The sequence below is a fragment of the Lithobates pipiens genome, unplaced genomic scaffold (genome assembly GCF_037356315.1).
Source record: "Lithobates pipiens isolate NorthernLeopardFrog02 unplaced genomic scaffold, aLitPip1_a1.2 Scaffold_13, whole genome shotgun sequence".
In the NCBI taxonomy this organism is placed as follows: domain Eukaryota; kingdom Metazoa; phylum Chordata; class Amphibia; order Anura; family Ranidae; genus Lithobates; species Lithobates pipiens.
The window spans coordinates 407,590,821-407,734,999 of record NW_027507718.1 but is presented as its reverse complement, the minus strand read 5'-3'; the positions used below and the strand labels follow the sequence as shown (position 1 = coordinate 407,734,999).

General features: G+C 43.7%; 1 protein-coding gene across 3 annotated transcripts; it reads right to left on the bottom strand.

Annotated features, from left to right (window-relative positions):
* Nucleotides 1–33,463: 33,463 nt before the first annotated feature.
* Nucleotides 33,464–126,963, bottom strand: CHIC2 (cysteine rich hydrophobic domain 2). 3 transcript variants are annotated; one of them, XM_077477483.1, is made up of 6 exons: nucleotides 126,703–126,963; nucleotides 102,082–102,136; nucleotides 101,843–101,998; nucleotides 82,463–82,519; nucleotides 82,237–82,296; nucleotides 33,464–34,305 (listed from the first exon to the last, which is right to left on the bottom strand). In XM_077477483.1, exons 1-6 carry the CDS (start codon nucleotides 126,822–126,824, stop codon nucleotides 34,279–34,281), a joined length of 477 nt encoding a protein of 158 aa, XP_077333609.1. In that variant the 5' UTR covers nucleotides 126,825–126,963; the 3' UTR covers nucleotides 33,464–34,278. The 3 variants fall into 3 exon arrangements, with proteins under 3 accessions (XP_077333609.1, XP_077333608.1, XP_077333611.1); XM_077477482.1 differs by lacking the exon at nucleotides 33,464–34,305 and adding an exon at nucleotides 79,410–80,875; XM_077477485.1 differs by lacking the exon at nucleotides 33,464–34,305 and adding an exon at nucleotides 81,761–82,148.
* Nucleotides 126,964–144,179: the final 17,216 nt, after the last annotated feature.

Sequence of the window (144,179 nt, the reverse complement as noted above, 5' to 3'; positions counted from 1 at the left end):
CACGCAATCAAGGGCCTCCGATCCGACGGGATCGGTGTGGGGAGCAGATGGCGAGGAGGAGACCTGAGACACGCTGCCATGTAGGGACAGTGAAAGAAAATGGAGTGGCATCACCAATTGTTTTTGGCTTCCTATTATCCAGGAAGAGGGGGAGAGCTTTGTCCAGGAGGGGGGTGATTAGTGGAAGAAAATCCCCCCAATCTTACTGGAGGTCTGAGCTGCTCGCTGGAGGGAAGCCTGCTGTTTCTTCTGCACAGCATAATCTTTGAGGAAGCATGATAAGGTACCTGCTCTATACAGCCCCTAGTGATGACTCTTGGGCATGACAACATTTACTTTTTTTAAAGGAGACATTTCATAGGAAAATGTTAAAAATTCCTTAGAAATCTTGACTTACCTTTCCTGCCGCAGGGTTTTCTGTGGTAAAAAAACAAAAAAGACCCAATCTTCACCCCTCACGGTGGGCTCTGTTACAAAATCTTCAGGAACCAGGGACCCTCAGGAAACCCACACTCCTGGACTTGTAAAGCACCCCACCAGTAAAACTTTATGGCTGAAAACACCAACGTACTGGATGTCCGGGTCTCTAACAAGAGAAGTGTTACAGGCAAAACCATTAAATTTGGCCTAGAAAAGACACTTTGAATGGATCCGGTTGCATAGCTTGCACCAGCAAAGGAATCTTCCAGTGGAACTCAGCACAGCACATCTTTACACTTGACCAACACCTTAGACACTGGCAAAAAAACTGGGGTACTCCCAGTAATGGGAGGGGTTATATAGGGAGTGGACTTCCTGTCTTAGGGTGTGCCAGTGTCCACTAGGGGCTGTATAGAGCAGGTACCTTATAGTCTGGATGCATGGAATCATGGGAAATAAAGTCACAAAGCAGGAAAGCAGGAGGTCATCTGACACAACGGTGAGCATTGCCCGATCCAGTGTTTGGGGAAGTTTGGGGAATTGCTGCAAGAAAAAGATTAGCTGCACAAATCTTGAGTGGGCAAATGTATGTCACTAGGGAAAAATATGGCTAAATAACCTATAAATTGTTAATAGCAACAAGGAGCTACAGAGCATTGGAGCAATGCTTAATACAGTGAAGGTTTATTACTACTTATAGTGCTACACCTACTCCCCATTTTGCATCTCTTCTTTTTCTTTTCTCTGATCAAAGTTCACTCTTTTGATTTAACTTTTTTGGAATAGCTTTTGCCTTGACCGTAAATAGCTGGCATCCAAAAGCACTCACAGATCCCATAAGAAAGAAAAAATACAGACAAACATGGGCAACATAACCAAGGCCTGGTATTTTAAAGGAAACTCACTAAGGAACAGACTTCGGCTATCATTTTTCACTTCTTATTCTAAAATTGCTACACTGACCCAGGAAAAGTATTCATATCAGGTGAGTTTCAACTTATTACTGAATTTCCTGACCTCCATACTTACTCCAGGTCATTTATACTCAAATGCCGTGTACACACGATCGGAATTCTCGTCGGAAGCAGCTCTGATGGTTTTCCCGACGGAATTCCGACAAGCTGTCTTGCCTACACACGGTCACACCAAATTCCGATAGTTTGGAACGCGGTGACATACAACACGTACGTCGGAACTAGAAAAAGGAAGTTCAATAGCCATCAGCCAATAGCTTCTGTCTCGTAGTTGAATCTGAGCATGCGTGATTTTTGGAGTGTCAGAATTGCATACACACGATCAGAATTACTGATAGAAAGTGCTTCCGTCTGGAAAATTGAGAACATGCTATCAATTTTTGGCTGGCGGAAATTCGGACAGCTAAATTCCGATGGAGCATACACACGGTCGCATTTTCCGATGAAAAGCTCTCATCAGTCTTTTTCTGGCCGGAATTCCGATCGTGTGTACGCGGCAAAAGAGTAACTAGCATTTTGAGGAAAAGATCAGAAATCACAACTCCCACATTTTTCTCAGAATGGATTTAATTTTAAATTTTAAAAAAATGAACGGACCAAGCCATGGCCCCAGAGAGTTTAGCATGTGGCCCGGGCACGCCTGGAGGGATGTCATGCAAGCAGAGCAGCAGCAGAGGCTGATACAGACAAGTCCATGTGGCAAGCATAGCAGCCATCGCTACCTACATTGACAAGCCAGGCAAATGCATGTCTGGAGGGATTCTTGGCTGCCATGCTTACAATAGCACCAACAATAGGGAATGCAGGGGCACCAGGTAAATAAATGCTGCATGGCCAGATCTTAGGGAGCCTGGGGTGAGCTTTTAGTTGCACCCCCCTAAAGCCCCCTGCCCACAACCCCCTCTACCTCCCCACACAGCAGTAGACTACATTCACACCGGTGATTAGGGACAGTGCGAATTGTAGTGGCTGTTCCTCCTGTGGCTCTGACTGCCAGCCCCACTATAATGGCTGGTTGTCGATGGCTGCACCTATTTGAAGCTCTCTGCATGGTCAGTGATTACCTGCGGTGATCGCTGCTGGACACACTTTGTCTGGGTCCAGCAGCGATCACCACAGGAAATCACTGGCTGTGCAGAGAACCATAAATAGATGCGGGCGTTGGTGACCTGTCATTATAGTGAATGGGACCAGCAGCTGCACTTAACCCCTGAAAACCGCAGGAGGAGCTGCTTATCAGCTATCCTTATTGTTGTTTATCAAACACAGTGTCAAATATCACACTTGATTTTTTTTTTTAAAGAAGATTTTATTAAAGTTTGTTTCGATACACGTGAAAAATGATAAGTACAAACAGATCTCTTCTGCGTTAAACCAAATATCAAGCATTGTTAATACAGCGAAGCCAAAACTTCAATTAAGGAAATTAAACGTACATATAGACCGCACAAATTCAAATGATTTTATCACAGTTAGCAAAAGCAAGAGTGGATTGTACATATCGGGCCCGATGAAATTAGGTGAGCCGGGGAGTCGAGCTCTAGACCCGGGGCTATCTCCCATAGGAATCGTATACTTCGTGTACATACCATTTTATATATAGAATGCGGATTCAAGGAGTAAATAATCATACCAATTCTCAGATACTAGTCAAAAAACCCTTGAATCTTGTTTCTATTAAGTAAAGGGGAAAGTGTTATCTGTGTCTTATATAGAAATAATAGACTGATGTCGTCCCGTTGGAATGAATTGGGTCTTACGCTGCAAAGAAAATCAGCAAGGGATTTGGGGTCTTACAAAGGAAGATGGCTGGTGAAGAACATGAACGTGCCTAAAGAGGGGATCATCTGTTCAGAAGAGCGGGATCAGAAGGAGGGGAGTGGGGAACATAGGAAAGGGTAGTTAGGGGATGTAAAGAGAGTGGGAGAGAAATAGCATATATAGGAGAAATAAAGGCAAAGTAAGCGGGTTTGCCTCCCGGGATTGCTTCAAGTAGCCAATTGATCCTAAGAGGGGAGTTGTGTTTCTAACTGTTTCAAGGGAAGGTAGAACATCCATTGTGTCTATTGCACTTGCAGTGCTCAAGGACGACTATTCAGGAGAGTAGTGTAGGATGGTGTGGTTTTAAAGTGGATCCAACAGGCCCATTTCGAACTAAATTTTGAAGGAGTATCACGAGCAATGTGGATCAGCTCTTCCATCGTTGCCGAGTGATCAATTCTGCAAAACCATTCTTTGATAGTGGGTACCTGGGTGGATTTCCATTTGGTCGGAATACATTGTTTAGCCGCATTTATCATAAACATTGCTAGTGATTTATGGTAAGTGTTATGAGATCCAGAAGAGATATGCAGTAAACACTGAGCTGGGGAAGGTTCGATGTTGTATGTAGTGACCTGGTTGGTTATGTCGCAAACTTCTGCCCAGAAAGGGACCAACAAGGGGCAGGACCACCAGATATGTAGGAATGTGCCCGTGTCCGAGAGACATCTCCAGCATCTATTTTGTGAATTCGGAAATAATTTGTTTAGTTTCGCTGGTGTATGGTACCACCTGGTTTGGACTTTGTAATTATTCTCTTGGGAATTAACATTTAATGTGCCCTTATGTGTGGTTAAAAAAACGTTCCTCCATTGTTCGTCAGTCAAGGATAGGTCCAAGTCCTCTTCCCAGCGGTTGCAAGCGACGTAATCCCTTGGGCTTAAATGGTCAAAGAGCAGTGCATGCGTAAGGGCTATCAGGTGTCTTTGTGGGGACTGTTGGGAACATAATTTTTCAAAGGGAGTTTGTGTACGGGAACAGTCAAGATTTTTATTCAGTGAGCGGAGGAAATGGGAGATTTGGATATACGGCCATTGGGAATCACACTTGATTTTATCTTGCCCTCTTTTACTTTTATAATAATAAATATTACAAAAAAACAGGATTTTTGTACTCATTGTAAAATCCTTTTCTCTGAAGTTTATTGATGGACACAGCTCCAGTAATCTTGACCGTAGGGTTATTACGCCACCTTCGTGAGAGGACTAGGCAGAACATGTAAAACATGTGAAACACAACAGTACTGTACAGTTAATGAAGTAAAATATCCCTGCGCCAACCAATCAGATACGGGGGGATGGATATTGCTGCATGCTCTGAAAGGGGTATCCAGACCCAAATAAAGAAAATCAACGAATATAGCAGTGCTGCACTATGCAGGGAAATAGGGTGTGGGAGTGGGTAAGGGAGGTATTAGACTATTTGACAAGAGGCAATAGTGCACATAAATGACATAAATAACTGCAATGTTTCATAAAAATAAGAAAAAGGAGATCACAGTCTATCTATGTTGCCCTGGTGGAATGGGCCGTGACAGGAAAGGGGGGCACCTGCCCCTTCAAGCGTAAGCCTGGACCACGATCTGTCTGATCCATCTGGAAATGGTGGATGACGAGACCGCCAGTCCTTTTTTCGGACCAGCTACCGAAACAAACAGAGAATCTGACTTCCGGAAGGGAGCCGTGGCAGACAGATATACCCTTAGGGCCCGGACCACGTCCAGGGAACAGAGGGCCATCTCCTTAGGATGTGTCGGTTTAGGACACAGAGATGGTAACACAATGTCTTCATTGAGGTGAAAAGCCAAAACCACCTTCGGTAGAAAAGAAGGTTGCGGACGCAACACCACCTTATCCTTGTGGATAACTAGATAGGGCGACTTGCAAGACAAGACCGCCAGTTCTGAAACCCTCCTGGCCGATGTAATGGCCACTAGAAAGACCACTTTCTGAGAGAGTGTTAACAAAGGGCTTTCCCTGATGTTCTCAAGCGCCGATAACACCAAGTTCAGATCCCACGGAGGTAAGGGTGGACGCACTAGGGAGACTACATGCCGGACCCCTTGTAAAAAGGTGCTCACTAGAGAGTGAGACGCAAGGGGTCGTTGGAAAAAGACAGCCAAGGCCGATATCTGTCCCTTGATGGTGCTTAAGGCCAGTTTCTGGTCCACTCCTCGCTGTAGGAACAGCAGGATCCTGGAAACGGAATAGGTGTGTGGACGCCACCCCATCTCCTCACACATGGAGATATAAGCCTTCCACGTACAATGGTATATATTCCGCGAAGAAAATTTTCGTGCCCTCAACATAGTGGAAATCACAGAGTCAGACAGACCTCGGTTCCTTAGCACCTGGCTTTCAACAGCCATGCCATTAAAGCCAGCGACGCTAAAGCAGGATGGAGAATCGGACCTTGTGACAGGAGGTCTTCTTGCATCGGTAACCACCAAGGAACGTCTGCCACCAGGCGTACTAGGTCAGCATACCAAGGACACCGAGGCCAATCTGGGGCAATCAGTATCACTGGAATCCCCTCGGCCTTCACTCTGCGGAGAAGACATGGTAACAGTTTTAGTGGAGGAAAAGCGTAAATCAGCCGGTACTGCTCCCATGGAGCCACCAACACGTCTGACGCCTCCACCCAGGGATCTCTTGTCCTGGACATGAACCTTCGCACCTTTTGATTGAGCCAAGAGGCCAGGAGATCCACATCTGGTGTGTCCCACTGCAGGCAAAGAAGCCTGAACCCCTCTTGATGCAGTGACCACTCTCCTGGGTCCAGCATCTGGCGACTTAGTCCGCCTGCCAGTTTTGTACTCTCGGGATGTATATGGCCGACAGGGCCGGTACATGCCACTCTCAGTAAGCCACTCCCAGTACTCCACCCCAGATGGTCAGGCTGGCATCCGTTGTGATCACTGTCCAATGAAGAGGTAGGAACAATTTCCCGGACCGAAGGACCGGAGATCACAGCCACCAGAGAAGAGAGTCCTTGACTAACTGGCTCATCTGAATCTGCCGAGCCAGGGATAACGGAGATTTGTCCCATTTTGTCAATATCTCCTTCTACAAGACTCTGGTGTGAAATTGGGCGTACGGTAGCACCTCAAAGGAGGTCACCATGAGGCCCAGAACTCGCATGCAGAAGCTCAGCGACAACCACCTGCGGTTCATCAACAGCTTCACTGGGGCTCTGAGAGTCTGCAATTTATCTGAAGGGAGAAACACTCTCACTTTCACGGAGTCCAGCAGTAAGCCTAGGTACTCCAGGCATTGAGTCGGCACAAGAACCGACTTTTGAGGTTCAACACCCACCCAAATTCCTGCAGGGTTTGCATGATGATCACCACATCCTCCCTTAATTCTGAGGTGGAAGCTGCTCTCAGAAGGAGATCATCTAGGTAACCCACAATTGCGATCCCACGTTGTTGCAACAATGCCAAAATTGGAGCCAATACCTTGGTAAAGACTTGGGGTGCTGAAGCCAAGCCAAAGGGGAGAGCCACAAACTGATAGTGGTCTTCCCCCACTGCAAATCGCAGAAACCTCTGATGCCTGAGGCATATGGGTATATGCAAGTACGCGTCCCGGATGTCCAAAGACGCCAGGGAGTCCCCCTGATGGAGTGCAGCGACTACAGAGCGAACTGATTCCATTCTGAACCTCTGTACTTTCACAAAGCAATTGAGGGCCTTTAGGTCCAAGATTGGACGTACCCCTTCCTTTTTGGGGACAACAAACAGATTGGAATAGAATTCCTGAAACCTTTCCATTTCTGGAACAGGCACTATCACCCCGTGGCTGAGCAGGTCCCTTACTGCCCCAAACAGGGCCTCCCGGCGAGTCGGGAGTAAGGGTATGCTGGAGGGGAAAAATTTGTTTTGTGGCCAAGAGAGGAACTCTATCTTGTAGCCCGATGAAATCAGTTTGCAGACCCATTGGTCGAACAGCCGAGAGGCCCACCGGGCTGCAAATTCCCGAAGGCAACCCCCCACCCGAGTGACGGGCAGGGGCAAACCTTCATGCGGTAGCACTTTTGCTCTCTGGCTTGCTAGGCTTGCGCGTCCAGGGACGCTTCTGTCACTCAGTAGTCGCCCTGTCGGACTGGGAGTGTTTCGCTGAAGTCCTGGGGGGACGAAAAAGTCTCTTTTGAGCGGAAAATGAGGGCCCTTGCCTGCGGCGTGGCTCCTTATTCTTCCTGGACTGTGGGAGCAAAGTGCTCTTCCCACCTGTGACATTCTTAATAATGTCATCCAGCGAAGCTCAAAAAAAAAAAAAGCCGCTCACCAAGGAAGGGTAAATCCGTCAAGGCTTTTTTAGATGCCTGGTCCGCAGAACTGCATTTCAGTCAAATCAGGCTCCAGAGCACCACTGCTGAAACTGATGCTCTGCAGAACAAGGGAAGCATATTCAGGGCCGCGTCACAGACGTACTTAAGGCCGTGCACTAACTGTTCTGCTAGTTCCACGCAGACAGGAGAGGCCTGCTGCTTTTCCAATTCACGGTGCAATAGTTTTGCCCACTCAGTAAGTGTCTGCGACACCAATGCTGTGGCCAGTACTGGTTGTATTACTGACCCCACTATCGTAAACATGGCCCGGGCCACTGCCTCTGCCTTCCAGTCGGTAGGATCCTTAAATGCAGAAGTCTCTTCTACCGGGATCATGGTAACTTTATTTAACCTGGATACGGGGGGGGGGGGGGGGGGGTCCACGACCGAGGAGCCAACCATTTTTTAAGAAGGCTCTCCTCAAAGGGGTAACATTCTTTTTGGGACCGAAAAAGTCCATTGCGGGCTTCCCCATTCCTTGTATATGAACTTATCAAAATAAGTCAGATACAGTAACACCTTAAGTGTACGGGCTGGCTTACAGGACCCAGCAGAGGATCCTGCTGTATGTATTTTCAGGGTATCACGCACAGCTGTGATAAGTGCTCCAACTAGCGCTGTCCAATCGAGCCTGGTCAGCGTCCTCTGACACATCAGAGCAGGGGCCGCCAGTCACTGTGGGGCCCGAGTTTGAGTCAGAACTCTCCCTGGAGGACAGGGGCCATTTTTAACCACCTTTGCACCCGCACACCTCCTCCACCCTGGTAATGAATGTTTCAAGGACCGCCGACAAAGTGTCCAAAGGCACTGCACTGTTTGCAGATGACCTGGTTGCAATTGCAGGGAGGTCTGGGGAAGAAACACTAGTTTCTGATGCCATGCTGACCCACCCTGTCTGCCACCCTTGGGGACTTAGGAGAAGGTGCTCAATCTCACCCTCCTAGCTGCTGCAGACTAAGGGGCCCCCACCGCAGGACTCACCACCCTTACTGAGCGCTGTGCCGTGCTGTTGCAAGTGCATGTGTCCAGTGTCAGCTCCCAGGTGTCCAGAGCAAAAAACTGTGCTGTTCTGAGGTACAGGAACTTGCGCTGAGGAGAAAAACCCTGCTGAGGCTACAAAAAATGGCCGCCGGGCGCCATGTATAGAGGAAAATCACAGGGAAAATGGCCCCCGAACTTCAAGAAAATGGCAGCTGACCATACTTCTCACAGAGACTCACAGAAAATGGCCGACAAACAACTGTACACAGTGAATGTACACAGATAATGGTGGCAGAGAGCTCTATGGCAGTAGCACATGCAGAGCCCACAGACACCAGCAGAGAGATCACAGACAGCCCAGAGACACAGACAGCCAGCACAGCCCCAAATCAAGGATCAGAGCCCCCCGGGGGACCCCTGGCTCAGGTACACACACCGCTCAACAGCCCAGTCATGCAGCATCCCCCACAGGGGGAGGAAAAGTAGGGACATGGAGAGAAGAAAGGGAGGAGAGGGACCTCCTAATCGACCTCCCAGGGATTGCCCAGCTGCTGAATCCCACAGAGGCAGGAAGAGCTGTACTTCCCATCCGGACAAGCTGGAGACATCCCATCACAGACCCACACCCGAGCAGTACGGGGTGCCTGCGGGCCATGGCACACTGTGACAAAGACATCTGTAGTCCGGTCATATGTGTGCCCCGGAGCATTGCGCTCTCTGGCCACCCCTGGAGCCTGAGGGGCATATCGTGGCAGACCCAGCGCGTAGCTAGGGTCTGCACACACTTTATGGGCAGGCTGGGGAGACTACAAGGATCTATATTATCCAGCCTGTCACCCAGCCAGCTGTTGATAGAAGATCACAGGATCTTAAAATCGCAAAAGGCAAAAAACTGAAAAAATCCCCAGGACCAATGGTCCCGGCAGGGAGCCTAGGTCCTTCACCTTCACTGGGCAGAAGAAAATTGAGCTGCAGGAAGCCGGCTGAGGGATTATTACCAGAGGGACCACCCTCTGGGCAGAACTGTACTGTTCTGTTGTGTTTCACATATTTTACATGTTCTGCCTAGTCCTCTCCTACAGTCAAGATTACTAGAGCTGTGTCTGTCAATGAACGAAAGAGAAATGAAGTATTAATATTACTCAGGTACATTATCTATATCAGTGATCATTAACTTGCGATCTGCCCGACATTTTCTGCTCATCAGCTTATTGTTAGTGTATTTTATGTGTGGCCCAATACAATTACTATTCTTCTAATGTGGCCCAGGAAGGTCAAAAGGTTGGACACCCCTGGCTTAACCCATTAGGGAATTTGGTATCTTGGCGCAGAAATAGACAATTATCTGCATGGTAGCCATACCCTACAACCTTACTTTTGTGGTTATCTCCATCATAATGCTCAGCAAAGCAACTAATGTCAAAAGGACAGGAATCCTTGATCTGGACGATAAGGAACTCCTTGACTTCCAAGCAACGCTGACTGTGTCCTATTTCACAGTACAGCCATAAAAAGTATTTGTGCAAGTTTCTTCATTCTGCGACCAACATTAAAAATCTGTTTTCAGTTAACATATACCATCTGGTCTGCTTTTCCAAGAAAAAAGCAATGATTTTGTATGTATGCTGTATATATTAACTACGTCTGTTTATTTGCTAGAATTTCTATGCTACATATGGTATTGTTTATTTTGAAAAAAAAAGTGCTTTATATGTGGTGTACATTTCAACAAGTGACTCTGAGACTGGCCTCTGGAGCGAGAGACTCGTGTGCTTGTAAAAGGCCCCAGGAGAGATAAGGCTTATAGTTACATGTACAATATAGTTTTTTGCGCGGGAAGGGTGGTTAAAGAGGCTCTGTTTGGAAACAAAGCTAGAATCTCTTACTAGCATAGCACCCCTGGGCAGATGATGCTGTCCCCCTGATCAAGTAACAGGGTTTGGCCCTGATGAATGGCTGAATGGCTGCACAGGTCAAGTATGGGAAAGAGGTCACATGATCCTCTATACCAATGGTCTCTAAACTGCGGCTGGGGGGCAGATGTGGCCCTTTGCTTTCTTTTATCTAGCCATTGGGGCCCTATTTCATCTAATAATATCAACAATGAAGCATAATCCCCCCCCCCCCCCCACACACACACTGAAACCAATGAAGGGGGCACATTTCTTCCCAATGACAGCAACCATGGGGCAACAGTCCTCCCACTGACACCAACAATAGGGCACAATTTCTACCAATGACACCAACAATGCAGCCCAATAACATCAATAATAGGGCACAATTACTCTCACTGAAACAAACTATGGGGCATTATTTTTCCCACTGACATCTACTCCCACTGGGCACAGTCCAGCCCTCCTAAAGACTGAAGGACGTTAAACTGGCCCTTTGTTTAGAAATTTTGAAGACCCCTGCTCTATACCAATGAAGCAGCAGTCAACTGTGGTGAGTTTAAGTGAGTATAAGTGGGTCTGAGGGTGGGCTAGTAAGAGACTTTCAGGGCAAGATGACATCCTCTAAATCATGAATAATAAGTAAGAGAGGGGGTGCTTGATGTCTTGTCTTAAATACATTTTCTGTAATGTGTGTAGTTCTTGTTTGTGCTATGATTACCTTCAGTAAATACTACAGCCTTGAATGTGGATGCACCACCTGCTTCTGAATCTGGGAGTATGAAGTGGAGTATACATTCTTAGTGGTAGATTCCATGTCACATTGGTAAGTAGTCATGGGTTCCATGTGCTTCCAGGGCCATTGGCTTAAAGTCCACTCTTTAAATCATTTTAAAGGACTGGAAGGCTGGTAATTCTTAAATCAGAGAAGACGATGAATTATGGAGCATCTTTCATCTATACATAATACCATCTGGAATGATCAGAGCAATTCTGTATTTCTGATCCCAATGGACTCCAGCTGCTGACCCCTCTTTCAGTAATTGCATATAACAGCTCCTGATACGATTGACAGGAAATAAATATATAACCACTTGAGACTCCAGGTCATTTTTCGGTACAACACTCGAGTCTCTGAGCATTTTTTTCATTCAGTGATGTCTTGGTTGTGAACGTTTTAGGTTTTGTATTCTAACCTAACACATCATATGTTGTTTTTCTAGAGCTTTGATTTGATACATTTGGATGCATATATTTTTATTTACTAGCCTTAAAGCAGAGTTCCATCCAAAAGTGTACTCCTCTCCCCTTCCAGTGCCACATTTGGCACCTTTTGGGGGGGGGGGGGGGGACGACATCTTACCTGTCTTTCACAGGTATGCTTTCCCCACTTCCTGGAGCCTCAGGTATTGACATCATGGCTGGGGCTCCCTCTTCCTCCCCCTATTGCCGGGCCAGTAGGAGAGAGGAGCGGAGCCTCGAGCATGCACAGTAAGGTTCCTGGCGTGAAGCCGAAAGACTACACTGCCGGGTTCCCTTACTCGCAATGGAGGCGGCATGCACCCGACAGCTGATGGAAACATCAGTTGTGGTGCCGACATCGCTGGACTCCAGGACAGGTAAGTACCGATTATTAAAAGTCAGCAGCTACAGTATGTGCAGCTGCTGGCTTTTAATTTTTGCAGTGGTGGGTGGACCTCCGCTTTAAGTTAGGAGGAAATTGTGAAAACTTTGAAAAAATAATATTTTCCTGTAATTTTTCCCAATGCAACTTTTAGGTAACTAGTGCAGACCCAGATTTGTACCCTAAGCTATGACCATCAAAGTTTGTTGCTTAAAAGGATACCATTCTACAATTAACCAGCAATAGATCACTATAGGGGTGATCTGTTGATGAAGAGAGAGAGGCAGGTATGGGCTGCTTCAGCTCCGCTTGAGCCTCCATACTATTAGTAGGTGCTGTGATTTCACAAGTGACATTATTTCAAATACAAACACACTGCAGAAGCAGTGTGTTTACACAGATCTGCTACAATCACTGTGTTGTAAGATCTTTTCAGCTCATGGGCTTAGAGCTTGATGCCAGGCTGTCATTAAAAGCTGGTGTTTCCAGCCCACATGCTGGAAGGAGCTGCTGATTCCTGATTCTGTTTTAAAATGGCAATGGGGTGAATAAGCACTGTCCCTGTGACTTTTTTAAATCTCCCAGTCCTCTCAGGCGTGCCTCCCCTTTCCTCTCCCTACTGTGTGTGACTCACCAGCCCTCTTGGCTGAAACCTGTTGTTCCTCTCCTGAAGACTGGCAGTGCTCTCCCACTGTCCTCTTTTGCTCCTGTACCCCCTGTCCAGGAGTCCTCCATGTGTCATGAGAAGGATCCTGTCCACACCTGATCCCTAGGGCCAAGGTCACCTGCCCCCCCCCCCCCCCCAGACTGGGGAGCTTCTTCAAAGGCCCCAACAGCCTAACACTCCATCTCCAGTTTCCACTCAACTCCCCCCCCCCCAGCTGGGCTGACCCTAGGTATTTAAGGAGGCCTGCCCCCTGCCAATCCACATTGGGATTGGTCAGAGCTCCGTAAAACAACCAAGACAGCACCACCTCCCCTCTTCTCCTTCCCTTCCAGAAAACATTAGCGCATTCTGGAAAGAAGTGGGAGGTCTTGATGATGCTGCTTGTGAGTTGGTGGCTCTGCTCTGAGTCACTCCCAACCTAGATCAAAACACACCCAGGCTTGGCTGCCAGCCAAGCCTGGACAATTATCTACTCTCACAAAAAAAAAACATACATTATCCTTCTAACACACTAGAGGTTGCTACATATACATCTCAGATGTATTTGTTTTTTATGATTATTATATTGCTCTAATAAAGACTGCCTACTAAAATGGATTTAACATTGGTGTTTTACTTGAACAAAATATGGACATTACATTCACTGAAATTAGAAATATTGCAGATGTTAAAAAATATAATATAGAACTATACTGTGTATTTTATGCCTGCAAATTGTTAATTTATAGCATAGAGAACAATGAAAACAAAGCAAAATCCAGGGAGACGTCAATTTACTGGATAGAAATCTTAGTAGAACTTACATCACTGGTTTATGCAGGTGCAGAGATGAGATCAACTTTTGGAAAGTACTTTAAACATGAAGCAGATTAAAGTGGATGTAAACCCGAAAAAAAAAAAAATTTGTCTGGCACAATATAGAGTATGTGATTTCAGATCAGCTGTGCCCAGTCTTGCCACAAAGAGTTAATCCAGCTCTGAGCAATACTCATATATTTTTTCAGTGAAATAAAACGGACAAACTGTGAAATCTTTGTCCGTTCTTCCCCCTTGCTGTGATTGACAGGTGATTTACATATCTTGTGCACTAGCCTAAGTCATGCATTATTTTTTAATTTCCACCCCCACTCCTTTCTTCAGCAGCTCTGCAAGGATTGGCTGTTCCACCCCTCAGCATGATTTGGCATGCTGAAGTCATGTGGGGACTTTTCTGGGTTTTGACTGGATGTTAGTGATCATAGAAGTTCAGTGTAAGCAATACACAGGAGAAAATGCATGTTGATAAGGGGAGTGTAGAGGTGGGCAGGGAGTCTACTGACATCACGACTCCACCCACTGAGCCCTGGAAAACAGACCCACCCACAAACTCTGCAGTTTTTTGGGTCTCATAGCAGACAGAGGGGAGACATTTGACAGATAAGTATAAATGCAGGAGGCATGTATATCCTTCTAGATAACTAATATTGCAGTAGTTTAGAAAGGATGAGAGTAGGTTTACATCCACTTTAAGTATATAGGCCAACGTACATGGAATTAGGGAGAAAATAAAGATACTTTATTTTCCAAAGGTATAGAATACGCAAGCCTAAACCACAATGTTGAACATTTCTAAAGCATTTAGAGAATGGCTAGAAATGTATAGAAACAACAATTGTTTCTGGTGTATCAGCAAGTTGCACAGCCATAGTTGGCAACAGTCAGAGCTTTTAGAACAGTTCTAGGATTTAAACACAGGCTTTTTTTAAACTCTACAGATCACTGAAACCATAAAGGTGTTTTATGGTCTGTGCAATATTGACTAAAGTTAATAGTGTGATGTTGACCCTTAGCCCATCCAAAACTCTCATCTACAGCAGCATTACATTTCAAAGCATGTAGTGGCAATTGCTGAATGGGAGCTGAATTTATTCCGAAATCCCTTGCAGTGCCTGTATTACTGATCAGTAGCCATACAGCTTAGGAGATATTTTGTAAAGCCCAACTCCAGGAGAATGTAACAAAAAACAAAACAAAACTAATACAGGCCATACATGGTCGAATTTCAAAAAATTTTCTTTTCAAAATCAGAAAATTCGTTTTTTTTTGTGATCCGATGATGCCACCATTGATTTTCGAAATTCAGCCAACCAAGCTTTCAATTTCACCTCATGTTGTTACAGAAAATAATTTTCTTGGCCAGGTATCTTCTTTTCTCTCTGTAAATTTTCTTTATCTCCATATATTTTCTTTTCTTATTACATTTCTCGCACGATTCTCCCATCATTGTTTAGAAAATCATTTGTTTTTTAAAAAATTTCCAACATGTCCGATTCCTCAAATTTTATTTCCGCATGAAAATCGGCTGTTGCTGCAGCCCACTAATGGTGCGAAATTCATACGAAAATTCTTAGATACGATTTTCGAAAGAAAATTCTTTCGAAATTCGAACCGTGTATGGCCGGCATTAGACAGAGCTTTCCTTTCATAAAATAGATAAAAAAGAAAAGGGGGCTAAAGGTAGGCAAGTATATGCATCTGTGGAGGTCTGTTAAATTGACCCCAACATGGGCAAAGCACTGATGCACTGTCAGGCTGAGCCATGCTGTCAATCACAATGATGACACTGAACCCATGCATGTGAAGTAATTTTGATGGCAGATGGTTTTGTGGTATCAGTCGTGCATTTCATCCAGCATACATCTGTTCACAGAGAACTCTAGGGCTATGAGTAGCACTGATCTTTTTTAGGTTATATGTTTAGCAATCTGGCTGATGAGGCAGGAGGACTACATCAGCAAGGATGTTGCAGGGCAGTATCTACTTAGGAGCTGAACTTGACCTAAAGCACTGAAATGCACCTTGAAATGTACCTTGTGTTGCCTGTAAGTATTTATCTTCACATCAATTTCAGTGTTCCTGCGGAGCCCCTCGAATCCCAGAACCAGACTCTACATGGGACATTGACCTGTGTCTGATTTGTCAGTTCACCCCCAACATTCAACTATTAAAAGCCACAGCATCTACTTACTACCCACTGATGTTCTGATATTTGACAGTTAAATGACAAGTGGGTGTTTACAGAGAGCATGAATTGCCTGATATGAACGAATTCAGTAGTTAAAGCTGCACTATCAAGGGTAAGGGAAAGACAAAGGAGAAAAGGTATGGATGCCACTGCGACACTAATTTATGTATGTCTAAAGCCCAAACATGGATATCAGAACCATTGTGGTCTCTGGGAGATCCACATTTTCAATAACTCTTCTATATGTGAATACTTTGAAGATATGGCTCTTTCTAAATTTTCTTAATCTGGCCAGTCTACACAATTACAACTGTACAATAGACATGTGCATTCATTATCGTCCAAATGCATTTTCGTCCGAATTTCAGGGATTTTCGCACTTGTTTTAACAAAACGATAGTGAACGCGCAGATTCCGAAATCCGAAAGATCTGAAATTGAAAAATGCTTTGTTTTCATATCCATTATATTTTTGTATTGTTGCGACAAGCCTGGCAAGTCTAGTAATAGCTTAACAAGTCATTTTCAAACTTGCAGCACAACTGCCTGCTATCTGGGCAGGTCAAGCACCTAAGGCCGCATGGAAGCTTCTACAGAGGAGGAGCAGCCGTCCCCTCCCTCTGAGACCCCATTCTCCAGCCAAAGACCCCAAGCACATATGCCCTTGACATATATACAGTCACCCAGCATGCACTTTCCCCTGACAATAGCCTGTGCTACAACTATGCCTGTGCTCTCATTTGTCAGGTTTCCTCTCACTGTCCAATATGCCCTCCTATTGGACCAGCGTGAAACATTCAGACAACATCAACAGCACCTGAACACCACGAGCAGACCCTATCAATGGATCCCTGCTCCCTAGTAGGCAGAGAGCATCTAAATTTACCTGATAGTCTTCCTGGTCAGCAGAAAAACCCAAAAGCTATACTCTCTTCTAGCACCTAGATTTGTGTGAAAAAGTATTTGCCCCATTTCTGATTTTTTTAATTTTTTTTGCATATTTGTCACACTTAAATGACTCAGATCATCAAACAAATTTTATTATTACACAAAACCCGACTAAGTACAAAATGCAGTTTTTAAATGATGGTTTCATTTATTGGCTTTATGTGAAAAAGTAATTGCCCTCTAAACCTAATAACTGGTTGTGCCACCCTTGGTGGCAACAAATGCAATTAAGCATTTGCGATGACTGCTAATGAGTTTTTAACATTGCTGTGGAGCAATTTTGGTCCACTCTTCTTTGCAGAATTGTTTTAATTCAGCCACATTGAGGGTTTTCCAGCATGAACAGCATGTGTAATGTCATGATACAGTGTCTCATTTGGATTTAAGTCCAGGCTTTGACTAGGCCACTCCAAAACATACATTTTGCTTTGTTTTAACCATTTGGAGGTGGACTTGCTGTTGTGTTTCGGCTTATTGTCCTGCTGCACAACCCAAGTGCACTTGAGCTTGAAGTCACAAACTGATGGCTGGACATTCTCCTTTAGGATTTTCTGGTAGAGCTCAGAATTCATGGTTCCATCAATTATGGTAAGTCGACCAGGTCCTGAAGCTGAAAAGCAGCCCCAGACCATCACGCTACCACCACCATGTCTGACTGTTGGTATGATGTTCTTGTTATGAAATGCTGTATTAGTTTTATGCCAGATGTAATGGGACGCACACCTTCCAAAATGTTACATTTTTGTCTCATCAGTCCATAGAATATTTGCCTAAAATCTTGGGGATAAGCAATTTGTGTTTTTTGGTAAATGTGAGATGGGGTTGATTTACTAAAGGCAAATAGAACGGGCACTTTGTAAAGTGCAGTGGCACTCTGCAAGTGCAGTTGTTCCAGAGCTTAGTAAATGAGGTGAGGCTTCACTTTGCAAAGAATACCCAATCACATGCAAGGAAAATTTTAAAAACAGCCTTTTTGCTTGCATATGATTGGATGTTGGAATTCAGCAGAGCTTTTCCTCATTTACTAAGCTCTGGAGCAACTGCTCTCGCAGAGTGCAACTGCACATTGCAAAGTGCACAGTCTATTTTCCTTTAGTAAATCAACCCCTTTGTGTTCTTTTTGGCCAGCAGTGGCTTTGGCCTTGGAACTCTCCCATGGATACCATTTTTGCCCAGTCTCTTTCTTAATGTTGAATCATGAACACTGATCTTACGTGTTCCAAGTGAGGCCTGCAGTTCTATAGATGTTGTTCTGGGTTCTTTTATGATCTCCTGGATGAGTCTTCGTCGTGCTCTTGGAGTAATTTTTGTAGGCTGGCTACTCCTGGGAAGGTTCACCACTGTTCCTAGTTATCTCCATGTGTGGATAATGGCTTTCCTCGTGGTTCACTGGAGTTCCAAAGCCTTAGAAATGGCTTTGAAACCCACCCTAGACTGATACATGTACATTACTTTGTTTCTAATATGTTCTTGATTTTTTTTTAGATTGTGGCACGATGATGTGTGGCTTTTTGTAATCTGTTAGTATGCTTCACTTTGTCAGACAGCTTCTAGTTATGTAATTTCTTGATTCAACAGGTCTGGCGGTAATCAGGCCTCGGTGTGGCAAGTGAAATTTAACTCAACTTTCCAAAAAATTGTGGTTAATCACAGTTCATTCATGATTCAGCATTGGAGGGGGCAATTACTTTTTCAAATAGGGCCAGGCAGGTTTGGACAGCTTTTTTCCCTTAATAAATGAATAAATAATAATAATAATAATTTGAAAACTGCATCTTTAAATTACTATAATACTCGGGTTATCTTTGTGTAATATTAAAATTAGTTTGATGATCTGAATAATTTAAGTGTGAGAAATATTCATACAAATAAAAAATCAGGAAGGGGGCAAATGCTTTTTCACACAACTGTACCTAGTAGGGTTCTACACCCATAATGAGCTGGCTTGGGATATTGATGACTCATACCCACATAAACCCAGGGATCCAATCAAATACATAATCTTACAAGTACCACAATGTATTCACTGTTTTTACCTTAGAAATTCTTTAGACAAGGTCAATGAAACAGAATTTTGGAAGTCTAAAATCACCTTAAAGTATAAAAAAAGATTTCCCCAGACAATGTGTCCTCTATTGGCCCTTGCAAAGCTGAGTGGCCCCCACAGCGTCTGACTGAAACTGCCCTTCTTTCCCCATTCACTGAAACAGGAATGTTCAGCTGAGAATTTTGTGGCCCCACTAGTGGACAGTAAGATCAGGCCTGGATGTCTTACATTACTATAATGTCTAAAGACGTCGTAAAAAAAAAGGCATGGCACAGTAAAATTGGTTCAGCAGCCTGCAAATGAGTTTGATGGTTTTGTTGTGCAATTGTCACAATATTGTTGGCAACAATTCTCAATAGGTCTCTGGTTTGTTTTCATACAGCATAGCTATTAATAAACCCTATACGGCACCAAAGGGCAGTATTACCATTTTTCTCAACTACTAATTGTTGATGGGAAAAAATGTGACTGTTGTCATGCTTTGCTATACTTACAAATAAATCATGTTAATGTAAACCAGCAGCATATGCTGATGCTCGACACATTGGTTACAGCCTGAATGTTTACTCAAATGCTGTGTCCACGGTTGTGGCCAAGAATAATAACATTTATATAACATTCTGCTGAACACTAGTTTTTAAAACAAGCCAGAGAGACATACTTAGTTGTCTAATTTCTAAACAGGAATACACTATTTACAATGTGGATTCTGGGCTTGAGCTGCATAGTTTTGCTCTCAAAGCTTCCCTTGTAATAATATTTAGGAGCCACTATAATGGTAGCTGCCTTTCACAAATAGGCTAGAAGTATATTCCATAGGTAGCTCCATAGCTTTACATAATAAATTACATTAAAATATATATACACATTATATATATATATATATATATTATACACATACACACACACACACACACACACACATATATATATATATATATATATATATATATATATACACATTTAAACCTTAAAGTGACACTGAACTCTGGTTTAAAAAAAAACTATTTGAAGTATGTATCCTTAATTCAAAGTAGCGCATTCTATGAATCTCAACCACCTACAATTCTTCATTTTGACTGTCAGAGTCTATGTCGACTGTTCCCTCAGTAGGAAGGTCAACCTACTGTGGCAATGTTCCAAGCGTGAATCAGCGTTAGGAGATTGCACCTAGGTGAAAACCCAAGTACAGTGGATAGACCAAAGGGAAATGCAATGGATTGGTAATTTTGAGTGCCCAGCACAAAGCACAGGAAGCATTGAAGTGCCAGAAAAATAGAAACACACAAGGACCAGAAAGTCCCCTGGAACGAGGGATGCAATGATAGACTCTTATATCCAGAGGAAGGTGTTGAGAGCTAATGGATCCAGAGTAGGCTGAATGTCCCCTTTTGTGTTGCGAACAGTGAAATTGTTAAAGTGTTGGGGACTTTGAAATTCAAGCTTCTAGCCCCTGACAACCAAATCCTGGAACTAAATATCTGATATGGCCTGAGACCAGGCAGCTGCAAAGCCCAACAGACATCTTCTTTTTTTTTTTATCCAGAAAAAACTTTATTCAGTAGTGCACACATACAGTCCAAATAATCACTTACAGTACAAAATAATGCAGTACAGTGCAAAGTGGTCGAGGACAAAAAGTACATAAGGGCGTTTGAGTCCCCCCCACCCCTCCCATCTACAACCCGATAATGATAGTAATCTTTACATATACCAAGACATTAATCCACAGCCATGCAAATAGAAATATATTTATATTGCAGCGCTTATCGTACCCCTGGTCCGAGCAGTCGGTCCATGACTAAATCATCCGGGGCAAGACCCGGAGTGTCCAGCCACGGCCCCCATAGTTTTTCAAATTTATCAGGGCAACCTCTATGCTGATATACAATTTTTTCCATTCTCAGCGTATTGCCAACAGTGGTGGTCCACTCCCGGACTGATGGAGGTGAGTCAGATTTCCAGTGGAGCATTATCAACTTGCGGGCAGCAAAGAGCGCCCTAGTCAGGGCCTCTCTAGTATGGGATTCCCACTCCAATTCATACAGGAAGTTCAAAATGCAACACCGAGGATCCCAGGGAACTGACACCCGAAACACCATTCTCAGGGTGCCAGTCACCCCTCTCCAATAAACATGGAGTTTGGGACATCGCCACAGCATGTGTATTAAGTCTCCATGATCCCTTTCGCATCTGGTACACACAGGTGTCGGTGTAAGTCCCATAGAGTGTAGCCTGTGGGGAGTATAGTAAATTCTCAGTCTGGTGTACAGTTGTGTAAGTCTGTACGTCACATTCAGCGAGCATACGGCCACCGATTGCAACACTTCCTCCCACTGCTCATCCTCCAGGGGCCCCACATCTAATTCCCATTTCCTTTTAACAGTCAGGGGGTGCTTCGACAAAAATCTGCTTAAAAGTGTAGCATAACTCTGCGAGATAAATCCATGGGAGTTTTCGGCTGATTTAAGCTGGGAAACAAGAGGCAGTCCCTCCAGCTGCCAATCCGAAACCTTTGATTGGGCTAGGAAGGCATGCCTAAGTTGCATATAATAAAAGTACATATGTGTCGGGAGTTGATATCTTGCTCTCAGGGTATCAAAGGGTAATAATTTACCATTGCTGACTATCTGTGTAAGATAAAACACCCCCCTCCTCTGCCACCTCTCCTTGTGCTGTAGCTTTGCTAATTCAGGATACGACTCATTAGCCCATATAGGGCTATATTCACTAATTCCCGTTGCTCCCTGCAAATATTTGGTTTTGTTCCATATTTTCTGTATTAAATTATATGTGGGGAAACTTTTTTGGGGGGGTTTACCAAAGGCCAGGGCTTCAAGGGCGGTCAGAACAGATCTCCCACCCACCGTGTGCAGCATGATGACCTCAGAAGCACTGGGGACTCTGCCATTGGGGTCTCCCTCAGGGACCATGGTGCCTATCAAATGTTGTAGTTGAGAGGCTAAATAGTATAGCCAGGGGTTTGGCAGCGCAAGGCCACCTTCCCCCATTCGGGCATTGGAGATGCTCCAATTTAATCCTAGGGGGTCGGCATTTCCATATTAACTCTCGGAATATTGAGTTTACTATCCTAAAGGTCTTCAATGGGATCACTACTGGAGAGTTGTGCAACATGTATAACAGTTGGGGCATAAGAATCATTTTAGTAAGATTCACCTTGCCTGCAGCCGACATACACAGCATATTCCAAGTTTTAGTCCTTGAGCGGAACCTGGTCAGCAGCGGTGCAATGTTTAACGCGATATAATGCCTGATCCGTGGCGTCACCTTTATCCCCAGATATTTAAACGTGAGGGCGATAGGGATCTCTCCCACCTGCCCCCCCCCCCCCCCTGTTGTAGTTGTGGCTCATCTATTGGCATAAGTGCTGATTTGGACCAATTTATCTTAAGGCCAGAGAACTCCCCGAACCGGGTCACTGTGTCTAACGTGTTGTTCAGAGACTGTGCCATGTCCCCCAGTAAAATCATTGTATCATCTGCATAAAGCATCACCCTTTCCTGTCTATCCCCATAGCAGAAACCCGTGATGCCCCTGTGCTCCCTAATCCTAATGGCCAGTGGTTCTATTGCCAGGGCAAACAGCAGGGGGGGCAATGGGCACCCCTGCCGTGTGCCCCGACCAAGACAAAATGGCAAGGACAGCCCACCGGGCCTCCCTAATGGCCGCACTCGGGTGGTAATAAAGCAGCCGTACCCATGAGATATACCCAACACCAAAGCCAAAATGCCTCAGTATCTCCCAAAGATATGGTCACTCCACACTATCAAATGCTTTCATAGCATCAAGGGACAGGAGAGCTCTCCTGCTCACATTATCAGCCACTAATTGTATATTAAGGAATAATCTCCGGAGATTCACTGCCGTCGATTTATTCGGCATAAAACCTGCCTGGTTTGCATGTATCACCGAAATGATTACTTTGTTTAAACGGAGCGCTAGTACTTTGGCCAATATTTTAATATCAGATTTTAGCAAGGAGATTGGCCTGAAAAAAGGCCGGGTCCACCGGGTCCTTATCAGGTTTCAAAATTAAAACAATATTTGCCTCAGACATAGAGGGGAGCAGAGTCTCCACCTCCTTGGCAGCATTGAACACGTTCAGCAGTTTAGGGAGCAATACCTCCGAAAAGTGCTTGTAGATCTCAATAGGGTTCCCATCCCCCCCGGGGCCTTACAATTGGGGAACCCCACCACTGCAGTCTGTAACTCCTCAAGGGTGAGTGGGGCGTCCAATGTCGCACACTGGGACCCCGTAAGTTGTGGGAATGGTATTTCATCTAAGTAAGCATTCAGCTCCTCAGAACCATACTTTGAGGATGGGCGGTATAAGACCTCATAATAGTCAGCTAGCGTCTGTATCACTCCATCAGGGGAGTGAACCAATTTCCCCTCCTTCGTTCGTATGCTTCCAATAACTGGAGATTTCTGCTCAGAGTTAGCTATCCTGGCCAAGAGACGATTCGTAATCTCCCCCTCCTCAAAAAAAGCTGTCCTCGAAAAAATCTCTTTTTTTCCGCAGAGGAGGCCAACAAGCGGCCATACGCTGATTGCGCCGATTGCCACGCCCCCTTTGCGAACTCTGTTGGGTCCTGAATATATCGTGCCTCCAGGGAATGCACCTGTGCCTCAAGTGCCTCCCTGAGAGACTCCGACCGCCTCTTAACCTTCGTAACCTCCTTACTAAGTAGCTGTCTCAGAAATGTCTTGAACTCTTCCCATTCAGTAAGTACCGATAATGAATCAGGTTGCTGAGTGAAAAACTCTTGGATGCTCCCCTCCATCACCTCGGGTGTTGTAAATAGCTGAAGCCAAAAGGCATTTAATTTCCAGGGCGCCCTAGAAAGTGAGGACGGTTGAGTGACTAGTAAATTGACCACCAAGTACGAGTGGTCCGAAACACATCTAGGTTTATAAGAAACATCTAGGACTGAGGGGAGCATGGTTGAGTTTCCCACCGCCATGTCTATCCTGGACAAAGACCCGTGAGTTTTTGAGAAACAGGAGAATTGTTTACTAAATGGATTACGCTGCCTCCATATGTCTACCCAGCCCACCTCCTGCAACAACCTGGCCAGAGGAGTTAACCTCAGAGGGCTATGTGTCCCTAGAGCCGGATGTTTATCCAAACTCGCATTTAACCAACTGTTTAAGTCCCCCACTATCAGTAACGGGAGGTCCGGACGCTCCCCTAAAAATTCTAGGAGCAGCCGGAGCACCCATGCATCAAAAGGAGGAGGTATATATACACAAGCCAGTACACATTGCAAAAGACCAATACGACAATGTAAAAATACAAATCTCCCTTCTGAATCTATTTTGGAGGCATATTCCTGATAATCCAGGGACCTATGTATTACCACACTCACCCCCCGGGAAAAGGAGGTGTGAGTGGAGTGATACGCCCAGCCAATCCATGGATATTTCAGACAGCCCCTGGTGGCACCGGTAAGGTGTGTCTCCTGTAAACATAAAACAGCAGGGTAAAACTTCTTTAAACAAGTAAATATCATTGTGCGCTTGAGAGGGGAGTTAAGGCCCCTAATATTCCATGAAACTACTGCTGCACCCGCCATCATGGAGGGAGTAGGTAGCCCTCGGGGGTGGGGAAGGTAAGAAGCAGGTAACCTGTCATGTCCTCAGGACTTCCAGTAAGCAAACTAGTAAAGTTATTCGGACTGCATGATGATCCATACTGCATGTTGTAGTAAGGCACAATGGAACTGTCACATTTGGCTTGTAGCTTCCATGACCCCCGAAAATCACCTTCAACGTAATGGCGCCAAATGGTCTGCACAGGTTCAGGTCTCCAGGCCAACTCAGCCAACAGGGCAAAACTGTTCGTTACATTACAGCCTAACTGGCGGCCAACTTTGGGGTCCAGCATTTCCCAAAGAGAAAAAAAAAATTTTGAAAAATACTTCCCCAAAAATAAAAAAATAAAGACAAAGGGGTGTTCGTAGAATTGAAAGTCACAGATAAGTTCCTCATTGCAATAAAATCCCAGCTTTCCCCGGCAGTAGGGAAAAATAAAGAAAAGAAGAAACAGGGGGGGGGGGAACCTTCAAAGATGAGATAGGGCCAACATAATAAGGTAGGTCAAACAAAAGAAAGCTCCCACAAAGTATTGCACAGCATGAGCCGGAGCAGTCTATCAGGCCTTGCCTGTTTTGCGGGTCGCATACTTTCACAGTGATATCAATCTCCAGCAGCATGCACCTTGTGGTGGCAAAGGGCCTGCTCATTATGATCCAGCCAGGCTGCTGCATCTTTAGCTGACTCAAAGAATTGTGCGTGTCCTTCCGCTGTCACTCGTAGCTTGGCTAGGTAAAGCATGGCATATGGCAGTTGTAGAGCTCTCAGGCGTTTCTTCACCTCACCAAACTTTTCTCTGGCCCTCTGAACTTCAGCTGAAAAGTCCGGGTAAAATGAAACCCTGACCCCATTGAATTTGACGTTTTCACGTTCCCTTGCACATCTTGGTATCGCCTCTCTGTCCCTATAGTGTAGCATCTTGGCCAGCATGGACCTGGGGGGGGGGGGCACCCTGTGGGGGAGGTCTGCCCGGCACTCTGTGGGCCCTCTCCACTGTGAAGAACGGGGAAACCGAATCACGGCCGAAGATATCCCCAAGCCAGTTTTCCACGAATAATGTGGGGTCCTTACCCCCTGACTTCTCAGGTAGACCTACAATGCGGACATTGTTTCTGCATAAGCGATTTTCCGTGTCCTCGGCTCTGTTGTATATATCTTGTGCCATGCGGTGCGCTGCCCTGGCCTCACAAGCAAGAGGAGGTAGCTTATCCTCTATATCACTCACTCTACTTTCCACCGCCGTCGCCCTCTCTCTAAGTTTTTGCAAATCTTGTCTGAGAAGTGAGACTTCTTCCCTCAAGCCCCCAAACTGCTCTTTCATATCATTCACTGATGCCGTACATACATGAACAGCCTTCAATATAGCAGCCAGCGTGGGTTGTTCAGGGGGCTCCGCTGTATCGGTTATGAGGGGGGGGGGAGGGCAGAGGAGCTGCATCCTCCAAAGAGTTGCCAGGATTACTGCCGGTATCATGTCCCCATTCTGCCTGCGTAAACAGGTCAATCTCTCCGCCCTGTATCTCCTCCGCTGTATTAATAGCTTCAGGGCCCTGTAGCTTTTGAGCGTAATACAGAATGTCCCGGTACTGCTCCTTACCCTGAGTCTTTGGAGCTCTCTTGCTACCTCCCTCTCTGGATTTGTCTACATGCCGCAGGGTGCGCTGTGTCATGGCCGCCGACGCTGCAGCTCCATCTTGGGAGTCCGGTCCCGCCATCTCCAACGGGCCTCTGCGGGTTTTCCCTCGGGTACAGAGGGCCGGCGGTGAGGTAGTCGGTAGCCAGCTGGGGAGCCGAAGAGAGCAGTATTGTGGCTGCTTGGGAAGGATCGATGAATGGATCAGGCAGGAGCTGTGAGAAGTGCGTCCTCTCACATGCCGGTCTTGGCCACGCCCCCCAACAGACATCTTCTCACTTTGATAAGTGGGGTGTCCCTTCATTGAGAGGAAGTCTTGTTCGTTTGTTTGGAACATTTTGGAGTTCAGGATTTATGGCAGAGTCCCAGGCTTAGCTTAAAGGCCTAGGATTAATTAAAGGAACTTTTCTTAGCCTTTGAAGTAGAGGGGTTTACAGACATATAGACAGAGGATTATCTGTGGCAAAATGGTAGTTTCTTCTAGTGATGTCCTTGATAAAAAATGTACAGGGATTTGCTAAATAAGTGTTCTCCATTGAAGGGTATATGCAATAGGCATTTATATCACTGAAGTTCCTCAGGCCAACATTTAAACCAATGGATTCTTCGCATGTGCACCAACAGATTAATACTGGATCTTAGGCGAATAATATCTGATAACTCACCAACACAGTAGAGAAGGGCCACAGGCACGAGATCTAGTTATTGGTGGACAGAGGGATCAGCAACCTGGTCCAAGATCCTGAAACATGTCCTTGGACCAGACAACTAAAGTCTGGCAGGTGGACATTGCAGCAGTGGTAGGTTGCAGGGCAGGGCCTGCAAGGGAGCCAATGGAAAGAGATTCTAGCCTTTTATTCACAAGATAATTAAAACGGTGATGTTCTTCAGAGACAAAGTCTTGTTAAGACATGAAATGGCTGGATCCAGTACAGGGATGGCACACTTTTTAAGGCACTCCTCCTCAATAATATATTGCCGGGCAAAGCACTTGGGACGAGTGAAGATTTTCCCTGGATTAGGCCAGTCACTATATAAAACAAGCTGCAATAGTGAGCATACAGAAATGATTATATCAGGCCAGGGGCTTTAAAGGAAACCCTGGCTGTTAACCTTGGGTATAGTTGGCACAGGGTGTTCCAGGTCTATGCACATGCGTACTATGGCAATAAGAACCTAAATGGTAACCTCACATTCTAAATTTATGTCAGCAGACTGAAATTTTCATGTACTAATTAAACAAACAAGCATAGGGTACATTCCTCTTCATCCCCAGCTGACTGTGCAGAAGCAACTGCAGCAGCAAGGAAATTGGAGATGGGGGCATGGGTGCATGCTTGGTGTCTGCGTCCTGAGTTTATTAACATGGATCAAATTTTTCTCATAAACTCAGAGAAATTTTTCAGAGGAGTGAGTCACTCCTGAAGAAGTTAATGAAGAGTGTTGCAACTCAGACAGGGAGCAGAGATCCAGGTATCATTGTCTGGTCCTCTTGGAAGTAAATTTTAAATACCCCACATAACTAATAATAAATATAGAAAAGGGGGGGGGTGTGGCTGGAAGAACCTCAATGAATACGGCACCTCATCCCTGTTACTGGATTTATTGTGTAAAGGGGAAGAGAAGGAGGAGGAAAAAACTACAGGGACACTATATATATATATATATATATATATATATATATATATATATATATATATATATACATATATATATATATACATACATATATATATATATATATATATATATATATATACATACATATATATATTAACAATATCATTTTATTTACTTTCCCTGTGTTTTTGCACTGCTATTAAGTGATCGTGTACTTTTATTACATAATAATTTTCTGAGCATGTCTTCTTCAGAGTGCCTGTCACACTCGACGGCCCCTCTTGTCCACACTTTGGGAGTGCACCCGCTGTTGGCCCCTACACTGTGTGCCTGTGTGGGGTTTGGGGGGCCCCCCCAATCGGGCCACTGTCGTTTGCGACGCTGTTTGCTGCATGGACACCCAAGGGCTGTAGCTGTATTATACAGCATCAGCCCATTTCTAACTCTTTGCTGCAACCCAATCCCCTATTATTACACCTACGTGCATGCCCATATCTAACGGCAGTGCTCATGCGCTGATTGACACACTTGCCATGCGCGTAATGGCCGCTGTACTGTGGGGCATGTTTTGGCTCCTTGGCTACTGTCATGTGATGCTGGCATGCTCTGCAGTGTGGGGATTGTGTGCACTCGGCGGTGTGGCTCGTATGCGCATGCGCCTGAGCCTTCTCTTTGTGCGCATGGCTGGGCAACATGTAGTACTTAGATGCTGACACTATGCACTATGGGGATTGTAGACACGCCATCTAAATTGCTTTGGCGCATGCGTAAGAGCATTGAGTGTCCACTCACCGATCAGCTTATTGCTAATCAGGTGTGGGGGGCCTATATATACCTGTCTGTTCACTTAATTTTTTGGTGGACTCTATGGGGCTCGTTTGCAGTTCTAATGTGCTCTTTTTATCCTTTAAAAAGTTACTAAAAATATATATTTTTATTTTTTTTTAGCTGATTGTTAGCTCAATTGTCTCTTCGGTTACGAAAAATTTTACATCAGCCCCTTGACTGGGCAGACATGTTTGGCAGTTTGCTTTCATTGCAAATATAGATGAGATAGTGTGCTGCATTAATGACAGTGCACTGCTGTTTGTGAAGGATCATTAGTATGATTTTTTCTTTTCTTTCTTAGCCTTTTTTGCCAGCGATCTTCTATTCATTTTACATCTGTTTCTCAGTGCCATGCTTCAAAATTGATTTTCATATATAATTGTAAGTAATTGGGGCTATGTTAGCCCTTTCTAATTTTGTGATTTTTTTATCCTAAAAAATATTTAATAATCAACAAACACTATATTTTATTGTTAGGTTTTTATTCGCCCTCTGCAGCAATAGACGTGGTGCCTGGTCAGGTGCGCCTGTTGGTTTTTGGGGGTTTCCTGTACCCCACTCTTGTAGCCTCTGCGATTTGAGGGTATGTGCTGCTGGTGCTTCTTCTGATTTAGTGGCTTCTATGGGGGGGGGGGGGGGTGACCATGCCATGCATTCTGAATTGAGATTATTATGTTTTTGAAGTAAATTGTTGTTATTTATTCTTACTTTGTCCTTTTTTGTTTACTTTAGTACAAGCAGATATCATTCCCCTGAGGAAGCCAATGGTTTGGCGAAACTTGTAGGAGCTGATATCTCAAATCACATGCTAACACAAGATCTATGCCTGTGGGATTCTTTTTGGTTGCTTAATAGCTGAATAACCAATTGCTTAGTACCCATTGTATATATTTTTGTTTATGTCATGTTGTTTGTACTTGCTCAGTGTTTTTGTATTATTGTCATTAAAATAAAATTATATTGTTAAATATTTTTTATACATATATAGTGCCCCTGTAGTTTTTGGCACCGCGATAATCCCTTTCCTCCTCCTTCTCTTTCCCTTTACATAATAATAAATATATTCTGGCAGGGTTCTGAGAAGTGGGTGTTTTACTTTCAATAATGGCCAGGTACAGCTTCTAAGGCTATACAGAGGATCAGCCAATCCATCAAGCTGCAAAATTAGCACAGGCTCTGCAACAACCTGAGAAGCTAGCTAAAAGAAAAAAAAAGAATTTTAACGAAAAGCAGAAAAGGGAAAAATGGATTTGCTTATCTCTGAGGGGAGAAGATATCCATTCTCCTAGGACACTAGCAGAAAACTGGAGCATGATGGAAGTGGGGGGATTACTCTGTCCTTACAGCTTTGTTTGCCAGTGTACAATCTCTTGAATGTAGCAGCATAACCCTATGTACCTGAATTACTCACAATTAAGAAATAAGATTTTTAGTCTATAAGTATACACAGTAAATGATTTTAATACATGTAGGCCTTATTTCATAGATTTTCAAGAATATCTTTCAGAGCCCTGGTTTTCTTTGCAATTTGACTGTCTCCACTTCAACAAACACACAAAAAATTGAGGGAAACAACATATAGTTGGGTATTTTAATAGGTATTTTCAATAGGTAATAGATATTGAATTAGAAAACAAAAAAAAGACCAGCCTGCTTGATTTTTCCTGTATTCATTTACAGAAATTTGATCTAAATGACAGCATAAACTCAGCATAAACTCATCAATTTGAATAGATTTGAAGAAGCCTTTAACTGATCATTACAAAAAACAGGTTAACCCCCCTGGCGGTATTCCCGAGTCTGGCTCAGGGTGGAATTTTTATACCAAAAGCGGTAACCCAGAGCCAGACTCGGGACCGCATCGCTGGATCCAGGAGGATACTTACTTACCTTCTCCCTCAGATCCAGCGATGTCCCCCCACTGTATGAGCGAGCACTGTCTCGCTTGATCTATCACGGAGCTGATCTCCGTTCCCTGCGAGTGTTGCGTTGCACGGGGACGGAGATCGGCACCAAATTCAAAAAGTGAAACACTCACTATACATACAGTATAATGTAATCTTACAGATTACATTGCTGCATGTAATAATTTCACATCCCCTTTGTCCCTAGTGGTCTGCCCAGTGTCCTGCATGCAGTTTTATATAATAAAAACTGTTCTTTATGCCTGGAAACTGGAGATTGTCCATAGCAACCAAAACTGTCCCTTTACATCAAAAATGATTTTAGACCAGCTAGAAAACAGCGATAATAAATTGTAATCACTCGCAGAATTGAGCGATAGCGATTTGTGGGGAGATCCATCATCAAATATTGAAAAGTAATGACAGTGACAATTCTGCAACTGAGCAAATTTCAGTGTTTTTGATTTGATTACATTATTGAATAATTTTTATTATTGTTATATTATTATTTGGTACAATTATTTATAATTATTTATTATATTATAATTTATGATTTCATTTTTCAAACTTTATCATACCCGGGATGTCTGCTAGACTCTGGTTTGGACAGATTTATGTGAGTTATTGCTAAGAATTACAGGACTACAATATAAAACGCCAAATTTTCATGCAAAATAATTGTACCGCTTTTAGCACCTAAAATCCGAAATAATCGTACCGCCAGGGAGGTTAATATATGTGTGTCTAGCATTAGTGAAAAGGTATATGAATGAGGTCTACAACACTGAAACCATATTATTCACAAGGCAACTCAGGCAGAATCTTAGGGCCCAGTGGATGTCCAGAGGCCCTAGCTGCAACCTTCATCCTCCTACAGTAAACCAGGGTATAGCACTATTAGGCAAATCTGCACACGTGTCTATAACTTTCCAAGGCAGAGATGCATTTTTAGGGATTTGGTGTCTGATGAGGTGTGCCCTTTATGTACATACAATACAAAAGGGATGGATTATCTGTTCTTACTACAGTCCTCATCTGTGTTAATCAAAGGAATAAAGGCCGAAGTTGCTACTTTGCCTAGGGCCTCATTATGTCTTAATCCATCTCTGTTCAGTATTGGTCCTGATTTACTAAAAGAAAATGCACCAGAGCATGAAGAAAACAATATGAAGATTATTTTCACGCTTGTGTTGCATCCTTACAAGAACATTAAAATCATCACACTCCCTGTAAAAGATCAGGTATTGATTTAGGGATCATATGTATTTAACCACTTTCAGACCGGACCAATTTGCTGGTCAAAGACCAGACCACTTTTTGCGATTCGGCACTGTGTCGCTTTAACTGACAATTGCGCGGTCGTGCGACGTGGCTCCCAAACAAAATTGGCATCCTTTTTTTCCCACAAATAGAGCTTTCTTTTGGTGGTATTTGATCACCCCTGCGGTTTTTATTTTTTGCGCTATAAACAAAAATAGAGCAACAATTTTGAAAAAAACGCATTATTTTTTAATTTTTGTTATAATAAATATCCCCCAAAATATATAAAAAAAAAAAATTTCCCTCAGTTTAGGCCGATACGTATTCTTCTACATATTTTTGGTAAACAAAAATCGCAATAAGCGATTATTGATTGGTTTGCGCAAAAGTTATAGCGTTTACAAAATAGGGATAGTTTTATAGCATTTTTATTAATAATTTTTTATTATTTTTTTTTTACTAGTAATGGCGGCGATCAGCGATTTTTATTGTGACTGCGACATTGTGGGGGACCCATCGGACATTTTTGACACATTTTTGGGACCATTGTCATTTATACAGTAATCACTGCTATATAAATGCAGTGATTCCTGTGTAAATGACACTGGCAGTGAAGGGGTTAACCAGTGGGTGGCAGTGTAGGGGTTAAGTGTTCCTAGGGGTGTGTTACTAACTGTGGGGGGGTTGGGCTTTCATTTAGTGAACACTGATCTCTGCTCCAATCACATAGAGCAGAGATCAGCGTCACTAGTTGCTAGGCAGAATGGAGAAATGCTGTTTACTCGGCATTTCCTCCATTCGGCCGCTCCGTGAGACGATCGCGGGGATGCCCGCGGCGATCGAGTCCGCGGGTCCCGCGACCGGACTCACGGGGGTCCCGACCAGCACGGGAGCGCGCCGGCGGCGGCGCGCTCCCGATGGCAGGGCGGCATTGAATATTGGACGTACCTGTACGCCAATATGCCTGCCCGTGCCATTCTGTCGACGTACATCGTCGTGCGCTGGTCGGGAAGTGGTTAAGGAGTGACCTGAATTATCACATTTATTTCTGAATTGATGAGGTAGGACACCTGTCTGTCAGTAGAAACTTTCCTTGTTTAATTTTGCAAGACAAATAATCTATTGCAAACATTGGCAATCCATAAAAAAACAGGGGTCATCAAAAACGACTTGAAATTTCAAAAACGAATCATTGTCTCTCTCTGACACATTCTAACATGAGCAAACCTTCTCTGTCTAATTGAAATTCTTTACAGTCAAAAAAAGTATTAAAAAAAAGAAATTCTACACAGTCCTGTCTGAACAGGCAGGCAGAAAGGGGGGGATGAGACAATCTCTGACTAATCAGTAAGTTTAGTGTTATTTTGAGCTTGAGCTATTGATCTCTGTAACATTATTAGCATAGAAGCTCAGCCTGGAAAATATTTTATTACAAGCCAAAATTCCCAACTACTGGCTGAGATTTGTAAATATTAAATATTCATATATTTACCTAACTAAAATATGAAAAAAAATCCTGAATAGGTAAAAGAAGTGAAATTATCAGAAAATGTATCCGGAACTATACTCACCTTGGCTCCAGCGACGTGGCATCCTGGAGTTCCCCGTTGGCTGCTGACATCTTCTAGCAGTCAACTCCTGGGGATTGAACACCGGACAATTTTATTGGCTGGGCCAATATGATGTTACTCTTACGCATGCATGGGAGTGCAGTCAGATTCGGCATTACTGAATTGCTATAGTGAGCTGTATGTGCATACAGGGGATGTCTCTTATGCATTAAAAATCCTACCTGTTCCCCCCTTAGAAATAGATGGAGATTTCAGTCCAATATAATAGTTTAATTATAGTTCCATAGAAAACAAGCCAGGATAACAAAATAAAGAAATCCAATCGTGTGACGAAGCAACTATATTTTTTGCTGGACTTGGTTGGATGTTTGAAGCACACAAAGATGCACATTTTCAAACTAAGTATAAACATGCAGTAAAAACACATTATTTACCGTGATTTAAACCTCTGTTCAGTGTGTTGTCATTCATTTTAAAAAGTATCCCAATGCTTCTTTACCATGGTGGCCAACACAGCCACACTGCAGTGCACCTGGCATGTGTTGGGGTGTGCTGTCTTTAAAATAGGTCTGGTCCATTTTAGTGCATTGAGGTGCATTGCCAGTTCTTTAAAAAAGAGGCTGCCTTAATACAGTGTGCATTAACATATATACATTAATACAACACAAGCTGAATGAGCCCTAAGTGGCGATGTTTGGAACTAGACAAGGTATATGTATTACTTTCAATCCCCAGGATTATGGTCAATCAATCCTCTGACACTGATGCCATTACATGAATCTTTAACTTACCAGATACTTCACATTCCTTACTACAGTTTGACATGTTGTAAAAAAATATATAAACTTTTGGTAAGCTGTACAACAAAACCGATATTTTAGAACTCACAGGATAATGGACCGAAGAGGTGGAGGAGTTGTTAGGGCAGTTTTGGGCTGCATGTGGTGGGTGGTCTGTACTCAGGGGGGCGCCCTCTTGCTACTCATAGTTCCTTGCTGCAGATGGGGGAGGAGGCTAGAGGTCTGTACTAGCCCAGTCTTCATTACTCACTTGAGTGCCCTTCTTTAGTTCTCTTTCAACTGTCCACTTAATATCGGCTTCATTACACCAATGCTCCATTTGTAATGTAAATGCCCAAACTCAGGGAAGTTTTTCTTTTGGCCTTGTCTGCGGAAGAATACAGAGAGGTATTCAAAACCTATTAACACAAATCAATGGCACCAATAAAAGCAAAATCTCCTTAGTAACATAATCTTGATTGCAAAGGAAGAACTGAGAGCATTTAGGAGAACAGTAGCCAGCATTGCACAAGCATTTGCCTGGAAGAATTTAACACAATACTAAGAGGAGATATTTGAAAGGGAAGAAAAAAGTAAAACGAACACACAATGAACAGTTACTTTTCTTCTACAAAAGTGAACAATTGCCTACACGAAATCTCTCGTGTGCTTCTTTGCAAAGAACTGTGATACAATGTAGCTTGGCAAAGTGAAATGACAAAGCTGCCTACACATTATCCTGCATTGTACAGTACCTTATTAAAGGACCAAGAAGCACAAGAGAAACAACTACACTACTCAATTAGTGCTACCTTTAGGAAAAGCAGATTTAAACTACGGTAATAATTAGTAGGGAAAATAACTACTAACAATCAATATGCTTAAATGATGCAGCTCAGGGCTGAAGAGAGCTTTTGTTTTCAATCTCTCTTTATTATTTTTAAAACACTTATACAAATACACACATATATATATATATATATATATATATATATATATATATATATATATAAAATCTTTGATCATATTATAAAATTGGATATCATTCTATATATACGGCTGGGAGTACCTGTATCCCATAATACTTTCTACTTTCCAATTCTATTTCTAAAATTCTTACATCATTTACATTTAATTAATGTCATTCCTACATCTACTCTCCACTAATTCCTAGAGATTTAACCACTTAAGCCCCGGATCATTTTGCTGGCTTAAGACCAGAGCACTTTTTGAGATTAGGCACTGTGTCGCTTTAACTGACAATTGTGCGGTCGTGCAACGTGGCTGCCAAACAAAATTGATGTCCCTTTTTTCCCACAAATAGAGCTTTCTTTTGGTGGTATTTGATCACCTCTGCGTTTTTTATTTTTTGCGCTATAAACAAAAAAAGAGCAACAATTTTGAAAAAACGCATTATTTTTTACTTTTTGCTATAATAAATATCCCCAAAAAATATATTTAAAAAAATTTTTTTTCCTCAGTTTAGGCCGATAAGTATTTTTCTACATATTTTTGGTAAAAAAATCACAATAAGCGATTATTGATTGGTTAGCGCAAAAGTTATAGCGTTAACAAAATAGGGGATAGTTTTATGGCATTTTTATTAATATTTTTTTTTTCACTAGTAATGGGGGCGATCAGCGATTTTTATTGTGACTGCGACATTCTGGCAGACACATCGGACATTTTTGACACCATTGTCATTTATACAGCAATCAGTGCTATACAAATGCACTGATTCCTGTGTAAATAACACTGGCAGTGAAGGGGTTAACCAGGAGGTGGCAGTGTAGGGGTTAAGTGTATCCTAGGGCCGTGTTTATAACTGTGGGGGGCATGGCTGTGATTTACAGAACACTCATCTCTGCTCAAATCACAGGGAGCAGAGATCAGTGTGACTTGTTGCTAGGCAGAACGAGAAGATGCTGTTTACATATCGGCATCTCCCCGTTCTCCTTCCCCATGAGACAATCGCAGGTATCCCCGCGGCGATCGAGTCCACAGGACCAGCAGTCGGACTCACGGGGGTGGTGACCAGGATGCGCGCGCGCCGCTGGCGGCATGCACGTGATGGCATGGGGGCAATTTTAATTGGACGTACCTGTACGCCAATTTGCCTGCCCATGCCATTCTTCCAACGTACATCGTCGTGCGCCAGTCGGGAAGTGGTTAAACCAACACTACCATGAAAAAAAAAGGTGGGGGGGGGATATGGTCCCATTTATAGATATTGTATAATAGTTTAAAAAGAAAAAACTGCGCTATCCAAAAATGAATAAGCTGCGGCTCAATATGTTATACAACACCTGCACAAATAAATATCAAAAGAAGCTGCGCTAGAACATGACAGCACTAACTAATTCAATATAGTGAAAAGTAAGTATAAAATCACCGTAATAATATTGAAAATTAATATTACGTGCAAATTATTCAAAAAGTGCTCGGAAAATATAAAGTGCAAAAAGTGACATAAAGTGTTGCAAAATGATCAAAATACTAAAGTGCGAAAATTGAAAACAAGTAAATGAATAAATATAAACAGTTACAAAATTAATTATATATATAAATCAAATTCATATATTAATAGCACATAAAGAACTAATATATAAGTGCAATAAACGTGACCATGTATCACTATCACATAAATATTAATCAAATTCAATCCCCTGTGTAACAGTCCTCAAATGTGTATTAAATTTAAACACCAACGTGCCAATCAAACTTCCACCAAAGGATGTCTGTGAGCCACCTCCACCATGAATAAACAAACTGCCACTTACCAGAACTTAATGGTCCCTTATTACAGGGGACCACACAACGTGTTATTTGTAACACAGCCAATGGTAAGGATATGAATACAGAAGAACTCTTAAAGTTGGTTCAAACTATCTGCCACAAGGTGCCGTACTTGCGTTCCAATGGTATATCAAAACTCCCACGTATTAATCCACAATGAATAAAATATGCGGCCCAAAATGAAAAATAGACTCACATGGCTGTCAGAAACCATGAAACAGACTGAGACAGAAGTACAATCAAATCACACTTATTTATTAATAAAAATAAAAGGTAAATAGAAAAAAGCGTAGTCAAGCATAGCCAGTAGCCAGATCGGGTAGTCAGCCAGTCCAAAGTTCATTAACCAAATCGGATTATCAGCCAGGCTAGAAGTCAGGGATCCAAGGAGAGCAACCACAAGCAGGATAAGAAGCCAGGAGGGATGTCAGCAAGCCAGTCTTTGAAACAAACAGCAGGAGATGGTTCCTTGTGATGTGACCAGCGCGAAGGCAAAGGAAAAAGTGAGCTGGAAGGCTTTAAATAGGCAGGTCAGGCGAACATCATCGGGAACAGCTGGTAACTGTGGAAAAAGAAGAGAACTGGCAATTAGCCGACAGCTGAGCGGCCAGCCCAGAGAAGGAAGGGCTAAGCCAGCCCTGACAGTACCCCCCCCCCCCCCCATCAATGGCCCCTCTCCCTCGGAGGGCCACCGGGCTTGAGGGGAAACCGTATATACAAAGATAACAGCCACACCTCGGTCTGAGTCCCGGGCCACAGACATCTAAGGAGCCAATTTAACTCAGGGAAAAGTCAACTCTCCATAATATGAATATGTGAAAGAAGCAGATAGGCAGCTAATATCCATATGCATATACCGCATATATAACAATAAGGGTGAAACATCCTCAAACATATACGGTAATGGTACTGGGATGCCAATAAACATCACAAGTTGCCATTAGAATATTTTATAAAATAGTTTAATTTTAAAATAGATAAAAATAAATAGAATTAGAAATGAAAAAATCTGTTAAATGGCATGATGCATCATAGTGCACCTGAATATACCATAAGCATGTTAAGTTATTATTTATCATTAATTCGCTATCTATACAGTTAGATGAAAAAATTATAATTATACATTATATATTATCCAATAACCACAAAAATTTCAAATCCAATAAAAGATAAAATCTAAAAATTTAATTTGAATTCTCAATATTAAATTAATACTAATCATGGGGTAACACATATTACCAAAAAAAAACACATGCCACCCAGGACTCAGATCCAGTTTACAAGAATCATATAATATGCAATTTCTGCAGTTCTGATTCTCTTCAAGAGTTATCAATGAAAGCGTTCACATCCACTTCTATATTTAATCCATATGGAGTGTAAGATTTAACCCTATGCACCCAAGACATTTCTAGTTTGGAAATACTCCTTACCAGACTACTGCCCCTCCAATGGGGCCTAAATTTATCGATACCTAAAAAGATGGCACCAGCGGGGTCCCTGTGGGCTGTAAAATAATGTTTTGAAACTGAGTGTTTGGTAAACCCTCTGTGTATATTATTGATATGCTCATTGAGGCAAACCTGGAGTGGGCACTTAGTCCGGCCAACATACTGTAGGCCGCAAGGACATTGGAGCATATATACTACCCCTGTGCAGGAGCACGTGATAAAAGGTTCCATAGAAAAACTCTGTGATGTGCACGTGGACATAAAGGAATGAGTCCTTCTTGTGCTACAACCATTGAGAGCACAAATTTGGCATCTCCTACACTGATAATATCCAGTGAGCTCAGAGACAAGGTTGGATACCACTGCAGAGGGATTAAGAACGTTTGGGGCCAGCTCATCTTTTAGGGGCCGTGCACCCCTAAAAACCACTTGGGGCTTCTCTGGTAAAATGGATTTTAGAACCCTGTCGATCTTCAAAATATGCCAATGTTTATTAATTATATGTTTCACCTTAGAATGTTGGTACGAAAAACCTGTGATAAAGGGGTTACGAATGGTCTCCCGTCTTTGATCATTGGGTTTTTCTTTCAGTAGGACATCTCTATCTACTTTTTTGACGAAATCCAGAGTACCATCTAAAAACTCTTGAGAGTATCCCTTATCTAAGAAGGAACGTATCTTGATCCATACAATTACGTTTCAACCTCAGGTATTGACTCTTGGACACGGATCGTAACCAAGAGGCGTGGTGACATTAGGGATAAACACATTTCGATCTGTAGGTTTAAAGTATGTGGAGGTGACAAAACTATCTCCACAAATAGAAATGGTAAGATCTAAAAAATGTATTGACTCCGAGCTTACTTCATAGTCTCAATGTATACCCCTATCATTTATGTTGAGGGAATGCATAAAGTCCTTCAGATCCTCCTCGTCTCCATCCCATAGGAGGAGGATGTCGTCTATGTATCGAAACCCACATGATAACCTCTGGTCTGGGTCAGGCATAGACGACATCCTCCTCCCATTTGGCCATAAAGAGGTTTGCCAAGCTGGGGGCATACTTAGCCCCCATAGCAACTCCTCTATCCTGCCGATAAAATTGGCCATTAAACCAGAAAAAATTATGAGTGGCTGCATATTCCAGCAATTCCATAATGAACTGTATCTGAATCTGGGGTAAATTAGTAGCCTTGTTAAGATAAAATGATACTGCATCTAAACCCAATTGATGAGGGATTATGGTATAAAGGGAAGTAACGTCGACCGACACCAACCGCATCCCTGACCTAGGGTTGAGGTTGGAAAGAAGACTAATAACGTGTCGGGTATCTTTTACATATGAGGGCATATCCCGCACTAGTGGCTGTAAAAAGAAAGTCTATATACTTGCCCACCCAGGAGGTGATAAAGTCAATCCCTCTCACTATGGGATGTCCTGGGGGGGGCAAGTAGGACTTTTATGTACTTTAGGCAAGTAGTAGATAATTGGAACTCTAGGTGCTCTTGGAATCAGAAAGAAACTTTCTTTTTTATTGAGAATACATAATTCAACACCTCTACTGACTAGTTGTTCTAAATGCCTGTGTACCTAATGGTAGGATTAGATGGTAAAGGGGTATAGGTGGCCTCATCGCTCAATATATGGTAAATCTCACACATATAGTCATCTTTGTTCAAGATGACTATGCCACCTCCCTTATCTGCAGGACATATAACCAAGTTGTTATTGGCACAGAGGGTATTAATCCCTAAATCTATTTCTTTCCTGTTTCTTACAGATTTGATTTGCATCTCATCTAGGTCTTTCAAGGTTAAATCCCTGAAGACCTTAAGTGTGGGTGGTAAATGTCCCGGGGGGGTTAAACAGAGAGGAATTTGCCAGACCAGAATATATAAAAGTTTGAGCACCTGTCCTGGGGGGGGGGGGGGGGGGGTATATGGATTTGAAGCAATATACCTCTGTACATTTCATTTACGAACATATTACGAAGATATTAGGCTTGTGCAATTTGTTTCGTAACAAATCGAAATTCGGCCTAATTTTGCATCTTTTGGACATTCGGATGCATCTGAATGTCCGAATAAACAAATAACGAATAACAACGAATACGAGAGAGATGAAACAAAAGGTCAGCTCAAAGTAAATCTTATAGTCCAATCAACTAATTTATTTTGTGCTGGAGGATGGATTACTGGCAAAGTGCATTCCTGAGAACTGAGTTACAAGGGTGTTGTATTGTATTTGAGCCGAGGAGAATAGACGTTGTCACTGTGTATGTTAAAAGAATCAATAAACAAACGACTTTCCAAACTACGAATCATTATCATGAATGAATATACATACATAAATAGCGAATTTCAACGAATACGAACAAATGAATTCGACACTCTAGGAATAATAACGAATTATCCGAAAACGTATTAACGCAACATAACGAATATAACAGAACGAAATGATGTATTTTACGAATGACAACGAACCAAAACTAAACGAAATTTTCCATTGTGCACAAGTCTAATGGATATCCATGTATGTTTGAAATTTACTGATATCTCTGGGGGAGTGAACTTTAAGCCTTTATCAAGGACTTTCAGTCCTGGACCTGTGAGGGTATGGAAACTTAAATTAAATATACCAGTGCCTGCTATGTTCTTGGTCTTTTTGGACTGAGCATACCTCCCCCCTTGAGTTCCTCTCTTAATTCTACAACTCTTTCTGTTGCTTGATTTGGCCTGGGAAAACCCCAATTTTGCTGTCCTTGTATGTGACTGTCCTCACGATAGTTACCATGGTTAAAACCATAGTAACCCCCAGGGGTCCAGACACTATTTCCACTAATCGAAGTAGATTGTTGGGGTTCTTCATTAAAAAGCCCCAAATTCCTCAAAGGGGCAAAGCTATTCTGGATGTGAACATTATAATCATAATCATCATAGTGTACAACTGAATGGTCACCATATAAATTGGGATGCCCTAATGCAGGATCATACGGATGAGTCTGTACAAGATTGTCAGACTGACCATAAGAGTTTGAGCCATAGGGATATGAGCTCCGACCCAGATAAGGAAAAGAACCCCGAGCATGCCCACGCCCTCAGACATGGGGGGTCCCTGGTTAAATTGTTGTTGGTTTCCTTCATGTTGGCGAAATGGGGGAGGGCCCCATTGGTAGCTGTACGCCAGATCCCGGAAGCCACGGGCTGTGTAGTGAGGCCGGCCGGCTCGCATGTTTTATGCTGGATACATTTGTCTTCTATGTAAGTGCGCATTTTTAAACTAGAGAATTCAAGTTTAAAAGGTTTTATGCCATGTGAGTCTATTTTTCATTTTGGGAACTTGGCCGCATATCTTATTCACTGTGGCTTAATACGTGGGAGTTTTGATATATCATTGGAACGCAAGTATGGCCCCTTGTGGCGGATAGTTTGAACCAACTTTAAGAGTTCTTCTGTGTTCATATCCTTACCCTCGGCTGTGGTTACAAACAACATGTTGTGTGGTCCCCTGTAATAAGGGACCATTAAATTCCGGTAAGCAGCAGTTTATTAGTGGTGGAGGTGGCTCACAGACATCCTTTGGTGGAAGTTTGATCGGCACGATCGTGTTTAAATTTAATACACATTTGAGGACTGTTACACAGGGGATTGAATTTGATTATTTATGTGATAGTGATACATGGCCACATTTATTGCACTTATATATTAGTTCTTTATGTGATATTAATATATGAATTTGATTTATATACATAATTAATTTTGTAACTGTTTATATTTATTCATTTACTTGTTTTCAGTTTTCGCACTTTAGTATTTTGATCATTTTGCAGGACTTTATGTCACTTTTTGCATAATTTTCAAGTAATATGAATTTTCAATACTATTATGGTAATTTTCGCAATATATTGAATTGGTTAGTGCTGTCATGTTCTAGCACAGCTCCTTTTGATATTTATTTGTATAATAGTTGAGGAGGCCCGAAATTCTTCCCATTGTTGCCATGCTTTTTGATTTAAATTATTTAGACTCTCCTTGAAGTTAGTCAGTCATTCTCCAAGGATTGCATTTCTTTCATCTCGCAGACCCATTCTATTATTGTGGGGCTTTTTGCTTTTCTTCAGTTTCGGGCTATTACTGTTCTAGCGCAGGCTTTCTCAACCTTTTAACCCTAGAGGAACCCCAAAAATTATTTTCAAGTCTCGAGGAACCCTTACTAAAACCAATTCATCATGGGTCAATAGAACAATGCCCCTTATACTGGTGGTATAAAATGTTGATCGAGATGCCAACATTATTGATCGAAACGCCACCGTTAAAGACAACTAAAAATATATTTTGTGTCATGCTGCTGGCTTTGCTAAGTGATGCTGAACCTTGAACCTTGTACGCACCATCAAAAAGGTGGTTCATCAGCCACAGCTCAAGGAACCCCTAGCAACCTCTGGAGGAACCCCAGGGTTCCACGGAACACTGGTTGAGAATGTCTGTTCTAGCGGCTGTTAATATATGGCGAAGGACATCCGCCCCAATAGCTTTCATTGATCCAGGAATAATAGATAGTATTGAAATACTAATACTTAGTTGTATCCCAGTTCCCGATACCAACTGGTATATATTAAATATCTTAAATCAGAAATTTCTCCCCATTGGACACCTGTACCTGATATGTATCATTGTACCTTTTTCCTTAAGACATCTCCAACATTTTTCAGAAATATCTCCATTTATTTTATATAAATCGACAGGGCTCCAATACCATCTCATCATAATTTTATATTTTCTTTCCTGATGCTTGGTCGCTAAAGATAATTTGTGTATTAACTAAAATGCCTTCCTCTGCTCTGGTAATGAAATTGGCCTCTCTATTTCGGTTTCCCACATTCTCATATATGTTATTTCCTCCAAAGACCCAGGAGGAAATAGAAGCTTATATACGATTGACAGATTAAGAATCGTTTATTGTTCTTTTATTAAGATTTGCTCAAAATTAGTTCATGGTCTATCAATCAGGGAGAGTTGTAAACTTGATCCAATATTTGTATGTAATTGCCAATATTGCATCCATTTTTGTCCGTGTTCATGTCCTAATTCAGCTAATCAAGGAAGCTTACCATCCACTAAGGTCTGTACTATCCTTGTGTACTCTTCTCTGACCTATTCCATTTAATAAAATGTGTAGCCTCTAATGCTGGGGAGAATACGGATTAAAAAATAATTTCCTTTTCAGCACTGTGTCCCATATCTTTAATGTTGATGTCACAAAAAGTGTTAGTTCTTTTTTCCCTGGTCAAAACTGGGGTTAAATCCATGGGAGTGACTTAAGTTGCAGATAAATAATAGCTTCTTCTAAGGTTACCCATTGTTTATATATTTGTGAAACCAATCTATAATCTTAATTATAGATGCTGCACGCAAGTATATTATAAAGTCTGGAAGGGCAAAACCTCAATTCTCTTTTGTTCTAATTAGGATTTCTCTTTTCATTTGTGATGGTTTTTGAGCCCAAATTAAACTTTCTATGGCTTAGCGTAGTTGGGCTATTAAGTTAATTGAAGGAACCATAGGTATTGCCTGAAATACATATAGTAATTTTGGTATTATATGCATTTTCACTACATTAATTCTCCCCATCCATGAATAAACCATTGTATCATATCTTTGGAGTGATTTTATAACGTTTTGGATTAGTTTAACTCCTGTAGTTTAGCCATATTTCTTGGGATATAGATCCCTAGATATTTAATTGCTATTTCTTGCCATTTAAAGGAGTTCCTGAACTTCATTTGATAATGATATATTTAACATCTCTGACTTATCATAGTTAACTTTAAAATTGCGTACTTCTCCAAACCTTTTAAATTTTTGTATGAGATTACGTAGTGTCGTTATTGGATTGGTGACATATATTAATAAATCGTCCGCATATACTGACATTTTATATTATTTTCCTTTAACTTTAATACCTTGAATATCACTATTATTGTGTATAGCTTTAGTAAGGTATTCCATTACTATCACATATAACAAGGGGGACAGGGGACAACTTTGTCGGGTACCATTTGATATTTGTACGTATTTCAAAAGTATACCATTCGTGTGTATTTTCGCTCTGGGATTGGAATATAAAGCCATGATCCTATGTAGAGGTCCAACCTTGAGCTGATTCAGGGCTTCTCCCAGGGAATACCAGTCCACCTTATCAAATATAAAAACAGAGAACAAGCAGCGCCAACCTGAGTGTAGTAGTTTAAAACATGCTTTTAATTATAGTATAAAATGCACTCACTCTGTGTAAGGTGTAAGCAGGCATATCATAAAAGAAATCCAAATGGACAGCGGGGCTTCACAGAAGATGATCCTCTCTGGCTGTATGCTCTTGTCTGACGATGCCGGTGGCTTTCAGTGTCACAGATCAGAGTAGGCAGGGCACAGCGAGAATCGCCAGTCCGCAGAGTCCTGGGTCACAATCGGATGATGCTAATGTCACGATCGGATGATGCTAATGGCCTGCTGTCACGATCGGATAATGCTAATGGCGTGCACGCGTTCGGAACATGCGTGTTCCTTCATCAGGCATTACTCTGGTCTGTGACACTGGAAGCCACCGGCGTCGCCAGACAAGAGCATACAGCATGAGAGGATCATCTTCTGTGAAGCCCCGCTGTCCACCCTGCTGTCCATTTGGATTTCTTTTATGATATGCCTGCTTACATCTTACACAGAGTGAGTGCGTTTTATACTATAATTAAAAGCATGTTTTAAACGACTACACTCAGGTTGGCGCTGCTTGTTTTCTGTTTTTATATTTCTCCTAAAGGTGTTTCTACCCTTCAGTGTGCTGCCTCCTGTCCGTGTCAGTTACATCTCCCTGCGGTCATTCACCCAGGTTACAGACTTTATTCTTCCCAATATTTGAACTTACATCAGGAATCAGTCTTTTTTTGATTAACCTTCCATTGACTTTCATATTATTGTTTTATTTGTGCCCTACTCCCGGACAATTTTTAACCCCTTCCACCCTTATCCCACATACAATACAATACAGCCTTGCTTATGTTTGCTATCTCTAGCGCAGCAAAAAAACTTTTTTACTGTCCACCCTATCAAATGCCTTCTCAGCATCAACCGATAAAAGGCATGATGGAATAGCATTCCTCTGGGCATATTCCATTAATGTACACTTTTTATTGTGTTGTCCCTTGCCTCCCAGCCCACAAAAAAGCCCACCTGATCTAGAATAATATGCGTGGGTAAAATGAATGTCAGCCTTTTCGCAATAATTTTAGTATACACACGCAGATCTATATTTTTAAGGGAAATTGGTCGGTAGTTACCGCATATCGTATGATCCTTATCAAGTTTAGGGATAAGTACAACGTGTGCTTCCATACGCTGTAAAGTAAAGGATTGAGAGGCAGATATAGAATTATACGTTCTACTAAGAATAGGAGTATCTCCTGAAATAGCTTATAAAATTGGAGTATATCCACCGGGGCTGAGACTTTTGCCCAGGACAAACGCAGATATAGCTTGTTTTATTTCTACTATTGAACAATCTTTTTCCAATTCTTCTGGTATTTCCTTAGCTCTGAAGACAGCATTTGGAGCTAATGGGCACCTGATAAATATGGTGCTTTATGAGTCAATTTAGTGTTAGGGGATAGGTAAGATTAGGGTACATGATTTATGTTTAAGGGGTTAAGTGATGTTATGTTACATTTTGGGATTCAGCTTTATTTTCCAAGGTTATTTTTCAAGGTTGGGTAATATTTAAAGCAGCCAGCCAACACATTTTTTTTAAGTTTTGAGTATGGTAACAAAAGGACCCCTATGAGATTATTACTACTATCCAGGGCTCCACTATAAATGTTTTCCCCCACTTATTATCATGGCCACCAAAAGTCGCCATAGTTTAACCAGGTAGGAATTGAAGGAAAGCTAGCAGGCAGCACAGTGGTACAGTGGTTAGCACTTCTGCCTGGCAGCACTAGGTTCATCAGTTTAATTCCACAGCACAACCTGCCTGAAGTTTGCATGTTTTTCCAGTGCCTGTGTGAGTTTCCTCCCACACTCCAAAGACATGCTGGTAGGTTAATTGGCTCCTGTTTAAATTGGCCCTTGTATGTGCATGTATGAATGTGAGTTAGGGACCTTAGATTGTAAGCTCTTTAAAGGGCTGGGACTGATGTGAATGTGAAATCTATATGTAAATCACTGCATAAATTGTTGGTGCTATATAAGTACCTGTAATAAGTAAATAAAATTAGCAACAGGGCACAGACAGCATCATATGGTACAGTAGGGAAAGATTAGAACTTCTGTCAACTAAAAAATATATATTGTTATTTTTTCATTTTGCAGTGTGAAATTTACCCTAATTTCCTGTCCAATGAAACCATTGTCACCTGGACAGTATATAAGGGGAGTTTCATTTAGCACTAAAAACCCAAAAGGGGTTCCAATCCTTTCTTTACCACTTCCAGTCCAGGCCAATTCTGGCCTCCCCAACAGAAACCTAACATTTTTTTTAACTATAAAACTACTTAGATCCCCCAAACATTATATATATATATATATATATATATATATATATATATATATATATATATATATATATATTTTTTATATTATTTATTTAGTTATTTATTTTTTAAGCAGAAGATTAGAAGAAAATGGTAGGTGTTGCCACAAGCACAATTTTTTTGGTAGAAATATACATTTAATTTATTTTTAATGCACAAAAACATCATATAATACCAAATTATTTGGTGAAATATAAAAGGTTATGTTACGCTGAGTACATAGATACCAAACACGTCATGCTTTAAAACTGCACCCGCCGGTGCCAAATTACAGTATCTAAAAATCTCCATAGACAATGCTTTAAAAGCCTTACAGGTTACAAGTTTTTTTTTCCAATATGTTTTTATTCAAAAGTTTGTCGGGATACAAATAGAATATCATTGCATAAAGATCTTTAAACTCTTAAGAGGTTATCAAATATTTAATCCATATGTCTTTCACGTAAAAATTATAACATTAATTATGGTTAAGTAAGGCTACCGCCCACTCGAACTTGAGCGGAGTACTTATAACTTCTTGGTAATGTTGGATCAAGTTGTACCACCTTTAGTATATCTCCAGATCAGAGTCCTTGACACCAAAGGAGGTTAGGTATTTAGAGTTAGTTAACATTGCTCCTCCATCGGAGTCGAGAAGAAAGATGCTCCAGGACTCTCCATTTGTATCCATAAACTGAATCATTAAACATAAAAAGAGAAATAAGTAGAAGAAGAGAAGTAAATTAGAGTAAAATTAATTAAAATAAAATAAGGAAGAGGAGGGTTAGGATGGGAAGGGGAGGAAAAGGAAAAAAGTAAAGGCCAGGAATCCAAAGTAGGAGTAATTTCCTTCGGCCTGGGCCCCCAACCGTCTAGTTCTAGAAACTATGGGGCCTGGATGTACTTAATTCAGGGGGCCCACACCCTGTCAAATCTGGCCTGTCTGTCTTTAACCACTACAATACAGGGCACTTTCGCCCCCTTCCTCCCCAGCCCAATTTTCAGCTTTCATCGCTCTCGCACTTTCAATGACAATTGCACGGTCATGCTACACTGTACCCAAATGAAATTTTTATCATTTTGTTCGCACAAATAGAGCTTTATTTTGGTGGTATTTATTCACGACTCTGTTTTTAATTTTTTGCGATATAAGCGCAAAAAAAGCGGAAATTTGGGAAAAAAAACTATATTTTCTTTTTTCTATTTTAAAAGAAATCCAATAAAATCTAATTTTGTCATAAATTTAAGCCACAATGTATTCTGCTACATGTTTTTGGTAAAAAAAATTCCCTTAAGTGTATAATAATTGGTTTGTGTGATCACGGATATATGTACGCAAATGATCATGTACATATGTGTGCAGATAATCATTGGAACATGTGATTTTAGTGGGACATATGTGGGGGACATGTGTTTTTATTATTTGGTGGTGACATGTGTATTGTGGTGACATGTGTGTTTACACTGTAGGTTTATACTAGACTAGTGATCAGTGAGTAAAAAGCTGTAAAAACAGCTCATACTCACTGATCACCAGCGGCTGCAGCTATCTGCTCACACGGAAGTCGTCGCTGAGGAGAGGAGAGCCGATTGCCTAGAAACCGGCTGTTTGTTTACATCAAATGACGGCCGTGATTGGACGCGGCCGTCATGTGATCAGGAGGGCCAATCACAGAGCCCTCCTGCCGATCCGAGATGCGCCGTGTCTGGGTGATACAAACGCATCGGGATCGCACCGCTGCGCGGGCACGCGCGCGCAATCCTCCTCCTTCTGAAGGACATTCCTGAACGTCCAGTCAGAAGGAGGCGGCTCTCACTCGGCCGTATATGTGCATTGACCGGGTGCGAAGTGGTTAAGGATGCTGGTTAATTTTTCATTGACCATGATCCAAGAAATTGTATTCTTTACCAGTGCAAGACTGAGTACTGGAGTTTTCCATGCTCCTGCTATTGTAATTTTAGCTGCTGAAAAAATAAAGAAGATGAGAGTTTGTAGATGTCTAGGGGTCTCGTCCATCAGGTCCGCAAAAAACGCGGTTTTAGGATTTTTAGGTAGGTTTTGTCCTGTTACTGAACAGACCAGGGTAAATATTCTGATGCAGAAGCGCTGTACCTTGGGACAGGACCACCAGACATGTAATATAGCCCGCATCCTCTGAAGCAAAGGGGTGAAGTGCCAGGGTACATTTTTGTCAGCCTTGCCGGAACAAGGTACCACCTGAACAGCATCTTGTAATTTCCCTCCACTAGGGAAGTATTGAGTATTCCCTTGTGCACCATTGTCGACCATTGCCCCCAAACCTCTTCCTCCATAGTCTCACCTAGTTCTGATTCTCATGCTGTTTGGTATGATTGATTATTGAAGAGGGCATAGAGCTCAGAGATCCCTCCCCGTGACTCAGGTCTGCATAAACATTTATTTTCAAAGAAAGTTCTAGTGGTTATGTCTATCAGATCGGTAGCTAGGGATTTTATGAAGTGCGTAATTTGATTTAGACGGAAATATTCCATCTGGGACATCTGTAAAGTCTCCCGGAAGTAGGCCTGTTGTCTGATCCCTTTGTGATCTATAAAGTGTGCTATCCTGTAAAGGCCTTTGTTAACCCACCACATAAACTGTTGGAGATTTTGTCCCTGAGGAAAGTGTGGGTTATTGAGTATAGGGGCCACATGGGAGTGAGGAGATCTCAACGGGTACACTTTTAACACCGTGTCCCACAGACGCAAAGGAGTGGGATAAAGAAGGGCACAAAATGGCCCAACGTTCTCTTGTCGGAAGCCACATCAGGAGGTCTACTGGTAGTGAGGGACTGGCCTGCGCTTCCAACCGTACCCAGTCAGGTAAAAATGTAGGTCTACAGTTCCACCGTCTCAATGTAGGGAAGAGGAAGGGCCAGGAAACAGAGTCAAAGGCCTTGTGAAGGTCCAATGACAGAAGCATTCCCGCCTAGCACCCACCCCATCCCAATTAGAACATAAGATAGAGATCAGGTCAATGGCCCGTCGGCTCTGGTCAGCAGCTTGCCGACCTGTAACAAATCCCACATGAATATATTGCACCTAGATTGTATTAAATCAGTTTGCATACGTTTTTGTGAGTAACTTCAGGTCACTATTGATCAGTGATATCGGGCAATAGTTTGCCACATTACTATGGTCCTTATCTGGCTTAGGCATCAGACTTATGTGGGCTCTATTACAGTCTGTGTTGAGTGATACCCCATTGCGAAGGGCAGTAAAGAATTTTAGTAGATGGGTTGCCAACACTGGGGCAAACTTCTTCTAAGAGGCTGAGAAGCCATCTGGCCTCAGAGCCCTGGACGCATTAGCCTGTTTTATTGCGGTCAGTATTTCTGCAACCGTAATGTCCCCCTCCAAGATCTCACAATGAGAATCTGAGAAAGATGGGAGGGCCACATCCTTAAAAAAGTCATCCAGGGCTCTGGGAGGGGGGCCTCCCTGTGCAGAGTATAGGGAGGAGTAATAGGAATGGAACAATTCTGTAATGATCTGTGGGTTCTGCATCAAGTTTCCATTGGGCTGTCTAAGTTTTGGGAGAACCATTCGACAGATCCTAGGCATAAGTCTGCGAGCCAGAAAAGTACCAGGTTTATCCTTCAACGAGTAGAAGGAAGGCTCAGTCCACCTAAGGCTTTTTTCTGCTTTAGTTGTCAAACAAAGGTTTAATTACAACCGTGCGGAATCTATTTTGACTCTAAGGTCTAGGTCAGGGCGCTGTTCGTGCTGGGTCAGCAGGTCAGTCAATTTGGGATGTTATTTGTATGAGATAGCCTCTAATCGTGGCCTTGTGGGCAGCCCAATTAATCACAGGGGAAGTATCCTCTGAGTTGTTCAAGAAGAATTATTTCATGAGGTGCTGCTCCACATCAAAACAGACCGAAGGGTTGCTTAGAAGAGAATAATTTAGTCTCCAGGGAGCGGGACCCCTGGTGTCTTGCAGGGAGTCATACGTGGTCCACAGCAAGGAGTGATCTGACAAAGTCTTTCCGATCTTACTGGCCCGAAAAAGAGGTACACTGCTGGGATTTGTGAAAAAGTGGTCTATTCTGGAGTAGGTATTGTGGACATGGGAGAAGAATGTGTAATCTTTCCTGGATGGGTTTAACTTTCTCCAAACGTCTACCAAGTTGTGATAATGTAACATTTTGGCTAATTTAGATCCAACTTTAGGGAAATGTCGCAAAGCCGATGAAGGCCTGGTTTTGTCAAAGATAGTCTAGGGCCACGTTGGAGTCTCCTCCAAAGAGAACAACTCCTCCCAGGTCAGGGGGCACGGCCTGCAGTAATTTACGAAAGATGGGTAGTTGGCCTGTGTTGGGTGCATAGTAAGAAATTAAGGTAACGGGGGAGCCCTCCAGGTGTCCCGTTAATGCTAGTTATCTGCCCTCTGGGTCAATCCTTTGCTTTTCCAGTGAAAAAGAGACCCCCTTAGAAAAACATATTGCCACACCCCGTCTTACCCGGACCATTCCCTAGGTAAAAGTGGGGGTAGTAGTGGTGAAGAAATTTAGGATTGTAATTTGGAGAAAAATGCATTTCCAGAAGGAAAAGCACATCTGTGTGTAGGGATTTGTAGTGTTGAAAGGCCATTCTGCATTTAACTGGGGAATTAAATCCCTGGACATTATGTGTAATCATTTTAAAGGGGAGGCCTGCAGCCTGGTTCACCATGATGCACTCAAGAAGCAATAAACTCACTCATCAATACCCCAGGGGATGGTTGCAGGACCGTCCAACTGGCGAAGTTCACTTAGCGGTCAGGGCCCAGGACCGAGGGACTCTGGAGGAAATGAAGATTTGAGAAAAGAAAGACAAGAAAGTGAGGGAGAGGGAAGGGATAGAATATACAATCTGAACAGGTACTGTCCTACAAAAATGCAAGGAACTATATTAGAACAGGTCGCTTAGATTAATAATAACTGAATTGTAATAACAAGGAAAAAAGGGGTATAGGCGCCTTTTCGTCAATCAGTAGCAGCTCTATGTTAGACCCAGAGCCAGGTTTGATGCCAGTCCCCTCAACAAGAAAGGGGAGCAAAATCAAACAGGGCAGATGACAACTGCCACCGGCCATTAACACACCCTAATATCGTTAGCTTCAAAAACAATACATTTTTAAAAAGGAGCGTAAGTCTCTTTGTGGTTGTACACAAAATGAAAACATAGTATTTGTTTTTGAGAGCGTCCATCTTTCTGAAACATAACAGTAAACTGAGATCAATTGGGGAAATTAGCATCAAAGATAACTTGTAACATCCCGAAAGGGAAGGTCAAGAAGGCGTGTTTTTTGTTACAGAAGGTGAAGTTTAGTCCGAACGAGAAGGCCCAATGGTACTTGATATTGTTAGCAATGAGTGGTTGTAACAGGGGTTTCAGTGCTCTGCGTTTTTGTATGTTAAGAGGTGAGATGCCGGCAAAAATCTGGATAGAGTGATCTCTCACATGTAAGTCTGCAATCTCTCTAGCTCTAGCCATCACTCTTTCCATTACCATGTAGTAGTGAGGTTTTACTATCTCTTGATAGACCATCAGGCCGGGGTGCAGTCAGGGCCCTGTGGGCTCGATCTAGCTCCATTCTGTGGGGATGTATGTCTGGAATAAGGTATGAAATCAGTTCCTTAACTATGGCCTCAGAATCCGTGAAAGTTTCAGGTATCCCGCGGACCCTGAAGTTGTAGCGACGAGAACGGTTCTCCAGGTCGTCAATCTTGTTTAAGGCGTCATCCAGTCTCTCGTGGATATTCTCTATACAGTCAGTATTTTGGTTGGTCCTCGTAATAGTGTCTTCTAGTGTGCTTTCTAGGGTTCCTATGCAGGTTCCCAATTCTTAGAATTCATGTTTTAAGGTCAGAGGTTATGCGTTTACTGGCCTTTTCCAAGCCCTGATCAAGCAGTGCGGAAAATCTGGCTAAAAGTATGGGGTCGACAGAGTATTCAGTGGGTGGTGGAGCAGCCTGCACGTTGGATGTATAAGAAGGGATATTATCTGGGCTCCCCTGGCTGAATAACATGTCCCCCAGAGCCCTGTCCACATCAGATTGTGAGGAGAATATGTCCCTTTCTGGTGACAGTGAAGATGCCTGGGAGGTCACCTTGTTTGTCTCACCTGCTAGGCTGTGTGATGAGGCATCCTCAGGTTGTGTCTGCGGGGGAGGCTGCTGTATGCATATAAGCCGCGCTGCCATCTTGATTTTTCAGGCCCCCTCCGGTCTGTGTCCCAGCGGCAGCTGGGGGGGCTAATCTGGCTTACCTCAAGTCATAAATCGGGTTCCTGGGATTGCAGGTGTCAGAGGGTTGCTGGTTGCAGTGGGTGGGGCTCCTGGGAGCCCAGGCGTGAGATGAGCAGGCCGGTGGAGAGCGTAGCTGAGGCTGCAGGTCAGGCCTTCACTGGTCCACATTCCAACGGCTCCTGCTGGGGCAATTACAGCTCTTCCCGGGCCGTGGATCGGTACTCTGTGGTGGCAGGAGTCAGAGCAGGTTATTTGTAGTGGCGGGCAGGATCGCTATCTGTCCAGGTGTGCAACAAGCAGGCCTGGTGGGGAGCAGCGTCAAGACTTCACACATCCGCCATCTCAGCCTTGCACATGCGCCCTACAGGTGACCAGTTTATAGTTACACAGGAGGTCTGGCACTAAAATAATTTCTCTTGCTCTGACATTTGTGGCAAAACCTCACATTTGTGGTGCTATTGCTGTTTACATATGCATGCGGGGCTGCCGTGCATTTTCATTTGCACATGAACACAGGGGAACGGGGCCACATTAAAAAAATAATATTTTATTATTTAAACATATTTTTAACACCGTACTTTTAATTTTTTTTCTTTTGATCAGCGTTATTGCTATTACAAGGGATGAAGAATATCCCTTGTAATAGCATGCCATGATAGGTCCTTTATATGGAGAGATCTGGCGTCTTATCTCCTCTGGCATCCGATGCCACTGATCAGACACAGATCGTTCTGAACGGCTGCTTCACTGGCTATTTATGGCCAGATAAACAAGGAACTGAAACCAGAAGTGACTAAATCAGGGGTCTCAAACTGGCGGCCCTCCAGCTGTTGTGAAACTACAAGTCCCATCATGCCTCTGCCTGTGGGAGTCATGTTTGTAACTGTCAGCCTTGCAATGCCTCATGGGATTTGTAGTTTTGCAACAGCTGGAGGGCCACCAGTTTGAGACCCCTGGACTAAATCCTCATTGCTTCCGGTTTCTGACATCACACAGTGGGAGGATCATATGTTCCTCTCACTGTGTGCCTAGAGCTTGATGCCGCCAGGTTGCATTCTTACCAGGCTCCCCCTTCCGCCGTCTGTAAAAGTAATCCAGCAGCATGTTAACCGCTAGGATTACTTTTACTTTGTAGAGAATCACCTGAACTAAAGATGATATTTAGATCACTGCTGCAGCGATGGCCGAGTTATCACCATTCCCATCCGAGAAATTGTATAAACGTACATCGGACAGAAAGTGGTTATGCTTAGTGACAGATTATACATTTTTTTAGTTCCTAGTTTTAGGTACCAGTTGAAGGTGACCGTTATATTCCTGGTGTTTTGCTTTAGTTCCTTGATAAAGGTCTGCAGACTGTCTGGGGTACCCTGTCAGACCAACAGCACGTCATCAATATACCTTAGCCATAACAATGTATGGCCAAGGTATAGTTCGGATCAGTACACTACCTCCTCTTGCTACCATCCCAAGTGTAGGCAGGCATAAGCCGGTGCCCACGGGGCGCCCATAGATGTGCCACGTATTTGTAGTTTGTGCCTACAAATTGAAAAAAATGTTAGATAGGGCAAACTGGAGTAGCTCAAGTAGGAACTCATTTTGTGCCCCATCATAAGGTAATTCTGATCAAGGAAAAGTGCTTTAGCGGCCAAGCCCTGTGAGTGGGGCATTGATGTATACAGGGATTCAACAATGCTGGCCAGGATGGCGTCAGGTGGTATGGATAGATTATCAATGTGCATTAGAACATGTCTGGTGTCTTGTACATATGAAGGTAGTTTAGTTCCCATTTCTTTTAATAACACGTATAGGAATTTTAACATTTTTCAAATGGTCCTTTAATGGTGGAAATTATCGGTCTTCCTGGTGGGCCCTGCAGTGACTTGTAAATCTTCGGGATAATGTAGATGGTTGGTATGTTGTACTCACTCACTGTGAGGTGTTCACACTCTTTTAGATAGTAAGTTTACCTCCAGAACCAGGCTCAACATATAGTTGAATTCTTGTACGAGGTTGAGGAATGGATTATGGTCCAATTTTTTGTATGTAGATTTATCATTAAGTTGTCTTTTGATTTTACTTTCATACTTTGTTTCCGAGAGGAGTACAACATTTCCACCTTTGTCACTTTTCTTGATGATGACTTTCGATGCTTCTTTTAGTTCCCGAAGTGCCTGTCTTTCATCTCTGTCCAGGTTATCATTGGCTATACTTGTCCAGTCTAGATGGAATAGGTCATTTTGCACAAGGTCCAGGAAGACCTTCAACCATTTATCTTTCTTAAAGGGAGTAATTTTTGTTTTCATTTCAATCTGTATTTAAGCATTTCTCCTCCATGGTTCATTGGGGGGAGACAGAGGTGGATCGTCCAGGATTATAGGATATTATAGGATTATATCTTTATAGACCTCAAAATTATTCATTGAGTTAGTTGGAGAGAATGATAAGCCCCTTTTTCGGAAGCTTAATAGGTCTTTCCTGAAGGTCAAAGTCCGAGAGGTTGATAATTGTGTTGTACTTTTACACAGTACAGTGTATATATAGACTAAAGGGTTAAGAAAGGACTTTCAACCCTAACACTATGGTAAAACAATGAACTTCAATAGCACCTTGAGGTGGGTAGGGGGTCTGAGCATTGATTGAACAGTGGGACACTGCACTAATATTTACTCCTTCGGAAAGTAGCAGCAGTATTACCTTTGTACACTATCTTCCTGAGAGTAGATTGGTGAAGGCCTAGGTCTTATTACTATTACAACTTATAAGAAGAATGGGCAAAATATTAGCAAATCATTTATACAGAAATTTGATAAATCCTAAGGTTTAACAAAAAATGTATGAATACATCTGTATTAATTACTGACATATGTACATAAAACTGAGCAAGGATTATAGGGTGCTGGCTTTTAAGAAGTAATGTTGAAGGTTAGTTTAGGTGTTCAAGTAGGAGAAATGTTGAAGGGAACCTGTCATGATAGATGTGTGGAGGCTGCCATACCTGGCAGCATATAAAACTGCTAGTTGACAGCTATTAAACTGACCCTCGTGCTTCAATAGCTTTTGATGAGGAACAATATTGCAGATAAAAATGTATAGCTTGTGAAGCTGACAAATACCAAGATAAACCACCAGACTGCCGAAAATGGTGGTGGAACCTCAGTAACATAACATTTTATAATGCAAAAGACGTTTCTCAACTTCTCTGACAGAAGCCTCAGACTGAGTAAGTAATATATGGGATTAAACATATATCTTTCATAAGACACTTTTCATAAACCTACTAGATTATAAGACTAAAGCTGGCCATACACGGAACAAATTGGGGCAGGTTCCTGATGAACCAGCCAAAAGTTGTGTCAAGGATTGCCTTGTTGGCACCCTCCTGTCTGACATACTTGAAAATGGAAACCAAATGAGCCAGATGGAACGTTGTCGGCTGAACAGGGGCTACATCCAATCAGAAACAGCTTCTGTATTGGTATTCTGCAGGTGCCAGCTGTCAGAATACAAAAGGCAGCAGTAAGAAATCAGAAGATTTTTCTCATTTATCATAGAGGGCTGAATATTCTGTAGATGTATTGGTTACATATTTCAATGTTGTCTATTAGCATCTAAAATGATTTCTATAAATGATCTTGTCAGTGATACTGTATATCTAATAGTGTGTAGTGGATGAACTAAGCAATCTCTAAATGTTCGAATACAAACCAACATACCAGGAATTTTTCTTGCCTTTCTTGGTTTTATCATGTCTCCTACGCATAAAAGTATGGCATAATGAGGTTTATACTGTAGTATAAGGATAGTTACATAGAAACATACATAGTTTATGTATAGAAAGTAATCAGCCGGGTTTACTAGGGTGAAATGAGTTCTATGGTATTTTAGGTATGAAAACCTGCAAAATCAACAGTGTATCAAATACTTGTGCTCTCCACTGTACATTGCATGTGACTTTTGTCCTAAATAATCATTATTTTCAGCTCTCATTGGCTGAAGTTGCTGAAAAACAGGGCCTCAAATCTTAGTGCCTATGGGACTTTTTGGAGGCAATTCAACACACAAAATTATGTATAATTAAAAAAGTCTAAGCGGAGTTCCAGACTTTTTATGTTTATTAAAAGTCAGCAGCTACAAAAAGTATAGTTGCTGATTTTTAATAAACAGACACTTACCTGTTCCATGGTCCAGCGATACGGCCGAACGGAGCACCGCTCCTCTCTGCCGGCACCTCCATTGCCAGTCTGGGCACCCGGCCGTGACAGCTTTCGGCTTCACGGCCGGGCACACACGGTGCATGTGCGAGTCGTTCTGCACTCCTGGAGTGGACAGGTGACCTCCTGGGACCTGTCACATGTCCCAGGAGATCGCCTAGAGGGAGGGTCCGCCTAAAGCAAAAGGAGGAGTCGCTTTGGCAGTGCCCGGGGCGGAAGGAGGGAGTAGAAGTCCCCCTCCTAACGAAGCCCCCACTCCCCTCCCAAAATAATGACATGCCAAATGTGGCATGTAAGGGGGTGAGGAGTGCTTTAAGCGGAAGTTCCATTTTTGGGTGGAACTCTGCTGTAACACATGCAATATTAGATTTAAATATCATAGAGTGAAGGCTTAATAGGAAGTCAATCAGCGAATGATTAGCAAGAAGATGTTGGAAAGAACAGACAATGCAGACACCTAACCCTTGATGGTGCCAAAGGCCCAGATGTTGTTCTACCCTAAACTGGAGAAAGTAAAGAACATGGCTCACTGAAAAAATGCACATACGGAAACCCCCCTCCTTCCTTCTCTAAGACTCACATCAGTAAAAATCAGTCTTTCATGTTCACTGAGAAAACCTTATGGGAAGTCGAATTATGAACATGGGAAGACTACTAAATCTGCAAAGTCCTATTCCAGAAACTGGGTTTCAACAGCCAAGCAATTAAAGCCACAGAATGTGACTCAGGGTGGAAGATCAGACCTTGAGATAAAATATTATAGAGGCCACAGATGAATAATCATGTGCCGCATTCCGGAAACAAACCTGTTCAGCTTCTTGTTGAACCAAGAGGATTGGAAATTTATGTCCAAAATTCCTCAAAGCAGACATATGTCTTGAAATATCCACACAATGCTGGTTCAAACTATTTACTTCCCTAATGCCGTGTACACACGGTCGGAATTTCGGCCAGCAAAAGACCGATGAGAGCTTTTCGACGGAAAACGCGATCGTGTGTATGCTCCATCGGAATTTTGATGGCCGAATTTACACCGGCAAAAGTCTCTATCGGAAATTCCGATCGTGTGTATGCAATTCCAACATGTAAAAACTCACGCATGCTCAGATTCAACTACGAGACGGAAGCTATTGGCTACTGGCTATTGAACTTCCTTTTTCTAGTGCCGTCATACGTGTTGTACGTCACCGCGTTCTTGACGGTCGGAATTTGTTGTGACCATGCAATACAGCGGGAAAACCATCAGAGCTTTTTCTGACCAAAATTCCAATCGTGTGTATGGGGCATAACAAATGCAGTGGCTATGTGAGGTTTAAAAACTGTAGCATGTGGCTTCTACGTGTCAGAAACCATGAGCCAGACGGAGAGAGAACTACAATTAAATCACACTTGTTTATTAATAAAAAATAAAAAGGTAAATATATTAAGCGTAGTCAAAGCATAGCCAGAGTCCAGTAACCGGATTAAGTAGTCAGCCAATCCAGAGTTCAATAACCAGATTGGGTAATCAGCCAGCCCAGAATTCAGGGATCCAAGTGGAGCAACAGCAAGCAGGGTAAGGAGCTAGAAGGGATGTTAGAAAACCAGTCTTTAAACAGAACTGCAGGAGGTGGTTTCTTGTGATGTGACCAAGGCGAAGGCAGAGATGAAGTGAGCTGGACAGCTTTAAGTAGGCAGGTCAGACGTGTAGGATCAGGAAAAGCTGGGTGACTGTGGAGAGAGATGAGAGCTGGCAATTAGCTGACAGCTGAGCAGCCAGCCCAGAGAAGGAAGGGATAAGCCAGCCCTGACATTACGTCATCCTTTTAATCATCCTACAGCTGCGTTTTCTCTCCGCTTGATTCTCCGGCACTTGCTTTCACTGCCGCCATCCCGGTGAGCCTGCAGATTACCTTCTCCATGTCGCCGACTTTGCAGAAACCAGTTCGGCCATCAGTGGGTTCCTCTCGCTATCTCTACAGCGGCCACCATCTTGGCCACGAGGTTTGCTACCATGGGGGTATCCCCAGGCACAGAGACATCTCAGTCAGCCATGGAGGAAGCTGGGCCATCCACAGTGGATCTCTCAAGTGGAGGATGGGGTTCAGGCAGACTCCAGGGACCTCCATGCATTACAGAGGCAAGTGAAGGCTTTGTATGAGAAAACTGAAGACATAGAGACTTGACTGCACAACAACAATATACAGGTGGTGGGCATTCCTGAGCATGCTGAAGGCTCTAAGCCCCCTGAATTTGCCAAGATGTGTTCTCACTAAATTGCTGGGCCTTTGAGATCTCCCACCCATGTTTGTGGTCGAGCGACCACATTGGGTTCCCCCTACTCCACAGATCCTTGGTGCCCCACCACAGCCTTTTCTTATTACGCTCCTTAAATTCCGAGATAGAGACATGCTTTTGGCGGCTGTGAGGAATTCCCAGGAACTGGTCTATGTGAGAACGCGAAAAAAATGATTTTTAATACAGCTTACCTGTAAAATCCTTTTCTTTGAGTACATCACGGGACACAGAGCATTTATTCATGACTATCTGGGTTATACGCTACCTCTAGGTGATTGGACACTGGCAACCAATAGCAAGAAGGTTCCTCCCATATAACCCCTCCCATACGGGAATTACCTCAGTTTTGCAGCAAGCAATGAAAGTCCCAGAAAAAAGGGGAGGGATCTCTGTGTCCCGTGATGTACTCAAAGAAAAGGATTTTACAGATAAGCTGTATTAAAAATCTGTTTTTCTTTATTATACATCACAGGACACAGAGCATTTATTCACGACTATCTGGGATGTCCTAAAGCAATGCTCCTGAGGGGAGGGAGATACAGCTTATACAAGTCCCAACTGTCCCCTGGTCCTATAAGGCTGCCTGCAACACGCTGTGGCCAAAAACCGTCTCCTCCCGAGACATGACATCCATCTGCTAAAATCTGGTGAATGTGTGAACTGAAGACCAAGCGGCTGCCCTGCAGACCTGAGCCATAGAAACCTGTCGATGCACTGCCCATGAAGCACTAACCCCTCTAGTGGAATGTGCTTTCAGGTCTCTAGGTGGAACCCTGTGCTTCAATTCATACACCTTGATGATAGCCTGGCGAATCCACCTCGAGATAGTTGAACTTGTAGCTGCCTGTCCTTTTTTAGGACCCTCCGGCAGAATAAAGAGAGTCAGTTTTCCTGAAAGGGGATGACACCCACCCTTAAGTAGGCCCTAACAGCCCTCACTACATCAAGCGAATGAAGTAACCTTTCTTCCTTAGACCTGGGATTTGGAAAAAAGGAGGGCAGAATGATGTCCTGATTTAAACGAAAATTGGAAACTACTTTCGGCCAAAACTCCTGACCAGGGCGCAAGACTGCCCTGTCCTGGTGCAGAACCAAGTAAGGCTCTCTGCATGAAAGGGCGGCCAACTTCCGACACTCTTCTGGCCAAAGTTATGGCTACCAAGAAGACTAATTTCCTGGTTAATAGGACTAAAGGAATCTGCTTAATAGGCTCAAAGGGTAGTCTCTGAAGGGCTGATAGTACCAAATTCAAGTCCTAAGGCAATAAGGGTGGCTTAACCGGCGGCCTTAGGCATGCTACTCCCTTAACAAAGGTACGCAACAAAGAATGGGCTGCAATTGGTCTTCGGAAAAAAAACAGATAAGGCCGAAATTTGACCCTTAATCGTGCCTAAGACCAACCTTAAGTGCACTCCAGCCTGAAGAAAAGCAAGGATTTTACCAATTGTATATTTACGAGGGTTCCCTTCGCATCAGGAAATGTATGATTTCCAAACCCTGTAGTAAATGGCCCTAGAGACTGGCTTCCTAGCATTTATCAAAGTGGACAAGGCTGCACCTCTGACCCCGCTGCCTTTTAATACCCTGGCCTCAATAGCCAGGCCATCAAATTCAGCGACCATAAAGCAGGATGGAATATGGGTCCTTGGGACAACAGATCCGGATGGAACGGAAGGAGCAATGGGTCCCCTACTGCCAATTTCACAATTTCCGTATACCAGGACCTCCATGGCCAGGCTGGGGCTACCTGGATCACCGGTCTTAGTTCCTCCTGTATCCTGCATAGCAGATGCGGCAGAATTTGAATTGGAGGAAAGGCGTGCCAAGGAACCACCAATGCGTCCGTCCCGACTGCAAGAGGATCGTTGGTTCTGGACACAAATTTGTCCAGCTTGGCATTGAACCTGGATGCTAGGAGATCCCCACCTGGGGTCCCCCAATGTTGACAAATCTGGAGAAAGACCTTGGGATGAAGGGACCATTTCCCTGGCAACAACTTTTGACGACTTAAATAGTCCGCCTGCCAATTGTCCACCCCCGGTATGAATACTGCCGATAGAAACGGCACATGCCTTTCTGCCCACCTCAATATGTGATCCATCTCTTTCTGAGCCCTTGGGCTCTTGGTGCCCCCCTGGCTGTTGATATAAGCGACCACTGTGGAATTGTCGGTTTGAACTCGGGTCGGAAGACCCTGCAGCCTGGATGTCCAGAAACGCAGAGCTAGCCGGGCTGCCCGAATTTCCAAAAGATTGATGGGCAAGGTCTTTTCTGTCTGAGACCACTCCCCCTGGACTGATGCTTCTTCCAGAACTGCTCCCCAGCCCAGATGACTGGCGCCTGTGATCACCACTTTCCAGGCCACTGGTGGGATTTTCCGACCTATAAATTGCTGGTTTTTGACCACCAAAATAGGCTCCGTAGAGTCTGTGGGTACAGAACCATAGGATGATCCAAAATCTGAGTGGTCTTGTTCCAGGCTCTCAAAATGTTGTTCTGGAACGACTTGGAGTGGAATTGAGCATAAGGGACTGCTTTGAAAGATGACACCATCTTGCCCAGTAACCTCATACAAAGCCGAACAGATGGTTTCTCTTCTTTTTTCACCCTCCGGACGAGCTCCACTATGGAGTTGATCCTTAGGGGGGGTAGAAATACCTTTTCTCGGACGGTGTCCAAGTTTAGACCCAAGAACATCAATACTTGAGTGGGATGAAGGGTTGATTTGTTTATATTCAGAATCCAGCCTAGGTGTTATAAAATCTGAACGGTCCTTAAGATGTTTTGGACCAGGATGGGATGAGATTGATCCTTCAAGAGAAGATCGTCCAGATATCCCACCACAGAAATTCCCTGGGATCTTAGGGCTGCCAGCACAGGAGACAGTATTTTTGTGAAGACCCGAGGGGCCGTGGCTAAACCGAATGGCAATGCCATGAACTGAAAATGGCGCCCTTCTACCGTGAAACGCAGAAACCGTTGATGCGGCATGCAGATAGGCACGTGAAGGTACGCATTCTTGATATCTATGGACGCCAAGTAATCCCCTTTTCTTAGGGATGTTATCACTGAGCAGGTTGATTCCATACGGAAAGTCCGGACACTTAGGAAAAGATTGAGACTTGAGGTCCAAAATGGGCCTTGCCTCCCAATTTGGTTTTGGCACGGTAAAAAAGGTTTGAGTAAAACCCTTTGAACCTTTCCCCATGCGGGACCTCGATGATTACTCCCTGCTTTTGCAGATGCTCTAAGGCTAGGAGCAGCCATTTCCTTTTCTCCGCTTCCGCCGGAAACCCTTGAGTTCAGGAACCGAGTTGGAGGGAACTCCCGAAAATCTATCTTGTAACCTGACGTTATGACGGAAATGACCCACTTGTCCTGAACCAGTTTCTCCCAAGCATCCAAAAACAGCTCAAGTCTTCGCTCCACCCGTAAGAGCGGGGGCGCCCCTTTACAGGGTATACTTGGAATTGGGCTTGCTGACCTTTGAGTCCAGGGTTTTTTCTGACCCTGCGTTTTTTTAAAACCGGACTGCTGAGGCCGTCGATACCGATTGGGAGAAGAACTAGGTCCTGGAGCACGGGGAATCTTAAAGGAGGGTCGCTTATTCTTCCTATTAACAGGGAGCAGGGCACTTTTTCCACCTGAGATCTTTTGGATATACTTACCGAGATCTTCGCCAAACAGGTGTTCACCATGAAAAGGAAAGGCTGCAAGAAGCTTTTTGCATGGTGTTTCAGCTGACCAGTTCTTTAGCCACAGACAGAAGTGCACAGCGAGACATCTGCTGGATCGAGTCTTTTAATGCGTCTACTGCAAAGCACAAGGCTCGATGGAGCTCCCTCTGAGCTCCATAATTCCTCTGTAGTTTCTTCTTGACAAGGAAGGTTCCTGACCAACTTTTTAAAATGATCCTTTAAGGACTGGCAGATGCCAATAGCTGCTACCGCTGGCTGAACCAGCTACTGCAAAGGAGGCCTTCGGCAAGGATTCTAGCTTTTTATCGGCCGGGTCCTTAAATACATGGGCGTTATCCAGCGGGCAGGTTAAATTTTTACTCACTGAGGAAATGGCGGCATCTACCAGAGGTGTACCCCACTTCTTGAATTTCTCCTCCATAAGATAAAAAAGGGGATCCTTTTTGGAGATAAATATATCCTGTCAGGATGATCCCAATCCACGTAGATCACCTGTTGTAATAATGGATGCACAGGAAATGCTTGGGAACCCTGCTGAGGTCGAAGGGAACCCAAAGTAGAACAGGAGGGTCCAGTCTCCTGAACTGGGGGTAATTTAAACCCAGCTCCAAACCATCTCTGTTAGAGATTGGACAATTTTTGGGAATGAGAGGCTGAGAATGGCTCCTCTGAGCTAGACCCCCCGTTGAGCAGTCCACAGCTTCCCCCTCTTCCCGATCCTTTGTGACCAGATCCTCTTCCCACTCTGGCTCACTTGGCCCTGCTTGGTTATTAGAGTCCTGATGCTCAAATGACTCAGGATCAGGCTCTGGAGAGGGAGATCTGTTACGTTTTCTCCCTGCTTGTGCTACTGAGGCAATCATACCTGCTATTTTACCTTCAAGGCCAGCTAAGGCAGACGACAAATCATCTTTAGTAACATAAGCTGAAGCAGGGGCACTAGCAGTGGCCACAATGCCTGAAAAATGCAATGGCTCAGTTAGGCCAGAAGCCGCAGGACCTTCAGGGGAAATTGGGACAATATCCTCAAGAGTTTGGTCTCCTGGTTTTAAAGGAGGTATTCTTAACCCTCTATTGGTCTTGCTCCCTGTTCCTCTTTTCCTGGAAGACATTGCTTACAAGTATGGGAAGACAGTACTCCCTCTGAGCTTCTAACTGTAAAACAGTATACAGCAGCTATTACAGTTTTAAAACAGTCCCCATTAACCTGATGCAACTGTGTCCAAAAACCTGCAGACTCACGTGCCCAACAAGCTCTGTGCCTCCACAGCGCACTCCAGGGGAACTCCAAATTTTAACGTTCTAGATGGCGTCATTCGTCCTGCGTGGTGGGCATGGCACACCGCGCGTACACCGCATGTGTGACCCTCGGCATACACACGCTGCTTCATGGTGCCAAAATACGGCACGTACGCACCTGAAGACTGCCAACCACACGAGGCATAATCACTGTGTCATACCTCAAAGGCGCATGCGTATGTTCGTATGCCAACGGTGTCCTGTCCCAGAAGGCGCATTCGCCAGCGGCGCATCACAATTAAAACACACAGCATGGAGACATTCTGTAACACTTGATAGAGGACACAGTAACAGAGGGGAACACAGCAATCCCAGAGGGAGTACTCACCAGTCCACACTGCAGGACCTGAAATAACAGGCCCAATCTTCCCCCATTACGGCGGGTAGTGCCTCTGTGGACCTTCAAGGACCGGGTCCCCACCCTTGGGCCTGTAAAGCACCCTTTTTGGTTTATCTTGGGCAAACTAATGACCAGAATACCACTAAGGGTCCAGTGTCATATATGACACATTACAAGCAAAACCTCGTTCTTGCATTGAGGCTTGGGCACCATTCCTTTTAGCTTCATGCCATCCGAACGGATCCGATTACAACGTCCTCACTGGGACGTTAATTGAAGAAAATGTAAGAGCTTCAACGTTCGTGACCATCACCTGAAGACACTGGCAAAAAAACTGAGGTAATTCCCGTATGGGAGGGGTTATATGGGAGGAACCTTCTTGCTATTGGTTGCCAGTGTCCAATCACCTAGAGGTAGCGTATAACCCAGATAGTCATGAATAAATGCTCTGTGTCTCGTGATGTATGATAAAGAAATCTCCTTGTTTCCAGACTACTCACCCAAGATGCAACGTCGAAGATCCTTCACTGACATCCGCAAGTGCTTTTGTGATTGTGGATTGAAATATAACCTTCTGTACCCTAGCCGACTATCAGAGGCACTGCCCATTTCTTTCATACACCGGATGCGTTCGAGAGGTGGCTGGAAAATTGGTAGAGTTTATTTTGCCTCGGCAAGGATGCCAGTAAGTGATGGCCGTCACTCTCCATCTGGCTACTCTGCCTTGTTTGTTCTCCTGACAATGATATACCTCTGTTGCCTTCACTTAGATGATATTTTGTCATTTCCCCTACTCTGCAATCAGGCTGTGAGTTTACCTCTTAGTCTGTGCTTCATCCTCCCCATCGCTATCATCTGAACAGGAGTGGATGGCCCTACCTGTTACGCTACTGACTCTTATGTTACTTTATGTACTCCCCATTTTTTCCCCTTCTTTTGGATCACATTTTATTTTTTATGTAGACTGTGTGTGTCTGGGGCATGGTTCCTGTCCTCTGGAGTCCCCCGAAGCAGACTGTTGACTCTTTGTAGTTGGTGCTTGCGCCATAGTTCCAATTTTGGGTCGAGGCCCTGCACAATTCAGTTTTTTTGTGTCTCTGGTGCAAGGGCGGGGTAACTTTTTCTTGTTTTATGGCTATGGTCAGTGTATAGACTCAAGTACGTTTTACTACCCATTTGTTCACGGTCACCCTAATTTTTGTAGTGCTTTGGCCACCTTGGTCCTACGTTATGACTCATGGTCCACTAGAATAGCTCATGGTTGTTTCTTGGGATGTTTGGGGGGTCAACTTTAAATACAATCTGTGACAGAACGTCCCCCACACTCCGCTTGAGTGCTTCCGTCAGTATACCGCTTCCTAAGTCCTGGAACATGAGTCCAATGGGTCTGGCTATAGGAACCCCCAAGAGCTAGACAACACCAGTCTTGGAGTGCATCAGGAATTGCCTTTATTTGAGATCTCACACAAAATATATACAGGGGGATGACTAAAACCTAACCTAATTAGCATGAGCTAATTATCTAATCAACACTGGACTTAATTAGCACAAACAACAAAACAACAATTGGTGAAATACTCTTTAGAATCTGTGTCAAGCCAGACTAGACTCATTTACATTATACAAGACAACAGACAGGTGGATGGAGCTGATGATATTAGTATTTAAGAGTTTGTGTCCCAATAGTGTGATTCAGTATATTGCTAACATGGCATTTACATATCCAGAGTCTGTGTGTCTGGGGGGGGGGGGGGGGGGGCGGGGGACACGGACCTGAATCCAAGTAAAACCACCTCAGGGGTCCCCAGACATACAGCTCACAAAGAACACCATTCCCCCAAATGCCAGGGCCCATAATCACAAGGCAAGAGGCTCGCATTCAGTCCCCTCCAAGAGCCTCGGTCCCGGCTAGGTCTGTCACACAATCGTTCCATAATGTTCCAATATTTTAAATTGCATAACCCTCAAGTTGTCTTACTGCAGAAAATGCACCTAATGGGTCATATAATTCTTGCTTTGAAAAAAACATGTGTTCAAAAGGTGTTCCGTACCACCTATTCCTTTTCCCAATGGAGTTTAAATCCTGATTAACACAGCTGTTCTGTGTGTAGTTGAGAAAGTCATTACAGACCCCCATGGCAAAAATACCATGCATCCAGAAAATATTCACGGCGCTTCACTTTTTCCACATTTTATTATGTTACAACCTTATTCCAAAATGGATTAAATTCATTACTTTCCTCAAAATTCTACAAACAATACCCTATAATGACAACGTGAAAGAAGCTTGTTTGAAATCTTTGCAAATTAAAAAAATAAATAAAAATAAATCACATGTGCTTAAGTATTCACAGCCTTTGCTCAATTTGCTGACCAGAGCACTTTTTGTGATACGTCACTGCATCGCTTTAACTGACAATTTTTGCTGTCGTGCGATGTTGCACCCAAACAGAATTGACGTCCTTTTTTTCCCACAAATAGAGTGGTATTTGATCACCTCTGTGGTTTTTATTTTTTGTGCTATAAACAAAAAAGCAACAATTTTGAAAAAAAAAATATTTTTTACTTTTTTGCTATAATAAATATCGCCAAAAAAAAAAAATTTATATATATATATATATATATATATATATATATATATATATATATATATATATAAAAAAAAAAACAAACATTTTCCTCAGTTTAGGCCGATATGCATTCGACATATTTTTGATAATAAAAAAAATGGAATGAGTGTACATTGATTGATTGATTTGCGCAAAGGTATTGTATTTGCATCTACAAAATAGGGGATAGATATATGGCATTTTATTATTTATTTATTTTTGTTAGCAATGGCGGGATCTGTGATTTTTATCATGACTGCAACATTATGGCAGACACATCGGGCACTTTTGACACTATTTTGGGACCATTGTCATTTATACAGCGATCAGTGCTATAAAAATGCACTGATTACTATATAAATGTCACTGGTAGGGAGAGGGTTAAACACTAGGGGTCGATCAAGTGTGTCCTAGAGAGTGATTCTAACTGTGGGGGGGTTGGGCTACCTAGGACATGACAGCGATCACTGCTCCCGATGACAGGGAGCAGTATATTTCTGTATTGTCACTAGGCAGAATAGGAAGTTTGCCTTGTTTACATAGGCATCTCCCCGTTCTGCTGCTGCGTGACCCAATCGCGGGACACCGCCACACATAGAGTCCACGGGCATGGTCATGGAGCATGCGGTGGACACGCGCCCACAATGCCACTTCTTAAAGGGGATGTACCTGTATGCCCATTTGCGCAGCTATGCCATTGTGCCAACGTATATCGTCCTGCACTAGTCGGCAAGCGGTTAAGGTTAAACCGATTTTCTTCTCATTTTAAATTTGTTGAAGCACCTTTGTCACCAACTACAGCCTTAAGTCTTTTTGAGTATGATGCAACAACCTTGGCACACCTATTTTTGGGCAGTTTCTCACATTCTTCTTTGCAGGACCTCTCAAACTCAATCAGGTTGGATGGGAGTTTCGGTGCACAGCCATTTTCATCTCTCTCTAGAGATGTTCAATTGGAATCAAGTATGGGCTCTGGCTGGGTCACTCAAGGACATTCACAGAGTGGTCCCTTAGCCACTCCTTTGTTATCTTGGCTGTGTGCTTAGGGTCTTTGTCCTGTTGGAAGATGAACCTTTGCCCCAGTATGAGGTCATGAGCACTCTGGAGCAGGTTTTCCTCAAGGATGTCTCTGTCAATCTAAGGAGGATATTCTTAAATATGCAATCCCCAGGTGACAATGTAAGACATAGATCTCTGCTCTCATTGGATGCTATTAAGGCCTTTGATAGCATCGAGTGGATGTATCTGTGGGGACTTCTTCAGTGGTTTGGCTTTGTTGAAACTGGGTTTGCTTACTATACTACCACTCGCAGGCAGCTATTTAGGCATCAGGTAGACTGTCTCATGCTTTTGCTCTGGAAAGGGGCACAAAAAAAGGGTGCTCTTTGTCACCCTTGCTATTTTCCCTGGTCATAGGACCCCTGGCAAAAAAGATCAGAGATAATCTGACCATTAATGGTTTCCGTTATGGTGACAGGCAAGAAAAAGTGATGCTCTACGTAGATGATACTGCTTGAAATTGTGGACGTTTCCCTACAGGAAACTATAACTATGTCCACCATAGCAGACTTTGTAACTACTTGGGGCTCAGGATCAATTGGAAAAAGTCGGCCCTAATGCCCATCGACCCAGAGGGTATCCCACTAGATGACTCACAAGGGTACATACCAATTACCGACTCCTTCAGGTACCTGGGAGTCCAGGTGACACCCTGTATTATTTGGGTTTATGGGAGGCCTAATATTTCCCCATTATTACAAAGATTCCAGAAACGGATTAAAACAAGGAATTCCCTCCACCGGTCAGTAGCTGAAGGGTGAACCCAATAAAGGTGATTCTTATGCCTCAGTTACTATATATCCTTCATAATTCCCCAGTTATGGTTCCCCGTAAATCCTTTAGAATAGTTAACTACTGACGCACATCGTGGCAGGGTCGACCCCTCGTATACCTCTTTTTCCATATAATCAATAGTTTCATGCACCTTCACCCATTCCTAGGGCTATAGGACTTACAAAAGCTATACACAATGTCCCTTAGTACCCACAGAAATATGAGTAGATCCTAAGGGGTGCTTTCTTTTTGTTAAAGGAAAGATCCAGGGCCAGTGTTATACCCTAGCTACTAAATATGCCCCCAATAACCATACCTTTAAATTTCTATCAAAAACTTTGGATATCCTGGGGAAGTTTCGGGAAGGTCTATTGGTTATGGGATGTGATTTTAACATTACCTTCAACCCTAGTCTAGACACTACTTCGGGGAAAACCTTTGTGTCACATAAGGCATTAAGATATGTTAAACAGCGCCTTTGTTCTCTGCATTTCATGGACAGTTGGAGGGTGCTGCATGAGGATTTCAGTTATTACTCCAAAATACAAAATGTATATTCAAGGATCGACAGGTTGTTGATTGATCAATATTATGGGAATTATGTAAATTTATCAACTATTGAGTCAATCACCATGTCAGACCATGCTTCAATAAGTTTAACGATATGTCTGGCATCGATTGGGGGCCTGGAAAGAACACGGCAATTGAATGATTCTATTTTGGATGATAAACAGAATGTGGAATCCTTGTCCCGCACACTAGCACTATACTTTGAGACCAATATATCAGAGAAGGTGTCTGACCAAGTGGTATGGGAACCCCACAAGGCGGTCATCAGTATTGTATCTTCATAAGGGGGAATGAAGATACAATTAACCTGTATCGAGCATGTGTAAGGGAGGGGCCAGGGCTGTACGACAGGCAGTCTATCTGCCTAGGAGCAAACAAACATCATTCCAAAACCAGCTGCTGTAACATTTCATGTCATACAGAGTGGTGCATTAACGCACCTGGTACATGTGAGTACCCCATTGGGGGATTGTTCTTATTTGTTTAATAAAACGTTTAAAGTGATATCACACTATCGAGGCTTTTTATTTCCCATTATTCCTGAGATAATGCGTGGGAAGTCCAGGATCATGTTACCATTATAGAACCCAGGGGTGGTTCACAAGCGCGTATTGACTGAGTGTAATTGCTAAGTCACACGCTCCAAGGTGAGCATTTAATACCTAGGGGGGTCACTGGAATAAGAGCACCAATGCATGATCTGCCACACCTGTCACATGGATTTATAAGCATGTCAGCAGTGCTATTACTGGATACCAGGCATATGACCTTTTCTCAACAGGACTGTCACAGTATTGTTTTATAAAAAGACTTGTTTTTGCACAATAGCACTTTTTTTCTATTTTAAAGTGGGACTAGTGTTGTTTCCCATATACCACCAGACACTTATATCTGTGTTACAAAGAACTTGGATACACATGAGCACGTTATTATTGTTTTAATTAATATATTTATTGTTTTTATTTTGATCATAACACATCTAAGTCACATATGTCACATTAACACTAATGTGTTTGTTTTAATCTTTAGCGCGCATTTATTGTGTGATATTCTAAAGTGCAGCGTAGAATTTACTATTTTTGTCTAAGTGCATGAGCTTATAAGACGTGTGTAATGCTTGCAGGTGGTTAGTGATACTTATTAGGCTTTGGATTGATTGAGGCTCGCAGGAATTTTATCACTTTTCTAAGATGTTATGGAACACCGGCTCGACTGGCTCACATATATCCATTGGCGGATGGTAACTGCTGGAGTGGATATAACCAAAGGGGTCGATTTCTGCATTTATGGTGGCATTGCCCATAGCTTAAAGTTATCTGGGAGGAGATAGCCCCTTGGATTAAGAAAATTACACTTAGACCTATAGAATTCTCTTCATTACATATTCTTTTTAATGGGATGCCATCATCTGCTAGGTTTTATAAGAGAAGCGTTACTTCCCATTTGATAGATGCAGCCAAAATATTGATACCTAGATTTTGGAAACAGTCTGGATGTCCCACTATAATGGATTGGAAAAGGGAGGTAGAAAAAATAATGGAAGCAGAGAGATGGATACATATGGTTAAAGACCAACGGAATAAATGTAAAGATACATGGGCAGGATGGCTGTATTACTCCTCAGAAATAGGGGTGGATTAAACCCTTTTGGGGGTAATGCTGTGTTATGGATAGAATAGTCTGTGGGGTGCATCTGGTGGGGGGAAATTGGGAGGAGGTGGGGTTTTTTTGCAATTCTTTTTTCCCCCTCTGGGAGATGATTGATGTCATTAAAGGATGAGGATAAGTTATAATAGTAAACTAGGCACGGGATGGGCAACATGCAATGGAATCACACAAAGAAGGGTAGATTGAAATGAAAGGTGGAGAGTTATAAAAATGAAAATAGTAGAGTGAGATTATATTGAATTAAAACACCAAACATAATAGGACACGAAAATAGTTATTTGAAATTATACTATATTTTTTTCAATATAGATTTATTTATTAAATGTTTTTAGTATTTTTTTTTATTGTATTGTTGGTTGTTTGACACACATGATAGGGCACTGTAAAGCCCTCTTCTTAATTATACTTTGAATAATGTTTTGCACAAATTGAGTTTTGGTTATAAGTGGGTGGGCTTTTCCCTTTGTTTTTCTCTTTCTTTCTCTCTTTTGAAGAGGACATGATCAAGGACCCGGTGTGTTTTCTCAGGGTGGGGGGTAGTGTGGTGTATGTTAATGAAAAGATTTATATAGATATATCGTGTAATGTGTATTTCTATGTTGTTGATGTTAGAATTTGTCTTAATAATGAAAAAGCGATTAGAAAAAAAAGAATAGTTACGGTAACTACATATTCCGCACTCTAATTTAGAAAATCACTCTTCAAGTAAAAGTTGAACACCTGCAACCCCCTTAAGGATGATGGGGGTCTAGCCTTGCCGTATCACTGGCTATATTACCTAGCCAATCAATTGCAACATTTGATAGACACAAAGCACAAGGGTACAGAACAGGAAGTGGACAATACCAGCTCTTCTGAAGCTGTAATGTTACATACAGTAAAGGGCGAGTCCATTGCAGTGACTTGAGGCTCAAGCCTTTGGTAAACCACGTAATATATATCAGATTTATAATCTTATTCAGAAAATATGGAACAAAACTGAATTTCTTTAGGGAGTGATGAGATGTACAGAATTCAGCCCAATCTGGTCAAATGGAACCTATCTGGAACTTGTCAAGGTGCACGGGGCATTATGGAAGAGGTACGGGGTGCTCTTTATAAGACAAATCTTTCAAAATTATGTTTTGCTGTCATTCGAAGCTTTACAGGAGATTGGCTTACTGCTCTCCATGCGCTTCTATTATCTAAAATTGAGGCATGCCATAACAGCTCATAGTAAATCTTCCGAGTGGTTTCAGTCTCCGGCGCCACTGTTTAAAACTTGGTCAAGGGGGCTACTACTTGCAAGGGGTTTATATCCCAATGCTATTGCAGAATAAAAAAATAAATAAATATATATATATATATATATATATATATATATATATATATATATATCACCCTTTACGAATGCTAGATAAATGGGAGGGGGGGGGGATGTTGGCAAGCCTACTGGGGATCAATGGGAGGAGGCCCTCCAGTCTGTGCCAACCTGCTCCCTGAATGTTTTCCAGAGAATAATACAATTGTATATCCTTTTGAGAGTATACTAAGGATGTCTCTGTACATTGCTACATTCAGCTTTCCCTCGATCCTGACTAGTCTCCCAGTTCCTGACACTAAAAAATATCCCCACAGCATGCTGCTGCTGCCACCACCATGCTTCAATGTAGGGATGGCATTGGCCACGTAACAAGCAGTGCTGGTTTCCTCCAGAGATGGCACTTTCCATTCAGGCCAAAGAGTTCAATCTTTATTTCATCAGACCAGAGGACTTTGTTTCTCATGGTCCGAGAGTCTTTCAGGTGCCTTTTGGCAAACTCCAAGCAGGCTATCATGTCTTTTACTGAAGAGTGGCTTCCGTCTAGCCACTCTACCATACAGGCCTGATTGGTGGAGTGCTGCAGAGATGGGTAGCCTTCTGGAAGGTTCTTCCTCTGTCCACCGAGAAACACCGGAGCTATGTCAGAGTGACCATCGAGTTCTTGGACACTACCCTTCTCCTGCGAATGCTCGGTTTGGCCAGGCGGCTCACTCTAGAAAGAGTCCTGGTGGTTCCAAATGTTTTCCATTTTGGGATGATGGAAGCCACTGTGCTCATTGGGACCTACAAGGATGCAGACATTTTTCTGTACCCTTCCCCAGAGATCCATGCCTTGATACAATCCTGTCTTAGAGGTCTAAAGACAATTCCTTGGACATCATGGCTTGGTTTGTGAACTGACCTGCACTGTTAACTGTAGGACCTTATATAGACAGGTGTGTGCCTTTCCAAATCATGTCCAATCAACTGAATTTAGCACAGGAGGCAGTGTCAGAACTACCAAAGGGCGCAGCAGTCGTACTTGGGACTGGGCCCTGGCGTTTTACCACTGTAGGGGGCCCTAAGACCCCGGCATCTCCCCCTGCACCTCTGGTTGTCAGTTTAGCATGCGGAGGGAAGGGGTAACTGGCAGCTCTATGGTGCCCAGGGATCTCCCTAGTAGTTCTCTTTCCGAATGTATACAGTGGAGAGGCCTCTGACTCAGGCATGTATCCGCTTCACTCTTCAGTGTACAAGTGAGTGGCTCTGCCTGTACACTCTTGCTGATACATGCCCAGGTCAAATGCCCCTCCCTCTCCAGTACATACACTCAGGAAGAAAACTACTAGGCCCAGGGATACCCCGCTGGCACCATAGAGCTGCCGATCGGCCCTCCCACCTCCCCCCAGGTGGGATGTGGGGGGGTACAGAGATGTGCTGGGGGTTGGAGGTGCACAATAGAGACCAGCCAGGTACATAGAGAACCTCAGGAAAGGGCAGCTGTCTGCAGACCCTAATGTAATGGGGGCAGCTGTCTGCGGACCCTGATGTAACAAAGGGGGCTCTCTGGGAACCACAATGTAAGGAGGGAGGCTCTTGGCAGGTGCCGATGTAAGGAAGGGGCACTCTGGGGAGGTTAAAGTAAGAGGCTCTCTGGGGACCTTCACTCAGAGATAGATAGAGACACACACACACACACGTGTATGCCCACCCAGCATATGACTCTTTACTTCACTGCTATGGGCACTGGCCCCAGATCTTTTGTAGACCTAGCAATGCCCTCTGAAGATTCTAGTTACGCCTCTGACCGGTGGGCTCAAATCAAGTTGTGGAAATATCTCAAGGATTATCAGTGGAAACTGGATGCAACTGAGCTCAATTTTGAGTGTCATGGCAAAGGCTGTGAATACGTATGTGCATGGGATTTATTTTTTATTATTAATACATTTACAAAGATGTCAAACAAACTTTTCACTGGTGTCATTATGGGGCATTGTTTGTAGGATTTGTACATCACACTTACCTGTAAAATCCTTTTCTTTGAGTACATCATGGGACACAGAGTCAGGCCAATATTCATTACCTGCTGGGTTATACTTCACCATTAGTGGAATGCACAATGGTAGACCAAAGGTCTTCAGACAGGCAGTGATTCCCCTATATAACCCCTCCCATACAGGAAGCACTTCAGTTTTGTAGCGAGCACAAAAAGAAGGCAAAATAATGTCCTGATTTAAATGAAAGAGCAACACCACTTTTGGCAAAAATGGAACAGGTCGTAACACGACTGTCATGGTGAAGGATCAAGTACAGTTCCCTGCATGAAAAGGCTGCCAACTCGACACCCTTCTAGCTGAGGTGATAGCCATCAGGAAGGCTCGTTTGCGTGACAGCGAGTCTAATGAAATTTCCTTAATAGGTTCAAATGGTTGTTTCTGTAACACAGACCGCACCAAGTTCAAGTCCCAAGGACACATAGGTGACCTAATAGGGGGAAGCAAGCGAGTTGACCCTTGCATAAAGGTACGGAAAACAGTGAATGGGAGGGCTAAAGGCCTTTAGAAGAATACTGATAGAGCTGAAACTTGACCTCTGATTGTACTCAAAGCCAGTTTGATTTCTACAGCTGACTGTAGAAAAGAGAGAAATCTTCCAAGCACATATTTTCAAGGATGTCATTTTCTGGCTTCTCACCAAGCAATACAAGTCTTCCAGACCTTAGTGAGATAACATATCTCTGGAAACCAGGACCTTCTGTGGCAGGCTGATGCCATCAGGATAACTAGAACCCCCTCTCAAAATCCTGCGCAACAAACATGAAAGGAGAGGGATGATACAAACTTGTTATTGAACCTGGATGCCAATAGATCGACCTCTGGCCATCACCCAAATGTGTTGTTGGAAATCTACTAGTGTTGGGGAGCCAGCTGCTCCACTGAACTCCCACCTATGCATTGTTAGTGCTTTTTTTCATTTTGCAGATTTGCACTACAGAACGTGTTCCATAGGAAACCATGTTCAATGGACTGTAGTGCAAATCTGCAAAAAGCAGTAAAACTGCATAGGTGTGAATCCAGCCTGATGGCTCACTCTGCCCGGCCACATCACTCTCAGGGGATGACATTTTCTTGGACATGGATTTAGGTTGTCGTAAAACAATTGATCCTTTAGAACCCTTTGAGGTGCCCCTTCCGCTCATAGCCTGATGCACAAAGTAGAGGTACTACCAGAAGGAACACGTAAACTGTTAGGGATATAGTCCAGCAAAAATTGCTGCTATTGATGCCCAGTCTGAAGCAGTAACAATGTGTCAAAAGGAAAAAATGCCTGTGTCACCAAACCTGAATGCCACCTCTTTGCTCGTGTCCCTCCACAGCCTGCAGCAGCACAGTGTGCTTTTTAAAAGCTTGCCTCCATGCGCACCTGGCATCGGAGTACGTCAACGCCATTAGCCCCCCTGCACTGCCTACAGATCCACCACCTTTCTCCCACCACGAGCAGCAGGCTAGAGGTACTCTCAGACCCAGAGAGCATGGCACAGGGGTTACAAAGCCGCCAAGCTGCCTCTGCGCTTTAAAAAAAATTAAAATAATCCGGACGCCTTTCCCCCCCACGAGAGGGGGGATTCCAACATGGGGGGGCAACGGGCAGGGAGGCAAATCCCCCTTAGGCTTACCAGAGGCTCTGCTGCTCGGCTGGAGGAGGAAGTGTTCGGCTCCTGACACAGCAATGTTTCCAGCATGAGGCAGTGAGTGCTCAATACAGCCCCCAGTGGTGACACATAGGCATGACAACATTTTTAAAGGAGACCTAAGAAAATTCAAAAGATTTTAGAAAAATCCACTTACCTTTCCCACCACAGGGTCTTCTGTGGTAAACAGACCCAATTTTCATCTTCACGGTGGGTTCCATTAAACCTTCCGGAGCAGGGGATCCTTGAGGAAACCCACAATCCTGGACCTGCAACAACACCCTACCAGTAAAAACTTTATGGTCTCGCTACCAAAATATACTGAATCCCAGGGTCCAGCTCTCTAAAAAGAGAAGCATTCACAAGCAAAACCTCATTTCTTTGGATACGAGGCCCGGGTACCATTCAATTTGACCCAAAATAGGACACTCTGAATGGATCCGGTCAGCATGACTAGCCCCAGCAAGGATTGCTCCATTGGAGCTCATCACAGCACATCTTTACTTGTGATAAGCACCTTAGACACTGGTGAAAAAACTGAGGTACTCACAGTAATGGGAGGGGTTATATAGGGAGTGCACTTCTTGTCTTAGGGCGTGCCAGTGTCCATCACCTGAAGGTGGCCTATAACCCAAGTAGTAACTGCTATGGCTCTGTGTCCCTGATGTATGGAAAAAAAAAAAAAAAAAAAAAAGAAGAAGAAGCTTTTAACTAATGACTCCTGTTTGTCAACAGGGTCTTTCAAGCCCTGTGTATTATCCACTGGACAAGTTAAGTTCTTGTTTAAATGAAGAGACTGCCGCATCTCCATTTCTTAAACTTTTCCTCCATGGGATATAAAAAAGGGAAAACCTTAGGATTTTTGTTCCTCCTGTCAGGATGTTCCCAATCAGTATACACCGCCTGTTCTAAAAGCAGGTGCAAGGGAAAAGTCTGTGCAGCCTGAGGAGGCTTTAGGGACCCCAAAATGACAAGAGAGGCTCAGAAACCTCTGCCGTAGGCAACAAAGGCAGAACAAACCATCTCGGTAAGAGTCTGAATCAAAAAGCCTCTGACTGAGAGGTGGATACCAACTAGACATCTTCTAGCCCAGATTCCTCAGAAGCACTCATCTGCCAGACCCTCCACAGAATCTTTGGCATTTAGCTCTTCCCCCATCCTCAACCCATTCCTGCTCCAAATTAGGAGGCTCAGGGAGGAGGGATCTGTCACGCTTCTTGCCACCCTGCGGGATGGAGGCAATCATGCCAGCAATCCTGTGCTCTACCCTGGCTGGCAAGGTTAATCCCTGGTGATGAAGTCTGAAGAAGCAGCGTTTACTGTAGGCACAATACCAGACAGGTGCAGTGGCTCAGATTGCCCAGAAGCCTCTGGTCTCTTTCAACTAGGCTCCTCAGGAGCTATCGACGACCTAGGTCTGCCCTTTCCTGTAGTGTTAGCGACGCTCCTTATTTTTTGAAGACACGGCAACCACAAAAAGGGAGTACCAGAGTTTATCATTTTACCCCGGAAGGGAGACCCTTTAATAGAGCTCACCAAGCCTGTATGCAACAAACCCGCTAAGCTCTATAGCTTGCCAACCAACACCTAGTGACTCTCACAACCCAGGTAAGACGAAACAAACTACTGCCCCCTGGAAGTCCGACAGCTGTCCCCTGGAAGAGCGGCATGCCAGCCACTGTCAGCTTAAATAAGATGGCTGCATGCCGGGTCGCTGTGCACCTGCGTGGTCATGGTCCCGTGTTCGCGCAGGCAACAAATTTTCTTGTGCTAATTTCTGTGTACGGACCATCCACAAAAGACAACCAGACAGCTTACTCTTTACAACAGTCAGCCCAAAACGCCCCCCTGTGGTCACCGCTACACAAGTGTCCAGCCTTAGCTAGATTGATACACATATGGGGCACACCGCAATAAGTAAAGGGGGAATTTTACTTTACCCATGCAAGCGCAGGGAAACCTTAGAAACGAAGAGCCCAATCTTGACCCATCACAGCGGGTTTCTGTCACTTGAGGACCTTCAAGGACTGGGTACCCTTTTCATTTTTTAGGGTCCACTCCCTTGGACCTGTACAGCATTTGTTTGAGTGCTCAAACAAACGTGCCAATCCACCTTGCAGACACTGATAAAAAAACGGAAGTACTTCCTCTATGGAGGGGTTATAATAGGGAATCACTTCCTGTCTAAAGACCTTTGGTCCACCAGTGTCCATTCACCTGTAGAAGTATAACCCAGTAAGTAAGGCTACCGAAATGGAAGGGGGTACCTGTCAACATTAGGTACCCGCTAGCCCTTCCTCCCCAAAAGCTCAGTTTCTCAAAACAGGAGCCAGGTAGCAGGCCTTAAAGCAGAAGTTACACTTTTGGGTGGAAATCCACTAACTTTTGGTAGACCCATAGTAATTGTATGCACCAACTTCAAGGCTTGTAAACGCATACTTCTACAGAAAGCTGCAAGTTATTAACCAACTATTATTTCCACTTACCGTTATAGGATTTCAGGCTATACACTGGATTTTCACTGCTTAAAATGTTAAAAAACATCTGACCAGTAGCATAAAAACGTTACCCCTTGTGCAAAAAAAAAAAAAAAACGCGCCCAAAAAATTATTCTATTTTGTGAACTATACTGGACAGAATATTAATGGGGACTGTAAGCAAATAGATTTAGGTTTACCCACTTCCACAGGTTCTTAAGAGTGTTTTATTTTTTTCTCTTTGCTAGACTCCAGGACAAAATAAACCCTTGAAGTCGGGCCCTCCAGCAACCTTACAGTGTAAGGGCTTAACTAAAATCGCATTCAATTTTTAACGAAGTACACCCTTCACAGTACGTTTGTTGGAAACGTAAACATATGGTAAGGCTTGAAAGGGTGTGTGGTGAATTTTAGGTACACCAGGTGAAAAAAATTAAATATAAAAACACACTAAACAAAAAAGGAAACATTTCACTCGTTCATAATTCTCCCATTTTAATAATGTACAAATAGGATGACAAAACATAACTAGGCCAAGCATCTTACAGAAAAACATATGGACATTTGAGTGTTTATACAACTGATTTTTCTTAAAACTCAGTGCACTCCTTTTGCCAGCATCAGTTATGCACATATTAGAAAGGGGGGGAAAAAAAATGTAACGGAGGAATACCAGATATGTTAAATCATTTTTTTTTTTCTCTACACAATTAAATTATACCCACATTGTGTTAGTACCGGCTATACATCCTTTAATAGTGAAAATAATTTGAATTACTTGAAATTTAAAGACTAAACCAAAAATTGAACTATACATGTAAAAACAGAAGGGGGAAATAAAAGCAAAAATATCACTATAATAGGCAGATGCATGTATATATCTGCAAGGTGAATTAGGAATTGCAACCTATCATACCCTAGGAGCAAAATTAAAGTGATCTTATAGTGGTAACAAACATTTTGTCAGTATAGTTTTAAATAGAGCATCTGTGTTTAAAATGCTACATATAAAATACCACAGTTTAACAACCAGTCTGAGAGTACAGCATACTTAAGATGACACCACAGTAAATTGTGATATTTTATAATTTTAAAAGATTTGATTAGGGATTGTGTATTTGGTTTATTGTGGCACAAGGAACAGTTTGAGGATTCAGCGGGTTCTGGTTCCGCTGTCAAGCAATGTGATCCAAAAATAAATTTAAGTGATGACTTATTCAAAGTCTGTATGCCATGTAAAGAGAGATGCAGCCAACTAGTGGGTGATGGTGAGGACAAGAAAGCAGCTAAAAGATACCAACTTTTCGCAAGTAAACAAATCTGTCGTTTGGAAAGTTACCCAACTCGAAACGAGCACTAATGTTATGGTAGCACAACCATATGGTCCTGAGCTCCAGCAAAATGCAGCACACATTTCACACAGGTATTTTCTATAACCATGAAGAATGTCCACCGGCTCTCCAATGTTTTCAGCACATCCTTTTCAGAACCAGCTGACAGGATGATCTTTCCAGGCAAAGAAAAATTCCTAATGGTGCAGTTATATCTTGGTTCCAAAACAGTGATACATTGGGGATAACAAAAACAGGCAACATAAATATGACAAAGCAAAAGTAAATCATTTCAAGTTACAGACAAAATGTATATTTTGTGAGAATCATTTGAGCGCCTTCCATAAAAAAAGAAAAAAAAAAAAAAAAAAAAAAAAAGAAGAAGAAGAAAAGAAAAAAAAACAAACACACACACACACAAGTCACTGCTATGTCACCAATGGGGGAAGAACCAAGAAAGGCACCATTGGAAATATGGGATTTTCGAGTAAGTCCTTAGATAGAACAAAAAAAACCATAACACTAGGATAAAAGGAAAAAAAAAATAAAAAAAAAAATACTAATCTGGTCGAAAAATTGGTGTCTTTGGTAAAAATTCTATTAAGATGACCTGTGAAAAGAAGACAGATTTCAAAGATCAGCGTTTTGGTTTTCTGCCTATCATATAAGCATTAGAAAAAAAAAAAAAAAAAAAAAAAACAACAGGACATTGTCTACTTAAGAGAAGCAACAGAATACTTAATTATAAAGAAAAAGCTTGAAAAAAGGTCAAATGAAACAAATACAAAGCAAACACTTTTAAACCCGGAGTTCATTAAATGATACTACACAGCAGGTGTTTTAGAGCAATAAAACAACAACACCCATAAAGGTATGAAAAGAGGCATACAAACATATGGTTGAGAGGTCACTAAATCTGTTAAAATAAGCTCCAGCCAATTATTAACTGACAATTTAAGTGATACAGTCCAGGATGTTTGTCTCACAAAACAAAAAAAAGGAGTTCCAACAATACAATAAAAATGATGCCTTACTGCTAATGATTGCCTTTTAGGAACTAATTAATGACTGTGTCAAGGGCCTATTGTATTGCTCCTTAGGAATTATTGACTCTCTTCGGAGGTCAATTATAATGTGATCTGCAGTGTTGGAGTATTGAGAATGTGGCTACAGTTAAATACAGGTTGAGCCCATCCTAATGCAGGTTAAAAAAACAAAACAAACAAAAAAAAAAACCTGTAGCTTTAAACTTGTACACAAACTAAACCTTGAGTATAACTTTCAAATTACATACAAAAACCTGGTACAAAATTCCTCTAAATGTCACCATTCTTTCCACTATTAAGGGGGTATTTAAAACACATTCAGAACCATAAAGCATTCAAATGTACCCCAGAAATTGTAATTTTAATTTAAAAACCACTCAGTAATTTAGTGACAATCCAGAAAAAAAAAAAAAAAAAAAAAAAAAAAAAGTTTATAGGATTTTTAACTCCTAGAATTAATGTTTTAGCTAGATGTAGTGCAACTATACATTTTAATTATTTTAAAATTTCAGATTTTAAAAATTGGTCTGCATGTTCCAGATGAATTAAAGACAGTCAAGTTAAATATGGGCATTTAGAATAATGCTAATCAAGTTTCAGACTAGAGAAGCAGTCAACTATGTGTTAATCTTTCATACAGAATCAAAAATTTCACACCCCATCAATGTACGCCTGGGCTATTTTATTTAAGCAATTTATTATTATTTTTTCCATGGCACAGAGAAGACTTGTCTTCAGTCCTTCATAACTTTATAAATCAGCCCTACCCATGAGCCCATGCATCTGTGAACCGTAGAAAATCCTTCCGCTCGGGTGATTAAGCTCTTGACACCTTTACTGATTAATAATCAGGCAAAGAATAGGATCAGAGGCAAAATAAATGATCATTTAATAGAGAGACTCACAAAACAGCCCTTTAACTTACATATTCCATCATGTTATTGGTTTCACATTTCCTTTTGCTTAGTCTCCAGTGCAAGCACAGCTGGAAAAGAGGGATAGTAAAAGAAGAAAAATGAGCTCCATTTTACTGCGGCGCACACATTAGCTCATTTATCCACCTTTCATATTTTTTGCCTAACAAAAGCATCTGTTTCCATACTGTGCAATTCAAACTTCAACACTGCGAAGTTACTCCCTGCGGTACTCACCTTGTGGTATAACCTATTGTTTTCCCATTCCAATAACTTCTCAATCGATCTTCGTGTCTGTAAGACAAATAGGGCGAGGAATTTTACCCTTCAGTAACTTAAGAGAAAACTCTGCAGCTGTTTTTTTTTTATTTTAGATGAGAAGGTTCAAGCTTCAGGACAGTGACCGAGACTGGGGTGGTCTGCATCATCATCAAAGAGGGCTGCTTGTTAAATAGTAACTGCAATGGATTTACCCACAGGAAAATAGAAGATTCACTTGTATAATAAATGTAACTAAATGGCCCCAAAAATCACCGCTAATTGTGTACAGATTTCCAATGGGAGTTTAGACAACAAAAACATGCACAAAAAAAATAAATAAATAAAAAAAAAAATACTCAACCTAAAAAACTTTTACTCTACTTCTAAAAACACCAGCTCAACAACCTGAATTACCAATACTGTATATTTAACTTTTCTTGAAACAATGTTAATTTGTATTCCCCGTATACATCTCAAAATATAATATCACATAAGCAAGGGGGAAAAAAAACAAACAAAAAAAAACACAACACACACCACATTAGCCAAAAGACCATTATAGCCATTTATTAACAGCAAAAGTCTTACCATAAATTAGAAATTTAGATTTTTGAATTTAAGCACTATATGTAAATAGTTTAGGCTACATGAACACTTGAAATACTTTGACTGCAGGAAACCGTGGCAAAATTACACCAAGGTTCCTCCACATTCAGGAGAGGGGGGGGGGGGGGGGTTGAACCTCCTCAACGATCCAAAAAGCCTGTGTGTACATGGATACATAGGCTTTTATGGCGTTGCGTTTAGGAGCTTTTGCAAAAATAAAACCCGATAGCTCCTACTAGTGTACATACATGCAGCCTAACGTTCCATATTTTGTCAAACGGGAAAAGGATTTATGAATCACTTTTACAAACCACAAAAATAATAGGATACTACAGAGGACACACAGCGCTTCCATCTCAAATAGGATTCTGGAAATGGGCTTTAAAATCCCCCTCTGCCGGAGATGTCAATATGAAGGTGGTTCCAAGTTAGACATTTTTTTTTGGTCCCGTTTGGTTAAGTAGTAGATTTTAGGATCAGGTTAAATATATTTCTACTCCACTCACATTTGTTAGGCTTGAGTGATGATTCAGAGGCCTCCACTTTTGCCACTAAAGTACTACAAGCACTCCCTTTTGAAACATCCGCAAAGACCTATATACTGCTTTAACCACTTAAGCCCCGGACCATCTGCCGAAGACCAGAGCACTTTATGCCATTCGGCACTGCGACGTTTTAACTGAGAATTGCATGGTCGTGCGGCGTGGCTCCAAAACAAAATTGACGTCCTTTTTTTCCACACAAATAGAGCTCTCTTTTGGTGGTATTTGATCACCTCTGCGCTTATTTTTTGCGCTATAAACAAAAAAATAGCGACAATTTTGAAAAAAACATTTTTTACTTTTTGCTATAGTTAATATCCCCCCCCCCCCAAAAAAAAAAAATAGTTTTTTATATATATATATATATAAATAAAACAACAACCCTTTCCTCGGCTTAGTTCAGAATATGATAAGTATTCTTCTACATATTTTTGGTATATATAAAAAAAAAAAAAAATTGCAAATAAGTGTTTGATTGGTTTGCCCAAAAGTTAGAGCGAACAAAATAGGGGATAGTTTTATAGCATTTTTTTATTTTTTAATAATGGCGGAGATCACCGATTTTTATCGTGACTGCGACATTATGGCAGACAGATCGGACACTTGCCGCGACTATGGGACCATTCACATTTATACAATCAGTGCAATTAAAATTGCATTGATTACTGTATAAATGTGGCCGGCAGTGAAGGAGTTGACCACTAGGTGGCGCTGTAGGGGTTGTATCCTAGGGAGTGATTCTAACTGAGGGGGAGGGGCTATGTGTGACACGACACTGATCACCCCTCTTGTTTACAGAGAGCTGTAATCAGTGTCACTAGACAGAACGGGGAAATGCTTGTTTACATCAGCATTTCCCCGCTCTACCTCTCCGTGAGACAATCGGGGGCATCTCCATGTCCGTGGGACCCGTGATCACACTCCCGGAGGTCGCGTGCACCCACAAACCACTTCTTAAAGTGCAACGTAAAGGTACGTTAATTTGCCTGTACGTACCCTTCTGCCGCCGTATATCGGCGTGAGCCAGTGGGCAAGTGGTTAATGGAAGAACTGACCCACCCTCTATTAGTCATTGGTTGAAAAAGGTCAATAAAATTAAATCCATGGAGGAATTTATGGCAACTGAGAACACCAGACAGATATTTTTGTAAAACCTGGTTTTATTGGTGGATTTTACTTTCCCAGCTGAATGTTGCTCTCCCAAACTGGTTGTCTAGAGCTTTCCAATATGGGTAACCTCTCAGGACATGCCCCTGGAGTGATCCACTGCAGCTCAAATGAGAAGAATGTTTTCCCTGACCTGAAGCTTCCACTGGAGAGGGCCACTTTATTTTTCACCCTTCCCTGTTCTTTTTATATCAAGACGGGCTATGGGCTGTCGCTTTGAAATCTAAAAAATAAATAAAAAAAAAGGCAGCTGTCCCTCCCCAATAAGACATTTAAAGCTCACCTCATCAAATACCTGTGCTGCTCATCTAGAGCTGGGATCTCCAAACTATAGCCCTCTAGCTGTTGCGGAACTACATGTACCATGAGGCATTGTAAAGCTGACATACACAGACATGATGGAAATTGTAGCTCCTGAACACTGGAGGGCTATAATTTGGAGACCCCTGATCTAGAGCAAAACGAAATAGCCAGCTGAAGAATCTTCAAAAACAACCTTTGGGAGTGTAATTTCACAATCCCCACACTGTGGTCTGTGGTTCCTCCTGTCAGTATACTACATCATTACAGGAGTGACTTGGGGGTATGCAGATCTAATCACTGAGCACAGTGGATGACCACAGATCATACACTCTGGAAATGTTGGTTAATGAAAGTGCTTCAGCTGGGATTTACTGTTCTTTACAATGACGATCAGTGGCACAGGCAACACATGTACAGACCTTAATGCTAAAGGGGTGTGTTTAGGTTTGTGCACCCACTTCTGCATGTCTGTCAAATTTTGACTCATGGCTGCGTTCCTGCAGCCACTGTCTACATGAAGCTCAGGCAGAAGGCGGCACACAAAGAAAAAAAAAGAAAAAAAAAGAAAAAAAAAAAAAAAACACACGGGTGCCACTGCCCATATGAATGAGCCTTAAACATCTTTTAGTGACAATGTTGCTTGGCATTTTTTGGCAACTCAAACTGTACACCCGAAAATCCTAAATAAGTGCCCACTTAATTTTCAATTACCATATTCAAAATGTAGCAGGGGTTCCATAAAACTGGAAGTTTATTTCAAGGGTTCCGCTGCGTTCAAAAGGTATAGCTTATATAGTTAGAAAATAGGGCTTTTAAGCAAAAAAGACATCTTGCTAACCCCTCAAGGTCAAATTATAGCGTCAAACAGCTATATTGCTTTCACTGACTCTGGCGAACACTTTGAATCATGAGCGCGTGGGACAATTTAACTACCGTATTTAATCGGCATATAACACACACTTGTTTGCCCTTAAAATCAGGGGAAAATCATGGGTGAGTGCTATACACCAATCCCCCATTTCTCGGCCGCACTCAGTCGTTCTCGGCTATTATAGCCGAGAACAGCCGAAAAATAGCCGAAAGCTACTGAGATACACAGGACATCCGCTCTGTATCTTGGCAGCGCCATTTTTAAATGGCAAGCCGGCAAAGACACTGACAAGGCTGCAAAGGTTAAATGGAAGGCTGCAAATGACACGGCTGCATTAATGGGCATTTAAATGTACGTTTTTTTTTTCCCTTAAACATCCCTCCTAAAAGTTTTTTTTCTTTAAAATTCTTTTTTTTTTTTTTTTTTTTTAAATGATCCGATTCCTAGGAATGAAAAGAAAAAAAAAAAAAAAAAAAAAAGTCTCCATGCTGTGTATAGCTTTATTGTATGAAACATACGCTCAAGAAAAAACTAGAAACATCACAGCATGGGTGGAATAGCCAAGAAAATTTTTCAAATACGTGAAGCTTACCAGTACAATTAAGTGTTTTTCATTATATTGGAACCCAGATCAGAATCTGCATGCAGTCCTGATCTTTCAGCATTGCTCTTTACTGACATACAGGACAATTCAAAATATCATTAACCGCTGCGCACCCGCCCTATAGCCGAAAAACTGCTACAGAGTGGACTAACTGCCGGGAGGCCGTCCCTTGACGTCCTCCTGTTTACTTCCCCTCTGCGCGCCGACGTGGGCGCGCATAGGGGAAGTTCTGTGCGGGCCGTGTCCCTCGTACACAGCCAGTCACAGATCGCTGTAAACGGCCAATCACAGCACGATTGGCATGTCCAATGAGAGATGATCTCATATGTAAACATATATGAGATCATCTATCAGCACCGCTCTCCCTCCTCACACAGACAGCGTGTGAGAAGGGCGAGATGAACGGCTGCAGCAGCCGTAAGATAAAAAAAAAAAGAAAAAGTGCCACCCGCCCCTGGTGCCACGCGTCATCGGTGCCACGCGTAAGTGCCACCTGTCATTGTCCTGGTGCTCCAGGGCCTTCAAAAGTGTAATAGTCAACAAGTTAGATGTGTAATTTATGCTCCTAGAACACGTGATGGCGCTCCCTGCATGTTGGGCCTCTATGTGGCCAGGCTGTGAAAAAGTCCCACACATGTGGTATTGTAATACTCAGGAGGAGTAGCAGAATTTTTTGGGGGGTGTCATTTGTGGTATACACATGCCATGTAAGAGAAATAACCTATTACAATGACAATTTTGTGGGGGAAAAAAAAAAATCTTAATTTTGCTAAGAATTGTGGGAAAAAATGACATCAAAAAGCTCACCATGCCTCTTACTAAATACCTTAGAATGTCTACTTTCCAAAAAGGGGTAATTTGGGGGGTATTTGTACTTTCCTGACTTGTTCGGGTCGCAAGTAGTGAGATAGGCCACCAGTACATCAGATGTGATCAATTTTGTATGATTCGCACCACAGCTTGGAGACTAACTTTCACAAAGACCAAATAATATCCACTAATTTGGGTTATTTTTACCAAAGATATGTAGCAGTATAAATTGTGGCCAAAATTTATGAAGAAAATATTAATAATTTGCATACTTTTGTCACAGAAACAAAGAAATACGCGTTTTTTCTTCGAAATTTTCGGTCTATTTCATTTATAGTGCAAAAAATAAGAACCCCAGGAGGTGATCAAATACCACCAAAAGAAAGCTATTTGTGGGGGGGGTGGACAAAAAATTTGTTTGGGTACAGTGTTGCATGACTAATTGTCAAAGTGTGTGAGCACCGAAAGCTAAAAATTGGTCTTAAAGAGGAGCTGCACCTAAAAAAAAATTAAAAGCCAGCAGCTACTAATATTGCAGCTGCTGACTTTTAATAATATCACACTTACCTGTCCCAGGTTCCAGCGATGTCGGCGGCAGATGACGAGCGATCGCTCGTCTCGCTGCAGGCACCGCCGCCATCCTCTGTCAGGGAATCGGGAAGTGAAGCATGAGGGCTTCACTGCCCGTTTCCCTACTGCGCATGCGCGAGTCGCGCTGCGCTGGTTCCCCGCTGTGTCTCTGGGAACTGTGTGCTTCCCAGAACACAACGGGGGGGGGGGGGGCGGAGCCATGCGGCGGTGGGCGGAGCCATGCGGCGGTCTGTCCGGAAGTGGGTGCAGTTACCTGGATTATCCAGGTAACTGCACCCCCCTCCCCCCCGAAAGGTGCCGATTGTGGCACCGGAGGGGGGGAGGGATAATACTAGCGGAACTTCCCCTTTAGGGTGAAGAACCGCTTTAAGTACTACACTTTTAATACTAACATTTTACACCAATGAATGTATCTAAATGCTTTGTTACCAAGGGAAGATCCCCTTTGCTGATAAGTGTTGAAAATCACTCGCTTTATGAAAACATTTTGATGTTAAAGTATATGGCATTACACGGTTATACTCTATTCCATTTGCAGCCAATTGACCTAATGTGACTTGAGCCCATAATAAAATAATTTAGACTGAGTCTTTTAGGAGTGAAACTGCACCTTTTAAGTTAAAAAAAAATAAAAATAAAAAATGTTCAGCTGCAATGCAAGAAAATCAAAGTCTCTGATCTAGCAGATAATTCTGAGACCAGAGCAGATAAATCATGATGCCAGGTGTTAAAAGCGGAAGACTGCAGGTGCAAAGTGGCAGCTCAGTCCCCTGTTCATCAAGCAGCAAAGTGCAGCTGCAGTTAGGGATGAGAAACGACAGTGTAGTGCACCACAGAGGCTCCAACAAACCATTCTTATGTTAAGTCTTACTGCTATCAAAGAGCCAGAAAAGTTTGCAAGATCTCCAAATCAACAAGTTAATTTTTATATTCTACTGGCAGACATAAAAATGCAATTAAGTCCATCAGAAAATTACCACTAGCATGTACTAAAAACATAATCATCTTGATTACCAATTAGTGTTCAACTGAAACGAATAACCAAACAGGACTTATGGGCTCTCGGGACACATTCTGTTTGAGTGGGAACCTAATAGTTTACTTTAGGCGCAAGTGTCACTTTTTAAATTTATTACATTCATTATCTGTGCGTTTCTGCAATGTGAAACAGTGCCCTGAGCTGACAAAGATCAGCGGACCCTGCTTGTTTTTTTGTAAAGATCGCCTTTTTAGAGGCTGCGTTCCTTTTAAATGAAAATGGGGCTGCAGTTATGGTCACACTTTGTGTTAATTTAGTTGCCAGTCAGCTTCAAATCAAAAGAAAATAAGGCTGTGGAGTGTAATTAACATTCAGTTCAGTCGTTTTGTCCCTTGTCTAGCCCCAAGCTTTGTTCAAATTGCCATCTGAATGCTGAAGGCTGTAGGGAAATCGATTTGATTCTAATCGCACCATGAAAAGAACATGATCTAACTGCTTTCAGCCCTCCGTAAATCTGTACTGGGTCTTTAGCACAATGCAACTTCCAATTTAGAAAGCCCCGAATGTCTCGTCAATGACTTTGTGAAGGGAGGAAACAAAAAAAAAAAAAAAAAAAAGGGTGAGAAGAAAAAAAAAAAAACATTTTAAAAAAAGAACAAGGGGCAGACATAAAAATTCCAATAGTTGTTTAAGCATTACAGTTCATTTGCATCACAGCAAACCTGAAAAGGGCTGACCCTTTAAACCGCCTCTCGAGTCTATGAAGTTGTAGCGTTGACAAGCTTATATTGACAGAAGCTCATTGACTCTGAAAGGCTACTCTATCAATGGTGTAAGACAGCAATAGGTTCTGCACTGAACAGGCATCTGCCTGCCCTCCCGCTGCTAAATCAATGGCAAGGGATTAAGATATCTAAATGCTACTTTTTGCTATACCTGCTTACAGCATAAGGATATACCACATTTGCCTCAAAATTTTCTACGGTGTCTATTTTTTTCCATAGAATGTCACGATTTTGAGATGAGCAAATACAATGAAATACCTTGGGAACATTTAAGGCACTCTATTGTAAATACATCAAAATGAAGGAAAAGCTTAGGATATCTAAAAATGTTACCAATACAAATGTCTATAGTCATTGTCAATATTCAGCTTCTGCCTTCATTTCCCAGTGGTTTTAAATGAATCATGCATTCACAAAAACCATGCTAATATAAAACCTTTATAGCCCCAAAATCATTTTTGTGTGTAAGGGGGGGGGGGGGGGGGGGGGAGTAACACTTAATATATACAAACCCGAAAACAAAAATAACAGACATATGCTGATTCAATTGTGTAGAACTATGTCCATTTATTTTCTTTTTACATCATGAATGTATACTTCTATGGTAAGAGCTTGGGATCAAGTGGCATTATTATGCATTTCATTTTTTTCAGCTGTGACAGGTGAAAGTAGAAAGCTCCTGCACGTGCAGCCCAATTAATCAGCGCACTTGACATATTACTGGTTCCCAGCGAAAGGCAGGTGACAGAACACAAAACCAGAATGGGACACTTGATTGGAGAGTAATATTTTTAGCTCACAACAATGGCACATTAACTGTCACAACTACAAAAGTAAAGCTGGGTCCTCTAGCGTAACTGCATGGATCAGTTTTAGAAGACTTAATTTATGCTGCTATAATGTGAAATGAATGATGTCAATATAGACCAGCAACAACATGCTCCAAAACTGAAGGGTGAAAAAAACATGGGAAAAAAATAGTTATACTAAAGAATTTATCAATTAGCCCAAACAATTGAAAAGGGTGAAAAAAAATTAACAGGCTGGGAAAAAAATTTGGTTTACATCCTAAGCTTGAATCAATTTCTATACATTACAGTATTAGGAGTAATGCACATTTATAAAAAAAAAAAAAAAAAAACACCACACTTCTGTGGCTTGTCTGGCAGGCTACACTGACTACTTGGTCCAAAAGATCCAGCATAATTATCACACTGTGGTCATACGGAAATTAACTACACCCTCCACCACTTTTAATACATTTTTAGTTAACATTTTGATTATTTTATACATTTTTAACCACTTACAGAGCACCCGCCATCATACGTCGGCTGCTTGAAGAGGGATATCGTTATGGCAGCAACTAGCTGCCATAACCCCGGTATCCTCTTCTTCGGTGGGTAGTCCGCTTTCAGATAAAAGTGGTCTCTGCGGCGGATTCACCACAAGATCACTTGGCGGCGGGAGAGAGCCCCCACCCCCTCCTGCCGCACTCTGGTGCCCTCTGCCGCTTACCAGAGCCACCGGAGGCAATCGCGTCCCGTCTTCCATTGGGTATGGAGAGGAGCGAGGGGAAGATGGCCCCCCACTCGTCTCCATACCACTGCAGTGCGGAAGAGACGTCAAAACATCACTTCCGCCCATAGCTCTTAAAAGCAACATTTTGTTATTGCATTTTAGTGTAAATATGAGATCTAAAAACATAATCTTCATTACCAATTAGTGTTCAACTGAAATGAATAACCAAACAGGACTTATGGGCTCTCGGGACACATTCTGTTTGAGTGGTAACCTAATAGTTTACTTTAGACGCAAGTGTCACTTTTAAAATGTATTACTACATTCATTATCTGTGCGTTTCTGCAATGTGAAACAGTGCCCTGAGCTGACAAAGATCAGCGGACCCTGCTTGTTTTTTTGTAAAGATCGCCTGTTTTAGAGGCTGCGTTCCTTTTCAATGAAAATGGGGCTGCAGTTATGGTCACACTTTGTTTTAATTTAGTTGCCAGTCAGCTAAATAATGGTTTTCTTGCTAGTACCAGGCCCACCACCAAAATACAATCCACAAATAGGATTTGAAGTTCATTGACGGAGACAGCATCTTCATCTTGACCTTAGGGTTATATCACCATCTTCAGGAGAGGACTAGGCAGAACATGTAAAAAACAGCAAAACTGCACAGTATCGCCCAGGGGGCAGTCCTGCTGGCTATAACCCCCCTTCACACTGCATCCAGCAGCTCAGTTTGTCAAAAAGCAGTACAAAACATAAATAGGAGGGGTGGGTGCTGTGCCAGTCAATGAACTTCAGAGAAAAGGATTTTACTGTGAGTACAAAAATTCTATTTTCTCTTCGGTTCATTGACGGACACAGCACCTTTAATCCTGACCTTAGGGACGTCCCCAAGCAGTGTAAAAAACGAGGGATGGGAACAGAAAGAAAATAAACTCCACCCATAACAAAAAGAACTCCTCAACAGAGGAGTTGCAACCTTAAACAGCCGCCTGCAAAACCTTGCGGCCAAAGCATGCATACAAAAATCATAATTTTCTTTCGTTCATTGACAGACACAGCAGCTTCATTTTGACCTTAGGGATGTCCCCAAGCAGTTTAAAAAAAAATGAGAGGTGGGAACAAGGAAATAACTCCACCGGTAACAACCAGAGCTCCTCAATGGAGGAGATGCAACCTTAAATAGCCGCCTGCAAAACCTCGCAGCCGAAGCAAGCATCCAAAGACAATCCAGAGAGAACGGAGATTTGTCCCATTTAGACAAGATCGCCTTTTGCAGGGCTTGAGTCTGGAATTTAGCTTACGGTACCGCCTCGAAAGTGGCTGCCATGAGACCCAGAACTCGCATGCAAAAAACGCAGCAACAACCACCTGTGGGACACCAACAATTTCACCGCAGCTTGTCCGAAGGGAGGAAGACTCTCGCCTCTGAGGAGTCCAGAAGCAAGCCCATGTACTCCAGGTGTTGAGTCGGCACAAACGCCGACTTCTGGAGGTTCAGTACCCAACCAAACTCCCGAAGAGTTTTCACAGCGATTGCCACATCCTCCCTTAATTCTGAGGCGGAAGCTGCTCTCATAAAGGAGATCGTCCAGGTAACCCACGATTGTGATCCCTCGCTGCCTTAGCAAAGCCAAAATTGGGTCTAGCACCTTGGTGAAGACCCACGGTGCTGACGCCAGGCCAAAAGGGAGCGCTACAAATTGGTAGTGCTCACCCCCAACCGCAAATCGCAGAAACCTCTGATGCTTGATGCATATGGAGACATGCAAGTATGCATTGTTGATGTCAAGGGATGCCAGAAAATCCCCCTCATGGAGTGCAGCGACCACTGAGCGAACAGATTCCATCCTGAACCTTTGTACCTTCACAAAGCTGTTGAGGGCCTTGAGGTCCAGGACCAGACAGATCACTTCCTTCTTTGGGACTACAAACAGATCGGAGTAGAATCACTGAAGCCTTTCTGGTGTCGGTGCAGGTACTATCACCCCACACAGCAGCAGGTCCTGTACTGCCCCGAACAGTGCTTCCCGACAAGCCGGTAGATGAAGGTTGGAGGTCAAAAAAAAAAAAACTGTTTGGCGGACAAGAAACCAACCATCTTGTATCCTGATGAAACCAGTTCGCAGACCCACTGGTCAGAAAGTAGGAAGGACCACCGAGCTGCAAACTCCCGAAGACAACCCCCCCCCCACGAGAGTCTGGCGGGGGCAAACTTTCATACGGCAACATATTTGCTCGCAGGCTTGTGAAACCAGGGACGCTTTTGTCTGTCAGCAGACACCTTGTCGGACTGGGAACGCTTACCTATCAACCCGGGCAGACGAAAAATCCGCTTCAGGAAGCGGAAAAGGAGGGCCCTTGCCTACAGAGTGGCTCCTTACCTTTTCCTGGACTGTGGGAGCAATGCACTCTTACCCCAGTAACATTCTTAATGTCATCCAGCGAGGCTCCAAACAGCCTCTCTCCCTGGAAGGGCAAATCCACTAGTGCTTTCTTAGATGCCTGGTCCGCTGACCAACATTTTAGCCAAATCAGGGGACATAGCACCACAGCTGATACTGAGGCTCTAGAGAGCAAGGGGGCCATATCTAAGGCTGAATCACAGACATAGTTAAGGCCCTGCACCAACTGGTCTGCCAGCTCCAACATAGACCGAGGAAGCTTGTTGCTTCTCCAACTCCTGGCGCAACAATTTAGCCCATTCAGTAAGCGTCTGGGACACCAGGGCCGTGGCTAACACTGGTCACAATGCTGACCCAACGACCGTAAACATGGACTGGGCAACTGCCTCGGCCCTCCTGTCGGCAGGGGTCCTCGAAAGCAGAGGTCCCTTCCACCGAAATCGTGGTTAACTTATTTAACCTGGATACTGGGGGGGTGTCAATAATCGGAGGAGATGTCCATCTCTTTAGGAAACTCTCCTCAAGAGGGGTAACGCCATGCACCTTGGGATTGAAAAGGCCTGCTGCGGGCTTCCCCACTCCTTGTAAATAAACTTATCAAAATAGGTTAGGTAAGGAAACACTTTAGCCATGCGGACCACCTCAGTAGATGCCCCCGCTGTATCCTGCACCACTGCAATAAGTCACTCTCACTGTCCGAATGGTCCTGGTCTGCATCATTCGAAACTTCAGAACAGGGGCCGCCTGCCACAGTGGGACGGAGTCTGAATCAGAGCTTTCCCCAGAAGAAAGTGGGGGGAGGGGGCTTTTTTTTACCCCCTTGTGCCACTTCCACCCTGGCAGCAAAGGCCCCCCAGAGTGTCCATAAGCACCACAGGTGTAGGGGAACCGGTTTCCATAACGGGACGTCTGGGGAAGAAGCGCCAGCTTCTGACGCCATGCTGACCCACACTCACCTGTCACCACTTAGGGACCCAAGGCAAGTCACACAAAATGCCCACCCTCCTAGCTGCCATAGACTGAGGGGCCCCCCACAGGACTCACCACCCTGACCCAGGTACTGCGCTGTGCTGCCGCCGTCCGCTCTCCCCTATCAGCCATGAGGTGTTCTGTGTATAAACTGCACTGTCTTAGAAGGAAACAGTCACCCAGCACTAGAGGCAAAACAAGCCGAGTCTACTAGAAAGTGGTCTTCTCAGCAAAAAACGCCTGAGGGCGCCAGGGAAAGTGGCTGCCAGAGAGAAAATTGTCGCGGTCCGTGTGGTGGCCTCCCCACATGGCGTACATATTAAAACACCCCACCATGGCTCCGAAAACAGGGAAAAAGAAGAGGTGGACCAGCAACACCCAGCGCAGCCCCCTGCCTGGGCTCAGAGCCCCCCCTGGAGGATCCCCAGCCAGGTACGTGCACCACACCCCCATATGCCCAGTCACACAGCAGCCCATAGCATGGGGAGGAGGGAAAAGGACAGGGAGAGAAGAAAGGGAGAGAGACTCCCTAGTCGACCTCCCAGGGAATGCCCAGCTTTTCCATCCTGCCGAGACAGGTGGAACCATACTTAACCCTCCGGCAAGGGCTGCTGGACGCATTCCATGGACAGACCCATCACCCAAGCAGTACGGGGTGGCTGTAGGCCCCGGCACACTGACAGGGACACCAGTTGCCCGGTCATATGGGTGCCCAGAGCATATAGCTGGATCAGACAGGGCATGTCGTGGCTGATTCAGCACGTAGCTAAAGTCAGCTCACGCTAGAGGGCTAGGCTGGGGAGACTAGCAGGATCTATATTATCCAGCCTGTCACCCAGCCCAGCTGTTGATTGTAGATCACAGGCATCAAAAATGCAGAAAAAAAAATAAAAAATTCCCAGGACCAATGATCCCCATTGGAAGCCAGGTCCTTCTACACTAGGCAGAAAAAAAACTGAGCTGCTGGATGCAGTGTGAGGTGTTATAGCCAGTAGGACCACCCCCTTGAATTGCTGTGTCCGTCAATGAATGTAAGAGAAATATATTTTTCTACTCCTGACATGCAATGGGATACCACATGTATGTACATTTGTGGTTTGGACACAGTGGAGCTTGATGCACGTGTTGCTTTTTTAGCCTAAGCACAGGGGTACCAAGAGCTGGCCATACACAAATTTTCCCATCTACTCCCAACAGACACGTCTTTCCAACTGGCTGTGCCAACTAACTTTCTTTTACATAGAATATTTTTTTCCCTTACAAAAGGAGAAAATACAGGCAAGGGTTTTTAACCCTTTCATGACTAAGCCCATTTCTGACATTTGGTGTTTACAAGTTAAAATCTGTATTTTTTGCTAGAAAATTACTTAGAGCCCTAAACATATTTTTTAGCAGAGAATCTAGAGAATAAAATGGCGATTGCTGCAATATATTTTATGTCACACGGTATTTGTGCAGCAATGTTTTAAATGCAACTTTTTTGGGAAAAGGGACACTTTCATGAATTAAAAAATAAATAAAAATAAAAACGCAAGTAAAGTTAGCCCAATTGTTTGTATAATGTGAAAGATGATGTTATGCTGAGTAAATAGATACCAAACATGTCACGCTTTATAAATGCATGTACTTGTGGAATGGCAACAAACTACGGTACCTAAAAATCTCCATAGGCAATGCTTTACATTTTTTTACCGTTACCAGGCTATAGTTAGAGGAGGTCTGGTGCTAGAATTATTGCTCTCGCTCCAACGATTGCGGCGATACCTCACGTGTAATTTGAACACCATTTACATATGCGGGCGTGACTTCTGTATGCATTTTCTTTGCTGCGCAAGCTCGCGGGGACTGGGCGCTTTATAAAAAAACATTTTTATATAATTAAATTGTGTTTAAAACAAAAAACATTTTTGACCTCTTTTATTGCTGTCACAAGGAATGTAAACATCCCTTGTGAGACAGTACCAGGTGGTGACAGGTACTCGGCGATTCTGAATACTGTATATTTTTCTAAAACCGGTGCCATCGGCAGCCAAGTAAACAGGAAGTGACGTTGCTTCCGTGTTTGCAATCAGGAGACTGGATCGAGGCTGGAAACTGCTTCGTTACAGTCTGTCACTAGTTGCCGGATCGTCCGTCGGGTCTCCGGAATAACAGCCGAGCGGCTTTTAGCCACGTTGGTTGTTCTCTGAAAAACGAATTGCCCGCCCTAAACAAAAGTAGTGGGATGATGCCTGCAGCTGCGGGTATCACCCCGGTATAACCCCCGAAAGCTGAGGCTGCACATCTGTGTACGCTTGGTGGGAAGGGGTTAAAGTAGATCTAGAGCCAAATGTGGGTTTGTTTAGAATGGTTAAAGCCTGTTAAGACTTTTTTTTTGCCTTCTTTGCCCTACTTGGCAGCTTTCCTTTATGCTGGGTTCACACTGCTGCATGATGCAGCAGGGGTCCGGTGTGTCCCTGTTCTCCCTTTCAGGGATGAAATCAGGGCCAAATTTTTGCCTGAATTCAGCCCTGAAATGGAGACAAAGATGCACAGGACTCGTGTGCAAGCCACAACGGAGATATCTGAACTGGCTCCATAGAGAGCCGGTCACAATCTCCTGTCATACGGGGGAAACCAGCATCCAATTCGCATCTAGTGTGAACCCATAAATGAACAAAGCATATCCCTCGATGAAGTGTACTTGCCTAAATAAAAAGCACTTAATGCGATTTCTGTCTGCAGTTCCTCTACTATCAGAATGAGCCATTTCTGACAGGCTGACTCCAAGGGACCGAGGGGAGCTCCAGCACACAGCCTGCGATCACCATCCTTAGCTGTGCAGGTTTCCCTATGAGATTACTGTGTAGAGGGGAGTGAGTCCCTTTCCTTCACTCGGATCCAATATTACACTCAGTTATTAGCATGCTCTGTTGCTTGTAGTCTTTACCCAGTTGCAGGAAGAAGTGCGACAATTACTTGTGCACATTTCACAAGTGTTTTTCCAAACGTTTCTCTGCTACAACGCACAAAAAAATCTAGCAGATACAAGGAAGATGCCAACAAGGAAGATGCCAACAGCTGACATCAAAAAGGATTCTAAAAACCTTCACTGGGCAAGAGAAAAAACGCCTGAAGCTTACAAAACACATACACATGAAAGACACTCCAAATGGGTACACACACACACACAAACAAAATTGCACTATTAAAAAAAAACGCTGGCAAATCACATGTAATACACTCTGCTTAGGTGTGAATGCAGCCTAAAGTACAGGCCCCTGTTGTATATTCTAAACAAGTCCCAAATCCAGTTAATGTAACAAGCCTCAAAAGTAAAACAAAAACCTCCTTTGGGAAGGGAAGCAAGTGAGACAAATTAAGGAATATTTACCTCCCCTGAATAGAGCCAGACACTGCAGCTCCCAGTGGGAGGGTTTCAGCAACAGAGGAAGTGCTATCAATTCAGAAAGCAGTGGGCAGAACTAAGTGCGGCTAGGTACTGATTGGCAAGCTACAGGCTCATCAACAGTAACAATACTAATAGCAATGTCTCCTGCAACATCTTCCAATCCCACTGTAGTGCAGACACAGCCTACATGTAAGTGGCAACTCTGCTCTGAATTCAGGAGCAGTTCAGCATCATTTCCACCCCATCACAGGAAGCTGCATGACATGGACTTCAGTGGCAGGATCAACTGGTATTTGTGGGACTTTGCAGGGGCACTTCGAGAAGACTACACTGTACAGATGCACTTAAAATGAAAACCTGCACCATGCACTTCTACTTTAACTTCTAGGAAGTGAAGTGGAATCATCCCAAAGTGGAGGAAATCTTCCCAAAGTGCTGCTCCGTTCCCTTGTTAGGATAACTGCTGTAAAAGCAGCTGGAAATTTGTGTCGGGATAGGTGCATAGAGATAGATTAGCAGAGAGCTGATCTATTCACAGCACAGATCTGAAAGTCTTTTCCTTCCTCTGCCTATGTGGAGGGTGGGTGCCTCTCCAATCAGCTGAGACAGTGTATGCCAAGACTCCACACCCAGTGCTGGAACAGGAAGAGAAAACTAACATCATGTGCACAGACGCTTTCAGTGTGGAAAGCTAAAGACAGCAGATATACAAATAAAACGTACGTAGGGAGATATGATACAGGGATGAAACCTCTGAGGTGCTTCACTTCACGGGTATATTTGAGGGTTTACATCCACTTTAAAGCAAACCTATCTGCCCATTCTAAGCAAAGTACCAAGTTTGCTTTACTGCAGACAATAAGCAGTGAGTGATTACATTATCCTCAGAAATCCTTAAAGTATTAACTTTATGAGGAAATCAAGTTACATATGGCTTTGCAAGCTTTCAACAGTACCCAGGCCTGGTAATTGGCCGTCTAGTCACTGAACATGGAAATGACAGGAGGCAAAAGGGGTGATTTACTAAAACTGGTGCACTCAGTCTGGTGCAGCTCTTCATTGTAGCCAATCAGCGTCTAACCCCAGCTTGTTCAATTAAGCTTTGGCAATAAATCCCAGAAGCCGATTGTTTTCTATGCAGAAGTGAGCCTGATTTCACACACTCCAGCTTTAGTAACTAAATCCCAAAGTGTCATGTGTACCCATAATTTTGGGGTATTTCTCCTGTAGCAGCAGAGCAAGAATCAGGGGAAAGGCAAGTACTGAATGCTTGCAATGCAATTTGTAATATGGTTGGTTTGAAATTGTAAAGAGTTTGTCAGGTAACTAAAAAGCCAAATAAATAATTTACAGTAAAACATGCAATGCAGGTCAGGTAGCATACACATTAAGAAAGAGGATTCTTTTTTGTTTTTTACATGCCATGTGCTGCTGCAAAGGCTAAACAACCAGTGGTGGTGGTAGCAGGCTGGAAAGTCGGACTGCTGATCATACACAATCCAGTGGCCTGGGTCTGAAGAAGTACAATACAATAAGCCCCCTGCAAAGTGATCCAATTAACAATGGCCGAACTTGAACATCCATGAGAAAGATGAAGATTAATGTAGAATTAAAGTATCTAGACAACCTAATGTAGGAACCAGAAAACCCACAACAATGTAGTATTGTGCTTTAAATAAATGCAGACAAAAAAAAAAAAAAGACAAAAAGTTGGAGGGAATGACATAGAAGGGGCTCTGCAATACAAGTTTCAGGTGAACCCCACTGTAGGGATCAATGACCATTAACCAAGAGAAAGGTCACCCTCAGCCTTAGAGACCAAGCTAAATGGCCTAAAGTGTTACCAAACCCACAAAACAGTAAAATCAGGCTCTATATGCAGTAAAGCATGCTTGTTAAACTCACTGTGGAACCTAAGGGGTTAATCCTCTGTGCTTTGTAAAAAGGCAGCTTGGACTTGTATGTAGAGATCCTCCTCTTCCACTGACTCCAGAACATGTTGGAGTCAGGCTGGTGTGTATTTCGAGTTTTCTTTTTGGGAGGGTGCACGTAATCAGCACAGGGCCAATCAGCACTGTCCAGACAGAGGGTCGGGGATCCTGGATACCGATATGACAGCTCAGTGCAGTATGAAAACTCCTACAAGCTTTACCAGGAACTGACAGGAGTCACAAGACTGCTATATACTGCTGATAAAAAAAGTTAGCCATTTAGATTTACTAAAATGATTGCATTTCCATGTTCTGTGTACTGTGGGAGACCAGATATAGTGAATGCAGCAGGGTTCTGGGTTTAGTAACACTTTAAAGTTACAAATTGCCAAGTGCTCATCAGCCATTTTCTGCATCCTGAGTGGATTGATTGAAGTATCCGCTGTTACTAACCCAGCACGTCTACTTTTTTTGCCATATGGTTTTCTGCCTCTGCTTGTGTCCGTGGACCTTTGCTGGACCCATTTACTGGTGTTATCTAACACATTAAGGGCTTGTTCACACTTGCTAAATTATTGATGCTCAAACACTACTAACACTTACAAACGTTATAGGATGGTTGTCAGACAGGCGTCAATGAGTTTTAGAATGGGGCATTTTACAAGCAATAAAACTCACCCTAAACGCCGAAAGCACAGTTTCGTAGCATTTGATGAGCGTTAAAACTGCTCCACAAAGGAAAGTGACAGATTTTAATGCTTTGCAACCACCCCAAAACCGCCTGCAAAGTATTTACGGAGTATTACCATAGACTTGACTGGGAGGCATTGAAAAGCTTCTCTGACGTGACATGAAGCTTTAATTTTGAAGCTAAGAGATTCGAACTCTTCATGTTTTTGTAATGTGAACAGCACAATGTGCGGTCTATTAAATCGCTTGCATAGGCGTTTGAGGGTCGTTTTTAACACCTGCCAAACTCCTCTCAAAAGCCTGTTCTAAAGCCAGTGTGAACTCGTCCTTAAAGAGGGATACGCGGGAAAAAAAAAAAAAAAATTAAAGCCAGGAGCTATAAATACTACAGCTGCTGACTTAATAAATGGACAATCACCAGCGATGTCGGCAGCCAAGGCCGATCGATCGCTCAGCTCTCGGCTGCTGCCACCACAATTCTCGGTGAGGGAACCAGGAAGTGAAGCGTACTACTGAGCATGCGCGAGTCGCGCAGCGCAATCGGAATGGTCTGCGCTGTCTCTGAGATCCGTGTGTGTCCCAGCAGACAGCATGTTGGGGCAGGAAACGGCATAGACTCCCGTGGGAGTCTATGCCCGGAAGTAAGTGCAAAAACCTGTCTTAGGCTGGGTTCACACCGCTGCGGCAGCGAGAACCAGATGCGATTCGCACCGCACTGCAGTGCAAATCACATCCGATCTCTGTGCGATGTGAGTTCAGCCATACAGATAGTATGGCTGAATTTGCATCGCACCCGCAGCAAACTCGCACGGGATCCTTTTTTTGGTCCGCAGCAGAATCGGATCGCATTGGTGTTCACACCATGCGATCCGATTCCTGTCCGAGTTTGCAGATCGCACTGCGATATGCGGACTGATCTGGGGGTGTCATTAACATTTCACTGACACTCCCAGCAGTCCGCATAGGGCAGTGTGAACTGCCGGCGGGAGGCATGTGATACGGGAAAACGCAGCGGATTTGCGGCGTTCCCGCATCGCTCCGGTGTGAACCCGGCCTTAGACACGTATCTGCACCTCCCCCTGAAAAGGTGCCAACTGTGACACCGGAGGGTTCCGATGAGCAGAAGTTCCACTTTAGGGTGGAACTCAGCTTTAAGGGGAGTACTAGGTATGACACACAAAAAGAAAATTGTTAACTTACTCTTTTACTAAGACACACAACTGGCCACATGCTGCATCCTAATGTGCAACAACAACAAAGACATCCACACAGCAGCCAGCGGACATTAATTGGAAGGTTCTTCTTAAGACAACTGTTGACTCTGTTAATGCTGGATTTAAATTCCTCTGGCGCTACCTAGGTGTATAAAACAAAATTGTCATTAGAACATTATACCTGAATTAATCAACATCAAGAAAATGTATTCACTGCATCCATACCTTGCCAGTTAAAGAGGATGGAAACTCTGCTTCAAATTTGTTGCTAAGACCAAATCTATAAGAGAAAATAAGGTAGTGTTATTCATGCTAAAAATCACACAACAAGGCCAGCAAACACTAATTTTCCTCACAACTCCGCTCCAACCCAAACACATTTTCTTTTTAACCTGCTGTCTATAACTCCATTAGAAAGGTGTCCCCTCATCTTTTGTTACTTGTGACAGTAGTACAAGAAAGGTGAAAATAAGTCCAAAGGGAAAAAAAATTTTGGGCTGAATTAGGCTGTAAAGCATAACCTCAAACATTGCTGTCTGTGGAAAATAGTATCCAATTAAACAAGCAATTTCAACTTACACAGGTAAACACAATCTTCCAGACATATACACACACTTTAGTAAAGACAACATATTTAAAACCACTTATTTCCCAAGGTACATACCCGTACATCCTCAGGTTTCAGTGGTTATACCGGGATGATGCCTGCACCTACAGGTAGCATTCCAGTATAATTTCCAGGCAGCGATTCTCTCTCGCAGAAGTGACCTGGGGTGGCTAATTAGTCACTCGATCACTTCTGTGGGTGGCAGAATGCGGTCCCGCGCCCCTCCCCGGCTCACCGATCCCGCCGCGGAGGCCGGGAGCAATGCAGCGATGGCTGCCCTGTACAGAGCGAAAAGGAACAGACGTAGTTCCCCTCTCTGTAACCCTGGAAACCGGGAGTGATGAGTAGTTTGTCACTTCCGGTTCCGCCCCTTTGTTTACCTGGCCACCAGTGACCAGGGAACAAGTCGATCCACCTGACCTCTGTCCAAATCTCTCCATAAAAAGAGGACCTGTCACAGCCCATGCTGTCACAAGGGACGTTATTCATCCCTTGCCATTGCAATAAAGTTAGTACAAGTAAAAACAATTGTGTATAAAATAAAATATTTAAAGCTCCCCCAACCCACCATGCTTACGTGCAAATGCATACGTTACTCCCTACGTACAAAATGCGAACGCATGGCAGCCCTACACATATATGTAAACGTTGAATGTATTGTCGCAAACGTTAGAGAGCAATAATTCTAACACTAGACCCCCTCTTTAACGCTAAACTGGTAACACGTAAAGCATGCAGCATGGAGAATTTTAAGCACCATAGTTTCATTTTACAGGCAGATGCAATTTTAACGCGTGACACGTTAGGTATCTATTTACTTGGTGTAACATCTTGCACATTATACAAAATAATTGTGCTAACTTTTTTTTTGAATTCATGAAAATTTCATTTGCGTGAAATACAGTGAGACAAAAAAAAAAAATTATATATATATCCTCTGCTAAAAAAAAATATTTTCTAGCCAGAAAAAAAAAAAAGGTAGACTTTTACATGTAGGTGCGGAGTGCCAGAAATGGCCTGGGTACAAAGTGGTTAAAGTAGTTGTAAACCTCCGTCATGGAATCTGAACAAAGCACATATCTGTAGTATTTGTCTCTGTCCAAAGCTCTAAGTCTTCACACCTGAGCTTAGCAATTTACTGGTGTTTTTCTGGCTTATTTTTTTTTAAAGCATTTTTGAGATTTTTTACAAGCATTTTAGAGGCGTATTACAGCTTAAGGTGTTTTTGTTTAGCCAATAGAAAGCAGTAGAGAGGGGAAATGATGGGTGGAGAGCTGCTATTTGAGCAGAAAATGCTCAAGCCAGGTGTTTATATTGAAGTCTGTGGGGCCAAAAACTTTTATAATTTGCCAATAAGAACCTCATGTACTTTGAGTGACGGGCATTTGAAGCTCATGTACTTTGAGTGACAGGCATTTTGCTTCAGGTGGTGACAGAACGTTCAGATGTGAACAAGGGCAATTGAAATTAATGGGATTTGGCTTCTTAAGCGTTTTAGAGCTACAAGCAGAAAATCGCTGATGCTTCGTTCCTCTGTTATCAGCAAGAGTCACTTCTGAAAGGTTTTCCCCAACACATCCTTCCTTCAGTCCTGTGCCATGTCTGAAAGGAGGTTTGTGCCTTTCCTCCAATCAGCTCTAACACCCCTTTCACACCAGGGCGTTTTACAGGCGCTATAGCGTTAGAAATAGCGCCTGCAATCCTCCCTAAAGAAGCTGCACTATTGTGTGCAGTGTGAAAGCCCCGAGGGCTTTCACACTGCAACGGTGCGCTGGCAGGACGTCAGAAAAAAAAGTCCTGCCAGCAGCTTCTTTGGAGCGGTGAAGAAGCGGTGTGTTTACCGCTCCTCCACCGCTGCTCCCCATTGAAATCAATGGGGCAGCGCTGTAATGCCGCCGGCAAACGCCGCTATTGCGGCGTATTGCCGGCGTTTTTAACCCTTTCGTGGCCGCTAGCGGCCGAAATGAGCGCAAATCCGGCTGTAAAACGCCGCTAAAAATAGCGGCGTTTTACCGCTGACGCAAAGGGCGGCGTGGTGTGAAAGGGGTCTAAACACACTAACTGCAGCTCCCCACCCCGCCTCTGTGATACTAACAGATCTTCCTGTACTGGAGATAACCATTTAAGGCCCGATTCACACCTATGCATTTTTAGTGCTTTTTTGCAGATTTGCACTACAGAACATGTGCCATAGGAAAACATGTTAAAACGGAAGTAAATCCATTGATTTAATAGTTAAAAAGAACAGTTAAATTCCCGGCATGCCGGGAATGCTAACTGTCACATGGGTTGTGCTTTCAACCAAACTGTCAAACCATCCAACGGCTGGTGTCTTAACTCATCACACTTGCAGTATCATGACCGTTATAGATTAAACAGAGGCAAAGATGGTAGCTTCCTTGGCTGAAAATAGGAGGGTTTACTTCCACTTTAACCACTTGCCGCCAGCCATATAGCAAAATGACGGTGGCAAAGTGGTTTTAATATCCTGACCGGACATGATCAGCATATTAAGCCACTGGGTGCCGCCGGGGGCGTGCATCGCAGCGATCGTTGTTGCGGTGTGTCAGTCTGACAGACTCTTTACCATGTGATCAGCCATGTCCAATCACGGCTGATCACAGTGTAAATAGGAAGGGCCGGTGATCGGCTTTTCCTCACTCGCGTCTGTCAGATGCGAGTAGAGGAGAGCCGATCGGGGGGGGGTCGGGGTCTGTGCTGATCGATTATAAGTGCAGCCCCCCTGAGGATGCCCACACTGGACCACCAGGGACGCCACCAGACCACCAAGGATGCCCAGCACCAGGTATGCCCCTCTAGACCACCAGGGATGCCAGTCAGTGCCCACAATGGATGCCAATCAGTGCACACAATGGGCATCACTGAGTGTCATGCATTGTTTGGCACCAATTGGCATCCATCCCTACAATACTGTATATTACAGCGCCGCCCAGCCGCACCGCCCATACGTGCCACTTATCAAGTGTGTGTCGCATATCAGTGCCCGTCACTGCAGCCCTGTCAGAGCCCATCAGTGAAGGAGAAATTATTTACAAAGCTTTGTAACTAAAACAAAAAACACGTTTTTTCAAAATTTTCAATATTTTTTTATTTAGCAGAAAAATAATCCCAGAGGCGATCAAATACCACCAAAAGAAAGCTCTATTTGTGGGAACAAAATGCAAAAAATTTAGTTTTGGTACAGTGTAGCATGACTGCACAATTGTCATTCAAAGTGCGACAGCTCAAAATTAGACTGGGCAGGAAGGTGTATAAGTGCCTGGTATTGAAGTGGTTAAATGGACTATAATGAAAATCTGCAAAATGCACAAAAAAAAAAAAAAAATGCAGGAGGTGTGAATCAGGTCTTAAGATATGAAGAAATCTCTACAAAGAAGAGACTGACAGGAGGTCTAATTCTTTGGTCTACACAAAACTAGAAAAAAAATAAAAAAAGAGGGGGCCTACGTTGGGTAAAGGAATGCTAGAAGCTCCGTAAGCTTTTTGTTTTCCGTTTCCCTGCTGAAAACTTCCCCTCACTTCCTGTCTAGTAAAATGATGTGCCCAGAAAAAAAGCCAGATGTCTTAAAGAAAAAAGGAACAAATGATACACATACGGCATAAATGCCCAATGGTGAAGGATTTCTGGCTCAAAATAATTGGAATTTATTAGTTGGTATCAGAATCGGAGTTGCAACCAAATAGTGGCAGTGCATTATCTATTATCCCAGGACCCATGAAATTCATTGGGGTAGATATCCTTCACCATATAACAGCTGCTAGGACAATAATAGCCCGAAATTGGCAAAAAGCAAAAGGCCATAACATAGAAGAATGGGCATGCGAGATGAGCGAAATACAATCTATGGAAGGAAGGAATTGGGTTTAAGGAGAGCAAGTAATCAAACTCAAAAAAATATGGCAAGAGTTCCAGACCTCGAAAAGTTAAACTACAATATCTAGAAGGATTACCGTACACCTTTTTTCCCCCCTTATAGTTGAAATGTTTTAGGATTAATGTAGGTTAGAGAGGGTAAATTGATATATGTAAATATTACCAGATAATTGGATTAATCTAAAAATCTGAAAATAGAAAATCCTATGGGATATGATAAACCTGGATTAAAGATATACGACCATACCCGATTTTATAATATAAATATGAAATTGCATAATTGTTATATATATATATATATATATATATATACAGGGTACTTAAATGACACATTTTCACAAGCAGCGACCCTGGGAAATAAAATGGTGGTATTTTTAAGTCACACAATATCAAGTGCAAGGTATTGAGTGCAACATTTTAGTTCCCCTGAAATTTTTTTTTCAAATTAAAAAAATGTAAAGTCAGCAGCTACAAATACTGCAGCTGTTGACTTAATAAATCGGACACTTAACTGTCCCAGGGTCCAGCGATGCAGGGGAACGAAGTCCCACTTGTCCCCCCCCCCCTCCTCTCGGCGGCGCCGGCATTCTAACTGTGGGCACCCGGCTGTAGCTTCACAGTCAGGCACCCACTGTGCATGTAGGAGTGGCGCCCGCACGCCGTGATTGGCCCCACAGTCATCTGGGACCCGTCACATGTCCAAGATGACTGACAGGAGGGAGGGGGAGAGCTGAGCCCTTCCTGTGCCGAGAGGAAGCAACGTCAGGATCCCAGGCACGGAGGGAGGCAGACTACGAGGGACCCCCTAGCAACAGACATTTAGAGGAGAGTTTAAACAAAAAAAAAAATCCCCAAATTTTTTTTTTTTTGGAATTTTCATAATTTATTTTTTGTGGAACACCACTTAAAATTTTATACATGCGACACCTACAGATCATCAGTCTAGACTACCCTATGAATAATGGCCCTAGAATTGCTGCTCTCACTCTAGCATGTGCAGCACAACTGACATTTTTGTACACAGGTGCCCCAATATGTATTTTAACATTTGTGTGTGTGTGTGTGTGGGGGGGGGGGGGGGGGGGAATGCAACATTCTTACTGGGTAGCGGAGATCAGCAAATGGACTTTAACTAACTTCCCTACCCTCTATCCGGCGGTACCCACCATACAAGTTGCTGGTCCGCAGCTCAGGAGACATATTGGGGGGGGGGGGGCAATTAATGTCCTGAGGGTCTGTGGAAGCGATCGGGCAGCTGTTCCTTTTATCTGATGGTCAGCTTGTCAAAGAAAGTTTTAAGAGTAGCCCAACTCATCTTGAAGAACAGGCTGCTGTATCTGCATACGAAAAACTGTGTAATGCCTACATATGATTCTAAGGCTAGCCATAGATAGATTGAAATTTGGCTGCTCAGTAGGAACCATCTGTTTTCAATACATCTATGGGCAGGCTGGCTGTACTGAAGTCGATCAACCCATGGTTGAAGAAAAGGGGAAAAAAAAAAAAAAAAAAAATGTATATATGGCCTAAGCCTCTATTTTTAAAAGAGCTGTGATCCAATTAATGAAATAGGCAGGCCATATATGGTAAGGAAAGGTCTAGGTGATTCTGGAAATCCATCATCCATGGAATACAGTAGGTTCCAACTTGCAGCAGCTTCTAATGCACAAGGTGAGAAACCCACAGTGTTCAGTGAAATCCAAGCAATTGCAGTACGCAAGATGAACCTGCACAATTGTGCGAGGCTGAAGATAAGGCTGGAGTTCAGCTTTAACTTATCTGTGTTTAGAAGCTCCACATCACTCCATAAAAAAGGGAAGGTATTAAAAAAGCAAATATAAGAATATAGAATTCTGTGTGCCACCAATCAGTGCCTAAATTAAAAAGTAAATAACTGAGATGCTGCAAAAAAAAATTAAATGTGTTCCCACATCCAAACAAAATATAGTGTTGCGCTACTCAATACACAAAACAAATAAATACTGCAATTCAAAATAAATACCAAATTTGACCTTTCTGATCCTGAAGAAGCCACATGGGTTAGTGGTGTAACGCTTAGTACGTAGCAAAGTCACTTCTGCTCTGGGGGCCATAAACCCGAAAGTTGTGTTTACTCAATGCTGGTGATGTAGTCTAAAATTCCGTGGAGCCAGTAAGATGGGGAGTTAATTTCTGTGGACATGAAGGGAACCTGTTACTACATAGGAGGATTTAATGGGGACCCTGCAACCATATTTTTGCCTTGAGGGCATGTGATGGATAGGGGAGATATTTAAAGTGGTTGTTAACTTCATATAATCCTCTTAGTTTCCTAATATTTGCTCCCGTCCGTTTTTTTTTTAAATATACAACAGGGAGGGAGAGGGAGAGGGAGAGGGAGAGGGAGAGGGAGAGAGAGAGAGACTGCAGATAGCAGCGGTGGGCGCAGGCACATAAACTAACCAGTGTGTCAGGGCTCAGCAGCCATGATATACTGTGGTCAGTTTACAGAGGGGAGGGTAGAAACTGGCAGGATCATCCAGGTTTTTCTGGTGATACAGAGGGCCAAATGACACAGCACAAGCACTGTGCTGTATAACATGCTTTAAAAAAGCAGCAGGATTTATTTTTATTTTTTTGGGTAACAAACACCAAGACCCCTTTCACACCACACCGCCCTTTGCGTCAGCGGTAAAACGCCGCTATTTTTAGCGGTGTTTTACCGCCGGATTTCGGCCGCTAGCGGGGCGTTTTTACCCCCGCTAGCGGCCGCGAAAGGGTTAAAACCGCCGGCAATACGCCACAAAAGCGGTGTTTTGCGGCCGGCATTACAGTGCTGCCCCATTGATTTCAATGGGGAGCAGCGGTGGAGGAGCGGTAAACACACCGCTCCTTCACCGCTCCAAGGAAGCTGCTGGCAGGACTTTTTTCTGACGTCCTGCCAGCGCACCGCTGTAGTGTGAAAGCCCTCGGGGCTTTCACACTACAAACAATGGTGCAGCTTCTTTAGGGCAGATTGCAGGCGCCATTTCTAACGCTATAGCTCCTGCAAAACACCCTGGTGTGAAAGGGGTGTAAGAGAATGCTGTTGAGGCCCATTTAAGGTGAAGCATGGACTTAAGATGGATGGTCACGTTTGAGCACTGTGGCTGTACAGTAAAACCTTGGATTGCAAGCATAATTTATTCCAGAAACATGGTTGTAATCCAAAGCACTTGTATATCAAACTTCCCCATAAGAAATAATGGAAACGCAGATAATTCATTCCACAACCATTTATTCATAAGTCTTTCAGTTTATAGTCCATATAAAAAGATTATTGCAACGTGACAGGTTGTGTAACCATAAAATGTCCATGCACAAATGGCAGCCTCCGTACAAGGGAACTAGAAGCAAAATCCAGCAGGAGCTACAGAGTATAAAAGAGAGGCGCTTCTAAGTGTAGCAATATGGTTAAATTTAATGAAGGTACGGACCGAGCTCCAAGATGGACGCCTGAGCTAAGAGCTCCGCTCGGCCACCGGAGAGAACTATCCTGTCGCAACACTCCATCGGTGACATACCTGCATAAACCTATCCGAGACATAGCGCAGACACCGCTGCATCCACTAAATATGCCCAAAAATAAGAAGAATCCACAGACACCGCGGAAACTCCAGAACTTCTTCGGAGCGTGCCGGATCACACGAGACTTAGCATCCGGAGAAGGCCTTACAACAGCATCAGCTCCGGGCGGCTTCCCTCAGCGGATCCTCCTCGGGGACTGATAGCCTGACGACAAGAAGCCCAGCCAAGCAAAGGCAGAGGATCTCTTCTCCGGACGCAAACCGAGCGGATCGCGACATGGAGGTAAGCAGATCCGCTCCTATAGGCCATGCTCCACATCCGCCGGCCTCCGACCCGCTTGTGGCCTACCCCACCTCCGATCGACCGGTCTCGGATACGGTCCTCAAGGAGATGTTGCTATCCCTCAAAGCCTCAATACAAGCTGACCTCACTGTGGAAGTCGCTAACTGCCATAGAGAAGTTTTGGCCCTGGGCAACCTAGTGGATCAAGTGGAACGCAGCATGGGGGAATGCACTACCTCTTTCAATGCTCTAGTAGAGGCCCACAAGTCCCATGATGAAGAGATAGCATGGCTAAAAAGGTAGCAGACCTCGAGGACCGCTCTAGGAGGTGCAATATTAAGATCAGAGGTGTCCCTGAAGCTGTACCTCCAAACCAATTGCTGCAGTATGTACACACGCTATTCTCCACCATTATCCCTACATTATCTTCTCAAGAACTGACCATTGATGGGATATATAGGATCCCCAAGCCAGCATTCCTTCCTGAAGGCGCCCCTCGGGATGTTTTGCTCAAAATGCATTACTATCATATCAAGGAACAAATTATGACTGCGTTTCGTACACGAGGCAACAACCTCTCTCAATATGCAGAATTGATCCTCCTCCCTGACCTGTCAAGGCATACCCTTCAATTGCGCCAAAACCTGGCGACCATCACGAAGGCCTTGCGCAATCACAATATACCTCACAAGTGGCGTTACCCAGCAAAGTTGTCCATCTCACACGATGGTACCACGCACACCATTGCCCCTTTAGCTGAAGGTATTGCACTCTTGCGACAATGGGGCATACTCCCACAACAAAGCCCTCTGGAACCACCCGCTACACAACTACGCTCCATTCCAGGTGAGTGGCAAGTAGTTTCACGCAGACGGGACCCCAAAAATGTCACTGATGGAAGTACATTATCATATACCGCTAACCAATCAGTTCTCTCCTTGGACACAAGGTCTCTTCATCTTTCCTTGTTCTTACCCCTGACATTTGTCATTTATGCAGCTTTGTCTGCATCTGGATCGCTTTCATGATTCTATTTTTATTATTCTGTATGTTATTGTTTATTTTTGTAGTTACACCTTATGTTTTAATAGCACCGGACCTACACATTATGGACCATCCCCTACTGCATTTCCAGCTACCATGGCAGTACATCTTATACCGACCTCGTGGAGATCAGTTGACCCTGACAACTCTCAGAGGACACTAAGTACGCTTACAAGCTTTCTCCTACCTGAAAAATTACTATTACATTTGTTTCCATTAATGCCAGAGGCCTCAACCACCCTGTTAAACGCCACTCGCTGTGGACCGAAGCCCAGAAACTAAGGGCGGATATCCTGTGTGTGCAGGAAACCCATTTCCAAAAAGACAACCATCCCAAATGCGCACACAAGAATTACCCACATGTGTTCATAGCACCTACTCTGAATAAAAAAAGCGGAGGTGTTCTCCTTGCCGTCCGTGACACGGTCTCCTTCCACCTCAAGAACGCCATTGCAGCCGACAACGGTCGCAACATCATTGTTCAGGGTGATATCAACTCTAAACCTTACACCATTGTATCCATATATGCCCCTAACACCCGACAGGTCAGATTTTTGAACAGACTACTCCGTAAAGTACACTCTATCCAATACGGTAGTCTCATTATTGGTGGCGATTTCAACCTCATTGTCGATCCACAACTTGACACTTCTAATGTCACCCGTAGTAGCAATACCTACCTTAATAAGATCCTACACTCAGAGAAACTGTACGACACGTGGAGATGTACGCATGGCAACGAGAAAGACTTTACCTTCTCCCATAGACATGGTTCTTACTCAAGGATAGACTTATTTTTAACGGATCAATGGACTCTACAAAATGTATCATCCTCCAAGATTTATGACATTACGTGGTCGGACCACGCTGCCATATCACTTTCTATTCATGAGAAGGGTGTCTCCCCCTCTTCACCCATCTGGCGCTGCAATGTTAGATTGCTACAAGACCCCAGTACTAGGGAACTGATCTCTCAAAACCTACAAACATACTTCCAACAAAATGAACACTCAGTAGAGAGTACTTTTACGCTCTGGAAAGCTCATAAAGCGTTTATCAGAGGCATCCTTATCCAGCTAGGCGCTAGAGCTAAAAAGAAATATACAGCAACCATAGACTCCATAACTTCCGATATCCACAACCTAGAAGCCCTTAATAAGTCATCACCCTCCCACCAGCTGACTACTCAACTAACTTCACTTACAGAAAAATTGAGAGATCACTTGGCCCAAAATTATGATTTTTACCTTCGTCGTTTGCAGCTGCGTACCTACACCAGTGCAAATAGAGCAGGCAAATACCTCGCCAATAGGATCAGAGCAATACGCACCAAAACTAGGATTTCCCATTTGATACACCCTACATCCCATCACAAAATCATTAATCCTCAGGACATCGAGAACCACTTTGCAAAATACTACAGTGAGCTTTATAACCTCAATACCGACCCCCACACTACTCAACCCACTGTTCCTAAGATACAGCATTTCCTCAAAGATTTAGATCTCCCTAGGCTCTCCGAAACACAGCTTGAATTGCTGAATTCACCCTTCACAATTCATGAGATAGCATCAGTTATCACCTCACTTCCTCATGGGAAATCCCCCGGTCCTGATGGACTAAACAATGAGTATTTCAAAACATTCTCCACTATTCTCTCCCCATATCTCCAAAAAATTTTCACACAAGCAGCAGACTCAACGTCCTTTCGTTATGAAATGTTAAAAGCCTGCGTGACCACCATACCCAAACCTGGTAAAGATCCCACTACTCCTAGTAATTTTAGACCTATTTCCCTCCTGAACACGGATATAAAGATTTACGCCAAACTTATCGCCCTTAGACTAGCAAAGTCTATGCCATCCTTAAGAGCGACCAGATGGGCTTCATAAGGGGGAGACAAACTTCTGATGCTACAAGACGTATTGTCAATATTGTTCATTATGCTAGTATATCTAAAACTCCTTCTCTGCTGCTCTCCATAGACGCAGAGAAGGCGTTTGATAGGGTAGAATGGTGTTACATGAAAGAAGTCCTCCAGAGATTTGGCTTCCGCGGTCTTATCTCCAACGCAATGTTAGCTTTGTATTCCAGTCCATCTGCCCAAGTCTTGACAGCTGGTATGCTCTCCACAACCTTGCCTATCTCTAATGGCACCCGTCAGGGGTGTCCGCTATCCCCAACTATTTTTAACCTTACGATTGAACCCCTGGCGAAGGCCATTAGATCCCAGGTCAATGTTGCTGGACACGTGTTGGGATCCCGTAACCATGTTATCAACTTATTCGCAGATGCTAACAAACCCATTCCGGTCTCTCCCCTTAGTTCATGAAACTTTGAAAAACTTTGGTGAGATATCGTACTACAAAGTTAATTTCGCTAAATCCTTGATTTTAGATTTAGGAATTGACAAACGTATCAGACTCCAACTTCAAAATACCCTCCCATATAAATGGAAGGATGATAGCATACCCTACTTAGGTATTAGGATCACCAAATCCACGAAAACCCTGGTCTCTACCAACATTAAACCACTGCTTCTAAAGATTGACGAAACGCTTAAATGCATAGCCAAGACTGAATTGTCCTGGATGGGTAGACTGGCAGCGTGTAAGATGTTGGTTCTCCCTCTCATATTGTATACGTTCAGATCCATACCTTTACCTATCCCGACCCATTTCCTTAAGACCTTGTCTACCACTCTGTGGAAATTCTTGTGGAATGGGAAAAAAGCTTGTTGCTCTCCTAGCAACCTGACCCCGCATAGCCGAGTAGGTGGAGTGGGACTAATTGACGTTTCTGATTACTTATGGGCGTCTAGACTAGACCAACTCCAACACTGGTTCAAGACTGTAGATATACCGCTTTGGGTTGAGTTGGAAAAACATATGGCCCCAATACCAGATCTAGTATCACTACTCGTGAGTGATGTCTGGAAGCCTTGGGCTCTCCACTCCATCGCCCCCACCATCCAAGCCTCCTTACAAGCATGGAGGTTCTTCTTACGTCACGCCCATACATCTCCAAACGCCGTGGACTACAAATTTCCACTTAGCCTACTCGAAACTAGAATTCCTATGCTGTCCCTAAGGCAGTTCCCCAAACATGGTATCCATACCATCCAGGACCTACTGTCTAATGGTAAAGCCCTCACCAGCGCACAGATCATAGCTCAATATGATCTTCCCAACAAATACCAATTCGTGTGCATCCAGGTGGCACACTTTCTAAAACACAACCCTCCCCCCACACTAACATTGCCATCCATTGCATGGAACTTCTTCACTCGCGAGCGCCCCACAAGGAAAAGCATCTTGCTTTTCTACTCCCTCCTATAGGATAAGCAGTCCTTTGTAAAGACAAAATCGATTAATAAATGGGAGGCAGACTTAGGGAAAACATTCACGGATGACCAGTGGACGACTGCATTCCGAGAAATCCAAAAAGCCTCACACTCTTAATCACTGGGCAATGACCATTAGAATTATCAATAGATGGCAATACACACCATGTAGACTGGCAAAATTTTCCCCATCCGCCCCAAGTGCATGTTGGAGAAACTGTGGACAACCAGGACACCTACTGCATATGTTTTGGGAGTGCCCCAATCTGGTTAGCTACTGGAACCAAGTGTTTCAACTAATAACATCACTCACGAGTATCAACACTCATCCCAATCCATCCTGCATATAGGTATTGAAAAATTTCCACATGACATGAGGATTGTTATCTCCAACATTCTTCTTTCTGCTAGATCCCTGATATTACAACACTGGAAAACTGCCATGACGGTAAACATCTGACCTGATCAGAAGAGTAAACCAACACCATACTGTAGAGCGTGCACTAGCCATAAATGCACTGAAGTGCAGACTATTTGATACGCAATGGAAAATCTGGACTACCAAATATAAGAAATCTTTGACTTATATCTTAGTCCTGATAAGAACAGTTCTGTGTAGTAACAAGTACTTGCATTGTTTGTGTAACCACCTATTTTCTTCCTCTTTTTTTTCTTTTTTTTTCTCTCCACTCTTCCCTTTCTGAACTGCATCGACTATTGATTACTTTTGTAAAATCAACATGTCATGTAACACCTACCTTTGTATCACCTTTGCAAAACAATAAAAATCTATTGAAAACATAAAAAAATTTAATGAAGGTACAACATTTAGCAACTTACGTGGTTGGATTATTAAAACAGGCACATCTAAGTATGCAGTTATCCGGGGTAAAGCTGTCCACAGACCGTCCTCCACACTGCCGACTCTCACCGATGTCAGTCTGCAATCGTGACCGGGAAGACTACCCTGCAGTAGAGCGGTCTGAAAGCGAGGCTTGACCGCTCGTGGAGTGCAACGTGGAAGGGATGACGATGGTGGTGCAGAGAACGGTCTGTGGACAGCTTTACCATGGATGTCTGCATACTTAGATGTACTTCTTTTAATCATCAACCTTGCTAGATGTTGTACCTTTATTAAATGTAACCATATTGCTACACTTAGAGGCGTCTCTCTTCTCTTTTATACTCAGTTGTTACATGACTATTTGTATATCAAGACATCGCTTGTATATCAATTCAAAATGGATTTCAAAATATTGCTAGTCTTCCAAAACGCTCTCAAACCAAGGTTCTATTAGTATATTAGTTTATCAGTTGGATTACACATATCATATGGGACTTCTTTATTTCTGATTTGTTTACTTTTGACAAATTTTGTATTTATCCTCACATTTGTTTTGAGTATTTATATTGAGTAGCGCAACAGTATATTTTGTACATAATAAACAAATACACAAAACCACCAACAATTTTCACTCTATATTCTATGCTACATTAGGAAAGACTGAAAGGGAACACTGGTTGAGCATTCTATTGCAAATCTATGCGAAAATTCAGGAACATCCGACGACTTGCTTGTTTTTGTTTTGTTTTTTAAGATGTCTGGCATTAACTATTAGTTTATGTAAAAATATGTAGAAATCATTAGCTTGTATGAAACACTAGGCTTTGTTTTTATTACTCTTTTCCACTTAGAGACGAGAAATATTTTGAGAAAACGGTCTGGCTCTAGCAGTGTGCATGGTGAGAAGCTGTTAATGCACGGACAGCAGCTGAAACATTATCTGGAATGTAGCAAAGGACACTTCCAAATTAGCAGACGGGTCCTTTCAAAACACCTCTCAAAACTAAAGAAACAGGAATGATAAGACAATATAGTCAAAAGTCCTAATGATTTATGTAGTTAGATATGATAAAAAAATAAAAAATAAAAACAATTTCTAACCAAAACGAATTATGACACACAATAATTATGCTAATCATTCTAAGCAAAGTACCAGGCTCATTGGGACAGGAGACAGCATGGGCATGCAGTACTTCCCGGCCACTACTAGAGCCCTCCATGCATTCAGGTACAGGGGAGCACATAAAACTCCTTCCCACATCTCACAATTCATCACTCGGTGCCTAAGAGAGCCAATTAAAGCCTGAGCATTGTCATTAGGGAAGTTAAAGCGGAGCTGCACCCTAAAGTGGAACTTCCGCTCAGTGGATTCCGCCCCTCCCCCTCTGGTGCCACAATTGGCACCTTTCAGGGGGGAGTGAGGTGCAGATACCTGTATAATACAGGTATCTGCACCCACTTCCGGGCATAGCTAGCTGCAGAATAGCCACAGATGCGCCCCTCCCCCTTTAGTTCTGGGAAACAGTTCCCAGAACACAGCAGGGACCAGTGAAGACACGCAGCACGACTCGAGCGTGCGCATTAGGGAACTGGGCAGTGAAGCCGCACCGCTTCACTTCCCGATTCCCTGACAGATGATGGCAGCAGGGGCAGCCCAGAGACGAGTGATTGTTTGTCATATGCTGCCATCATCGCAGGCACCCTGGACAGGTAAGTGTCCATTTATTAAAAAAAGTCAGCTGCTGCAGGTTTTGTAGCTGCTGACAAATATATTTATTTTTTACGGTGGAGCTCCACTTTAAAGAAGATCGCCAGGAAAGAAAAAAAAAGTTAAACCACAAAAGATGATCCTGTGCACATAGCACTTGTCCCCATCTCAATTCGTGCAGAGGTTGCTAAGCTGTGGTATCTGATAGCAAGCACCCCCTCACCTACTGTCTAGCTAGCTGAAAACACTGATCAATAGTAACAGAGTTCTGAATGACAGTTCAGGGAGAGATGTGGCATAACAGGCAGTCCAAAAACCTGCCTCCTCCTAAACCAAGACCGAACATTGTTGTGTTGTGCAGTGCCATCTGCTCATCTTTCTGTTTTAGTTTATACTGCAGCTTGCTATTCAGGGAACAGGGAGAGGGGAAAATGATCATATTGTGAATGATTGCAGCTGTAGAAGAGCACCTTTATTTACAAAAATACAGGCTTACAACAGCACAAGCCAGGTACTACATTAGGCTGTTTTAGACAAGTGTAGTAGCTGGTGTGTGCCGTTGTCAGCTTCTGTTTATGTGAATGAAAGCCCCTTTCTACAGTTGCAATCATTCACAACACACGTTGACGGTTTCTACTCTCTCAGATCTTCTGAATAGATCAGGACTATTTTGGGAGAGTTGCCAAAACTGGGACACTTAGGCCCCTTTCACACTGGGGCAGTTTTCAGGCTCTACATCGCTAAAAATAGCGCCTGAAAAAAATGGCCCATTTCACCGGAGTGGAGCGCTAGCAGGACAGTGAAAAAAGTCCTGCTAGCCACATCTTTGGAGAGGTGAAAGGACCGGTGTATTCACCGCTCCTACCCATTGAAATCAATGGGACAGCGCAGCTATACCACCGGCAAAGCGCAGATGCAGCTAGCGGCCGCAGACCGCCGCTAAAACTACGGTAAAGCGCCGCTAAAAATATCACTGCTTTACCACCGACACCGCTCTCGCCACAGTGTGAAAGGGGCCTTAGAATCTGGTGCAGCTGTGCATAGTAGCCAGTTTCTAACTTCAGCTTGTTGAATTAAGCTTTGAAAGTAAGCCCTGGTTCACACACTGATGCGGGTTAGAAATTGTGCGAGTTCAGCTTTAGTTGTGCGAGTTCAAACAGGCAATGCAGACCGACTTCGGGGGCGATTTGACAGACATCTGTGCGGGTTCATGCACAGATGTCTATTCAAATTGTCCCCAAAGCCACAAAAGGCAATACAGAAACTACTCTTGGGAATCGGTGCGGCACTGTAAAGTTGGCCTGGCACTGATTCAGATGGTGCCACTTCCAGCAATAACCCGATTGGGCATGCCAAATGGCTGAGCCAGAATTTGCACACTTCAGTTTACTACCCAGACCAAGTGGCTTGCTATGGGGGCACTCTGTGGTAGGGCGGAGGTCAGGAGCGCTGAGAGGGTACCCGAGAAGAGGTGGATCAGGGCTGCTCTGTGCAAAAACATTGCACAGAGCAGGCAAGTATGTTTTTTTTTTTAATTTATTTTTTTAATTATTAAAAACATACCATAGCCTTCCAATCGCTTTACCACTTGCCACCCGCCAACAGTCGATTTACTGCTAGAGAGTGGCAGCTGCAGGCTCAGCAACATACTTGCATGTCGCTGAACACATGCGCACTTGTGCGCCGCCTGGATTGATCACTTTTCAAATATAAAAAAAAAAAAAAAAATCATAGTTTGTAAACGAACTTTCACACAAATTAAATTTAAAAACGTCATCTTTTTTCGTTTATCCACATCCCAACACACCCCATAGGAGATTTACTGCAAGAGTGGCCATTCTTCCGCCTAGGAGGCGTGGGTACTTGCTGCTTCTGCTGTGATTAGTCACTGCAGATGCCAGCCAGTGGATGTCCGCCATCACCCACTGATTGGCGAGGAAAGATATAGAACGGAGCTCCGTTTATGCAAAGCAGGGAAAGAAAATCCATCACATCCCTTAGTAAAAACACCACACATAGTACGCAGAAACATTAGTTAGGCACACATTTAACCCTTTGATCGCCCCGTTAAACCTTTTCCAGCCAGTGTAATTAGTACTTGAACACTTATTTAAATCAAGAAAAAAAAAAAAAAAAAATCAGCGCTCACATATATCATACAAAAATTATTGCAAGCTGAACACCTAAAATGGCAATACAAAAAACACCTTAACACAATAATACAAATGGTGCAGCGCAAAATACAAAAGTCCACATATATTGGGCATATATGACAGCAGAAGAGCATGTAGAGAGGAGACACCATGTGGGAAGATAGCTGTTTGCTTGTATGTGACCCTCCTTCCACCAGTAGGAATAAACTCTTACCAACTCTGATGGACCTCTGAAATCTCAGATGGTCAAATGCGCAGGAGGCCTTATTGCTTGATTTCCACGTATGGATGAGGCAATTTTCAAGATCGCTTGATCAGGTGCGGCCAACTCCAAATAAAAGCCCAACAAATTCACTCCAGATATGGATGGGCAGGTGCGTATGAACAGGAAAAATCCAGGAAAGACTCTTTTTAAGCTCGCTAAGAGGTCATGGTGAGAGCATCAGAGTTGGTAAGAGTTTATTCCTACTGGTGGAAAGAGGGTCACATACAAGCAAACAGCTATCTTCCCACATGGTGTCTCCTCTCTACATGCTCTTCTGTTGTCATATGACCAATATATGTAGTACTTGAACACTGATCACTGTATTAGGGTCACTGGTTCCCACACTGTCAGTGTTCAATTTTCTGCCGCTGACCGCAGTTGCCAGAATAAAAAAGTTCCAGTATGTATCCCATAGTTTGTAAAAAGCTTTAACTTTTCCCCAGACCAATCAATATACCACCAAAAGAAAGCCATTTGGGGGGGGAGAACATGTAAAAGTAAATCTTCCAGAGGTCAAGTAGTTAAAAAAAATAAAACTGCCAAGTGGTGACTAAAAAAAAAAAAAAAAAAAAAAAAAAAAAAACACACCACCAAAAGCTCCACTTGTTTGAAAAAAATTATATTAAATTTAAATTTGGGTACAGTGTTGCAGGACCGAGCAAATGGCAGTTAAAGGAGCACAGTGCTAAATAGCAAAAAAATGCCCTGGTCATGAAGGGAATAAAACAAACCCTCGAGGTCAAGTGGTTAATGTAGCCCCCAATTCAGTTCCCCTCTGCAAAAACATCCTGAAGAGAAGGTATAATTACACAGGGTCCTTGAGTGGGGACGCAGTTTCTGTAAAAAGATTTTATTGTAACAAACACCATTTTTTTCTGAAACTTCATCGGGATTGTGTTATATAGGCAGTTCAGATGAAAGTAGTGCTTAGCTGAGTTTTTAATGGCCGTGTCTGAACAACATCAATATTTTAATGCAACATTCCCTCATTAATGACAACTGTAGTAATTACAGTCTATTTGCAGTGACTCACTTCATTTCAGTACTACAGAGATGGCAACTTCCAGTAATGCACATTCCACCTAGGAGCTCCTATCAGCCAGCAAATAATAAAACAAACTCCCGTATGCTTTTGGATGCTCTTGTAATGAATCACAATTTGATGAGCAAGCATTACAGATACTCATCCATTCATTTTCAAATAGTTTTATCAAAGTTTTTTAAAGCGGTGTTCCACCCAAAAGGTGGAACTTCCGCTTTAAGCACTCGCTGCCCCCTTAAATGCAACATTTTTTTTTGGGGGGGGGGCCCCCCCAAGTTGTGCAAGGGACTTCCTGTCCCACTTCCTGCTTCCGATTTCCTAGGTGACTCCTCCTCTTTGTAATCTTCTGCTACATGCCACGCAAACTGTCACAGCTAGGTGCCCACAGTTTCTCTGGTGGTGCAGCGAAGGGGCGAGGCTTTGGGCAGCAGCATTGCTGGAGCGTGGTACAGGTGAGTGTGCGTTTATTAAAAGTTAGCAGCTATACTTTTTGTAGCTGCTGACTTTTAATAAACTGAAAAAAGCCTGGAACTTTGTTTTAAACAAATGACTGTGAGCCAACCTGGGTGGAGGACATCTTCATAACAGGTTGTCATGTGACTGAAGTAAACGTTGGTCTATTTCTCCAAGAGAAAAATCAATAGCAAATAACACATTTTGTGTGTCAAATTATGCAAACTATCAGATCAGAGACATAGCCTATAAATAATGTATCAGAGTCAGGATGAAAACAATCAATATTCCCGCCAAGACTACCACCACCCCTCGCAAATCCTGTGAAACAAACCAATATGATGGACAGCACAGACATGTATGGTGAACCAGAACACATGCAAGGTGGGGGAAGAGGGAATTACACAAGGTTGTGAGCTGAAGCAACCCTGGCACTAGTTCAAGATGTAAAAAGAAAACCGAATACAGAATCTATTTACAAAAACTTACAGAAAAGTGTCTGCAGTGTGCACCTAAGGGCCCTTTTCACACAGGCAGACTGATCAGGAGCGCCTATCAGTTTTGCAGGTGGACCCGATCTCCAGTCTTCTCTATGGAGTGGCGGGTGTCAATAGACGTGTTCGTTGACACTCGCCAACAACCGATCCTGTCCACTAAAAACAAACAGAGGGATGGGGATCCATTCCCCATTACATTGGCAGATCAGATGGCAGTTTACATCTGTCTGTCAATAGAGGACAGTGGACTGCGTCCACGCTGCATAAGCGGACAAGGACCAGCCATCCGCCTGCTCAGTGGTGCAGATTCCCAACTCAGCAGACGAACTCTGTGTGCAAGTGGCTAATAAGTTATTGCTATTTGTCTTTGGCTATAATTATTTTTATAAACCTGTAGAAGTCATCAAGAATGCAAGCTGAGCAACCAGTCCAGACCTCACTTTGCCTGGTCATAGACTTCAGCTATTTCAGCGTCTGGTTCAGCCACCAGCAGGACAAGTGGGCGGGACCCAGCAGCTATCAAACACCAGCCAATGATTGGGCTGCTTAAGAAAAGGGGCGGGGCCACAGACACGTAGCGGCCCGCCAGTGTTTGATAGCTGCTGGATCCCGCCCACCCCAACATCATCCACTCTCAGTTGCTTGTCAGTTTCACACACTCAACAGCTTTGGCAAGCATCAAGCGCCGCTGGGTGTGGAGAGTGTGGAGAAGAGAGAAGGGTGGCGGTCAGTGTTAGTGCACTGCATGTCTGGGGCATCGATAGCGAGCGGGCTGGTGGCAGCCTAGGCGCCAGGGAGCGATGGCGACCTGATGCCTGGGGTTTTGTCAAGCCTTGGTTGAAGAAAGGAACAGCATTATCCGTGCCGTTCCTTCCAAGTCCAGTGCCATAAATGGCGGCTCCTGTGTGCATGCATGGGAGCGAAGTCATTGCAGCTCTGGCCACTCACACAGCCGGTGTCTGCGAACCTGGAAGGTAGGCTGGGTGAAGATGGAAGCACCTTCAGTGGTGACAGCACGCCACTGGAAGGCTTCACGTTCAGGCAAGTCTCACATAATGTGCTAGTATGAGATACATACTAGCACATTAGGACATTACCTTGCAAAAAAAACAAAACAAACACACAGCACTTTACTACGGCTTTAACGCATATCCTAATTCACATAGTTTTTCTAAACCAGAGTATTACCCTGCATTGCAAAATGCTGCACAACTTATACAGAGTGAACGAGTCCTAAATCTATCAACTAGAATGTATCTGATGAAGATCACAGCAGCTTTCATAGAGAACAGTCGAATTTCAAACTAACTTACCTTCCAAGTAACTGTTTTTACATTATAGAAGGAAAATGTAAGTTGGTTCTTCATCGGTTAAACCACCGGCCTGCTTTTACCAATAAGATGGACAACGTACTTCTGATTCTGCACGATATGCCAATAGGGAAGTAACGTTTACACTAACATAAGCTTTTTAAAATGTTTTTTTTCACAAAATTGCATGCAATATATGTTCATTTTAAGCTAGCCATAAACGCCTTGATTTTCTATTGGTTGCCCATCTATACTGAGCAGCATGGTTGGCGGAATCTCCACTGCCAGCTATTGTGGCACCCACAGCTCCAGCCGATATCAACTCTGAGATTTACTAGTTTGTAGATAAGAGGATGCTGCCTGTGCAGCTTGAGAGTTGAGGGTGATAAAAACAAGACTTAACCATGCATTTTACTGTCCCCAATCACAAGTGTAAACAGTGGGATGGACTTCACAGGTTTAGAATCCTGCTACACTGCCTGTCAACATTTATGGTTGACTGAAATACACTGTGGTGGCTGGATGGTTCTGAAATGATACGCAGTAGTACTCGCCTTAGGAGCCCTATGCATTCAGGAACAAAATGCACACCCCCCCCCCCCCCCCCCCCCAAATAAGGGCGATTCAATGGGCCACTTGGCATGTCACAACAGTCATCAGTTCTCTTCTGCTCATGGACCTCTGAGATTTGAGTGATTAGCAGTCTTTGAGCCAGCATGGGACCGATGCTGCATCCACCTAGGCAAGCATGAATTTTGAAAAAAAGAAGAAAGAAAAAAAGAAAAAAACAAACACACTACACATACCTCTCAATATTTTGGAGGTAATAATGACAGGAGTAGTTGATCCAGACAATATCTAGTTGCCTCCTGGGGGGGGAGATCAGGAAAAGTGTATTCCCCCACTGATGCAAACTGTATCATGGTTTATATTCGGGTTTTTTTTTTGCCTTCCTCTGGATCAGTTGTGTGTATAGGTTTGTGTATATGGAGGTTTTCCATTTGCGTTTTTCTATTTTTATTGGTTAAACTAGATGAACTAGTATATTTTTTCATCCCGACTATGCATGTACCATAACTGGAACTCAGGTGCCTGCCTACCACGCTCTCCAACTTACACTCAAGTACCAGCAATGCTCTCTGACAACTTATACTGCAGGTAGAAAGTGCAGAGTCTGCCAGCATCCCATCAGAACTTTTTTTTTTTTTTAACTTAAAGAGGGAGTCCACCTAAAAAAAAAAAAATAAAAAAAAAATAAAAAATATTAAAAGTCAGCAGCTACAAATACTGCAGCTGCTGACTTTTAATAAATGGACACTTACTTGTCCCAGGGTCCAACGATGTCAGCAGCTGACTCAGCTGCTGCCACCATTCTCATTGAGGGAATCAGGAAGTGAAGCGTTGCGTCTTCACTTCCAGTCTCACTAGTGCGCATGCGCGAGTCACGATGCGCATCGTAAGTGGTTCCCGATATCTCCTGGGAAACGCACAGGTCCCAGGAGATAGCAGGGGGGGGGGGGGGGGGGGGGGCTGGGAGGGGGGGGGGGAAGGGGTGTGACCCATTTCCGGAAGTGGGTGCAGATACCGGTATTATACAGGTATCTGCACCCCCTCCCCTCTGAAAGGTGCCAATTGTGGCACTGAAGGGCGGGGGGGGGGGGGGGGGGGGGGGGGGGGATCAAATGAGCAGAAGTTCCACTTTTCGGTGGAACTCAGCTTTAATATCAAAGTTAGATTGGCAGCATCTGACAGACTTTCAATCAGTTGACTTTGCCCTGACTAAGATAAGGTCATTAGTCTGCTGCAGGCAGGAGGTGTTTCCTCAGGGCCTGTTCACACACCATTTTAGGGTATCAAGGATGGAAAAGGACCTGGGAGTCCTAGTAAATGATAGTCTCAGCAGTGGCATGCAATGCCAAGCTGCTGCTAACAAGGTTTAACCTTAAACTGCATAGAGGGTTCTTTACAGTAAGAGTGGCAAGGATGTGGAATTCCCTTCCACAGGTGGTGGTCTCAGCGGGGATCATCAATAGTTTAAAAAAAAAAAAAAAACTATTAGATAAGCACCTGAACGACCACAACATACAGAGAGATATACAATGTAATACCGACATATAATCACACACATAGGTTGCACTTTCGTCTTTTTTCAACCTCATCTACTATGAATGTGGTGCATTTCCTATCCAAATCACATGGGGTTTCCCACACCATTCCTGTGAGAACCCAGTATATAAAGACAAGGAAGTGCCATCTAAGTGCAGCAATGAGCAAACAGTTTATTTTAAAAATGGTTATAAGAACTCACGTTAAAAGTACATATCTTGCATGTCAAATCCAAATCATAGTGCCCCCGTCCCACAGGGCCCACCAAGGATGGAAAACCACAACTGCTTGCAGTGATCACAAGGCTGTAGGAAGTTCCAGGACCCCTGTAAACCAGCTTGCAGCGCACACGTAGGTATGGGGCAGAAGTGACATCAGCTTGGGGGGGGGGACAGCTGCAGTAAGAGGCTTCGCACTTGGAGCTTACAAGCTCCTTCTACAGGTCTATACATCGCCTCCAGCACTGTGAGCATGACAATCGGCTGCGGTTTTCCATCATGGTGGGTCCCGCAGAACGGGGCACTATGACCATGCAGATTTGGATTTGATATGTACTTTTAACATGTTGTTAGAATATTTTTTTAATAAATGGGTTGTCCATTGCTGCTTCCCCGTCTTTCTATACTGCTATATTATAGAGCTGGCTTCTGCCTCTGTGCATAGCGCGCCCCCCCACCCCCCGGGGGCTGAACTTTATGGGCTATTATTAGACTTTTTAGGACTGTTTCAGGGGCTGCTCTCCTTGTGTGATAATAACTCCCATTATCCTGTGTGAACCAGGCTTCTCATAGTGACTGCAGCCTGGGTCCACACTGATGCAGTGCAGGAAAACACATGTGATTTGGACTGGAATCCCACCAGCTACCTGTCCAAATCACATGCGATTCGAGTCCATTCATTTTGTATGGGCACAAATCGCACAGCATCGGTAACTGGTACCAGCGAGTCCTTGAGCACAAGTTTCAGTACTCGCTGTTAAAAAAAAAAAAAAGAAGAGGTATTGGTGAACCCCTAGCGGGAACACTTGTTCCTGGTATGCACAATTGTGAATGGGGCCTAAATGGCATCTTGTGCTGCTCTGCCTCCCCCCAGTATGTTGTAAGGAAAAAAAAAAAAAGACATATGCAGCCCTTCTGCTTTTCTCACCTAGGCCAGACGTTTCTCTCACCCCCTGTATGTGTGAAGATGTACTGCATGGCTCAGGACCTGAGACAGCAGAGAGCCCTGTGGCACATCTATGCATGCGGCGGCTTCCTGGCCCACCTGTGCATGTTTGTTTGAGGTTCCCCCCGCATGTGCAACGACTGGCATCAAAGGAGCCCAAAACCTTCCCTGCCTTAGTGCATGCACACAGACCCCAACTGGGCTCTGCCAGGACGCGAAGGCTGGGCTTAACCCACGGGCACACTCACAAGAACAGTCGCCCAGGGGGGGGCTGAAGTTCCGCTATAATATTTAGAAACGTGCGATGAAAGCTCTTCGATCACAGTGCTGCCAAGAGTCAGTAGGAAGTATCACACAACTCAGAGGGGCAACTTACTCTGAATCTGCTGCATGGCAACCAATCAGATTCTCTCTTTCATTTTCAAAGCTTAGCTGAATAAGCTGAAGGTAAAAGCTGATTGGTTGTCAGGCACAGTTGCCCGTGATAAATAGCACCCCCATCACTTTCTATACAACGTACACACAAACATAGCAAGACTATCCCCCCGCTCCTGTTATCAGACACCCCCTCTTCCCTGCCGCCTTACACTGTGACGTGCCCGCATCCTCGGACCACCACTGGGTCAGGAGAATACTTGAGAAGCTGCTCCTCCAGGGCTCGCTCTTCATCTTCTTCCTCCTCTTCATAAATCTCATCAAAGTCCGCCATTCTCGCTCCTCTCCTCCGCCGGGCGCACACCAGGAAGCGCTGCAGCCACCTTCCCCCCCTCCTCTTCCCGGCTGCTGCAATCACCAGGAAGCTAAGGCCGCCATACCCGGCCGCTGCGCCCTGACGTCACGACGTACCGTACGTCCCAAATCCGGGCGCTACTGGTGCCGCAATAGGCTATTTTTTTGTTTGCTTTCTAAACTTTATTGTTCCACTTACAACCGAACTTGTGTTTCTGTATGATTTCAGGACGTAGGGAATGTCTGAGGACAGAGAGACCATTGTCTTTACCTCAATATATTCTCACCAGTGTGTAGAGAGAAAAAGCAGCATGTTTTTATTTTACAAGCATGTTTCTAGAATGTGGGATAGAGTTGGGGACAGATTCAGTGGGTGAATGGTGCTTAGGGAGGGGAGAGGACTTGTGCTAGTGCAGGTAATACTCTCCCCAGTTTACCTTTTCAACAAAAATATGCGAAACCCAGCACTGCGCACTCATCCTCACAAATCCTCTCCCACCTTCTAACATGGGATCTTCTCCATCCCAAATCCTCTTAGCCCCCTTGCACCACAAATCCCCCCTGTATTCCCCCTCTCAGCAATAATCCTCTGCTCCACATACCCCCTTCCAGCACAAATCCCCCCTCTCAGCACAAACATTCCCCCAATCCCCCCTCCCAGCAAAAATGGCACAAATCACCCCCCCCCCCCGCACAGTTACCCCCCTCTTGGCACAAATCCTCCACCACGCCCTCCCAGTACAGATACCTCTCTCAGCACAAATCATCCCCCACATCCTCCCCCCTCTCAGCACAGATGCCCTCTTTGCACAAATCATCCCCCACACCCCCCCCCCCCCCCCCAGCACAGCTACCTCTCTTGGCACAAATCATCCCCCACATCATCTCCCCCTCCCAGCACAGATACCCCTCTCAGCACAAATCATCATCCTCCCTCCCAGCACAGATACCCCTCTCGGCACGAATCATCCCCCACACCATCCCCCCTCCTAACACAGATACCCCTGGCAACCTTTCTTGAGCCACGTTACAAGGGTAAGGTTGCAGAACTTATCCAGCTTTTGCAGAGGGAGCAGAGGATGAAACATCTTCGGGGGGCCTTGCAGAAAGGTTTGTGCAATGCCTTTCCATATCCTGGGAGGTCATAATTTCCTGGTGTTGGACAACGTGTTGCTGAGGGTTCGTGCAGTCACAGAAAGGGGTGGAGAAGGTGGCCGGCTGACTGATGCCTTCAGACAATTCTTCAGTCCTCAGCACCCAGGTCTGATCGGTTCCAGCAACCATTGCCAGCGTCTGAATTACATGGTGCGGGAATATATAGGGGCAAGATCAGACTTGGAGACCTTTCCAACAGAGCATCCACTGGGTTACTGGGTCTTGAGGATGGACCACTGGCCAGAGCTTGCTCAATATGCAATTGAGCTACTGGCCTGTTCTGCATCCAGCGTTCTTTCTGAATGCACATTCAGTGCTGCTGGAGGCTTTGTAACCGATCACAGAGTGCGCCTGTCCACAGACTCTGTTGATCGGCTCACATTCATAAAAATGAATCAGTCTTGGATCACCAACTACCAATCACCTGATGCTGATGTAACCGATTGATTTTCTATGGATGTGGGATCCCTTGAAGACTGCATATGCTGAGTGACTATTCTGTTCCTCCTCAAGCTTAATAATGATAGCTTCTAGGAATATTTTCAGTTCAGGGCACCACCACCACTGTCTAAGGCCCAATTTTTTTTGCCCCAGTTTAACAGGGGCATGTAATTAAAATTTTTGATCTAATATTTCACAGCAGGGCCTGTTCCTGCACTCAACAAAAGCATCTGTGAGGCTTTACAGTGTTGTGCCACCACTGCCTAAGACCCAATTTTTATGCCCCTGTTTAACAGGGGCACGCAATTACAATTTTTGATCTAATATTTCACAGCAGGATCTGTTCCTGCGCTTAACAAAAGTATCTGTGAGGCTTTACAGTGTTGTGCCACCACCACCACCGCCTAAGGCCCAATTTCTGCTGCCCCTGTTTAACAGGGGTGCGTACTTACAATTCTTGATATAATATTTCACAGCAGGGCCCGTTCCCGCGCCCACCAAGAGTAACTGTGAGAGCTAAGACAGACATCAAAGGATACACTAAAGGTTCCAGTGAATTAAAAGTAAGCCTCTATGTGGACAACGTCCTCCTCTTACTAACAGATCCTCTCATCTCCCTACCAAATCTGACCAAAATACTAGACATTTTTCATGACCTGACTGGCTTGAGTATAAACCTGTCTAAATACTCAGCCCTACCCATCAATATCCCACCAGCCTTAATAACAACAGTCAAAGACAAATTTCCATTCAATTGGTAAATATCCCAAATTTATGGATTTATTATCTGTCAGCCAGATTCACCAAACTAGCACAATGGTACGCTCCAGCCTCCCAAATCCCCTGGCTCCCGTTCGAAAGAACAATCAGTCCTTCCATACCACCTACAAGGACTACTCTGGTCCAAGTCTATCTTACCACAGAAAATTAGACTATTAAACCTAATTGTGACACACTCCCTCCAACTGTGGAACAGACAAGATACCAAATTCAACATGTCTTCAGACATTCCTCCCGTAGCATCCTTTCTAGGAGACCCTCACTTCACATCCTTAGATAGCAACAAAAACGCATTAACAATATGGAAACTGCATAAACGAACAAATCTAAAATCACTTACCCATAACAATACATTTTACTCTTTTATTGAACTACAAACAAAATATGACCTTACATTTACAGAACATGAAAATGATACAAAAATAAAACACTTCTACCAAAAATACTACTCACTCTACATACCCCCTTCTCACAATTCAAACAGATTTGTATTTCCTCCCCACGGGACAAAGGACTAATTTCCAAAATTTATAAAAATCTAAATAAATTCAATATGACAGAAAAATCACACCCCATGCTACAATGGGAATCAGACCTAAACTTATCATCCCCCCTCGAACAATGGGATACCATATTTGAAAACTTACACAAATGCACCAAAACTACCACAATTAGAGAATCTGCCACAAAACTGCTTCATAGGTGGTATCTTATCCCTGCCAAACTCAATTCATTCTACCCATCAACACTCAGTTTCAGGGGATGCCCAACACATGGGACACTACTACATATATTTTGGTATTGGCCCCATCTAAAAAAACATCTGGCACAACTCAAGTCTCATGATTGATCGAAATTCAGACAAAAAAAAATCCCTCTAACACCCCAAATGTGCCTTTTATTCTCCCTCATCCAAGACATACCATTAGCCAGTTCTAGACTAATCCATACTTTATTTAGCTCTATTCACTGGACCATCACTTCCAACAGGTGTTCATCCAACGTACCATGGTTCTCAACCGTATGGCGAACATCAAACAAAAAAGAGTAACTGTGAGGGCTTACAGTTGTTCTGGTACCACTAACACCTAAAGCCCAATTTTCCGCCGAGTGCATTGGTGTCACATGAAGTACTTACCGAGGCCGAGATGCCGAGAGAGTTTCGCCCTTGCGACTACGCGCACCTCGTCCCCCGGAGGTGGTACAGGGAGCGGGTGGCACACAGAGGCACTGGCCACCAGCAGGTGTAGATGCTGCAGAAGTCTGTAGAACTGTACAGGAGGTGAGCTGAGGTTCAGGAACTGGCTGAGGGCCCGGTGCAGAGTTTAGCGGACAATCCGGAAACACAGCAAAGGGTCAGGCACGAGAGACAGTAAGCAAGTCCGTGAAGCAGGCCAGGGGTCAAATCCGTGTAAGCAAGTAAGCTAGTCCATTGGGCAGGCTGAGGGTCAAAACACTTGTAAGCAGGTTGAGCAAAGTCTGTAAAGCAGGCCGAGGGTCAAACACATGTAGGCAGATCAGGCAAAGTCCATTGAGAAAGCCAAGTGTCAGATCGAGGAGAACAGCAGTGTAGTCAAAAACAGTCTGGGTCACAGCAGGTAATCACATATGGCAAAACTGGAAGCAGGTACAAACGGGAAGCAGATGACAAACCAGCAATCCGTTTGGACGCCAGAGCCATTTGAAATAGCCATGCCATAGTGTGTGCCAGACAATGCGCACATGCGTGCACTATCGCGCACACTCGCTATTGTGCACACACGCGCACCGCACCATCGGGCTGTGTACGTTTGTGTGTGCCGGAGCGCTAATCCGCCATGCATGCATGCAAGAGCATGGCGAACATGGGTGGAAAAAGTCCTTCTCTGACAATTATATTATAGTATATACTGGCGGTCCCCTATTTTCAAACATCCAACTTAAAAACGACTCCTACTTACAAACGGAGGGAGACAACAGAAAGTGAGAGGAAATCTACCCCTAGGAAGGGAAAGTCTCTCCTGTAAGAGTTAATATGGGAAAAAGGTGTCTCCACTGATGCTTTATCACCAATCCTTGCTTCTACAACAACCCAAAATTTTCATTGGAACAGAAAGTGAGGTGAAAGCTTCTGAACAGGGGCACAGACAACAAAACAAATATTACAGGGGTGATGATAACCCTTCCCTATGTTATCCAAGAAGCTTAAAAATAGATTTTTTGGCTGGAGCTACACTTACAAAATGTACCTGTTCCAAATTACAAACAGATTCAACTTAAAGGGGTTGTAAAGGTTCGTTTTTTATTTTCTAAATAGGTTCCTTTAAGCTAGTGCATTGTTGGTTCACTTATCTTTTCCTTCGATTTCCCTTCTAAATGTTTTTTTTCTTTGTCTGAATTTCTCACTTCCTGTTCCTCCTCAGTAAGCTGTTCTGGCTGACTAACCACCGCTCGGATGATGGTGTGAAGTTTACTGAGGAGAAACAGGAAGTGAGATATTCAGACAAAGAAAAAAAACATTTAGAAGGGAAATCGAAGGAAAAGGTAAGTGAACCAACAATGCACTAGCTTAAAGGAACCTATGTAGAAAATAAAAAATGAACCTTGACAACCCCTTTAAGAACAAACCTACAGTCCCTATCTTGTTTGTAACCCAGGGACTGCCTGTACACTGCTGCTGTTCAGAGTATATAGGGCCTGGGGGCCTCCACACCTTTTTTTTTAAATTGAGTGCGGGGTTCACCTTAATATCCATACCAGACCCAAAGGGCCTGGTAATGGGCTTGGGGGGGGGGGGGGGGGGCAACATTACATTACAGCCACAATCAGTTTTAAATTACTTTTATTCCTTTAGACATATCATTTTGTACAGGGACTGTTCTAAACATGGCATTGTGTTCGGCTCATCCCTAGTGGGGAGATGTCAGCTGCAATACAGAGCCTGGGTCGCACTATATAGTACCCTATACACCACACACAAGCTGCTGGGCAGAGGCAACCAGTGCCCATGCTAGCGCCCCCGCCCCCGCTGGACAAGTCCCCGGAACCAAGTGCTGGAACTTGTTCCAGCACTGGGCTCCACCCCGGGGCTTAGCCTTGATTCACCGGGACTTAGATCAAATCCCAGGACAGTCCTGCTGAATCCGGGACAGTTGGGAGGTATATATATGCAGTTGATGTGCGTTTTTCCCTTCACATTTGTCCTGTGAGGTCATTCCTTCTTTCTTTCTTTGGGCTTTTATGTGCACTGCAGTGCATTGCTGTGAATTTGCAGTGTGGAAAAATGCAGCTGCCTGTACTTTTTTTTATAGGATTGCATTGCACTGCAATGGTGTGAACTATCCCCATAGGATGATTGGCATTTGTGACTGTCCATGCTGTTGGAGCCATTAATGGCTTGTTTACATGAGACCGAAAGTGATAAAATCCTTGTCGCTTCCAGCTTCTGATGTCACCCAGTGGGAGGAACAACATCAATTCCTCTCACTATGTGCCTGGAAATGGATGCAGCTAGTCACATCCTTACCAGGCTCCCCGATTGGACAGGAGAGCCCAGTAAAGGCAATGGGGGGGTGGGGGGGGCTGTATAGAAAGAAAATTGCCAGCTGCAAAAAATGACACCAGGATCATGACCCAAAAGGGTGTCTACAACCCCCCCCCCTCCGCTGCCACATTTGGAACCTTTTGGGGTGGAGGGGGGAGTGGGTACCTGGTTTTGGCATGTACCCACTCCCACTTCTGGGTTAGTTTGCCATGATCAATTGAGTCAGAAGTTCAGCCCCTCCTCCTTCACCCCACAGCCGACCCACTGAGAAAGCACAGCGAAATTCTCGTATGCACTGTAGGAAACTGTCAGTGAAGCCACAAGGTTTCATTACCAGTTTCCCTTAGCCAAGATGGCAAAGACAGACCCTGAGAGCCGATTCAAGAATGAGGACACCACTGGATGCCTGATAAGTACCCTAATAGTAAAGCAGCTGCAGTACACTATTTGTACCTACTGACTTTAAAAAAAATTGGGGGTAAAATGAGTTTACAGTTTTTTGTTTTTTATTTTAACCACTTTAATACAGGGCACTTATACACCTTCCTGCCCAGACCAATTTTCAGCATTCAGCGCTATCATATTTTGAATGACAATTACATGGTCATGCGATGCTGTACCCAAACAAAATTTATGTAATTTTTTTCCCCACAAATAGAGCTTTCTTTTGGTGGTATTGGATCACCACTGGGTTTTTTATTTTTTGCACTACAAATAAAAAAAGACCAAAAACGTGGAAAAAAAAAAAGTTTTTCTTTGTTTCTGTTACAAATCTTTGTAAATAAGTATGTTTTCTCCTTCACCGATGGTCACTGATGAGGCTGCACTGACGGGCACTGGCGAGGCAGTATTGCTTGGCACGTGAGGTGGTACTGATGTTGAGGCTCTTATATGCAGCACTGATGGTCACTAATATGCAGCACTGATGGGCACTGTTAGGTGGCAATAATGGGCACTCATAGGGGGCACTGATAGGTGGCACAAGTGGCCACTTATAGGCAGCACTGATGGGCACCAAGGGGTGGCACTGGTAAGCAGCACTGATCAGGGGGCACTGGCAGGCATCACTGATGGGCACAGTGGCATCCCTATTGGGCACTGATTGGCATACCTGGTGGGCATCCTCAGGGGGGCTGCACTGATAATCAATCAGTGCAGACCCCCCTGTCAGGAGAGCAGCCAATCAGCTCTCCTCTGCTCGCACCTGCCAGAGTGAGTGGAGGAAAAGCCGGTATACGTCTCTTCCTGTTTACACTGTTATCCGCTGTGATTGGCACAGCTGATCACGTGGCAAAAAGCCTATGTCAGAGGCTCTTTACCGGGATCAGTGATGCGGTGTGTCAGACTGACACACCACATCACTGATCGCCGCGCTGCATGCCACTACGGGCATGCTCTAGTGGCTTATCCTGCTGGACGTCATATGATGTTCAGGCAGGATAATGCAACCACTTTGCACATGTCATATTGCTATATGGCGGGCAGGAAGTGGTTAAAGTTTTGCACTTTTGTTTGTCAAAAAGCAATATTTTTGTTTGTTTATGAAACTTGGCACAAAATATGCCCTAACAAAACCAGTAAGATGTGTTCATCTGTGCATGACCCTCCATCTCCGACCATAACCAAGTCAGTTCATATTGCTCTTCTTGTCTCCCTACAGCTTACAGAAGGGCTATTATAATTTCAGGCCATAATTGATTCCTGAGCCTGCAGCTGCTTTGTTGATCTTACCTTTCGCACAGCAACACCATATCCCCTTCAAATGCCGACCACAAAGACTTTCTGTTCAGTTAGCCGATGGGTCTGATATTATGTCTGGACCTGTTGCACATCAGACCCAATCATTCTCTGCCATTTTTCATCCCGGACACCAAGAGCTGCAGTGTCCTGATGTAGTTTCCTCTCATTCTGAACAAATTAACTGTACTAGTGGTGACGTTATCTTCCAGTCAGCATATTTTCCCTATGAGAAAGTCACTGTATCATGTGACAGAACATGTCAGGGCACAGCCACGTGATGTCATTATGCCCGGAAGTAGTGGAAGCGGCCATCTTGAGATATCCTCTCCAGATGTCCATGCTTATGGGGAAATGTACATTTATTTCATATAGACAATTGCCAGAAACCATGAATCAGACTGAGACAGAAATACAGTTAAATCACATGTGTTTATTAATAATAATAATAATAATAATAAAAAGGTAAACAGAGTAAACGTAGTCAAAACAAGTCAGAGTTCAGGAACCAGAACAGATAGACAAGCCAAAATGTCAGGGAGCCAGAGATGAGCATAGTAGAACAGCAAGCAAGATCTGGAGCCAGAAGGAATGTCAGCCAAGCAAGTCTAACAGGAACACAGGAGAATGTCTCTAGAGATGTGACCAAGGCGAAGGCAGAGATCATCTGGGCTTGATGGCTTAAGTAGGCAGGACTGACGAGCAGGATATCCTCAACAGGTGAGTCACTGTGGAGAGAAAGGAGTTGACAGTACCCCCTCCTCAATGACCCCTCCCCCTCGGAGGACCACCTAGCTTGAGGGGAAATCATCTATGGAAATCACGGAGGAGGACAGGGGAATGTAAATCCGAGGATGAGACCCAAGAGCGTTACTCTGGACCGTACCCTTTCCAATGCACCAGGTACTGTATGCGCTCATGGAAACTACGGGAGTCAACAATGGACTGTACTTCATACTCCTCATGGTTCTCAACCTGTAAAGGATGAGGACGAGGCACCAAGGTGGTAAAGCAGTTGCAGACCAAAGGTTTTAATAAGGAGATATGAAATACATTCGAGATACGCATATTAGAAGGAAGGTCTAATGCATAAGCCACTGGGTTAATCCTGAGAAGAATACGGAAAGGCCCAATAAACCGAGGTGCGAACTTCAGATAGGGAACACAAAGTCGGAGTTTGCGAGATGACAGCCAGACCCTGTCCCCAACCTGGTAGGAAGGTGCAGGCAGGCGTCAGCGGTCAGCATGGAGTCTGTACCTATCATTAGCATGTCGCACAGCCTCCTGGACTTGTGCCCAAGTGGAACAAAGACCACAGAGATGCTCCTCTAATGCAGGAATACTCTGCGGAACAAATGAGTCAGGCAACATGGAAGGTTGGAAACCACAGTTTGCCATGAACGGGGACAATCGGGAAGCAGAATTCAAGGCACTATTGTGAGCAAACTCTGCCCACTGTAAGAGGTCTGACCAGTTGTTATGATGGTCAGAAATATAGCAACATAGGAATTGCTCCAAGGACTGATTGGCTCATTCTGCGGCCCCATTATACTGCGGGTGATATGCAGAGGAGAAAGCAAGCTGAATTCCCAACTGTGCACAAAAGGCTCGCCAGAACCAAGACACAAACGGACTACCCCTGTCCGAGACAATCACCTTGGGTAGCCCATGTAAGCGAAAGATCTCCTGAGCAAAAATGGAAGCCAGTTCCTTTGAAGTGGGCAACTTCTTAAGGGGAATACAATGGGACATTTTTGAGAACCGGTCAACCACCATCAGGATAACTTTGTTATGGGAGTTGTTTGGGAGTTGGGTAACTCCACAAGGAAAACCAGAGATAGGTGGGTCCAGGGCCTCTCTCCATTGGGTATGTGTTGTAGGAGGCCCCCTGGAAGGTGTCATGGAGTCTTACTTTGAGCACACACGGAACAGGCAGCTACGAAGGTGGTTACATCAGCACGTAGACAAGGCCACCGGAATTGTTGGGAAATGGCCCAAAAGAGTTGATTCTTCCCAGGGTGGCCAGCAGCCTTGGGAAAATGGTAAGTCTGGAGCTCAGCAGTACAGAGACTCGCTGGAACAAAGCAGCAGTCACAAGGTTTCTCAGGAGGAGTATGGACCTGAGCGGCAAGAATTTTGTCACCCAAAGGAGAAGTGAGACTGTTGCGAACCATAGCCAAAATATGATCAGGAGGAATCACAGGAACCGTAACGACCCCATCTTGGAAGTGGATTAAAATTGTCATGACAAAGCGTCAGCCCTTACATTCTTAGTACCGGGAAAGAATGAGACAATGTAATTGAAACTAGACAAGAAAAGAGCCCATTGCACCCTCCTGGGAGAGAGGAGTTTAGCCTCAGACAAGAGGATGAGATTCTTATGGTCAGTAAGAATGAGATTCGGCACAGTGGTACCTTCGAGGAGATGTCTCCATTCTTTCTGGACTAAAATGATCGCTAACAGCTCTCTGTCACCAGTCTCGTAATTGCACTCTGCAGGTGACAATTTTTTGGAAAAGTAGCTACAAGGATGCATAGTGCTCTCAGAGGTAGAACGTTGAGACAGAAGGGTGCCAACGCCAGTCTCAGAAGAATAAACCTCAAGAATAAAAGGTAACGTGGGATCAGAATGTGACAAAACAGGAGAAACAAAGCCAGCTTTGAGACTCTCAAAGGCCTTAATGGATTTCGGAGACCAACTCTGTGGGTTACCATCCTTTCTGGTCATATCAGTCAGGGGCTTGACGAGAGACGAGAAGTTACAAATAAACTTCCAATAATAGTTGGCAAACCCAAGAAAACACTGCAGAGGACATAAACCCATGGGGCAGGGCCACTGTAGTACTGCTGAAAGTTTCTCTGAGTCCATCGAAAAACCAGCAGTGGAAATTACACAACCCAGGAATTTAACCTGTTCACGATGGAATTCGCACTTCTCCAATTTACAATTGTTCTCTCTTAGTTTATGAAGCACACGACAGACATCTGTGTGGTGGCTCTCCAGGGACTTGGAAAATGTGAGGATATCATCGAGATACACCACCACACATAACTGCAACAAATCTCAGAGGACATCGTTAATAAATTCCTGGAAAACTGCGGGGGCGTTACAAAGGCCAAAAGGCATTACGAGGTACTCATAATAGCCTGTTCTTGTATTAAACACAGTTTTCCACTCGTCATTCGAATGCATTTTCATCCGAATTTCAGGTATTTTCATTATCATTTTAACAAATGACAATGAAATTGCAGAATCCGAAAAACAAAAGATCCGACATAAAAACTTATTATTATAGATTCTATATTATAGATTGAGATTGTATATAGATTCTATATACCTTGTTACCTGTTTGATCAGTGATCACTATCACCAGTCCATTTTCTGTTTGAACTATATACATTCAACATGAACGACAAAGATTCGACAAAGCAGCGAAAAACATACAAACATCGAATGTTTGGCCTATGGTGTCTGTCATAAGTTCTAAGGAGATTGGATAGAGCAGCTAAACTGTGTCATACAGTTTAGCTGCTCGATCGAATCTTCTTTGAACATTCGACAGACACCATAAGCCTTCATTGACAAATTCGACCTTAATTATTTTGGATCTTCGGACGAATGCAATTGCTAACAAAAAACAAAATAAATAAAAATGAATTTTGTGAGTAACTAAATAAATGTATTTTTTTCGTACGAAAACAAAATTCTGAAACAAAATATTTCAGTGTGCACATGTCTACTTGTCGCCCTCCTTAATCCTCACAAGATTGTATGCCACTCTCAAATCAAGCTTTGTGAAAACCGTTGCTCCCTTGAGGCAGTCAACTCCATAATCAACTAAATCAGATAGGCATTCTTAATCGTGATACAATTGAGACCCCTATAATCAATACAAGGTCTCAGTTCACCACTCTTCTTCTTCACAAATAAGAAACCAGCACCAGCAGGAGACGAGAATTTGCGGAGGAAACTTTGAGAAAGTGCGTCTGCAACATACTGCTCCATGGCCCTATCGTCCAAGACCGACAAAGGGTAAACCCGGCCACGAGGGGGTATGGCGCCAGGTTAAAGGTCAATTGCGCAATCATACTACCGGTGTGGAGGCAAACTGCCAGCTTGACCTTTGTCAAAGACATCGCTAAAATTGTGGTACTCCTTTCGGTAGGGAGGAGAGTGAAGAGGTGCACAGGACCTTGGCTACCTTCTGGAAGCATGTCTTACTGCATTGTGGCAACCAGGAGAGAAGAACCTCAGCACGGAGCCAATCAAAAGAGGGGTTGTGCCTCTGTAACCAAGGATAACCAATAACCAGCGGAAACTTAGGTGAGGAAATAACTTGGAATTGGATTATCTCTTGGTGAAGAGCCCCTACGTCTCCTAAGTCCAATGGAACAGTCTCACGAGTCACATGGGCAGGCTGTAGAGGTTTCCCGTCAAGAGCCTCAATGGCAAGTGGAGTGTCACGCAGCTGCAGCGCAATCGAGTGCTTTGATACAAAAGCAACATCAATGAACAGGCCTGCAGCTCCAGAGCCGATTAGAGCCTTATCTCGATGGACAACTCAGCCCAAGAAAGGGTAACCGAAACCAGGGGCTTATCCTTCTGGATAACTGGGGACGAAACAACGTCACCTAAGGTCTGTCCGTGACAGGACCCCAAGGTTTGGGCATTCCCTGGATGGGCAGGACAACACTTCAAAAAGTGATCTGCCTGGCCACAATAAAGGCACAATCTCTTCCTCCTCCTAAAGGTTCTCTCATCCACAGAGAGACACGTGAAGCCCAAGTGCATGGGTTCAGCTTCACAGCCCAACTAGGTAGCAGGAGGCATGGGAGGTGAGGGAGGCAAGAGTGGGACTGCTAAGTTCAGAGACAAATATACAGGAGGCTTCCACAATCGCTCCTTAAAAGGAAGTCTTTCTCTGAGTCTGGAGTCAATGAGGATGACAAACGTTATCAACTTTTTCCAGCTCAGTGGGTATATCTCGGGCTGCTATCTCATCCTTGATGGTATCCGAGAGACCATGAGAAAAAGTAGCCATGAGGACATCATTGTTCCAAGCAACCTCTGCTGCCAGAGTGTGGAATTCAATGGCATAATCGGCAACAGTTCTGGTACTCTGCTTGATGGACATGAGACACTTGGCAGCAGAAGCGGAGCGTGCGGGAACATCAAATACCCTTTTAAAAGAAGCCACAATCTCTGGGTTACGCAAGACAACAGATTTTTGTGTCTCCCATACAGAGGTTGCCCAGGCCAGGGTTCTCTCAGAAAGCAAAGATGTCATGAAACCTACTTTATAATTAGTATGGACTTCATTATATTTATTTACTCATTGAGTTTATATATATTTTTTTTATTATTAATTATTGGTGTTGTTTTTTTGATTATGATGACTTGTGTTTATGTATTATGAGAGCTATGATCACGTATCTATGAATTTTTTTTTCTGTGTGGTTTTATATCATATGATTGACATTTATATTTCTATCTAATAATTATTATTAGAGGTGTTGCACTGCAGTTTTGTTAACCATATTTGCCGGCGTACAAGACAACTGGGCACAGTGGCGTAACTAGAACCTTCAGAGCCTCAATGCAAGAAACCATGAAGGGCCCCCCTGAACCCCAGCCAGGGGAGTCCGGCGGTGGAACTCCAGGGCGTGGTCACAGATATGACCTTTGTGAGCCCTGTAGTTCCACCACTGGCATCAGTAGTTTTTTTTTATTTTTTTATTTTTAGGTGCCCCATTGGGGCACTGTCCCTAGGCAGGATGGGGTCCCCGTCCCCAGAAGAGATGAGGTCCTTTTCTCCAGGGCAGATGAAGTTACTGCCCCCAGGTGAGAAGGGGTCCCTGTCCCCAGGGGAGATGGGGGTCCCTGTCCCCGCGTGAGAAGGGGCCCCTGTCCCCAGGGGGAGATGGAGAGGGTATGTAATGGTGTGTGGGGGATGGGGTCCTCTCACTCACCATGACCAAGCTGCAGGCCGCGCACTCATCAATGTTGGCCTGGGCTCCATCCAGTGTGCTGGACGGGTGATCAGCATATCTCCCAGAAAGACCTTTCATCATCTGTGTATGACGGTGGAGGAGGGGGGCTGGCAGACAAGCCTGCAGTGTCCTCCGGGAGCCGGCTCTCATAGGGCTGCACTGCATCTGTGTGCTTAAAGTTTGTTTACCTGGGAGAAGTATGTAGTGCAGTGTGGGCCAGACTCGGGGGGGGGGGGGGACTCTGGGTGGGGAGAACAGACAACGGACTGAGCGGCAATGCATGGAGCAGGAGAGGGGTACTCTGAGGAGCCGGCTGAGGACACAGGTCATGCGGGGAATGCACAACTAAAGAGCAGCCAGTGCGATAGTCAAGCATGGAGCTCTGCTAGTCACCTTCCACCTCCAGCCACCCGTGTGCATGGTGCACTGGTACCCCTAGCTGCCTATACTGCTGCTGGCCATATGTAGAGGGGGCTGCATGGGCCCCCTGCAGCACAGGGCCCAGTTGCGGTCGCGACTGCTGCACCCCCTATAGTTACGGCCCTGAATGGGCATATAAGATGACCCCCTATTTTTCCAGTGAAAACTTAGGTTTTGGGCTATACTCACTGTATAAGACTACTCCCCTTCAAAATAAAACCCATCAAACTTAACATCAGATTTGATTTTAATACGGTAATTTTAATGAAAATGGTTGACTTTCTGGTACTTGAAATCCTTCAAAATCCTCTTCATGTTCATCCTTTGACATCATAAGTTCACCAATGACATCTTCTGTTACATTTGTAAGACAGTCATCATATGGATGCTACATGCTTTTCAAGTTCTGGGGTGCTTCTTCTTAATGCACACTTTCCCCTTGGCATACTCTTTAATGCATCTTCCTTTGCTTTCCAGTCTCGGACCATCTTTTCTGTTACTCCAAATTGTTTTGCAGCAGCGCAGTTATTATGTTCCTTGGCAAAGTTTACAACTTTGAGCTTGAAACTGGCTTCATGTTTCCTTCTACTTGCTGGAGCCATGCTGGGGCCCTGTCTATCAGCCATTTCACACTAATCTGAAATCTGTCAGGTATTACGGTACCACTGTATTATCACTTTTATGAAATCAAAAAGGAAACTGGTTAACTACAAGTCCCAGAGATCCCACAACTGTTAGGCAGCAACAATGAATCCTCTCCTCCAAAGCACCATAAATCATACCTGTATTTTATATGAAGGGGAGATCTGTAGCTGGATGTGCAGTACAGGGTGTTGACTACTAGGGATGAGCTTCGAGTTCGAGTCGAACTCATGTTCTACTCGAACATTGCCTGTTCGCCTGTTCAGCGAACAGTGAACAATTTGGGCTGTTCGCAGCAAATTCGAAAAGCCGGAACACCCTATACAAGTCTATGGGAGAAATCTAAAGTGCTAATTTTAAAGGGTAATATGCAGGTTACTGTCCTAAAAAGTGTTTGGGGACCCGGGTCCTGCCCCAGGGGACATGGATCAATGCAAAAAAAAGTTTTAAAAACGGCCGTTTTTTCAGGAGCAGTGATTTTAATAATGATTAAAGTGAAACAATAAAAGTGTAATATTCCTTTAAATTTCGTAGCTGGGGGGTATCTATAGTATGCCTGTGAAGGGGCGCATGTTTCTGGTGCTTAGAACTGTCCCTGCACAAAGTGTCATTTGTGCAGGAAAAAAAGTCTTTTAAAATCACTTGCGGCTATTGTCGGGTCCCGTAATACAGAGAACACTCAATGAGTGTTCTCTGCATTAGCCGACAATTCATTCATTCATTGATAAAAAAAAAAAAAAAGTGTGGGGGTTCCCCTAAATTCAATTACCAGGCCCTTCAGGTCTGACATGGATATTAAGGGGAACCCCGTGTCAAATTTAAAAAAAAATTGACGTGGGGGTCCCCCTAAAAATCCATATCAGACCCTTTATCCGAGCACGCAACCTGGCAGGCCGCAGGAAAAGAGGGGGGGACGAGAGAGCGGCCCCCCTCCCTCCTGAACCGTACCAGGCCACATACCCTCAACATTGGGAGGATGCTTTGGGGGTCTGTGACCCCTCAAAGCACCTTGTCCCCATGTTGATGAAGACAAGGGCCTCATCCTCACAACCCTGGCCGCTGGTTGTGAGGGTCTGCGGGCGGGGGGCTTATCAGAATCTGGAAGCCCCCTTTAACAAGGGGACCCCCAGATCCCGGCCCCCCCTGTTTGAAATGGTAAGGGGGTACAAAAGTACCCCTACCATTTCACAAAGAAAGTGTCAAAATGGTTAAATAAGACAAACACACTTTTGAAAAATTTCTTTATTAAAAATAAAAAAAATAAAGAAAAGATTCCAGCGGTGCTAATCCACTCTTGCTATCCAGCGACGGGTCTCTGGGGTCCAGCGATGGATGATCATATCCAGCGACGGGGGATCTCTCAGTCCAGCGCTGTCCATACATCCGTCTTCTGTCTCCACTCCGGAGACACTGCAGAGATCCCAGCGCTGACGTTTCTTATATTAGGAGGGCGGGGCCACCCATCACCTGACCCCTCCCCTCTGACGCTGGAGAGGGAAGCCAGGGGTTCCCCAGTGACGTGTGGGTGACCCCGCCCCTCTGATGTAACGGAAACCTCGCTGGACCCCGGAGATCCGTCGCTGGATAGCAAGAGTGGATTAGCACCGCTGGAATCTTTTTTTTATTTTTTTTATTTTTAATAAAGAAATTTTTCAAAAGTGTGTTTGTCTTATTTAACCATTTTGACACTTTCTTTGTGAAATGGTAGGGGTACTTTTGTACCCCCTTACCATTTCAAACAGGGGGGGGGCCGGGATCTGGGGGTCCCCTTGTTAAAGGTGGCTTCCAGATTCTGATAAGCCCCCCGCCCGCAGACCCTCACAACCAACGGCCAGGGTTGTGAGGATGAGGCCCTTGTCTTCATCAACATGGGGACAAGGTGCTTTGAGGGGTCACAGACCCCCAAAGCATCCTCCCAATGTTGAGGGTATGTGGCCTGGTACGGTTCAGGAGGGAGGGGGGGCCGCTCTCTCGTCCCCCCCTCTTTTCCTGCGGCCTGCCAGGTTGCGTGCTCGGATAAAGGGTCTGATATGGATTTTTAGGGGGACCCCCACGTCAATTTTTTTTTAAATTTGATGCGGGGTTCCCCTTAATATCCATATCAGACCTGAAGGGTCTGGTTATGGATATTTAGGGGGACCCCACGTCAATTTTTTTTTAAAATTTGACACGGGGTTCCCCTTAATATCCATGTCAGACCTGAAGGGCCTGGTAATTGAATTTAGGGGAACCCCCACGCTTTTTTTTTTTTTTTTATCAATGAATGAATGAATTGTCGGCTAATGCAGAGAACACTCATTGAGTGTTCTCTGTATTACGGGACCCGACAATAGCCGCAAGTGATTTTAAAAGACTTTTTTTCCTGCACAAATGACACTTTGTGCAGGGACAGTTCTAAGCACCAGAAACATGCGCCCCTTCACAGGCATACTATAGATACCCCCCAGCTACGAAATTTAAAGGAATATTACACTTTTATTGTTTCACTTTAATCATTATTAAAATCACTGCTCCTGAAAAAACGGCCGTTTTTAAAACTTTTTTTTGCATTGATCCATGTCCCCTGGGGCAGGACCCGGGTCCCCAAACACTTTTTAGGACAGTAACCTGCATATTACCCTTTAAAATGAGCACTTTAGATTGTGA

Coding starts and splice junctions, on each gene's coding strand:
- CHIC2 (XM_077477482.1), bottom strand. CDS start 126,824: ATGGCGGACTTTGATGAGATTTATGAAGAGGAGGAAGAAGATGAAGAG. Junction 101,999..102,081: donor CATCCTCTTTAACTGGCAAG/GTATGGATGCAG, acceptor TTATACACCTAG/GTAGCGCCAGAGGAATTTAA. Junction 82,297..82,462: donor ACAATAGGTTATACCACAAG/GTGAGTACCGCA, acceptor CCTCTTTTCCAG/CTGTGCTTGCACTGGAGACT.